Source organism: Cydia splendana, chromosome 14, assembly GCF_910591565.1.
Source record: "Cydia splendana chromosome 14, ilCydSple1.2, whole genome shotgun sequence".
NCBI lineage: Eukaryota > Metazoa > Arthropoda > Insecta > Lepidoptera > Tortricidae > Cydia > Cydia splendana.
Window position 1 is genome coordinate 2,072,317 of NC_085973.1, and position 135,935 is coordinate 2,208,251.

A 135,935-nucleotide genomic window follows, 5' to 3' on the forward strand; every position below is an offset into this window, starting at 1 on the left:
ATAACCCAAATTTTCTGTTCTCCGTGCGGAAACCGTAATTTTTCGGCCTGCAGCGCTAAACGAAGTTGCCTTTTTCCGGCTCCGTCGAACAGAAAAATAGTATACTTGGGTGAATCAACTTTTAGAACAATGATTTCGTGTCCCCTAGACTCCCTAGCAAATAAAAATCGATTTTTAAATAACCACGTTGATTTTTTTTTTACTTTTTAGGGTTCCGTACCCAAAAGGTAAAACGGGACCCTATTACTAAGACTTCGATGTCCGTCCGTCCGTCCGTCTGTCTGTCACCAGGCTGTATCTCACGAACCGTGATAGCAAGACAGTTGAAATTTTCACAGATGATGTATTTCTGTTGTCACTATAACAACAAATACTAAAAACAGAATAAAATAAAGATTTAAATGGGGCTCCAATACAACAAACGTGATTTTTGACCAAAGTTAAGCAACGTCGGGCGTGGTCAGTACTTGGATGGGTGACCGTTTTTTTTGCATTTTTTCCGTTTTTTTTTTCATTATGGTACGGAACCCTTCGTGCGCGAGTCCGACTCGCACTTGCCCGGTTTTTTATTTACAGGGGCATTATTAGATCCATAAGTATTGAATAAAGACATTAAAATTACTTGATCCGATAAAAAATAATTTGTGTACGGTAACGCAGGAGAAAAAAATTTGCGCCCATGTCTAATTTTTGTATGGGAGTAAACTTTTTTCTCCTACGTTACCTGTAATTTTTATCTGATCAAGTTGTTAATTTTAATGTGTGTTAATTCAATACTTATAGATCTAATAATGCCCCAGCAAAAAAAAAACGTTTTATTTTATAAAAGTCGAGTTTTCTTTGCTAGGTAGTCTAGGGACACGAAATCAGTGTTCTAAAAGTTGTTTCACCCACTTATTACTTACACATCGAGATGTGTAATACGATCGTCGAGATGTGTGGATCACATGTATTACTTGTTGTCTGGGACGTTTCTTATTTTACTGCCTGTATGTAATGGGGTCGATCAACTATGTCTTGTTGTTATTCTGTCCCATCAGCCAGGAGACAATAGTAACATAGTTTGTTTGCAAACATGCGTAGTAGATGTCCCATTATGGAAAGGCCTAATAACTACCAAAAGATTCAGTTTGGTTCATTTAAATACGAAATAACTAGTATTTTAAGAGTGACCCAGGAGACCGTAACCATGGCAAGGGGCTATTCATAAATTACGTCATTTCAAATTAGGGGGGGGGGGGGGGTCTGGACATCGGATGATGGTAGCATGACGTAGGAGGAAACGGGGTCATTCGAAGCTTGATTTTAGGAGGATAGGATTATTGATAGGATTTTATAGGGGGGGGGGGGGTAAAAATCGTCAAAAACGATCACGTAATTTATGGACAGCCCCCAACGAGTGACAAGAAATAGTTGATTTACCCAATAATTTCATTCTTTTCATCTGATTATTCTTTCTTTCCTACTCTAATCAGTCCTGACAGTAACTTGGACGGGAATTTCCGATCACAATCATTTTCTACAAGAAAGAATGAAATATTAGGGACCACTAGCCAATGTGACAAGAAGAGTGATAGAGACAGATAGTTTCGTTGTCGTAGCGCAAACGATTGTCACCTTGGCTAGACCCCCAGGCCGTAATACGTTTACACTCATATATTTTGAAAAGCATAGTATAAATTTAATACCTGATAGGTCATGTGAAATTAGGTTATAGTATGTTTTCTGTTTTCGATCATCATGGCAGATCGCTGTGTCAGTTTCTGAATTGCGTTATTTTTTGAACCCGACTAATTATATTGGGGACATAACCAGATGTTACCGCCAAGTAATAACCAAAGTTAACAACTGATAAAAAAAAACTTCGCCTTTTAACCCAGCGGTAACAATTGAGAAAGTGAATTTGTGGTAACTACTGGGATTTTTTATCAGTTTTGTGGTAACGCCTGGGGATAACCATAAGGTTATTTTCAAGGCATTTATATTACATTGTGACATTTGTTAAATCTCAGAATAAAGACAAGCGTAGGAAGGTAGGTAGCTTCAACAAATAACAATAAGAAAAAGAAAAAAAAGCACTTTATAAGCATTTTAAACATTACAACATGAAACTTACATACTCTTAATCTATTGATATTGGCATAAATTGACAACAATTTCTAACAAGAATATATGTACTGTACTTGTACAGACATATAATTTTACAAATATGAATTTCAATTTTATACCCTTATAGGGTTTACTGGTTTGGTTCAAAATACCAATGGTTCCATACACTTATCCTATAAGTTCCTTAGTACATAAATGCAATAAATGTAGCTTCTATTATTTATACAGGTTGGCTAAAAAATAACTGCATTCCCGTTGCCAGGGAGGTTTTGGGATTATATTGAGTAACTATTACTATGGGACCAACCCCGAAATCGCGAAGAATTTTTGAATGTTTCATACATTTTGGCTGGTCCATTTTCTATGGTAGGTACATTTTTTTCGCGATTTTGTGGTTGGTCCCATAGTAAAAGTTGCTTAGTATAATCCCAAAACTTCCCTGGCAACGGGAATGCAGTTATTTTTTAGCCACCGTGTATAAGTGAACATTTTTGTTGATAAAAGGCTTAACTATACTAACTATAGTTATTTGGTAATTTAATTCACGTCAAATTTAAATAAGAAGACAGGACAATACTCGTTGGTAGTACATTTTGTACTAAAGAAAGGATACGCAAGCACGAGGAATGAAGTACATTGACCCCACCGTCCGCGTCTCTATCTCCATCGCACGTGCTTAATTATACGTGTGTGTCTGACCATGGGGCTTTAAATCCAGGGCTCGATTCTACTCGCTAAACTGAGCTACTTTTACTATGGCATCAACCCCGAAATCCCGAATTTTTTTTTTACTTTTTCATACATTTTGGCTGATCAGATGTCGACGTTTTCTATGGAAAAGCCAAAAAATTTTCCCCGATTTTAGGGTTGGTCCCATAGTAAAATCAAGCCCTGTATTTAAAGCCCCATGGTCAGACACACCGTGTATTGGTGTCCCACTCGTGATGCCGGAGGTCAATGACACTGTGCGAGCGGGACATGGATATAATTATGCGCGTGCGATAGAGATAGGAACAGGCGGGTGAATGTATGGAATTCCTCGTGCTCCGCGTCCTTTCTTATAGAAAACCTAAATAATGTTTTTTTTTAAATACGTCCCATTTCCAAGACAATATTGATCCTTAACCTCCTAAGGCCTATCATACAAAAAATAGACAGTTTAATTTGAAATCAATAGTGTAGGAAATGAGATTGATTATTTTGTTTTGAAATCGAAATACACAAAATAATTGTTTTGTCCAATCGCATATGGCTCAAAGTACATTGAAGTAATTAATAATAGGTACCCATAATTACTACGGGCATTAGTCAAAAAAATCAAAATAACATAAACTCTGGGTCTTAAGGGAAATTTAATACACTTTGTCACTTATTCTATAACACCAAGAGATTCATTATAAGACATTTAAATTCTGACATGTTCTTAACCTACTGATAGTACTGATTATACCCTTCAAGTCCAAGTCTTTATACTATAGTTTGTATCATTCGGTATTTAAATAAAAGTAAACAAAATCTACCCTCAAATGGCTCCTAAGCCAGTTGTGGGTAGACGAAAACATTACACGATCAAATAATGTAGGTTAAAGTCAGGTCGTTCAGTGACAGATCCAGGTGGTTTTGTATTTGTTTGGTTAATCAATAAATGTTATAATTACCCGAAAATGTATAATTTATTTGTTTACTTTTATTTAAGTACCTAATAAAGATACAGAGTATAGACTGCGATAAAGTAATATAGATCGACGGACGTAATATTGTCACCTATCACGTGATAAAGACAAAACATAACATCCGTCTCGTTCTATTAACTTTGTAGTATAGTAATTTTAGTGAAATTACTTCTTGTTAGTAGGAAGACCACGGCCGCGTCCTGTAAAAAACATATTATTGTGACATCCGGGTATTTTAGATAAAAAAATATGCACTAAGAATATACTAAGATAAATGTGGCTAATTCCGTCCACTAGCGTTTGTCTCGCACAACGAACAAAATTGACAATTTCATAGACAAAGCTGCGATTGCTTTTAGTTTCAGCTATTGTCACGGTGAGTATTCCTTGCTCGGCTGGGGCTTTGCCCAGAGGAAACTCACGGACAATTAAGGTTACTAAATTAACCAATCTAAATCTTAACCAAAAACTCAAGCAGGTGCTTACACTTATTTCCATCAACTATTCAGGGTTTTCTAAAGGATGTCAAAATGAAATGTTAGTTTCGTGACACATAATTTATTTCTATTCTCACACTGAGGAAGTTGTTCTACAAGTAAATCATTTATTAAGCTAGCATTAAGCACCTTATTCTATAATGTCAGACGATAGAGCCGGGTCGTGCCAAAATATGGTTCTACAATGATTTACAAGCAGACCTATCTAAATTTGTTAGTACCTAATTTATCATTTGCCATCACATACGATTTAATAAATTCTCTAACTTTAAATTTGGAAAAAGCTTCTAGGATGGAGGGAAAGCGTACACCAACCTCATAACAATATTGCACCGCGGAGCACCACAGAAAGCCTAAGGCCTCGGCTTGAAGGTGTCGTCTCCTCCACCCAGCAGAAAAGCGAAATTCTTATGGCGAACTGCTCACCAGACACACTTGAAGTTTTAGGAATATGGACAGACTTCCATACTCTGATATGCGAACTGATTTCACATACGTAGTAACATAAAAACGAAAAACCCCAATCAGCAGCTGGAAATTCCTACAGTGGACTCATCTCACAGCTCTGATACCCATCCCACCACATTGTTTCGCCAGCAGATGTCTGTGGCAAAATAACTTCTGCATGAGCTTCCTAGCTCATGGATGCAGCGGCTGCTGCCTAATCAAGACTCGGATCGATGCTACCATAGCATGATGTATTTAGCTTCACTTTCTAAATTAAAAGATGCCCATCCAGGGCAAAAGCCAACCAGGAAAATCTCAACCTAACTGTCCCTGGGATAACACAATCAAAATAACAGTAACTAATGAAATTCATGGAATAATTTTTTATATGTAAGTCCAACATATAGAAATAAATCATATTTAATTATCTAAACATATTTCCACCTTTTTTGTATTTAAAAATTAAGTTTTGATTTAAATATTTAATTAATACTATTCCATCAATTTAGGATTTAATTTGAAGTAGCAACACCATCAGATTTAATTAGTTTCTAATTGGCCAAATGGTTGTCATTTGTTTTGTTGCTACATCAATGACTTCCTTGCCATAAAACAAAACTATACTATATTCGAGACAATCCTAAAAACGTTAAACTGAATTATACATGCAAAGTGCCGTGTCACAATACCCCTCTCCCCGCTGTTGCGTTTTACCAAGGGTAAAACGCTCGCTGTCCTCAGCGACTATCCTAAATCCAAAACATGTGTCACGAAGAAAAGTAAACAAAACAATACGAAACTACCTCGACCATACCTAGTATGGGAGCACCTAAAAAAAACACAACCAAAATGATTGCCGCAGGTTTCGAGATCCCTATCCAGAAAAGAAAAGCCAAGGATACAATTACTCATTCTCCATGCACAACAAAACCGCTAAACAATAAATTTTAGATTTCTAAATTCTCGAACCCACGTAACACTAAATAACTAAAAACCTAACGTGTGTGGTATCCGAGCCCATCAGAAAAATCCACCACATTATTCCTAACTAACCAGTAAACATTCCTTGGTTTTACCAGCACAACATTGCATCGTTGCGCTGGAAAAACCAAACCAACTGCCAGGACTGATGATCAGCATTCCTAAATTCGTCTCTGCTAGACCGGGCAAAATAAAAATCCGAATGATTCCCACTTCCAAGTTTACTTTCATAAACTTGAGAAGCTAAATAAAAATCCAAACCAAAATATAATTAGTAATTCCGAAATTTCAATTCTAATCCTAAAATTGTCGCCACCCTACGGGTTGAGGACACCAGTAATTGTCTCAACCCTTCAGGTTGACAACCACAGCAAACCCAAACAGACAAAATACCAATCCTAAAAAAAACCAACAACAAACGGTTGAATTGGACACATCTTAACTGTGCCAACTCTTCCATTAAACAAAACTAACCAAACCATACCAAAACATCTGGGCCCTTCGAGTTGGTGAGAGTAACCTATCCCCCAACTCTCCGGATCACAAAACAAACCGACCAAAACCTTACACAACTCTGAGGTTGCAACATGCCCAAAATCTCAACCATTGAGGTTGAGTACTGAAACAGTATCGCACGCCAGGCATGATTGGCGGCGATATCGCGTGTCGCATCTTCGCCTACAAAATATTTCTCGTTGTATCGGCAGCGCGAACACAAAAAATCGTGTGCCTCACCAACGCCTCTATGGCTTGGACTTATGGGCAACACGTACACAAAAGGTACCCACCAGCGAGTACCAAGTCGACGCCTGAAAAGAGCAAGAACCCATCGGAGTACACAAAAAGAACGCAAAACGTCCGTGGTATGCAGTGCGCGCCCCGCCATACCTCACAAAATCTCCTGGGTGTGGACCCCTGTCGACCTAAAACACAAAACGCACCAAACACGGCGCTCGGGTGTGGTAAGCACCCGATACTTCTCACAAAAAACCCCTGGCCGTATTAAGGATCGCTCCAAAACTTAAAAAAATGAGCTAGATTGTAACGCCCCTTTCATACTCCACGCATTTAGAGCACTGTTCCAAGAACCCTTTCATTCATCACACAAAACAAAAAAATAGTAGTGAAAACAGACATTGCTGCTCACCACGTTCCGCACATACAGTCGTGATTGAATATTTTTACCACAATATCCAACACTCCAAACGAAACAACCGTAGAACGAAACGTTATAGCGTACGCGAGGGCGTTTACTCTGGCGGCAAGGTGAAAGCTAAAAAACCGGGACCTTGCGTCCAGAGAAAACCTCCACCTCCAAAACCTACCAAAACCCTTGTGTCCGAATCCTTAATACGCCACGATCCAAACTCCATGTCCAAAATCCAAAACGACACTTCAAACTAGCACCATCCTGAAATGAACCTAAATTGTCCAAAAAACTTCAATTTAACTTAAACTTGGTGCTAAAAAACATCATCGTAACGTTACATCATTAAATGGAATGTTTTGAAACACCGTAATGATAAACCACAGACCAACCCCTATAGACCGAGCTTATAGGACGACTCGCGGCCACCGCCCGTATGGTGTATAGGTCAAATATAAGATTGTTCGCGCGCCGCTCCGATCAGTTGCGCCCAAGGTTACGACCTGTTAGCAGTGTGCACGAGTCTAAGAAAATAAATCGTAAACTATTGAATTCATTGGGAAATCATGGGATATTGCAGCGTAAAATGGTGTGGCAAGTCATCTAAGACATCTACTTACGAAACAGATGGAATAACATCCCACAGGAAAGTCAAATTCATTATTTCATTGAATAATGTTTCTTGTCCGCGGGGTTCATTTTATACTGGTCGTAAGCAGAGGCGAAGTATGTCCGTCCCTTTTCGTCAACTTGAAAATGCAATGCGCTATCCCTTTCCTCTTCGACTAGTGATGTGACGATGATGGTTTTTCAGTTACGGAAACTTCGTGCTTCGTCATACCGTATTGTACCATTTTAGACATAATATATAGGTAATATGTTGTGTAAATTTTTTAGAATCCTCTAGGCCAGCGGAGCAGTTAGGCCGCATGTCACGAGATGGACCTGATGATGAACTTCAAAGAAGTGCGAGGGAACTCGGTGTTGGTTTGTGATAGACATATGTTGTATGGGTTTTTTAGAATCCTCTAGGTGAGCAGTTAGGTCTCATGTCACGAGATGGACCTGATGATGAACTCCAAAGAAGTGCGAGGGATCTCGGTGTTGGTTTGTGATAGACATATGTTGTATGGGTTTTTTAGAATCCTCTAGGTGAGCAGTTAGGTCTCATGTCACGAGATGGACCTGATGATGAACTTCAAAGAAGTGCGAGGGAACTCGGTGTTGGTATGTCTTAGACATATGTTGTATGGGTTTTTTAGAATCATCTAAGTGAGCAGTTAGGTCTCATGTCACGAAATGGACCTGATGATGAACTTCAAAGAAGTGCGAGAGAACTCGGAGTTGATTTGTAATAGGCATATGTTATTGGTCCATTTGAATATGTTTTCAATACACAACCTTCTAATCCTTCTATGACCTTAATAAAACGGACAAAAGAAAATAATTGTATGAGATTTTGGCGACACTTTTTTCTCGTATCGAAAGAGATTGCGATTCTGAGTGGAAATAATATAAAAATTCTAAACTTTAAAATTCATGTTCTGGGTACTTTAAACAGAAATGCCCTAATATGTTAAGTAAACATTTCAGGTACATTGTTAAATTACTTAATGAAATATTAAATTAATCAATATAATTATTTATTAAGTAAGTTTACTCTAAGTATTCTAAATTGGTAACAATTTTACCACAATAAATTTCGGTATCACTGGTAGCAGTACCCACTACCTGTAATGAACATGTCCCATCCCTACGCTTACACGTGTCAGCGCGCCATGTTTGAAACGACCAATTGAAACGCCGTGAGCACCCCTCCCGCACCTCACAGTTTGGTGATTTGCGTCGGGAACAAAATGGCCAATATTAGGTTTCTAGAGGCGGTGTTCTGTGTGATAAACCAAGTTGCTCAATAACTTAAAAAAAAAACGAGCGTTTATTAAACGCTGACACGTTACGACTTAAGTTTGGACCCTAAAAATATCATGTTTCTGAACGCACCCTTTGTTGAACTTATTTATTTACTCTATGGTATAGCGTCTATGCTTTTAAAAAGTTAAATGTCACTGAGATATTTTGCGAATTATAACCTTACCTACAAAAAACTTTCGCCGCATTTATCATTTATTACTAGATTTATCTATATTTTAGCCACTTTAAAGTACAACAAATTGGAAAACCAAATACGAGGGTTATCAAACTTCGAACAATACTTAGAACTTCAATATTTAGTTTGTCAAAATGCGACTTGGAATGGAATTAAATCTACTAATAAACACAGGTAATCTACCAAATAATGAGAAAAGGAGTCAACTTTCGTTCTCATACTCTAAACTGAACGCAACACCTCTGTAAAGTTCCCTGTATTTTATAAAATAACCAACGTAGTATGTATAATCAACTCTAATTTTAATGAAATTGTTACAGATTACTATAAAACTGTGCTAAATTTGAACAACAGACCACCATAAAAGCAATAGATATCCAGCTATGCCTATAACTGGACACCGGACTACAGGAATTTGCAACTTTGAAAATCAAACAATGTTAAATCATGAGAACATAGGCACTGGCAGTGCGCTGAAGAAGTATATCTTCACAAATCAAAATCATTTCCTAATCAGGAACACAACAGAAGTCACTTGCCAGCGACTATCAACCTTGCTGCTGCCGGACACTCAAACATTTCCACTTCTCCGCCGTTCCTGCAAACTTCCAACTACTGCCAGCAGCGCCTCAGATTTGATCCTCCTTCATAAATAAGTTCAACGGGCATTAAACATTAAAAGTGTACTGAAATCGCCGTTGTATAATAAGTTTAACTCAAAATATTTAAATATGATGGCAAAAGACTTACAAATTGACGTGGCACTATTGTATCATTGCTATTTATAATAAACAATGCTAAATTTATTGTGTTATTTACTACAATGAACCCTTTTTAGCTCTGTGTAAGTATCTTACATATTTCATATAAACAAAATTTGTATCAAAGCTATTGATAACAGTGAAAGCAAGCCACTAACTAAAATAAATTACTACACAAAATTGTCCTAAAATTGCAAGCTTTCAAGTTGAAGTCTATCTAGAAAAAAACGTTCCAAAATCAAGTATGTACACACTGTATGTTCATACATTTTACCAAAAACAATTTCCTTTGTTCTTAAAGCCCAAAATATCCATCTGTGGCTAAATATCTAATATATTTTTAAACTAAAAGGTATTTTGAGTTAAAATTTTACACTTAAACAATACTTCTCAAATTTCTTAACAGTTTCTGCACGAGCTTAAAGCTTTCGAACTTGAACTAAAAGATCCTTGACTTGACCTTAACAAAATGACATACAACTCAATTGCAGTACTTATTAAGGCTCTGCCCAAGTATTTGTCTATAACTAACCAAGTTATACAACAAAATTAAAAAAATGCTTTTTAAATCCTCAAAAATGCAAAATATCTTAGGTCTCAATCTTTAGAGACAAGCTTACAAGCATAAAAAGTAGCAAAATGTACTAAAAGTTTGACACTTTCAACTTCCTGACAAAATGTCAGCACATATTTTACTAACTGAAAATCAAGGCATTTCATTTACGGATTTCACCAGAAATTCTGAATTTCGTGCAGCAAATTGGACAAACTAACTGTAAAACAGCTAAAGCTTAACCTGGATGGTATCACAGTGTGCAACGCCAAAGCACAAGCTCAAAATTAATACTTAACCGTAAGTATTACAAAACTTTTTTTTATCTATATGTGATGGCAGTGATACAAACTGATTTATGATGGAAATAGAGCTTTAAGACGGAATCTGTGGGCGCAAAATTGTCACGGTGAGTATTCCTTGCCCGGCTGGGGCTTTGCCCAGAGGAAACTCACGGACAATTAAGGTTACTAAATTAACCAATCTAAATCTTAACCAAAAACTCAAGCAGGTGCTTACACTTATTTCCATCAACTATTCAGGGTTTTCTAAAGGATGTCAAAATGAAATGTTAGTTTCGTGACACATAATTTATTTCTATTCTCACACTGAGGAAGTTGTTCTACAAGTAAATCATTTATTAAGCTAGCATTAAGCACCTTATTCTATAATGTCAGACGATAGAGCCGGGTCGTGCCAAAATATGGTTCTACAATGATTTACAAGCAGACCTATCTAAATTTGTTAGTACCTAATTTATCATTTGCCATCACATACGATTTAATAAATTCTCTAACTTTAAATTTGGAAAAAGCTTCTAGGATGGAGGGAAAGCGTACACCAACCTCATAACAATATTGCACCGCGGAGCACCACAGAAAGCCTAAGGCCTCGGCTTGAAGGTGTCGTCTCCTCCACCCAGCAGAAAAGCGAAATTCTTATGGCGAACTGCTCACCAGACACACTTGAAGTTTTAGGAATATGGACAGACTTCCATACTCTGATATGCGAACTGATTTCACATACGTAGTAACATAAAAACGAAAAACCCCAATCAGCAGCTGGAAATTCCTACAGTGGACTCATCTCACAGCTCTGATACCCATCCCACCACATTGTTTCGCCAGCAGATGTCTGTGGCAAAATAACTTCTGCATGAGCTTCCTAGCTCATGGATGCAGCGGCTGCTGCCTAATCAAGACTCGGATCGATGCTACCATAGCATGATGTATTTAGCTTCACTTTCTAAATTAAAAGATGCCCATCCAGGGCAAAAGCCAACCAGGAAAATCTCAACCTAACTGTCCCTGGGATAACACAATCAAAATAACAGTAACTAATGAAATTCATGGAATAATTTTTTATATGTAAGTCCAACATATAGAAATAAATCATATTTAATTATCTAAACATATTTCCACCTTTTTTGTATTTAAAAATTAAGTTTTGATTTAAATATTTAATTAATACTATTCCATCAATTTAGGATTTAATTTGAAGTAGCAACACCATCAGATTTAATTAGTTTCTAATTGGCCAAATGGTTGTCATTTGTTTTGTTGCTACATCAATGACTTCCTTGCCATAAAACAAAACTATACTATATTCGAGACAATCCTAAAAACGTTAAACTGAATTATACATGCAAAGTGCCGTGTCACACTATCAAAAGCAAATGGTTTTTTCCCTACGATTGAACATCAAAGAAATATACGCTCGTGGACGGAATATACGATACAAGTGCGAAAAGTAAGGAATCCCCTCCCTTCGATCGTGTTTTAATTTATCGCCACTCGTTGTGTTTGTAAAGCTATGGGAGAGCCTGGAACGCCTTTGATCAGACCAGGGGCCTATTGCATAACAAACTACAACTAATATTACAAGCGGAACTCCTTATTAAATAAGTGAAATTAGAAAAGGAGTTCCGCTTGTAATATTAGTTGTAGTTTGTTATGCAATAGGCCCCAGGCTGTATCATCTCGTTGTAAACTTCTACTCCCAATAGAATATCTATAGAACTTGGTTGGTGGTGAGTTGGATCAGCTAGTTGTAAAGTCTCTTAGGTGTACCCAGTTATGGATGATAAGTCTCTCTGAAGGCATGAAGTTTGTGACCCGCTTTACTATGTAGGTTGTTATACTCATTTTCTTTTCACATACCTCTGCCGGCGATGGTGGCCTGCGCGAAGCTGGCGGTGAGGAGGTCGCTCTCCGTCAGCTCGGGGGCAGGCCGGAGCGCCTGCGAGTCTAAAAACAGATTCCAAAGTAATAAATACATGAAACGGTGTAGTTGGACAGAAATCAGTGAGAAAACTCGCCAAAATCTGAAGCTTTTAGTTTTTCTTTTGCATTAGAAACAAGGTAAACAATCTTGACGTGTATTTTTATTGAAAAACACTTGAAAAATATGTAGTAATTATGAATCATATACGATTATTTACATTCTTTTGCTTTAATAAGTAATAGTTACTCATTTTTAAAAAGCGTTTTTCAATTAAATACACTTCAAGATGGCGTAGTATTTTTCTAATACTAAAAAACTATAGAACTAAGTGGAAAAATTCACTGTCTCGGGCGAGATTGGAACTCGCGATTGGATCACTAGCTCGTCTCTCTGCCAGAGCTACCGAGACTTACCCGATGACAGCCAATATTTTCACCATATACTTCATTTCATATACTTTTCCTTTATTTATAAGCATTGTGGTATAGTTCACAGACGTTTGTTTGATACAAAATTATTTTAAAATCAGATGCGTTAATAATTCATAGATTTTTATTTCCACCTGGTTGGATCAACTTTTTCGTGTTTATTATTCTGTCCCATTGTCCCAGGGACATAATTACAACTATAAACTATCAAAATGAAAGTTTCAAAAGTTGTCCAGGGGAACATAAACATGGCAACGAATGCCACCAAAAAATGATTCATCTATAGACGGCCAAACAAGTTTGTCAGTAGAAAAAGCGCGAAATTCAAATTTTCTATGGGGCGTTAACTCTTCGCGCCTATATTTTATAAATTTGCCGCTCTTTTCTACTGACGGAAATGGTCACAAAGTATAGTTAGAAATCGAAATAAATTAACCTTTAAAATCTGAGATCTGAGCTATAAATAATGCATAATTTTTTAAATATTTTAATAAATCAAATACTTACAATCAGTCTTGGGCATGCGCATTGGCGGCTGCGTCTTCGAGCGGATGCCTAGAAAATAATGTAATATTGTAAAAATGTTGAAGGGTCATTGATTGGATATTGAACTTAAAAAAGTCTGTTTCAACTGCAGTAGTAATACGCCATTTTTCATTGCAACTTGTTTTCATACATTATTACCACGGTTAATGGGCGAATCAACTTTTTGATCGGCAGTTTTGTATGTCTTTCGCGCTACTCAAAATTTCTCTGGAGTTACCAAGAAATTGGGTTTCTAATATACATAGTTTTTAGGGTTAGGGGTAAAAACGGGACCCTATTACGCCCTAGGACGCTGTCCGTCTGTCCGTCCGTCTGTCTGTCACCAGGCTGAATCACATGAACCGTGAAAGCTAGCAGTTGAAATTTTCATACATGATGTATTTCTGTTGCCGCTATAACAACAAGTAAAAACAGTATATAATAAATATTTAATACAACAAACGTGGTTTTTTTGGCGTTTTTTGCGTAATGGTACGGAACCCTTCGTGCGCGAGTCCGACTCGCACTTGGTCGGTTTCTGTTTATTAAGCTTAACAGTTGGGGTCTAGAATGTTTTAACACACGCCATAAACTGAAATGTAACAAAGCAATTATTTAAAGGTGAAATTATACAACGAAATATAAATAAATGCGGACAGATTTGTGTCGGTCAAAAAGGTAATTCGCCCTCAACAGTTTTCCGCTTAAGGGTGGTATTCCACCTGTGCAATTTCTTTGTCCAATGTCAGTGCGTCTCACTCTCTCATTAAAGCAAAATGTGAGACGCAAAACACATTGGACAAAGAAATTGGATAGGTGGAATACCACCTTAAGATGCATTTTCAGAATCTTCTTAAGCGAGTTGTAATGCTCTTCTATGCGAATTAGCAGGTGCAAACAAGCTTTTTATTATTTAAAACCTAATAAGTATCATGTAAACATGCTTCGCTCCAAAACCCGAGCCGTTGATGTTGGGGTGAAAACCGCCAGTCTAAAGTGGCACTGGGCTGGACATGTCTGCCGGATGCATGATGACAGATGGGCCAAAATAGCCACTAGCTGGCATCCAGGGTAGTCGTGGCAGAGGCAGACCGAGAAAGAGATGGCGGGACGACCTGGATGCATTCCAGCGGGATTGGCGGGATCTTGCTCAGCACAGGGAGGATTGGAAAGGGAGAGGAGGCCTTTGCCCAGCAGTGGGACACACGCATAGGCTGAAAAAAAAGTATCATGTATAGTTGAAACTTACTGCTATCAGATTTGTTGACTAGAGTGGCCTCGCCGAATGATTCGCTCAAGGAACTGTTGAATGATATCATCGCCTGAAATAATACATTTCATAAACAATAGGGTATTTTCCTATTAGTCAAATCAGTTACTTTTTTAGAACTGTCAAAACGATTTGCTAATATGGAATTTATATGAAACATTACATCGTGACGTCACGGTCAACTCACCTACTTTTTATGTTTCTATCCGATTTATTAAATAGAACTTGTGTTTAAAAATAACTCCTATCTGTGTTTTTCTAATAATTATTTGGTGTTTTATTTCAGGCATGTTGTAAAATAATTTATTTTAAATACAATATAATACCCTATTTAGTATTTTTTAGGGTTCCGTCCCCAAAGGGTAAAAACGGGACCCTATTACCACAGAATACTTTTACTTTTACAAAAGTACTTTTTTAAATCGCAGGAGTAAAATTACTAATAAATAAATTATTTTGGCGTGATTATTTATCAAAAGGAATTTACTATTTTACAAACAAATTATTGCAGTGGCAACGTTGTCTTACTTTTTTTGGTCTTGAATTATGATTTTCAGTTTAAGACTCCACTGTCCGTCTGTATGTCACCAGGCTGTACGACATGAACATGAACCGTGATAGCTAGACAGTTGAAATTTTGCACATATGATGTATTTGTTGCCGCTATAACAACAAATACTAAAAAGTACGGAACCCTCAGTGGGCGAGTCCGACTCGCACTTGTCCGGTTTTTTGTGCTTGCTATGCATAAGTATAACCTTCTATGGTTATAACCGCCTAAGGCCCAAAGTCCTACCTATAGAACCTCTTCAGTTCGATGAAATTTAAATCCTATTTAATTGGGACAGAGTCGCTTTTGCTTTGTTTCATTCATTTTTCCAACAACGCAAAATCAACTCTATTTCCTACAATTATAGGTTCAAATTTTAGTGGCAAATTTTGGATTTTTCATTTGTATGGCTGGGCCTTTAGGAGGATATAATATCATTGGTATATTTGTAAGTTTATTTGTTGACATTGCAGATTTATTAAATGTGTACTGTCCACTTACACAAAAAAAAAACAACAGGTTGCACTCCGGGAGTGCCGGCAGAAGTGAAAACTCAATGACATGCATTGTAAAGGTTCCGTCAGACAGGCGCGTTTTCCGGGCGGGGCGTGAGCATTTTATATGTAAAAGCGGCGCGCAAAACGCGCCTGTGTGACGGAGCCTTAAGAGTTTTTCGATCAGGTCACGTGTCCGTCTTACGTCTTACGCTGTCGCGAGTTTAACATTTTTTCCCCATCACGAAATCTTACTTCTTACGGAGACGTGACCTGTCGCGAGTTTAACATTTTTTCCCCATCACAAAAAGTGCACAGCGCCGCTAAAGAAGTTCTCACTTCAAAAAGTGGTTGACACTTACCGCGCTGCTTCCAGCTACTGACGGCCCAACGCGGTCCTTCCTCTGTTCCTTAAAGTTGAGGATGCTCTGAAAAAAAAAACGAACATTAAATCCAAAGGTAAAACTACTTTTCCAACAAGCAGTTAAATTATGTCCACAGGGGTGACATTTTATGAAATCTGTGTATGACCCATCAACGAGAAGAGACACAAACTCCATTCTTTATCTCAAACTTTTCCTTTAATTGCTCGGAGCAATGCTGAACCGAACGGAGCCGAGAATGCCCAAAAGGAGGAGTGTCTCCCCACTGACAATACTAAAAAGATTCTTTTGACGAGCTCCGTTCAAAAACTATACTCACATCGACGTGGAACTCTCGCGGCACGTGGCAGCCGGGCAGGGCTTCGATGCCGGCCACGGGGCAGATGCTGTCCAGGATGGTGTACGCCCAGCGCTGCGTGCGGGACAGCGTGCATTCCACGGACTTGTCCTTTTCCTCGTGAGACTGCGAACAATAAGTCAATCATGATAATTTGTTTCATCGATTTAAGAATACCTTTACCACACTATAATTTGATCATATGTAGATCATACCTCACACCCTAGCCCTGGATTCTACTTGAACTGATCTTTCTTCAGATGTGTGAGAGCAGAGACTCCTTGGGGAAGCCTTCGTCCTGATGGGACTTGAGGGCGTTGTGTGGTAGAACAGGACATCTAGCTTCATTGACTGTGTTGAACATACCTCACACCCAAGTCCAGGGTTGTACTTGAACTGGTCTTTCTTCAGCTGTGTGAGGGCCACATGGCTTGGGGAACCCTTCGTCCTGATGGGACTTAACCACTTTATCCTATGATTGAACAACATGCCTAGCTAGTTTGGACAATGTAGAACATACCTCGCACCCTAGTCCGGGGTTGTACTTGAACTGGTCTTTCTTCAGCTGCGTGAGGGCCAGAGACTGCTTGGGGAAGCCTTCGTCCTGATGGGACTTGAGAGCGTTTATCATGTGGAAGAAGAGGGTGTCGAGCTTGTACACGCGGAAGAGACGGTCGTCTTCGGCTGAAAAGTCATACAAATGAAAATAAAAATTGTTATGTGGTAATATACTAGTGGCTCTGTGAGCTGTAGACCTCGCGAGCAGAGCTTGAAATAACATGGTGCTAAGAGCTTTAAATACACCGTGTTTTTTTTGATTTCCGTTAATTTCAAGGGTGCATTCCTGAGCTTAAATCAAGTAACTTTCTCAAAGACACCGATGTTCTAATTAAGTCCATTTCGGAGATAATCCATAATTTATTTTTTTACTATAAGGCCTCTACAAGCGTGTACACTTGCCTTAGGGCCGGCTTACATATTGATTAGTGTTTAGAATGAGTTCATACATTTGCTACTAAACTTAAGTACAATCTCGGTCGATTTCAATTCAATTCAATTCAATTCTGTATTGATAAAAATATAATTTTACATGTCAGGTACATATATGCTTAATGCTAAGTCTTATAATTAATTAATTATTAGATTTATTTACATAGTTGGACAGGCAAGGCTGAGCCCGCGAAATGTACGAAATGTACGAAATGACATTGATATGTCACAGATTTCAATTGTTTAGTTGAGTTAAATGTAATGCCCGTGTTACAACAACGCTATATGCTACATTTAATTACTTTAAAAAAAAAAAAAAAAAAAAAGAAAACAAAAAAAAATTTTTTTTTTGAAAATTAACTATGCCATTTAGTTCTTATAAACGTACTTAACTATACCCCGAAGTTAACGGAATTCAATAAAAACACGGTGTATAGTAAATTAAAGAAAAACAATACGAAATATATGTGTAAAAAAATACAAAAAGTTATAATATCCCAGCATACAATTACTGGGGATCGAACCCAGACCCTCTGTGCAAACAGAAAAAGCGAACGTTTACAAACCGAGCCAAATAGTTCTTAAATGGGTTGACGAAATTTAGCTACTCCTTCTCAAATTAAAATTAGTTAAAATTAAATATCTAAATACCGCCTAAACCAGCGATAAATTTTTTCTGCATTTTTTGCTATTAACTCTGTAAACATGTTTCAAAAAGAAAAAAGTCTTATGATATCGATACGACTATTTGTTTAGGCGCCAGGTATCACGACTCCGCCATTTTTAAAAATTTCCAAAAACCGGATTGACAAAAAAATTTTATTTACTCATAAAATTCGGTCACAAAATTTCACGAGAATCGGTTAAGAATTGCGACCTGTAGAGGAGAACATCCGGACATACGAAAGCAAAATGCCCGAGTCAAAACGTAGACCTTCGCTTCGCTTCGGTCAACTATCAAATACTAGAAAACTAGTAATGTGCCGATGGAAAATTATATATTGCGAAAGATCTCTTTCAAAATTTTCTAGAAATGTAATACAACTTATCTAACTTTTTGAAAACTTTGAGGCTTGCCCAATACATGTCATTAAAAAACAGAATAATTGCTTGCACAACACAACAAATTCAAATCAAAGTAGCAGAACTAAACAACTGTGAGTAATAAAACTTCCGTGAGACACTGACATATTAACCATATTAAAGCAGGTCACTCACGTATATACTTAAAGTCGATGACCCGTACGATGATACGTGAGTGATCCGGTTTGATAAAATATATGTATAACCACCGAATTAAACAGCTCAAAACACAAAAAAGTAAGTAAAACACCGTAAATAATCACAAACAAAATTAAAACAACAATATTACACACAAAATTGAAATTAAAAATAAATTACACACTGTGAAAATTATAGTAGGTCATAGTCGTCTTAGATCAGTGGTGAGCAAAATTTTATATTTATTGGTGATCTGAAAATTTAAAAGATTTCAGAGGAAGGCCAGAATTGCAGATAAAATGCATTTTCATTATTTCGCGTGCCATATACTATTTCCAAGGACCAGCGGCGGGCCAGATAGTCCCTTTGCGGGCCGGAGCTGGCCCGCGGGCCGTACTTTGCCCACCACTCTCATAGATAATAGAGATGTAGGTGCTTCCAAATCTTCCAATACCTACTTAAAGCACAAGCAGCATTCATCTAGATCAGTCAAGCTGCATAAATGATTTACTTACAAGCCCTGATGCACATTGCTTTAATAAAGTCGGTCACAGGAATACCGTTATCTCGTTCTCGTAACTCAAGGGTTGGGTCCATCCCTGACGGTGTTTGAAAATGAGATGGGTTATGAAATGATGAAGTCGAATTACTGAAGCTGCGAATGATTGAATGATATGAGTGATAATGAACGAATGTGCTGCTACAGTATTTAGTTTTTATTTTGCCCCAGTCACTGTGTCCCCAGCATGTTTGACCCCACCCTCCCCCTTGGTTCCATTCGGTGATTTTTTAAGACAACCCCCCCCCCCCCTTACCACAAGATCACGTGACAATTATGATGTAATCAAGGCCATGGCCCCGATGCGAGCTTTTATTATGAATGATTTGAAGTTGGTGCGATGAATGTTTTTTATTGGGTAAATACGCATTTAAAATAGAGCGGATTATTTGATCTGATTAAATTTTCGAGTATGTAATTGTTTTTGGCATTCCCGCTTTGAAAAAAAATTACACGTGATATCATCTCTGACCCCCCCTCCCCCATCGTGATCATTCGTGATATTTTTGTTACCCTCCCTCTAAAGTTCTAAACGATCACATGATTTCTAAACGACCCCCAGGCCCCAAGCTCGGTTCTCCATATGTAGAAACGTAGTTATGCTTTCATATTAAAACGAGTGGCTAGATTGCTCTGAAACTTTGTACTTACAATAGGATAAGGTATATCCAGTTCTGTAGCTTATGTAGCTTTTAGTTTAATGAGGTGTCTGTTATGAAATTGGTCACTTACCTGATGTTTCTTTGGATTCGGTAGAGAAAATAGAACACAATACTTATTGACCTATACCTGTCGCGTCGAATGTTGGTCCCTATGTAACATTTAAGTAATAAATACGATTAGAGATTCTTTATATTCATAAGAATTACAAATTCACTTACATGAGAACGATAGTCTAATAAAACATGGTCTTCTCTTCCCAGAGTGACACAAGCCTACGTCACAATAACATTGCCACTTTATATAGCGCTGTCGCATGATGACGTCAGTCACGTGACCACGAAAAGACGGGAAGAGAGTACCAGGCCACACCCCGGACACTGGTGGTCAAATGTATGAAACAAACGCGTTCCTACGCACACAGTCTAAGCTCGTGTGGGTGAACGCGTGCCATGCTTGTGTGAGTGAGATAAGACGGGCTAGGGTTCCCGCCATTTTGTTATCAAGTTCGATGACCTCAATGACTCAAAACTCATTGCGCGAATTAGGAAGACATAAGAATCGTATTATATTGTAAGGTGGGTATCTAAGATCGATTTATACAATAGTTTCCTATTTTAAATCAGTATAAACGAAGTAACAAATTTTTTGTAAGGAAATTCAGGCCACCAAAATATTACGTAAGGGGTCATCCATTAATTACGTCACACGTTTAGGAGGAGGGAGGGGTCAAGAAAATGTGACATGTTGTGACATGGGGGAGGGGGGAGTCACAAACATTGTGACGTCACTTTAACTTCATCAGTAACCGAAAATTAATTTATATTTTTTTATTCGCTGTACAGTTAAATAATGAGTTTTTTGAAGTAATTTTCGTTCCTAATTGGTTTTGTGTTATAAAATTACTAATATTTCTTTTACCAAAAATATATTTTCATTAAAAAAATAATGCCGAGTTACTATTGCCGATTTCGTTGAAAACAAAATTGCCTAAAATGTGACGTCACACCAGGTGGGGAGGGATTTGCAAAATGTGACCAAGTGTGACAAGGAGGGGGGGAGGGGTCAAAAAACCTAGAAATTCGTGTGACGTAATTAATGGATGATCCCTAAGTTGAAAACATGATTTTTTGTTCATATAGATATTGTGATGATTTCAGTGTGATCTGATAGGTTTAGGTCTAAAACAGATAGGGTAAAAGAAATACTAAACATAAGTACCTATTGTAAATTAGTATTCTACTAAAACATAAAACACTTTAAAAATAACTAGGTATGTACTTGCCTTGATTCATCCAATGGGAATCTGTAGAACTTTCTTTTAGTTTTGTCGTTTATAGAGCTTAAACAACCGTACACAGCACAACACACGCCCATTGCAAAAAGATTTGTAAATTTGTTTAATATTTTACGTGGCCTCCGCTCTGCGCACCGCGTCGTCGCGTCCTTGCCAGCCGGTAACTGTGAGGTAACCGAGAGCGGGTGGGCGGCACTTTCAACGGGAGGCAGGGAGTGTCCATACTGTACATTAGTACTCTTTATTATACTGTGACCAGGCGGAGTATATTAATATACCATGCATGAGAACATTATAAGTTAAAGTACATTTTCACCTCAGCAGCTCGAACAAGGGTACTTTGCTTCTTAAAAACAGTGAGCAAAATGCGATTTTGCTCACTGAGTGAGACAAAATGACATTCAAGTGACCTTTATAGTCAAATGTCATTTCAACATGCGGGGTCTAATACAAGTTCGATATACTTGGGTTCTATTATCTCTGTCCCTCTAGGTATGTTCTCACTGCTTAGGGTGAAAAATTTTGTGTACTACACGAGATCAAAGTTATTTACATCTCGTGCGCTTTTGAATCCCTTACTACGCTCAAGATTCTAAATTAGAATCAGAAATTATTATAGAATCTTTCGCTTGCACGGGACTCAAAATAAGCACTCGAAGAAATATCAAACTTTGATCTCTTGTTGTACAAATAACTATTTCAAAACTAACAGTGCAGTTACTAGTAAAAACAAATGTAGGTAAGTTGACAATCGTTATGCAAACTAGTTCTGTTGCTGCGCGGCGGCGGCGGCGCATCGTCGAGTTCTCAGCGATAAGGAGCTAAAGTAAACATTAGCGTATTGGATGCGGCATCGGCATAGGCAGCGTTAAGCTGTGTAGTGTTAAGTAATATACACCGTATTTTTATTGAATTCCGTCAACTTCGGGGTATGGTTAAGTACGTTTAAGAGAACTAAATGGCATAGTTAATTAAAAAAAATTTTTTTTTTGCTTTAAACAAAAAAATTAAAGGTAATTAAATGTAGCATATAGCGTTGTTGTAACACGGGCATTACATTTAACTCAACCAAACAATTGAAATATGTGACATATCAATGGCATTTCGAACATCGATCGACCGAGATAGTACTTAAGTTTAGTAGCAAATGTATGAACTCATTCTTAACACTAATCAATATGTAAACCGGCCCGAAGGCAAGTGTACACGCTTGTAGAGGTCTTAAAGGAAAGAAATAAATTATAAAATTGATTATCTCCGTAATGGAGTTAATTAGAATATCGGTGTCTTTGGGAAAGTTACTTGATTTAAGCTCAGGAATGCACCCTTGAAATTAACGGAAATAAAAAAAAACCGGGCAAGTGCGAGTCGGATTCGCGCACGAAGGGTTCCGTACCACAATGAAAAAAAAACGGAAAAAAATGCAAAAAAAAACGGTCACCCATCCAAGTACTGACCACGCCCGACGTTGCTTAACTTTGGTCAAAAATCACGTTTGTTGTATGGGAGCCCCATTTAAATCTTTATTTTATTCTGTTTTTAGTATTTGTTGTTATAGCGGCAACAGAAATACATCATCTGTGAAAATTTCAACTGTCTAGCTATCACGGTTCGTGAGATACAGCCTGGTGACAGCCTGGTGACAGACAGACGGACGGACGGACGGACGGACGGACGAACAGCGAAGTTAGTAATAGGGTCCCGTTTTACCTTTTGGGTACGGAACCCTAAAAACACGGTGTATATGCTAAAAATATATTTCATATTTTTAAACTACACTTTGATGGGACTGTCATATAGGGACCATCATTCGACGCATTTGGGTTCCAAGATTACTTACTTTTGAAAAGATGTATCCCGCCGAATTTCTTCCCAGTCCCAATCTCACGTAAGAGGTGTAGGGTTAGAGCCGTAGCTTTATTTGACGTTCATAAGCGCATTGTCATATGTGTACTTGAAAAATAAACTATCTTATCTACTTACAAGCTCGGCTGCACATTTGCTGTATAAAATTGGTCACCGGCGCCACCTTATCCGGCATAGTGTACACAGGCGGTAAGGTATTCTTCCTCTGACTACCTCGATGCTGTTCTTTCAGGTAGTCTATAGTGTGCGCTAGGATTTGAAGGTAGTTTGAGGGCCGGACTGAACTGTCGGGCATATCTAGTCCATAGTCTTCACAGCCGATTTTGATGTCACTGATGTAGCCGGGAGGAATGCGATCTGTGAAGTATACAACTCATATTTAGCCACAGTATAAATAATAGTACTAGGTACAGAAGACTCACTCTCTAACAAAACGCGTCTGTTACGATTAGGACAGATATGACCGCTAGGTGGCGCAAGCGGCTATGGCTAGCCACCAAAATTGGTGTGGGACGGTTTTTTTTTTATGATATAGGAGGCAAACGAGCAGACGGATCACCTGATGGTAAGTGATTACCGCCGCCCACGGACACCCGCAACACCAGTAGGGTTGCAAGCGCGTTGCCGGCCTTTAAGGCGGGAGTACGCTCTTTTCTTGAAGGTTTGAAGGTCGTATCGGTCCGGAAATACCGCAGGCGGCAGTTCATTCCACAGTTTGGCTGTGCGAGGCAGGAAGTTTCTGGAGAAACGCACAGTTGAGGACTGCCGACCATCCAAGTGGTGAAGATGGTAATGTAGTCGCCGCGTACGTACTTGTAGCGACTTGTTGCGACGCGACGAAATCGCGGAGTAAGCCACGCCTGATTTAGCATTAAGACTAATTTTACGTACTTTTGGTCACTCGCGCGACATGCTTATGAGAGCTTTGATCACTATTTTATAACCCCCGACGCAAAAAAAGCCAATGTCTGTGTCTGTGGCATCGTAGCTCTCCAACAGATGGACCGATTTCGATGTGGTTTTTTTGCGTGAAAGCGAGTTTCCTTGCGGTGGTTCTTAGCTATGTTTGATTCAAATCGATCCAGCATTTTGAAGTGTATCAGCTCTTTTCCAAAATAATGTAAAGCATTTTTGGCATGTATGGACTTTTCAGGGGATTTTTTTTTTAATTTTATGATTCTATAGTTATGAAATACTAACAGTGATGATCAGCAGCGTTCGTGACTTAAATGTTTCATAAGGTATGTGGAGAAGATTGTTTACAAGCTCTTTTGATGTTTTTACTTTTTAATTCTTGCGTTTTGTACACATACTCCAATTAAGACAAAATCGGTAGAGCAGGGAGGGAAGCTCTTCCATTCTGACTGTATCTGAGCAATGTACAGTCAGCAAGACTACAAGCAACAAAAATGTATGCAGGGATGCTAAGCTAACAGGTTTGCTGTCAGTACCTACTTGTCAGTGTCAGTAAATATCATAGTTTTTTAGTTCCCTTTAATAAGTTTTATATGCCGATCTTCTCCACACTGATCTATAGTTCGTTTTTTTAGCATTAGAAAAAGACTACACGATTCTGAAAAAAGACGTCATCGATTAACTAACGCTGTTTAAAAATCAGTAACTATTACTTATGAAAGCAAAAGAATGTGAATAATCGTATAAATAAATAAAATAAAATAAAAAGCCTTTTATTTCCCGCTAAATTGTTACAGGTTTTTTTGCTGTTAAAGATTTCTTACATTATGGTTAGTAAATCATTTTTTGTTTCATGCTTAAATACTAGTTTAGAATTGTTAATTTTCTTATAAATATTTACTAAATAATGTGTACATAACAGGAACCCCTCTCAGGTGAAGGCCTCTTCCAAAGTTTGCCATTTTGTTCGGTCTAATGCTGTTTGGTGCCAGTTTGGTCCAGCTATTTTTATTATGTCCTCGTCCCAGCGTGAGTGTGGTCTTCCACTGCGTCGCTTGCCTGCAGGGCCTTTCCATAGAGTGACGATTTTCGTCCATCTGCGGTCTTTAAGTCGTGCCACATGTCCGGCCCATCGCCATTTCAACTTTTGAGCTTGGTTGAGCGCATCTATAGTTTTAAGCGCTGTTCTTATTTTCGTGTGTCGTACCTTTTGAATTTTTTTCAAGTTTAACAGGCTACGTTCCATACCTCTCTGACACGTTATTATTAAATTCTGGATTTTTTTGGTGAACTTCCAAGTTTGACTTGCGTATATTAAACATGGAATTATACATGTGTTCATAACTTTCTTTTTCAGCTTTATTGGCAATTTACTTTTAAACACTTCCTTTAGGCTCCAGTACTTATTCCAGGTAATTTTCACTCTCCGCTCTACTTCTAGTTCATTGCTATTTCTGTTGAATCCAATTTGTTTGCCTAAATATATATATTGTTCCACATATTGTAATAATTCATTGTCTAGTGTGATGTTTGATTTTTTATAATTTGTCATGATTTTTGTTTTAGAAATATTCATTTCAAGACCTATTTGCCAACTAGCTTTATGTAGAGTTTCGATCATGTATTGCAGATTTGGTGCTGATTCCGCCAGTAGTACTAAATCGTCTATGATTCATATAAATAATCGTATATGATTCATAATTGTTACATATTTGCCGTGACTTATTTTTCAAAAGTGTTTTTTAATAAAAAGACACATCAATTTTGTTTACCTTTTTTCTAATGCTCAAAAAACGAACTACATATACTTAACAAAAGTTTGAAATATCTCATTGGTTACCTGGATTAATGATTTCATGGTAATTGTCCTTAATGCCATCAAATAAGTTGAATCGGAGGATAGTGCACTCTCCGATGATAAATTCGGTCCCGGCCTGACAGTAGAAGTTGACATCCATCAGGTAAATGTCAGCATGGATCAGAGCTGAAAAAAATTACAACAACTTTCATAATATTTATTACCTCAGGAGCTACTAATACATACAGTTTGCTCCAAAGTAAAACAATCGTAATTTGTTAATTTCTTCGTAACCGCTACACCGATTGTTATGATACTTTTTATACTGGTTCTAAATACCCTAATGCATATGTACATTTCGGCTTTGTCCAATGGCTAGGGACACCCTGTATAGTGCATAATTATTTTCCATCGTATTTTCACGGAAACGTCTTGCTATTTCAGTCAGTCTCAGTAAAGTCACCAGCGATAATATGTTACACGGCGAAGGCCGCAAAAATATGTGACGCATTCTTATTGCACTACAAATAATAAGTTTTTGGCAAAAATTTCATTTTTGTTACAAGCTTTTATCGCTGACTGTACTTTTCTTACGACAGACAACTAATACTGAACGAGACAATTCTAAAAACCCCTAACACAATTAGGTTGCGTTGTTTCATCATAGAGTTCCTATGGCCACCTCCTGTCTCCATCATCAGATCAGCTCGATGGTCCCATAATATTGCATTGTCATCCGATTTATACATGCATGCAAAATTTCAACTCAATCGGAAGCCGGGAAGTGGTACAAATTTTACTTGCAAGATTTGATTACAGACCGACAAACAGACAGACAACGGTCAGGTGAAAGTAAATAAAAGCTTGTAATATATTTTTGCGACCTTTGTTTCCCACTTTCTCGGCGCAAGTTCTCCCGAATTCTCAGCTCGAAAATTGTACATAATTCGCACGCACTTCGTTTCTGGTTAGTGACAATCAATATGAGCCCTGCAACCTGCAAGGGTTCTCATACTATTGTCCCTGTGACAAAGTACGAAATGGCACAAAATACAAATCCCTTACTGTGAATCAAAGATATATGTAACTCCATATAAGATAAATAAAGTCTAAGAAAAAAACGTGCCTCGGAAATAAAAAAAAAGTCATTCTCGAATGGATGGCGCCATACCTTTGGCCTATTCTCGGCTAGATGGCGTTGAGGACACCGTCTGATATTTAACAATTTGAACACATATCAGTGAAAGAACATGGGTCAGTATGGAACAATAAAAATTATAAATCATTTATCCGTATTCATATTTTGATTATTTTATACATTTTCAATTTTATTTTAAGTTTTAATCGTATGTCGATAAATGTACCGTGACTACAAAATTTACTATGGCAATAGCCCTCTATACTATCTATTCTCTTTGCTGTGAATGTAAAAATAAATATAATACATACCATCATTAGAGCTGAAAGAGTTCAGCTTGACGAAACTCTTGATGTCACTAACTTCATCTTCTTCCGCCTTCTGCGCCTCCATCTGAATCTGGTCTATCTCAGCCAAGGAAATGCCGGTGGATGTGTACTTCTTCTCCGGAACGTTGTTCTTCTGTTTGGCCTGCTTCGCCATGGCTTCGAACTTGGCTCGGACGGGGGGAGGTGCTTCCTGATAAAGAATTAAAATTACTTACATTTTTGTAACTACTACCACAGAATAAATAATAGTACTAGGTACAGAAGACTCACTCTCACAAAACGCGTCTGTTACGATCAGGACAGATATGGCCGCTAGGTGGCGACAGCGCCACGCGCGGCATATGGCTAGCCACCAAAATTGGAGTGGAATGGATGTACTTTTAGCTATCTGTAGCAAAGCGACGAAATCGCGAAGTGAGCCACGCCTGCTACTACGCAGAGGCGTCGACAAATTACAATCTTTGAATTACCCGCCTTTTTAACCTCCTAAGGCCTCCTCATAGCCATACAAATGAAAATCAAAAATTTGCCACTGAAATTTGAACCTATCGTGCAGGGAATAGAGTTGATTTTGATTTGTATGAAAATTTAACGAAACAAAGTAAATGCTACTCTGTTCCAATTGAATATGAATATGAAAATGAAAAAGTACTATAGGTAGGACCTTGGGCCTTAGGAGGTAAGGCAGGGATCGGCAGACCGTGGCACGCGATCCGCATACGGCTCTTTAGGAGGTAGGTACAATCAGCATAAAATAGATACTGACAGCCAACTTTGTCCACATATCAATTGTCTTTTTAAATTAAGGTCTGATCTCAGAAATCATTAATTTTGAGATGTAGCCCTATAGCACCATACAACATTTTTGCCTTCACGTCAATCCTGTGACTCTACTACAGCATTGATAATGAACCGTATGCCTAAACATTTCCGTATTTCGGCCTTCTTAAAAATACAGAATACACCTTGGGTAATTCCAGGTTTTTTACACTACAAAAGTGGAGTATAATCCGAAAAGGGACTGTTATTACAATGGAATATAAGTGAATTTTAAATGATTTTCGGGATTATCCGATTCCGAATTTACCCGAATAAACCTTACCAAAAATACACTTTTAACTTTTTCTTGGTTCAATGTGCATTGCGTCTCACCCTCTCATCAAGCAAAATGTGAGACGCATACACACATTAGACCAAGAAATTGGACAGATGGAATACCACCCTAACTGCAGAGTTAATAATGTTCAATGCTTTTATCAAGGTGTAATGTAATCATTATCTATAAAAGCTTGTGGTGTTAGGTGTCCATGCTGAACACAAGTAACACAACACCAAACTATCCTCGTGCCGCCCACCATACAAAATTATAGCCAAGGAAGTTAGAATCTTGTTGTATTTTCTATTAGGTTCAATTTCATTTGTTCGAAAATTTTACAAGACAAATAAAATGCTACCTACTTTGTTTTTAATTAAGGTTGACATTCCATCGAATCCGAGTGTACATCCTAATGTACATGGGGCGGCAAGAGGCTATACAAAAACGAACCTTAGGACAATTGGCGCTTATAATATGAATCATTGCATTTGTATTGAGGTTTCTTTAATAACGACATAAGTACCAATCCTTCGAAGGTTCCATTTAAAATAAATGCATGCATAGATGAAACAAATTGGCTCTCAGTATTATTACTTGCTTATAGTTTCAGCAATCGCTGCTTTAATTTTTAACAAGCAGAAATGTCTGCGAACTATGCTATTAAGCTTAGAATAAATTAAATAGTAGAAAAATTAGGGTGAGACTTGAACTCACAGCCTCTGGATCAATACTCCAGCGCTCTGCCATCTGAGCCACCAAGACCTCATCCATATGATCCATAGCCATCAAATCTTTCCACCATATCCCAAGACAATAATTTTCCACTTTCAAATTTATTCTAAGCTTAATCGCTGCTTTGTCGAGGAACTTATCAATTGTGTACTGTTTTAGAAAAATTTACGAAACAAAATTTCCCATACAGGATTGGCCGCATTGAACTTATTAGTAATAGTACCACACAAATGTGTGTCAAGGTCTATGAACAGTGTTTTTGTAAATTGGCAGTGTTGAAACATGTACACTCCTTTTTGAAGATTCTCATACTGTAGCATCTTTAGAAAACCTTGGCAAAGCTCATTACAATATCATGGACTCACTTGGACGATCTTTTGCATAGTAACAGGTCACCCAACATCCAACAATAATATTTGCCTGTGATTGTAATTGAATATGTAACCTTTGACTTTCCCTGCACTTGCTTTAATCTCAAACATTAAGACAAAAATTTCCCGAATGGGTCAAAAAACTTCGTATAATTTTCCTTTTGAGTATATATAGAACTATTCAAAACAGTTTGTAATAGCCAACAAACCATATTTTAATGTAAATACAATGAAAACAGTAAACATACCCTCCAAAACGGGTCCGCAGCTTTTGCGACTTCTTGTAGGTTTCCATAGTTGACGCCTTTCTTCCTCTGCTCTTCTCTAAAATCTTGCATGAAAAAGTAGTATGCGTTTTGCGGTGGCTTTTTCGGCATTTTTACTACCAGAAAATAATCTTTTATCCAAGCTAAACAGTATTTTTTTCCGGAAATCGTCCGCGTCCGAGTCGGCACAGGAAGGAGAATGAATGAATTGAATGAATATTGAATGAAATACAACCATATTTCAGTGAATACAACACAAGAATTACATTCATTATATTATTTAGGCCCCGTTCGCACGGCAGCTTTTTCAACGCGCGTTAAAAAAGCGTTTGAATGACACAAATGGATAACCATGTATGTATTCACACGAAGGCGGTTTTTAAGCGCGGCGCTTTTTTATCGAGCACTGTTCGATTTTCGGCGTTGAGCGTTGGCGTCAAATTGAATAGACCATACGGAAATCCGTGTATCTGTTCTCACAAGCGTTGAAAAAGCGCCGGCGCTGCTGTCAGTTGGCTGTCAAGTGTCAATTTTTGGTGTCAATCGTCAAGATTATTATTAGTTTCACCTTAAAAATGTCAACTTATGCTTACAAATTCCTGAAATATTCAAGCTATATTCAAATAATACGTCGTAATAGCAAATAAAGTATGGCTTTGCTGAGATGCGTACGTGGCAGTACGACTCACAAGTGATTTTTAAGCGTTCATATGAACACAAATATTGGAAACGGTAAAAAAGCGCCAACGTCGGGTTTTAACGCAACGCTTTTTAAGCTGTCGTGCGAATGGGGCCTTGGTTACATTTATATTATACGCTGTAATGAATATTTCTTTGTAAAATATAAGTTACAAATATATTGTTCACACAAGAATTTGATCTGTCAATTTGTCAAAAAACCGTTTGTTTTATTAAAATAGAACGTAGGGATTATATGCTCTTTGTATTAAAATTATTATAAATTAGTGTAGAGTTGTATGGTTTTTCAAAATTTATGCATTGTGACTTGATTATTTATCTTTTATCTACAAAAGTAAATTTGTATTTTTAGCAACGATTTTCAATGTAGGTCGAACAGGCGAAATCAATCGTTCTTCACTTGTCTTGTTATTTCATTCATTGATATCATTCGTTCAGTCAGTCAGTCAGTGATGATATGACAGCGCGAGCTGTAGTGTTTGTGTTTCGCGACTTATAAATCTCTAAATTATTCTTTTTATCTTCTTTCTGAGTAACAGTCGGTAAACATAACTTAAATTAGTAGATTTATCAGTTCAAAATAGGCAAATAAGATAAACTCTCATGAGTAATAAGTGAACGAGTGTGTGAGACGAGGTATGTTTATAATTCCTGTAATTTAGTAATCGGGTTTTGGAGTTAACTGTTATTTGGAGATGCGATGAGTTCTGCTCGGATGACCGTGGATGAGCTAAATCTCTGTTAGAGCAAGGGTAAACACCTAGATATCACGGGAGTGTGTTGATTCGAGCTAAATTGTCAATATCCGCTCAGCAGGGAGTTGTCGTTAGCCCAGCTGCCTACTAGATTTATTCATTTTACACTCGCAACTCGATCACGGCGCAATTATATATAGGAACAAAACGAAGGTGACAAATGTTTTGCATGTCATAAAGCCAGCATTTTGCTGGTTTATGTCTATTTAGTAAGCAACTTAAGGTTAAGTAGATTAGAAGAAGTCTTAGGCCTACATTTTACGTTATTTTATACACGTAAATACAATTAAAATGGGTTACAAGAAGGAAAACAAACATTTTATACAATAAGGAATATAATCTGCTATTAATAAATGCATATAAAGTCAACATTAAAATTATACTTGACTTTGAAGCTGAGTTGACTGGTAGACAATGTCTAAAGGCATTAAGCCTAATTATTTTATGTTATTCAAAAGAATTCATAAACCAGTATATAGGTTTTGTTATGGTTAATAAATACATGATTACCATACTGGTTGTGTAGGGTCATTGTCAGTGTGCTAGTTTTCATCCACTTGACGATAGATAGAGACGATAAACCTTCATTGTTGCACAAAGTTGGACTTATTGCAATCCTTAATATCTAAACAATTTATCTATCTACATTAAAAATTATATTTCACAAGTATCAAATTAAATATGAAATGTATTATTTGTTAATCTGTCAAGTGGACGGAAACTGACACTGGACCATTAATTTCATCACACGAAATTGAAGATTTTTTGACCCCTTTCACACATTGTCACACCTGTACGGATATGATGTTTGTTCTTGTCTATGTGACAGCGTGATAAAATGGTATCAGTCACTTTTAATCGCGCTGTGTTAAAAAGTGACGTGGATAAAGCCATCCATAATAGGCCTGCTGGTCACACTTGGCTAACCCCTCCCCCCTGGTGTGATGTTGATGTCACATATTTGGTAATATTGTTTTCAACAAAATCAACAATTTAAATTAGTTTTTATTAGGGTTATTATAAGGACCTCAGGTATTAATATGATATGATATGATATTTATTTATTTCATAATATTACATTGCATTATAAATTATTATGTTAATATATAAGAATTAATATTATGATCGTCAAAAGTACATTATTAAATACGGGATATTCTAACAAACAATACATAGTTTAAGGTCTCATGAATTCGTCCATACAATATATTGTATTTCCTAGCAGTAATAGGAGAGTAATGTAACGCAACAGTAGATAAAGTAAGAATGATCATGAATGCATATAAACTGCTGAATTTTATTTGAACTCCATGTAATTTTTAGGGTTCCGTACCTCAAAAGGAAAAAAAACGGAACCCTTATAGGATCACTCGTGTGTCTGGCTGTCCGTCTGTCACAGCCTATTTTCTCTGAAACTACTGAATAAATTAAGTTGAAATTTGGTACATATATGTAAGTCTGTGACCCGAAGACGGACATGTAACGTAAATAAATGAATTATAAACATAGGCTGTTTTAGGGGGTAAATGAGACAGTCAAAAAACAAAGTTTTGCAAACTATCTTGTGTCATATATTAAATGAAAGAGCTCATTGTGAGAATATCAAATATATATTTTTTATAATTTTAAGATAAATAGTAGTAGTAGTAGTAAAACACTTTATTGTACAAAAATCAAAACAAAACAGGAAAAATAACATTCGTCATTAGTATCAAAGGCGAACTTATCCCTTCAAGGGAATAGTTTAGAAGTAATTTAAGAAAATAGGTAAAAAGTTACCGTCCCCCCCCCTTATCTCCGAAACTACTGGGTATACAATTTTGAAAAAAATACACAAAATAGGTCTTTATCTGTAGATCTCATGACATTTCACTCACAATCCACATCAAAAAATACATTTTTAAAAATTGTGTAATGTACGGAACCCTTGGAACGCGAGTCCGAATCGCACTTGGCCGGTTTTTGTACACAACTACAGTAAAATGTTATTCGTTAGATTTTTATCTACACCTACAACATAAATAACAATCCATGAATAAAAAAATAATTTTTAAGTGCAATAATTGCAGTTATTTATGTATGCTTGTAACTGTTAATGAAGCACTTAGTCATATTCTTATATCTATAAGTGCTTTACATTAAGTGGTCTAACTACATTGACATATTTAATGAGTTTCCAGTTAAATACATAACAAGGATTATTGATGGTTAGTTATCTCTTATCAGTATTGAATTGTTCAGAATATACAATGTTGCCAACATATACTCTGACAAATATGATTTAAGTCTCTTCAAAGTAATAGATGGAATAGATCAGACAAGATTAACACATTCACTGCCCCCTGCCCCCGACGCACATGTGCGTCCACCGTCATACAAGTTTGTTCCTAGGCCACGCCCCCTGGCAGTGAATGCGTTAATCAGTGGTCAGCTGTTATACAAAAAAATCATTACAGCTGGATAAAAACTATAATGAAAGTATTCTATCATTATTTAGAATAATATATGTAACCTTTATTCATGTTCTCTGAAGCGTGACCTGTCTCTAATAGATCAAATGCATCTCCATTTCAAAGTTAACTTTCATACTATGAAATTAAGTGCTATATTACAATGTGTTCCGACGGTTGGTGATAGTCCACCGTGATGATACATAATGACGATGTTTTCCATTGTTGATGACATTTGCATTTATTTTAAACAGCTCTAATGTGTGTTCGGTTGATGGGCAGTGAGTCGTATATTTTTTAGGTACCTAAGTATTGTTAGTAAAACTATTCATGAGTGGTTATGCGTTATGCACATACTACGTGTAAACTTTTCTTTCATACCTATCACATTGCATTCTATTTGCCAGAACATGCAACATTTGTTAGTTGCAGTATATATTCTTTATTTTTGTATATGTTAAAGTCATTGACATAGATATCTAGGGACTGGCTTTACGGGCAATAATAATGAGGCATGACAGGGGCCAGTACAGCGGTGTGACACCGCTACAACCCGATTGGTTGATGTGTTCGCATCACGCACGCGAGTGGTTGATGAGTTCGCATTACGCGCGATATTGCTCGCAACTAGTCGCGTTAGACTGCACGATTGGCTGGAATTCGTGAGTAACGCCGCTGAACTAGTACCATTTTTAGTGCCTGTAACGCCCGTCCTTAGATATTATGCGTCAATGGTTAAAGTATAAATTTTGTTCCAGAAATGCTGTAAACACGCTGCGCGGCGATGAAACACTACTCCAATGGCCACATGACATTGAACGACTATCTGATGATGTACCTGGCACGATGGAAGCGTGTGGCTGTGGTACTACTGGTCATATGGATCGTTGTCACATACCTATTTATAGCCCCTCTCAGGTACAGTATCTTTATTGTGAAACTTGTTATTATGATTATCAAAATCTGCAAAGAGTAATATTGAAACTTACTGTTTGTAAAATGACCAAACCCTTCAGTGGGCATCGGAGGGCCTACCGCGGACACCTAAGTTCGCAAATTTCAGGCATCTTTCTCTTATTACTCCAATTTAGGCGTAATTACAGTGACAGAGAAGGATGCCCGCAATTTGCGAACTTCGGTATTCGCGGTAGGCCTTTGGATTCTAAGAGGCGCCTTCGGCTACCTTCACTATACTTCGATAGCTACATACAGCAGTGGGCGCAGCACGGTTCCATTTTTATCGTCTATCACTATGCGCGTCCCTTACGTACTTGTTAGAACGTGACAGGCATGGTGACAAGGGATAAAAACGCGACCGTGCTAAGCCGCCTGGTTTAGGCAAATTTTTGAGAACCCAACCTGTAGTACAGTCAGCAGCAGAAGTAGCTAAGCGGGCGAGGTGTTCAAAATTACCTTGACACACTCTTGTTCTCTTAACATTAAAGTCGCGTCAAGATCATTGATCGTTCAAGATCACACCTGGCCCGCTAAGCAACTTCTGCTGCTGCCTTTACCTACATAATCATAATCATTTATTCGTCGCAATCCATGGTAACTACTTATTACAGATGTTTTAAGTTTAATTGAGTACAGGGCGTGCAACATATTATACGTACATAGCAGGGATGTAACGGATGTGGTTTTATCGGAACCGAAAACGGAAACAGATGTTTTCATTTTAGTTTAACGGAACCGAAAACGGAAACGGAACCGAAAACGGAAACGGAACCGGAAACGGAACCGAAAACGGAACCGGAACCAGAATCGGAGCCTGACTTTTTAACGATGTAGTCGTTTTCCCCTTTCTAGAATAAACCTTCAGACAAAGTTTACACTTAGCCGTGTGACGTGTGAGACGTGTCCCACTAACTTCATCAAAATAGTTCCAAATCGAACTTGATTCGGCTTCTTTGTGCGTTTTTTTACACACTAACATTCACCACACACACTACACACAGTCAGTAGTCAGTACACAACAGAACACATACGATTTTAATTTTAATAACACGAATAAAACAAAGTATACAAACAAACAACAAATTAGCGTAGCACGTGGCAAGCGGGGCGATGAGCGAATGACTGGTATGATACTTGTACATATTATTGATGTACGCCGCCGCCGCGCGAAGCATTGACATCCGTTATAACTTCCGTTTCAAACATAACGGAACCGGAACAGAAACGGATGTGTAATACCAAACGGAAGTTCCGCCTTAACGGAAACGGAACCGGAGCTCCGTAACATCCCTGGTACATAGGGTACACACTTTTCTATGGCACATAATAAATACGATATAATACAAACAAACAAAAAATTATACATTAAAAATAACTATGTATATAACTTTTCATTTTTTATATACTGGGGGATGTGGTTATATATTCGAATGGACATCTCAAACATCGACGAGATTTTGACTATTAAAAAAATATATTTAGAGTACTTTTTGTAAGCCTAAAATAATCGTGATTGGACATCTAAAGAGCCTTGGTTCACCGACCCTTGCATAAAGACTAATTTTACGAGCCATTGAAAAGTAAGTTAACCTCTCTTCTCTATTCTTTGCTTTTCTCTATTCCTTATCTCTGTAAATTTCCTTTCCCTTTCGTCCTTTTGGCCACGACACCAAACCCCTTCTCAAAAAAAGCCGTCGCTGGTCACTGCGTCGACCAAACTGCGTAGTTACTTAAAAAAAAACGAGCCATTGAACTATTATTACTAACGTATAGAACCGGCACAGAGAACCAGAGTATTTTGCGCCATGAGTTGATGTTGTTTTGACAACGAACCATAGAAGCGGAGCGTGAATCTCGCGACCTAAGGGGCTATTCATAAATTACGTCATTTCAAATTAAGGGGGGGCATCTGGACATCGGATGATGGTAGCATGACGTAGGAGGAAACGGAAGTTCGAAGCATGATTTTTGGATGATTTTTGGGGGGGGGGGGGGGCAAAAATCGTCAAAAATCGATGACGTAATTTATGGACAGCCCCTAAACGCGTAAGCGCTATGAATTTTACGGCGCTTACGACGTTTTGGTCGCGTGATACATGTTGTGATTGTGACAATTTCATTGTTTGGTATGGCTTCTCTATAGTAATAATAACCCAATTTTACGAGCAACAGAATTAAATAAGGCTGTTTTTCAGGTGCACAGGTAACACAGATGAAGTGTCGGAGTTCCAGGAGAGGCTGAAAAGGGTGTCCTCGCAGCTGGACGTGCTGAAACAGCAGCACAATAACCTTATAGCGCAGATCAAGAAGTCGCCAGGGTAAGCTATTTTATTCATTCACTGCTGAACTACGCTCGTAGCGCTACCACAGAATAACTATAGTACTACCGTACAGAAAGGACACTTCCTACGAAACCGAAGTTTGTCAGCGATTCAGGGTCGAATCATGATATCTCTTTCTAACTTATCTAGTTAGACTTTCGACTATTTAGGGTTGTCAAAATTCAAGTAATCATCTTATCTGTGGTCGTGCACGCAAAGGGACGTCAAGTTGTGTCAACCCTAGTAACTGCTCGGAGCAATGCTGAGCCGAACGGAGCCGAGTTTGCCCAAAGTCAGGAGTGTCTCCCCTCTGGCGCTACGATGGGATATATATAGGATAGTTTTCTCGATATAATACTTAGGCGCTATTTATTTCCATGTAGCTACAAAGAAATTAACCTTATCGACATCTAACAATGTGGTATTTTTTGGTTGAAAAGTCACAAATTATTCCTTTTCGCAGTAAGGGTTAATCGGCAATAAAGGTATTGAAAAACCGGGCAAGTGCGAGTCGGACTCGCGCACGAAGGGTTCCGTACCATAATGCAAAAAAAAACGAAAATAAAAGCACAAAAAAAACGGTCACCCATCCAAGTACTGACCACTCCCGACTTTGCTTAACTTTGGTCAAAAATCACGTTTGTTGTATGGGAGCCCCATTTAAATCTTTATTTTATTCTGTTTTTAGTATTTGTTGTTATAGCGGCAACAGAAATACATCATCTGTGAAAATTTCAACTGTCTAGCTATCACGGTTCGTGAGATACAGCCTGGTGACAGACGGACGGACGGACGGACGGACGGACGGACGGACGGACGGACGGACGGACGGACGGACGGACGGACGGACGGACAGCGAAGTCTTAGTAATAGGGTCCCGTTTTACCCTTTGGGTACGGAACCCTAAAAATAATATATTTATTGATAGAAACTTATAATGATAACCACTGTACTGCCCCACACAAGTGCTAGCCTGGCGGCAAGTTGTACGGCTTTCAAACCGGAGGTCGTGGGTTTGAACCCCCGGTTGTCACCAATATCCATACTTATGTATATATTAATATATTACTATTTTAAATGCGAAAGTGTGTGTGTCTGTCTGTCTGTCTGTCTGTCTGTTCACGCTTAAATCGCTGAACCGAATTAGTTGAAATATTTATATTATAGAGATATTTTGAGTCACGGGAAAGGACGTAGGATAGTTTTTATGTCGGGAATCATCCCTAAAGAGAGTGAAAAGGGGGGATGGAATTGAGAGAGTTAATGAATTGCCTGATCACTGATTGAAACTAATGCTCAAATTTAATTATTGCTATTACACTTTATTCAGGCGCTATGCTTACACTAGCTGCTGTTACTGATTCCACGCAGACGTAGTCGCGGGCAAAAGCTAGTATTATTATATCTGTCACCTATATCTTTCTCGAAACATAAAACACCCAAATATTTTGCAAGTCGCTTTTCGGTGACGAAATAACATTGTAACCAAACCTGTTACATTAGGTACCTTCTTCGTAAAATTGCATTTAAACATTGATACGAGTACATATAACTTTAGACGTCTGCATTTCATGAATAATTTGCATAATTACACAACATGGAAGCTAAAGACATTTAACAAATGACACTTAGGTGATAAATAATTGTCATTCGTCATGGCCAATACTAACAACAACACTTAGAATACCAAAGACATACATATGTAACTTCGTATAAGACGAATAAAGTCTAAGGAAAAAACGTGCCTCGGAATTCGAGTAAAAGTCATTCTCGGGTAGATGGCGCACACACCTTTAGCCTATCCTCGGCTAGATGGCGTGACGACACCGTTTCATATTTAACAATTTTAACACATAGATATCAGTGAATGAACATGGATCAAAATGATATAAAAATAATAAAATCATTTATCCATATATATATACATTTTTTGATAACTTTATACGTTTTCATTTTGAGTTTTAGTCGTGTGTCGATAGATGGCAGTAAATTTACAGTGACTACGAAATTTACAATGACAGGACCCCTCTATACTATCTATTCTTTTTGCCAATACTAACAACAACACTTAGAATAAATAGTCATTTGTCGATCTTATCACAAAGAAATAAGATGCAGAACTGACCAGTTAATTGTGTCAATGATATTATACAAGTGGGTACTCCACCATTACTGAGTACAACATATAAGTAACCACATATATGACTGTTTGTATATCCAAGACTAGTATTAGGCGAAGTGTTTTGCTGAATAACGTATTTGATGAAATTGCGGTGATGTCACTGATGGTAATCTATCAAATTTTCTGACTAAACAGAATAAGTAAGTACATATTAGGTATTATTATTTATTTATTTTAATTTTTATTGCACAATACATGAAGGTACAAATGGCGGACATAATGCTTAAGGCATTCTCTACCAGTCAACCAATGGGTTAAACCAGAAAGAATAAGTAGGTGCAGTGTCTTTAAAAGCAATGAATTTGTAAACAAGACTATACCTATGTGAATATAAACTATATTGATAAACTTACACATACATATTATACTTAATATAAATAAACCTACATAGATACTATACATATTTATATACCTAGTATGAATCATTAAGTTGACGAAGAAGAAAGTTTGTCAAGGAAATGCTTGCTTGGAAAGGGATTGTTTTATCTACTCTCCACGCCTCCCTGAAAGTGCATCAACACCGCAGTAAACTTTTGTTGAGCAACATTAGGTAACTTTCCTAGTTACTTACTGCACAGTGTTGGTCCATAGTTGTTCCACAGAAGTTAACTGATTTATATGTGGATGTATCTTGAATGGATGGTATTACCTCACACTCTCGCTGTGATAGATTGGCTGAAAACGGCCTGACTCTCAGTGCGATTGGCAATGTTGGCTTTTCAAGATGGTCGTATAATACTAAGGCCATATAGTTTTTGCTAGCACTTTTTTACTTTTTCTGATATAGAAAATACATTTTATGTATACAATGGAATGGAACTGTCCAGAAATGTACAAGGTCCATTTTTATTTAAGCATTTTTTTTTCAGATAAATAAGTAGCTTTAACTTCGCTAACGGGGCCCACTGATTAACAGTCCACCGGACGGTATCGGCCTGTCAGTTAGAACAAAATTTTGACAGTTCTGAACAACTGACAGGCCGATACCGTCCGGCGGACTGTTAATCAGTGGGCCCCTTAAAAGCTGAATGCAAATATTTACTGATATTTTAATTTTTAAGAATTTTACCTTCAAAGAAATTACCAGGCAACCTCGAGCAGCGGTATGAGCTGCATATAAATTTTTACATAAACCTTTACATAATTACTGCAATTAAAAAATACCCGTTACAATAGGTAACATAAAAGCCTCCGATATCGTTATCAAGCTCGGAATAATTGATGCTAACCTTGGAACATGGCGCTATCGACCTAGTTGTATCGTAAATATACATATAGGTAGGACAGGACAGGTGTTACTATTAGGGCGATTGTGCACTACAATGAATTTTACTGTCCGGCAGTCTGAGTTTTCATGGTCCGATATGGCATGAAAAAAACGGATGATTGGCTTGTGGACTTGTCCGTCTTTTTACTCGCAGGTGCGGCGTAGTAGCATGAAACACACCCCCCCCTAGCCCGCCCCCCCGCCCGGCCAAGTCATGAATAATACTAATTCCAGACGCAGTGCACAAGCATAAACACGTTTTTCATAGCTGTCATCTCGGACCGGAAAAAAACTGTCCGGAATGGCGAAAAGTAAAATGTCGGACGGTAAAATTACGTCTAGTGCACAAGCTACTATATACATTTAATGGCGTGCCATATCGGACCGTAAAAACTCGGACTGCCGGACAGTAAAATTCATTGTAGTGCACAATCGCCCTTAGGTGGCTGACATTAAACCGGACCTATACCATATGCTTGTACAGTCAGCAGCAGAAGTTGCTAAGCGGGCGAGGTGTTCAAAATTACCTTGTCACCCTCTTATTCTCTTAACAATAAAGTCGCGTCAAGCTCGTTTTGAACACCTGGCCCGCTTAGCGACTTCTGCTGCGGACTGTATGTTCAATAGGTAGGTAGTAAATTAAAGCCTGCCAGGGCCGATCAATTTATACATGATATAGGTAAACTGGATTTTATCCGCGTCTTTAACACATACTTACCCTGCATTTTAACTTTTTAAACCTTCAGAGCCCTCTCCAAACTTTTTAAACGAGGGTCACATTTGATTGCAAGGCTTTCGGATCTAATGCTACTTTTTGCTCGGCCCGGCACGGGGGGCTGGTGGGCCGTATTTCGGAAACTAAAATATCTTATGAACATTTGTGTGAAAATTCTATATTTTCTTTAAAAACGTGCCCAAGCCCGATTCGTACTTGGCTGGTTTTATTTTCATATTTACAAAAATGCCAGAACAAAACGTATTGTTGCCATTTGGGAACGTTTTATCAAATAAATAAAACATAACAAACGAATACCTAAAGACGTCTCATTTCATATTTCATTGAGTGCTGTTATAAGGCTGCTCTTTTGTGAGCTGTAAGCATTTGTAACTTTTGTAAGTGCTTTGTCAAACAACAGTAAATAAAAGCTCCTATTTGAATGTTTTCGCTAAATACAACTAAATTAATTGCCATTTTACTGACTTATGATTAGGGGACTTGACACACCTATCTATATATTTATTAACAACTGTTTAATATCGGATATTTCGTACATAAGTTGTCAGAAACTTATTGATTCCATCTTCAACACTGTTAACAACTATATTGCGAAGCCTTACCCCCTAATTCATAAACGCGCTACAAACCCCAATTAGCTAATAATCGTTTGTGTAAGAAAGGGATAAAACATAATTTAATTAAATCAGTCCTGTAAAGTTTTACAACCACGATCCTCAGCAGTGAGGGAACGACTTAAGGAGGAGGAGGAAAGTTTTACAAATACAAATAATTTATTGAGAAAAGTATAGTACAGTGGTTGTTCTTAAAGACTAAGAATTTATAATAGAGACAAGTGGTTTACAAATGCCTGAACTAGGATTCCCTGTGTTTCAGGCAGCGAAGGACAATATTAATTAATTTTTAATTATTCACTTAATTATAAACTATATGTATTACAAAATATAACTGTAATCACCTTAACAAAGAAGTAGGTTCTTAAGTATTAAATATCACAGAACAGTAGGTAATCATTTTACGACTATAAGTAGGTTCTCTGTATCATCGTACGTCATTTTTTGACGGGCGCGTCGTAGAGTGTTCTTACAACAGGCATAGCTAAGTGGGTATAAGTCTAGTATTGCATTTAACCTGTTGTACAAAAATGGGCCCAAAAAGACAAAAAATCTAGATTAAATAAAAATGTGTTTTCTTTGTACTGTTTGAATACATATAATATCTTTGCGCCTTTTATTTCTATATTCAGAGTTGAAAGTAGTTCTGGCGTGCTGCTTTAGTGTTGTGCTTAATATATATAATTGACGAACAGTCAGTACTTCACATGATTTATAAAGGAGGTCAGTAGGATATATAAGAAGGGCCGGGAGGTAGCTACCTTTAATAGGGCTCTCTGGGCTCTTTCTAGGGTTAGTAGTGTAGTTTTCGCTGTGCCACCCCAGGAAGAAATGCACTAAGTTAGGATCGATTGACATAGTGCAAAGTATACTTGCTTGATTAAATTTGGGTCAGCGATTGAACGAAGTTTTTTGAAAACAAACATTAACTTTCGAACTCTCGTGCACAATGCTTCAATGTGATTTTTGAAGGAGAGGGTTTCGTCTATCATGTTTCCCAAATACTTAATTTTGTCAGTATTAGCTAAAGATTGATATGAACAGAGATTATTCGATTTTTCCTTACAGTTATGTGCGTAAAGTTTGAGGTTATGTGCGTCCGGCTCTGTTTTCCGCATGGAAAATCTTATAAACTTCGTTTTTTCAGAATTCAGTGTTAGTAGGTGAAGTTTAAGCCAGTTAGTTTTATGAATAAGGGGGTTAAAGTAGGTATATCAAAGGTAAAGAGCCGGGGTTCGAACTGCCAGAACACTACACCAGTGTTTCTGCTCATGTAAAATACGTTTAAGAAGCTCAGAACTCATAATAGTCATAATACTCATAATCACTGGCCGCATGGTAAGGAAGCTTAGGGATGGACGTATGGCCACGCGTTGGGCGGACAGTATAACGTCGGAGACAAAAGCCACATTACAGGCTAGCATACACCGGGCCCAAGACAGACCGACCGACCGACTAGAGCACTGGTGCAGAGTGTTCACTGTTCACAGTCGTCACGTCCCTCAGGATACGTCAAAAAGAGAAGAAAATACGTAGCCCTTAGCTTAGGCCTCGTGTAATAATGTTTTTCTAGGGCTCCGTACCCAAAGGGTAAAAACTGGACCCTATTATTAAGACTCCACTGTCCGTCTGTCCGTCTGTCTATCACCAGGCTGTATCTCATGGACCGTGATAGACAGTTGAAAATTTCACAGATGATGTATTTCTGTTGGCTATAAAACAACATATACTAAAAAGTACGGAACCCTCGGTTTATTTTAATAGCCTGTTATAGTGTCCCACTGCTGGGCAAAGGCCTTGTTTTCCACGACTCCCGTTGTTGAGCTTTTTCCGGTCAGTTATAAATGAAGGTGTCTAAGTAGTTCCGCCATCTCCGTCTGGGCCTGCCTCGTCCGCGCTTATTTTGCGGCATCCACTTGGTGGCTATACTAGCCTATAATGTTAAAAATAAAAAATTATAATGAGGATAACCGCAAGTGTATATGCTTCGTTTCCTCGATATACAATTATTATCGAGACTTGGAATACTTAACAATTAAATTCGCTTTTAAGTGATAAGACTATTTAATGCATGTCTACCGTCCTTAACTACACGTATTTCATGTTGGCTTATTCGTTTTTTTAGGGTTCCGTACCCAAAGGGTAAAAACGGGACCCTATTACTAAGACCTCGCTGTCCGTCTGTCTGTCTGTCGGTCTGCCTGTCACCAGGCTGTATCTCATGAACCGTAATAGCTAGGCAGTTGAAATTTGATGAAATCACGGATGATGTATTTCTGTTGCCGCTATACAAATACTAAAAACAGAATAAAATAAATATTTAAATGGGGCTCCCATACAAAAAACGTGTTTTTTTGCCGTTTTTGCGTAATGGTACGGTACCCTTCGTGCGCGACTCCGACTTGCACTTGGCCTGTTTTTTATTTATTTAATTATTCTAAAATTGTAGTTAAAATTGAAGAGTTGAATCTGAAGTTGTTTTCTGTAATATACTTATTTAATGTAGGTACTTATTCAATACTCTTGGGTGTAAGGAAAAAACATCCTGTTTGTCCTAGATTATGTTTAGTCTACAAGAAACATTGTTTATCCTCCTGTCAATTACTAAACTTCACTAACTCTTAAGACAACGATTGAACCCAATTTATCGATTTGATCCCAATTATCAGCGTAAATTTATAGGCGTAGGTACAATAGCCATCAGATATATCGGAGCGGCCAAGATGCTCAAAAATATCTGAACACGCACTGTAACGCCTTGACGATAGAAGCTTGTTCAGATATTGTGAGCATCTTGGCCGCTCCGATATATCTGATGGCGACTGTACCTATTAGCATCATAAGACCCAAGCCATTTTAGCACTTTTGAATTCGGAACTTTCTTTTATGTCTATAAGAGTTCATAACTCGAATTTGTACTTGTACTTGTACAAGTACGCGGGGACTTACGAGGTTAAGCAGTAGATGTGCGAGCAGCTCCGCCTGTGTGTTGTCCGTTTTTGGTCATTTTCCTTCTGAAATATCGTATTTTAATGAAACATTTAGTTCCGCAAAGCAGCAGGGATATTACTAAATTTAAAAACGGAAACTTACTTGATTGGACGTCGGTTTAAAAATATTAAAATACCATCCCCGCTATTATAAAGATCGATCCTCATTTCATTCATCAAAATTGGCTCAGCAGTTGTGACGCTGCGGTACAAAGTCAAAGTCAAATGATTTATTTCTAAACATAGGTAACAGTGTTGGTACAAAAAGCACGTGAGAACGCTATGTTTCGCCGATAGGCATACAAATTTGAGATTAGGTATACACATACCAATTGAAATACCTTATTTCATGCAAATATACTTAATAATATTATAATAATCAATTATACTCACACTTATTAAGTGCACGAAAACAAAGTCCATGTTGCAGAGATGAAAATGTTGAGATGGGCAGCAGGCGTAACAAGACTCGATAAAATACGGAACGAGTATATCAGAGGGAGTTACAAAGTTGCGCCCATCACAGAAAAGATCACTGAAAGCCGACTCAGATGGTATGGCCACATAATGAGACGTCCCGAAGATCACGTGGTCAGGAAGGCGCTGGCAATGCCATGCACCAGAAAAAGCAAAGGAAGACCCAAAACCACGTGGCTGGCTACCATAACCCGCGACTTGGAGCGAGCCCAACTTACAGCTGCGACAACCCAGGACAGACCGTCCTGGCGCCTTAGAACGAGGAGAGCCGACCCCAAATGATGGGAAGTGGCAAGGAAGAAGAAGAAGAAGAATAATCAATTATACTTACAGTAAAATGAATTGTCAAATATTTCAGTTAAAATCATATTAAGTTCATAATTGCGCGTACACGGCACAAACTAAACTGTCCACCTTATGCGTTTTGTAATAAGGTCCACCGATGTACAGTTAAGAGTAATACATAGCTGTTTGTAGTTTTGTACATAACTGCTTAAACTGTAACCCTTCCCGTAGTCTCGTAAAAATCAGTTACAGTTTTTTTAATATCGTATAACACATGCCTCGAATAAAATGTAGTAATATTAGAAATAAGGACTTACCTTTTATTATCTCTCTCCTTTGTTCCAGGTTACGCAGCAATCTCAAAGATCTAGACCCTAGTCTGCTCCTAGACTCAGGTCAGGGCCCAACCGAAGAATACGAGAATCTCAGACGTCGAATACACTCCAACACTAAAGAGCTGGGGTACTATATCAGCCATGAGCTGAACAACGTTATGAAGAACAGTGAGAATAGAGAAGAGAAGTTAGTTGCTATTATGGAGCAGATAAATGAAAGACAGAGGTTAGTATTACTTTTTTTTTTACTCTCGAAGAATACGAAAATCTCAGACGTCGAATACACTCCAACACTAAAGAGCTGTGGTACTATAAGCCATGAGCTGAATAACTTTATGAAGAACTGTGAGAATAGAGAAGTTAGTTTCCAATATAAAGCAGATTAATGATAGATAGGGGTTAGTATTACCAAAGACATATGTAACTTCGTATAAGACGAATAAAGTCTAAGGAAAAAACGTGCCTCGGAATTCAAGTAAAAGTCATTCTCGAATAGATGCCGCACACACCTTTAGCCTATCCTCGGCTAGATGGCGTGACGACACCGTTTCATATTTAACAATTTTGATACATAGATATCAGTGAATGAACATGGATCAAAATGATATAAAAATAATAAAATCATTTTATCCATATATATACATTTTATGATAACTTTATACGTTTTCATTTTGAGTTTTTGTCGTGTGTCGATAGATGGCAGTAAATTTACAGTGACTACAAAATTTACAATGACAGGACCCCTCTATACTATCTATTCTTTTTGGTATTACCTATTTTTACTCTCGAAGAATACGAAAATCTCAGACGTCGAATACACTCCCAACTCTAAAGAGCTGTGGTACTATAAGCCATGAGCTGAATAACATTATGAAGAACTGTGAGAATAGAGAAGAGAAGTTAGTTTCCATTATGGACCAGATTAATAATAGACAGAGGTTTGTATTAATTTTTATCGATTTTTTAACCTTTGAAGATAAGAATATCAGCTGAATAGTTATATTCCAACACTAAAGAGCTGTGGTACTATATAAGTCATGAGCTAAAAAATGTTAGGAAGAGCAATCAGAATAGAGAAAAAAAGTTAGTTAAAACCAAAATATTACTTTGCTAATCTGCGAAAAGATAACGTGCTAGTCAATCAGTGCTAACCCGTTATACTTACTTGCGTATTTTTTACATGCAATTAATGTTCCCACCCTCCCACCGCAAAAATAAATATGCAAATAAATATAACAAACCACCACCAAAAGAAAAATACTCGAAAAAAGTTAGTTAAAGATGGAGCAGATTAATGATACACAAAGTTTGGTATTATGTACCTACTCGAATTTAATCGAATAACATTTTTTTTTAAATGTTAGTATTACTTGTTATTATTTAATCAAAATAATTTTAATAGGCGGTTTTTAGCTTAAGATTCTTTAGATGAAATATCTGTATGATCCCGCAATTCAGCTGAATCTCGGATAATACCGAGAATCGACTGAAGCAAAGCATCGCATACCATCAATCTTCCGTTAAGGATTCCTCGAAGGCCAGATGTGTTTACATTTCTGCAAATTCGTTGTTTATTTACGCTATTCCTTTTAGTTAATATCGTTATGACCTTTCAACTCGTGGCTATTCTAAGAAATAATAGACGTAAACAAGCCCTACTAATATTGTTAATGCGAAAGTAACCCTTTCTTTTTTAGGGTTCCGTACCCAAAGGGTAAAAACGGAACCCTATCACTAAGACTCCGCTGTCCGTCTGTCTGTCTTCTTCTTTCATAAGTAATTTAATGATTTTTAAAAAGCGTTTGTCAATTAAAATACGCGTCAATATCGCGTAGTCTTTTTCTAATGCTAAATAAACGAACTACAGTAGGTAATAATAATAAACAATAACTCTGTGCATGTATTTTGAATACTAGCTTATATTATGCAAATATTGTTGTAGCGAGCTGTTGTTTTCGTGTACACGTGTGTTTTACTTGTGACCTGAATTTACACACAATATACATATTATTGAGAAATCTAGCCGACTTGAATAGAACAAAGTGAAACAGTGTCATTATAATCGTCATATTTTCATAAAGAAACACATTAATGATGACTTTGTCGCACACTGTTATTGCAAATGCCACGCAGAGTTAGCCTGGTCCGAACCCTTATGGTCATCCTTTATTTACAACCTATCAAAAAAACATTCCTTTTCAGCTCCCTCATATCAGACCAGGACAAGCTTCCAGAGCTGGACGGCTACCACGAATGGCGGAAAACGGAGGCGGCCAACGTCAGTGACCTCATACAGAGGAGATTGTATCACCTCCAGAACCCGCCAGATTGCAAGGATGCGAGGAAAGTCATCTGTAATCTAAATAAGGTATGTTTAACCTAAGAAAACTCTTCAGCTCTCTCCTATCAGACCAGGAGAAGCTTCCAGAGCTGGACGGCTACCACGAATGGCAGAAAACGGAGGCGGCCAACGTCAGTGACCTAATACAGAGGAGATTGTATCACCTCCAGAATCCGCCAGATTGCAAGGATGCGAGGAAAGCCATCTGTAATTTGAATAAGGTATGTTTTAGGTTAAAAAGTCCTGTAAAACGCAGTCATTAAGCCCCATTTAGACGGATAGAAAACTTGAATGCAAAATTCGATACATTACAGAGTAGGCATAGTCGTTCGATTTGTAGCTGGCCCCAAACGGCCAATCCTTTGACTATTGTTAAGTAATGAATTCAGTCGATCAAATACCGCAATGTAACGAAAATCGCATACAACTCCTTGAACCGTCTACATGGGGTGAGATTCTGGACTAAATTATTATTTAAAATACACTTTAATTATTTTCAAATACGCATTCGTTGTAAGGCTGAGAAGTTCTGATATCAATCGCTTATGTAGTTGAGAAAATCGTAAAGACCGTTTTTATAGCTGGTCGGCAACGGCTATTTATTTACGGAATGTAAGTGCTCGTGAAAACGGCAATAAAATTGGCAAAACAATTAGTTTATCGATTAATTCAGAGCGTGACAAAGAGATATAAAAAAATTGACATACGAGGGGTGTTCAAAATATTCTCGGTATGAGAATGAAAACAAACAAGTACGAAAAGTTTGATATTTTTATTTTTCAATATACTCCCCCCCTATGTTCATACACTTAAGAGATCGATCAATTATTTTTTTTAATCCCTCATAAAAATATTTTTTATCTTTGGTGTAAAAATGCTCCTCCACTGCCGCCTTCAATGCTTCATCGTCAGAAAATTTATTTCCACGCAGATCCTTTTTAAGATTGGGGAACAAAAAGAAGTCGCTGGGGGCTAAGTCCGGGCTATACGGTGGGTGAGTAACAGTTTCAAACCCACATTCAACAATAGCTGCCTTGGCAATATGAGCAGTATGGACGGGGGCGTTATCATGCAGAAGCAGAACACCTTTGGTTAACTTTCCTCGCCTCTTTTCTTTGATTGCATCCTTTAACTGACGTAGAATATTAGCGTAGTACTGTCCTGTGATACTGACACCTTTTTCTTTATAGTCGATTAGTAATACTCCTTCACAATCCCAAAATATCGTGGCCATGACCTTGCCAGCTGAAGGCATGACCTTGAATTTCTTGGGATGAGCTGAACCCTTAATGTGCCACTGCATGGACTCTTGTTTACTCTCTGGGTCATAATGATGAACCCAGGTTTCATCTCCAGTAACTATTCTTTGCAGCACCTCATCAGGATTTTCACCGCACAGGTCAATAAAATCGGAACAACAAGCAACACGCATGTCTTTTTGAAGCCGAGTCAGCATTCGCGGAACCCATCTTGCACTTACTTTTGACATATTAAGATGGTCATGGATAATATCATGTACGGTACCAATAGAGAGATTGGTTACTTGAGCTATAGATTTTACTTTCACTCGACCATCTTCTAATATAAGTTTTTCCACTTTATCTATATTTTCTTGTGAAGTAGCTACTACAGGCCGGCCAGGTCTAGGGTCATCTTCAATACTCTCCCTTCCACGTTTAAACTCGCTTGACCACTTTTGAATGGTAGATAAAGAAGGAGCAGACTCGCGGTAAACACAATCCATTTCCTCTTTTATGGTTTTTTGATTTTTACCCTGTTTTGTCAAGAATTTTATGACGCATCGATGTTCTAATTTTGTTAACATTGTCAATTCGCACATGATGTCCGTGTTTGTTCAGCAATTGCAGAAAAACAAAAGAACATCTCGGTTCGAATTATACTTTTTTTTAATGTCAACGAATAAACCTTAGCGGCCAGTAACGAAAGAAATTTTAGAAGAGGTTGTAAGATATCAATACCGAGAATATTTTGAACGCCCCTCGTACATAAAACCAAACACATTGTGTACGTTCGTAGTGTCGTACATAATAAGAGTCTTAAGGAAATTATATCTGTCTAATAATAATCATGATGCATATGACACAGTTCTAGAGGTCCTGCGGGCGCAGCATGGTTCCATTTTTATCGCCTGTCGCCCGTCCCGTCACTTTCGCACTTAAATACTTGTTAGAACGTGACAGACATGGTGACAAGCGATAAAAATGCGACCGTGCTACCGCCGCTGGCCCCGTAGACAACATGCCAATCGCTAACGCTCCGTAGCGAACGAAACGCGAATGTCACTGTCACACTAATATGGAAGAGCGAGAGAGACACAAAGCGATTCGATAGCGAAGCGCAAGCGATAGTCACCTTGGCTAGGCCGCCTGGTCTATAATATATCACACTGTAGTACATTCATCTCCCTATCCCATTCACATAACTTCCATAATTATCTCGGCCGTCAAATTCACTTACAAATAAGTCTATTTTTGGTCCCAAAGCTATAATTACACTATCAATGCACCTGCTCGGGTCATTGCCCCCGCTGTGTCGACATGATTTGTCGGTTTCGACACATCACATGTCGGTATTGTCGGTGGGTAACCTTATTAACACAATAGTGTGAATCAGTTCTAGTGAACACATTATAGGGCTCATTTAGACGACGCGAGAACTCGCATGCGAGTTTCATTACACTGCGGGTTTTGATCGGTCGGTTGAATCGGACGTAACCAACAGTCCGCAATGTAACTAAAATCGCATGCGATTCGCGCGCCGTCTGAATCAGCCCTAAATAATTTTAAGAATAGAGTTTATGGATAACGTGGAAAAAACAAATATGTCAAAATCTCGTATTTTGCTTGTATAGTTTTTCACTACAACTGTGATCGGTACAATAGGAATAATTGATATAATTACACGAGTATCTGGATTTCAGCCCGCAACCTCGTCTGCGTAGAATGATGATGATGATTGATAAAGATTATCGGCCCAATTCGAACTTTAAGATACGTCAAATAATAGATATGGAAACCATATGGATCGGATATGTCTGTGTCAAACAAGTGTCAAAAGTGAGGTTTCTACAAACAAAAACTTCACTTTTGACACTTGTTTGACACTGACATATGCAATCTATATCGTTTCCATATCTATTATTTGACATATCTTAAAGTTCGAATATGGCTGTATGTCCTTTCCCGGGCCTCAATATATCTCCATACTCATTAAATCGGTGGAGCGGTTTAAGCGAGAAGAGGTAACAGACACACGGACAGGATAATAGCGTCTTTTGAGCGTCGGCGTGTAGTCAACTCTATGGCTGCTGCTCGACGCAACGTTGGCGCCACTGCGCAGCGACGCCATTTCCCATAGCGCTGACTAGAAGCCGACGCTCAAAACACGCTAGTGTGGGAGGCCCATAATTATCTGCTTCTTTAGTTTAGTCGGACGAAGTCGCCGGCGCAGGCTAGTGTCAATACACTTGTTATAAAATTAGTTTACATCATCACAATTTGAACTGCTGACCCCTGTTTAGAAATTCGTCTATTATCTATGACTTCTATGACTAATTTATCTTAAATACTATACTTTACTGGTATCAAACCGGATAATATTGACGCGGTTTACTACATTGTTACAATTTATAACGTTTAGTTTACACATTAACACGTTCACTGCGGCGATAAGCAGTGAGTGACTTTAAATTCCGGTTTATTTTCCTCGTATTTTGTAAACTACGTGGTTTACAATTACATCGCGTTATATGGCGATAATAATATGAAACAATGCCTCAGGCTACTAAATTCGACTTATGATGATAATTTAATAATATGTTTACAAGTTAGTTAATAAAATACTCTTAGAGTCTACCATAATAATATGAAATAATATAAATGGATAGATGTATGAAATTAGCGCGTCAGCATTATTCAAAATTTGGCCCGGAAGTATGCTAATTAGGCCCCCAAAAAGTGCCAAAGGTCCCTGAATTAGGGCAATTAACTTTAATTAATACAAACGTCACTTTTAGGTACTCCATCAGATTAAAAATACAACTTGTGTGCTATCTGACTTTATGACATTTGCTTGCCAATGACGTGTCTTACATATATAGTGTTTACAATCTAAACGGGGCAGTAAGGGGATTTCAGAAATTACCTATAGATATATGTATATCCCACCAAAAACATTTTCATGTAAATGTTGCTAAGACCTCAGTTATTTAAAAAAAAAACAACAAAGCGCTTTGACATGTATGGCCTTAATTGCCTTATCAAATTAACAGGAAAAACAGGCATTATATTAAGAACATCACAGTTTTGTTGTGTTATAATAACAATTAAAACTTTTAAAAACTATTCCGGTATTGTTTTTTATAACTAATAGAAAAAGGTATTCTCTTTTTTCTTTCCAGGGCTGCGGCTTCGGCTGTCAACTCCACCACATAGTGTACTGCCTGATATTCGCGTACGCCACGGAGCGGACGCTAATTCTCAACTCCAAGGGGTGGAGATACAACAATAGGGGCTGGGAGTCCGTGTTCCACCCCATATCTGATACGTGTACCAGCTCGTACGACGACCCCGTGGTGCAGTGGTCAGGTAAACACAGCTCCACCACATAGTGTACTGCCTGATATTCGCGTACGCCACGGAGCGGACGCTAATTCTCAACTCCAAGGGGTGGCGATACAACAATAGGGGCTGGGAGTCCGTGTTCCACCCCATATCTGACACGTGTACCAGCTCGTACGACGACCCCGTGGTGCAGTGGTCAGGTAAACACAGCTCCACCACATAGTGTACTGCCTGATATTCGCGTACGCCACGGAGCGGACGCTAATTCTCAACTCCAAGGGGTGGAGATACAACAATAGGGGCTGGGAGTCCGTGTTCCACCCCATATCTGATACGTGTACCAGCTCGTACGACGACCCCGTGGTGCAGTGGTCAGGTAAACACAGCTCCACCACATAGTGTACTGCCTGATATTCGCGTACGCCACGGAGCGGACGCGAATTCTCAACTCCAAGGGGTGGCGATACAACAATAGGGGCTGGGAGTCCGTGTTCCACCCCATATCTGACACGTGTACCAGCTCGTACGACGACCCCGTGGTGCAGTGGTCAGGTAAACACAGCTCCACCACATAGTGTACTGCCTGATATTCGCGTACGCCACGGAGCGGACGCTAATTCTCAACTCCAAGGGGTGGAGATACAACAATAGGGGCTGGGAGTCCGTGTTCCACCCCATATCTGACACGTGTACCAGCTCGTACGACGACCCCGTGGTGCAGTGGTCAGGTAAACACAGCTCCACCACATAGTGTACTGCCTGATATTCGCGTACGCCACGGAGCGGACGCGAATTCTCAACTCCAAGGGGTGGCGATACAACAATAGGGGCTGGGAGTCCGTGTTCCACCCCATATCTGACACGTGTACCAGCTCGTACGACGACCCCGTGGTGCAGTGGTCAGGTAAACACAGCTCCACCACATAGTGTACTGCCTGATATTCGCGTACGCCACGGAGCGGACGCTAATTCTCAACTCCAAGGGGTGGAGATACAACAATAGGGGCTGGGAGTCCGTGTTCCACCCCATATCTGATAGGTGTACCAGCTCGTACGACGACCCCGAGGTGCAGTGGTCAGGTAAACACAGCTCCACCACATAGTGCTGATATTCGCGTACGCCACGGAGCGGACGCTAATTCTCAACTCCAAGGGGTGGCGATACAATAAGGGCTGGGAGTCCGTGTTCCACCCCATCTGACACATGCCCCAGTTCATATGACGACCCCGTGGTGCAGTGGTCAGGTAAACACAGCTCCACCACATAGTGTACTGCCTGATATTCGCGTACGCCACGGAGCGGACGCTAATTCTCAACTCCAAGGGGTGGAGATACAACAATAGGGGCTGGGAGTCCGTGTTCCACCCCATATCTGATACGTGTACCAGCTCGTACGACGACCCCGTGGTGCAGTGGTCAGGTAAACACAGCTCCACCACATAGTGTACTGCCTGATATTCGCGTACGCCACGGAGCGGACGCGAATTCTCAACTCCAAGGGGTGGCGATACAACAATAGGGGCTGGGAGTCCGTGTTCCACCCCATATCTGACACGTGTACCAGCTCGTACGACGACCCCGTGGTGCAGTGGTCAGGTAAACACAGCTCCACCACATAGTGTACTGCCTGATATTCGCGTACGCCACGGAGCGGACGCTAATTCTCAACTCCAAGGGGTGGAGATACAACAATAGGGGCTGGGAGTCCGTGTTCCACCCCATATCTGATAGGTGTACCAGCTCGTACGACGACCCCGAGGTGCAGTGGTCAGGTAAACACAGCTCCACCACATAGTGCTGATATTCGCGTACGCCACGGAGCGGACGCTAATTCTCAACTCCAAGGGGTGGCGATACAATAAGGGCTGGGAGTCCGTGTTCCACCCCATCTGACACATGCCCCAGTTCATATGACGACCCCGTGGTGCAGTGGTCAGGTAAACACCTATTCATCATCATCATAAGCCCTTTTACATCCTGACAGATTGATTTAAACTTTCTGTATGCGAAGGAGCCAATACGAGAACGATATTTTCTTCCGAATTGGTGGGATCTAAGATGGGGTATCGTATACGCTTCTGATGATATTATTATTGTGTCTTTTGACGCGCTTTTGGTAGAACATTGCAGTAATACCCCCTATTAACTAGTATTAACCCATCATTCGTGTATTATGTGTCATTAGGTGATAAGAAACCTGGTAAAGAAAAATCTTTAACCATGCTATATTACGCGTATGAAATGAAAACATTGCTTAATGATTACGTCTATTCTTTACGGCAAGAGCCAGTCAATTAAAAACATACCTTATCTCGTTCGGTTTAAAGACCAATTTTTATCACAGTTCTTTTTTTAATCAGTGTTTCAACCGTATTATTCCAAAAGGGCGTATAATATCTGTATCTATACATATAATAAAGCTGAAGAGGGTCGAAAGTCTGTACATGGAAGATATTCGAAAAAAAGTTGGCTGGGGATACTTAGAATCGATAACAGAACACGTTCCAACAGTTTTTAGAATTTTTGTCTGTTTGTCTGTTTATCTGTTTATCTGTTTGTCTGTTTATTTGAACGCGCATCACGTGAAAACGGCTGAACGGATTTTGATCTATACATATAATAAAGCTGAAGAGGGTCGAAAGTCTGTACATGGAAGATATTCGAAAAAAAGTTGGCTGGGGATACTTAGAATCGATAACAGAACACGTTCCAACAGTTTTTAGAATTTTTGTCTGTTTGTCTGTTTATCTGTTTATCTGTTTGTCTGTTTATTTGAACGCGCATCACGTGAAAACGGCTGAACGGATTTTGATGCAAACTTTACTAATCTGTCGAGAACATCCCCGGCCAGGTTATAGGCTATAAAAATTCAACCCCCAAAAGGGCGGGTAGCCACAACACTCGATTGACTTAAGTTTGCCCCTGAATCTTATGGCGCTACTTAGGAAGGAGGGGCAAACTTTATTCAAATATGTGCTACCACTATAGAGTACCCTGGTAAACTAACAGATGGCGCTGAATTTAATACGTGTTGACATGAATAAGCCACCGAGGAAGGATTTTGCCAAATTAACTCTAACTTTAGAAGAGAGGGTACGGATATCAACAAATTTAATTGAATAATATGTTGATTTAATAATACAACAAAATTAAACGACAGTAAATTAATTGCCCCTCATTGCACAGTGCCATCTTTTGGGGAACAGAGTAAACATTAAGTAATCAAGAAAACTAAAAATGAGTTTACATAGTTGCGTAGTGGTAAAATAAACACACATATCAACACGCGTATAATTGCATAATTATTTAAAATTATTAATTTTCTCCGTACCTAATCGTAATTATATCGCATCCATATCAAATCCATATTCATACGTATACAGCACTTAATAATGGCCACGAAGGTGGGTACTTTGAAAAAAAAAACATTGACCTCTGTCATTTGCAGTGCCGGATTAACCCTTTTAAGCAAAATAAGCACTTGCTTAGGGCACCACGTCTAGGGGGCACCAAAACCGTAGGCAAAAAAACGCGCAGGCTGCATCAGCATTGCAGTCGTCGTGGAGTAGGTACCTACATGAAACTTTTATACGTGTACAAGTACCCATTTAATAACGAAGGGTCGTAGGGATCAAGTAAGAGAGTGAGGGTACGTAAGAACATCTCCAACGTGGGCTTTCGATTTGACCTTACGCGGAGGCCCTTAAAGTCATGGAAAAATATCTTGCTTTCGGGCTTGCTGCCAGCCGATTTTTTCGACATAGGTTACCGATTTTATAGCGAATTTTGCACTCTTGCACGCCAGATTTGTCGGCCAAGCCGAGTTGGTCCTTAGCCGCGATCCTGAGACCTAACTGTCAAAGTGTTATTAAGGGGCCCCGTGAAAGCCGAAAACTAAAAGCATTCTATCAAGTAGCGCTTTCGAGTGAAGCCAAAGAGCGAGCAGTAGAAGAGTCGTGATTACATGCATAGATTCGATTTCAAGCCACTCTTTTGCAGTTCGGCGTTAGGTCTTATGCGAGGCCTTCTGCCTTACGGCAAAGTTGATCTTCTGCCTTAATTACACTTGGGCGTGGATCCAAATCCAAGCTTTCCTCTTTCGCAGCTGGGCCTTCTGCCTTGCTTACACTTCGCCAATTCAATTCACTTGGTCAATTCCAAGCTCTGCTTTCTTGCATCTTTTCACCTCTCTTGCATCAAACAACCTCGCTGAGACCCTTAAATATCGAGCCCTATGCGAAGCTAGGCTGATAAAAAACTGTCCCATCCCTTCTCTGAATGATATCCTGGATTCGCGCCTGGTTGGGACTAAAAGTAAAAATGTACAACTGTCTATCAAATAGTGTTTTTTATATCGAAAAATTTTCGCGCTCGCTTCGCTCGCGTTTTCAATATCTTTCTAAGATGTGATAAAGGTGACATTCGGGTGGCGACTGCAGCAACATTACTCTGTTGCAACGTTACTGCTGCAGCAGTGTCAATTTTCGTGGATAAACTGATGTAACTGATTTCCGTACTAAAAGTAAAAATTTACAACTGTCTATCAAATTGCGTTTTTTATATCGAAAAAATTTTCGCGCTCGCTTCGCTCGCGTTTTCAATTACTTTCTAAGATATGACAAAAGGTGACATTTGGGTGGCGACTGCAGCAGCATTGCTCTGTTGCTACGTTACTGCTGCAGCACTGTAAATTTTCGTGATAAAATTATGTGACTGAATTTCCATACTAAAAGTAAAAATGTACAACTGTCTATCAAATTGCGTTTTTATATCGAAAAATTTTCTATTACTTTCTAACATATTATAAAGGTGACATTCGAGTGGCGACTGCAGCAGCATTACTCTGTTGCAACGTTACTGCTGCAGCACTGTCATATTTCATGCTAAAATGATGTGACCAGGATGTGACTGATTTCCATACTAAAAGTAAAAATGTACAACTGTCTATCAAATTGCGTTTTTTATATCGAAAAATTTTCGCGCTCGCTTCGCTCGCGAGAGAGGGAGGCGGGCCACCATGGTCTATAAATGCTTAGGGCATCAAAATATCTTAATTCGGCACTGGTCGTTTGCGGAGTCGAACGATTTGGGACTCGCATTTTATACGCATTTCCATGCCTTCCCGAAAAAAATCGAATCATTCGCGAAAGTCTCGCAACGCATTGAGGTTACAAGGGGCACGTGGTCTTCCTCAGGAGTCTGAAGAAGATCACGGTGAGTGGCGCTCTAGCCAGGCAGGGCGCTTCGCTTTCGCTCGCGCGCGTATACCTTACTGTATCGTCCGATATACACCTACTACTCTGTCGTTAAAATCACGTGTAAAATTTTAATAAGGGCGAAAAAAACGATTGATATTGGAGTGTACTTTTATTTAGTGGTACCTAACTGTAAAATATTTTATCTGGACTACAGTCCTCTAGCATATCATCTGTCAACTTTACTTCAAGTTCCGCCTCCAGGGGAGAGGGAGAGAAATTAGGATAAGAAATTAACCGCTTACTGACACAGACCGAATTCCACGCGGGCGGAGCCGCGGGCACAGCTAGTAGGTAATAAAGTATAAGCTATTTTTGTAATAAAGACTTAAAACACGGCCTAGTGAATAATTGATGCTGTAGAACTTGTTATACGAGTATACTGATAAAATCGTAATAGCGTGCTAGTGAGTGCTTGTAATAGTATGTAAACATATACTTGATGGCTAGACTTATATCGACCGGGATATGAACCGTGATTACCTTTTGTATTGTTTTCGAGCTCCCGATATCCCGGTATCCGGTTCCCGGTCATATCCCGGTCGATATAAGTCTAGTGAAACTAACCGTGAATCATTCAAAACTGTTACTTGATGGCTCTTAATAATAACAGGTAAAATAATAAACGATCTGCCACACCACAACGCGCGCTGCTCAAAATGCGATGCATGACAAAGCAATGCATATTCGACACTACCTCGTATACGCTGCGTCAATTTTCGATGTGGTTGAACCGTTATTATATCGATCGGCTGTCATATTTATTGTAAGAATCATAAGCATTTGTAATTTGGGTCTTGTTGCCTGATTTAAATTTCTAAATAAATAAAGCACTCGCAACACCAGAGGGTTTGTAAGTGCGTTGCCGGCTTTTAAGATAAGAGTACGCTCTTTCTTGAAACATCGCAGGCGATACTTCCTTCCAAAGTTTAGCTGTGTGAAGCAGAGGAAGGTTTTGGAGAAACGCACAGTTGAGTGAGGCACAGTGTAAAAAGTAACAATGGACCGACGCCTTTGATGTTTGCGTAAATGCCGACACCGCACAAGAACACAACATTCACACAGACAAGTCACAGACTTTTACACAACTTCCCAAATATTACAAACATATCAAATTAGACACGCTGGCCCTGTAAATAGTACTGAGCTACTAACAATGGCGATGTATGCAGCTCGGGTGCGCGCGACCCACCCCTCGCCCCGCGCACCCCGCACGATTGCCCTGTCTAGACGGCTTCGTCGAATGACTGTATTATTTTATAGACTGTGGTTGAGGACTGCCAACCATCTAGCTAGCTTCCAATATGTAGGCTAGCTCACAATAGAATTAACATTTGTGTTAAATCTAGGTTCCGGGTTTGGTTGGAGAGGTGTCTTAGAAGCGCTCCTGGGTGAGCTGCAAGTGAGACAAGAATGGTACTTTAATGAGCGAGACAGAGAGAAGAGGCGGGCTCTTGTGACTGAAGCTGAGATGAACGTTCGGCGGCATACTTGTTAGTTAGGCGTCTACACCAGCGGTCGGCAATGAGCGCATGCCGCCCGCGCACCTCTCACTTGCGGCCCGCGAGCCTCCCTGGCTATTTTGTATAAAATATTGACAAATGACAATGTCTGATAAAGTCATAAATATTAACAAAGTGCGGCCCGCGTCAACTTCGTTAACTACTATGTGGCCCTTGCCTGCTAAAACGTTGCCGACCGCTGGTCTAAACTATAGCCGGTAAAACAACTTTGTCAGTAGAAAAAGGCGCGAAATTCAAGTTTTATATGGGGATAACCCTACGCGCCTACATTTTTTAAATTTACCGATCTTTTCTACTGACGGAAACAGCTTCACAGACTTTCGTTATTTTGTTAGAAACACTCATTTCCAAAACTAGAGTGATATAAACATATCCACTTAAGTCCCGATGTCGAATTCTAATCGAATTTTGAACTGTAATGGAATGAAAGAAGGTTCCATATTCAAAACCGCAAAAATTACTGGGATTTATACCTCGTTTGTTAACATTAGAAAAAGGGTAAATAATCTTGACATGTATTCTTATTGAAAAACACTTAAACACTTTGTTTAAACTATTGTGAAATGAAACCAAAATAATGTATTTAAATATATGTCCTTGGTATATAATTGTTACATATTTGCTGTGCCTTATTTATCAAAAGTGTTTTTCAATAAACAGACAGTCAAGATTGTGTATCCTTTTTCTAATGCTAAATAACGAGGTATAGTAGATTGTTATTAAAAAAACCAGGCAGTTAATATAGACTGCTGTTGGCTCTAAAATTTGATCACAACACACGCGCATCTACTGCTAGCGATCGGAGCGAACGGCAACGGGACGTCAATGAAATCTAACTAGACTAATATTGCCAATGTGTCAATATCAGTTAATAAGATATTTTGAATTTGTATTATACTGATAAACAGAAGAATACCAAATTCACCCTAAGTTATTTTAATACGTGTCAGATTGGTAACTCCACGCTTATTTTAACATAATGTGTATTTTTCTGTTTCAGTGTCCCATGACTCCAAAGTGGTATCGCTGCCGTTCATAGATTCGATATCGCTGAAGCCTAAATTTCTACCCCTAGCCGTGCCTAAGGATCTCGCTCATAGGTGTGTTATTGACATTTCTTTAAAATATTTAGATCATAACGGTTATATTCACTTGTATTTTCAATCGCTATTGGCGACATGTTTCGGGCCCATCGAGGGTCCTTCAGGGAGTTCACATTTCAAAATAATAGGTAGGTACAATTTGTTTATTGTATTTAACCTTTAATTGTCATTGTGCACTGTCAATGACTAATTAATGTTAATTAATTGAGTCAACGTTAATTCCTGTTTCCAACACAATGTTTTTAATGTGTAAGGTTGATAACATCCCATTCATTGGAATTGTTTTTTTTTTAATTGAATTTAAATTTTAAAATTACAGTGTTTACATGTGTATGTTTTTACTGCTTCTAAATTCTAACAAATTCTGTCTATTTTCAGAATAATCCGTTTCAACGGCGACCCGTCATCATGGTGGATCGGCCAAATACTCAAATACATCTTAAAACCACGGCTCAGCATGCAGAAAGCCGTCAACGAGACCATAGCTAAGATGAACTTCAATACTCCCATAGTCGGGTAAGGCACAGGATACTAAATAATAACAATACTAGTGGCTCTGAGAGCTGTAGACCGCGCGGACCCCCATGGCTCCGCCAAACCAAACGTTAGTAAAACATTTGTTTTTTGTAAACAGATCCTGAAATACGCGTCGTGGCCATTTCTTGTGGAAACCTTAAATGGCGTATACTAAATTTCTATTGTTTTTAATTATATATCCTTTATTCCAGAGTGCACATAAGAAGAACAGATAAAGTCGGCACTGAAGCCGCCTTCCATCACATACACGAGTACATGTCGCACGTAATAAGTTACTACGACCGGCTGGAGCTGACGCGACATGTCGGCACCAGGCGGGTGTACCTCGCCACCGACGATGCCAACGTGAGTAATGTCAGCTGCCGCTCCGTTGGCGGGTTGAAAAACTTTGTCATATCGAAGGCTCGGAACCAGTTTTTTCTTCATACAATAAATACCGGTATTATTACGTTCTTTTTCGTTCTTTTGTTTATTATTTCATTTTTAATGGGACAATCTTGTCTGCTGTATATGTATATGTTGCACTATTACCTCGTGCTCTAGTCGCTATATTTACTATATAGTGACAGAGATGGCACTACTGCTCGCACTGTAATCGCTATATAGTTAGAATAGAATGGGGCAGACTTATTAACAATGCGTGAATGGCCAGTAGAAGTATCATTTTAGTACCTAGTATGTAAATGCATAGTTAAGAAATCTGTGTTTAACACATACACGAGTACATGTCGCACGTAATAAGTTACTACGACCGGCTGGAGCTGACGCGACATGTCGGCACCAGGAGGTACACCCGACCTCGCCACCGACGATGCCAACGTGAGTAATGTCAGCTGCCGCTCCGTTGGCTAAGGAACGGTAACCACCCACATATGGCAACTATCTTGCCACTGACAATACCTAAACAAATCATTTTTCATTCTCATTTCATTTTCAACGTGAATAATCTAGTATAATTTATGTCCAATATTTCAAAATGATATTTCAATTGCCCTGATTTGTCAGAAAACTGGTCTAAAAGCGGGATTCATTTTTATTTTATTTAATTTCAATATTCTTCAGTTTGTATAATGTAACTTTGTGTTGTGTCACAGAATAAATAATATTACTAGGTACAGAAGACTCACTCTCTAACAAAACGCGTCTGTTACGATCAGCACATATATGGCCGCTAGGTGGCGACAGCGCCACGCGCGGCTTATGGCAAACCTCAAAATTGGGGCCGATCGGATGAACTTTTAGCTACCTGTAGCAAAGCGACGAAATCGCGGAGTGAGCCACGCCTGGTTGTGTCGACCAGCATCGGCTGGTATGGTGTGTTTGTTCATTTCTTAATGCATACTTATTGTATTTTCAGCCGTATTTACATGTATTTTTATTTGAATGTGCCGAATAATTGTTTTTATTCTTATAATGTATATGTTGACACTTCAATTTTAAAACAATTTTTCTTTTACAGGTCCTAGAAGACGCCCGAAAAAAATACCCGTCATACGAGTTCCTCGGCGACCCGACCATCGCCAAAACTGCCGCCACACACCGCCGCTACACCCCCGTGTCGCTCACAGGGCTGCTGGTGGACCTGCACATGCTGGCCATGTGTGATTATCTCGTCTGCACCTTCAGTAGTCAGGTATAATATAATTACTACTAGCGACATCTAGACACAACAACATTACTGACTATTACTAATACTTATTAACTTACATTTATAGACGGGGTATATCGCGAATTTTTTTATTACCTTTATTTACCGACATTTCGACACAGGTTTCACTGATCGCGCTCGCGGCTAACTGATGTCCCGGCAACATGTCAAAACAGAGATAGTGCAACTACCCGACGAAAAGTGTATGAAAAAGTTTGGGGTTGACATCACATTCTCAAACCAGCCACTACATATAATGTTAATTATTGTCAATTAGGTTTATCTATTCGTTAAATATGGCGAAATAAAAATGTACTATCCGGGCTTATTACACTGTAGTATTTACCCTTTAAACTTTCTATCGGTCCTATAAATTTCGAAATTTGTTTTCCCAGGTTGGCCGCGTGGCGTACGAGATGATGCAGGCCAACCGAGTGGACGCGTCCAACAGTTTCTTCTCATTAGACGACATCTACTACTTCGGTGGCCAAAACGCGCACGATCGTGCCGCCATCATGCCGCATGCACCGAATAACAACCAGGAGATCGCTATAGAGGTACAGACTAACCATTTGATTAGTTTTTATTTTTACTTATTTTTGATTTTATTTGGTTATCATTTGCTGGTAGAGAATGCCTCATGGCATTAAGTTCGCCTTTTGTACACCAAGTTTTTTCTTTTGTGCAATAAAGTATAAATATCGGGTGGAACAGAACGAAGGACTTTTACGTAAACGGGGAATTGTCAGGCCTCCGTCACACGCTCAAGGCCACGCGCTATATGCCTACCGCTCGGCGTATCGTCGACGATACAAGCGACAGAGGGCCGCCGAACGCCCGCCTGAACGCTCGCACCGCACGTTTCCCGCGCTTACGCTTCGAAATGCCGAAACCACGTAATTATTGTGCAGTAAATGGGTGTAAAAGTCAAAAAACAAAGGAAAAAGCCTATAATAAAGATTCATCTTTTTATGGCGGGCTAAAGGTCCCACCTGAAACGTTTAAGAATTATATTGAAGGGTTAGAAAAAGTATTTTTAAATAATTTTGACGACGTAATAATTAATCGGCCTGGTAGCACCGTATTACAACTTTAAAAACCGTTGATTTTCCGTTGCTTTGCTCCTGAGTATTTATTAAAATTATTTACGCAATTTAGGATATTTACAACTATAAAATTTAATAACAGAGAATACCGAGAAGGAAAAAAAATATAAATCATTATATAAAACTAAAACATATTTGATTGACTAATAAAAAATATGGTTGATCCGCAACATTCGTTTTATTACAATAATCATCATAGGTAGATGCCTACAACCCTAGCGCATTCTTACGATGACGCGTTAGCACGTGACTCGCACGGCGGGCAACACAGTCTCGACTCTTTGTGCGCGTACTTATGGTACATTTCTTCTTGTCCTGAGCAGCAGGTATTATTATTAAGGTTTTGTAGGCTATTATAGAGTAGGTATTTTCGCTTTTGTTTGGGAATGAAGTATCTGTTACGTAGTAACTATTTATTAATCTGTGGAATTGTTTAGGCTACGTACTTTATTTTTCACTTATTAATCACGTTAATATTTCCAACCGTTTTAGAGATAGTTTGTTGAACATTAGTGCAAAAATCTGTATGTACCAACCCTAGCAAGTAGATCCTATTGTATGACATGACATGACATGTGTCAATTTAAAATGTAAATAACTTTGTAGGGTTGTCACTGATATAAAAATATTTTATTTTAGTGATTTTGTTCTACTTTTTACTTCAGCTTTACGATTATAATAACTCGATTGTAGATCACTTAGATAACACTATCCTTTCAGCTCAGTCTCTAGAAATGTTCCACCCTGTATATACTTATCATCTCTACTCATCTATGAATCTTTGAACATTTCTAACTGTACTGAAATATTCATTATATAACGATATAGACAGCTGTAATATTCATTACGCAACACTTACTTACTGTGTAGAACAAAATACATCAACGCGTCTATAAGACAAAGCTTGAACTTCAATTTCTTGGGAATTCGATTTTCAGTAACTATCTAGGGGAGGCCTTTGCCCAAAGTAGGCTAATAAAAATAAAACAAAAACCGGGCAAGTGCGAGTCGGACTCGCGCACGAAGGGTTCCGTACCATAATGCAAAAAAAAAAAAACAAAAAAAAGCAAAAAAAAAACGGTCACCCATCCAAATACTGACCACTCCCGACGTTGCTTAACTTTGGTCAAAAATCACGTTTGTTGTATGGGAGCCCCATTTAAATCTTTATTTTATTCTGTTTTTAGTATTTGTTGTTATAGCGGCAACAGAAATACATCATTTGTGAAAATTTCAACTGTCTAGCTATCACGGTTCGTGAGATACAGCCTGGTGACAGACGGACGGACGGACGGACGGACGGACGGACGGACGGACGGACGGACGGCCGGACGGACGGACAGCGAAGTCTTAGTAATAGGGTCCCGTTTTACCCTTTGGGTACGGAACCCTAAAAAAATCTAGTTTGTTTTATTTTGGTAAACTGCTGGATAAAGTACTCGTATATACAATAGTCGCCATCTATATTTTACTTAAATCAACTTCTATTACAGATGTAAAGTGTCATTCTATGGAACTTGCTTAACTACCTATGTAAACAAAAGTCACTCGTAAATTCATCATTCTTTGACAATTTCAATATGGCGGTTTGTTTACATAGTTAGCAAGTTCCATAGAATGACACTTTAGTGCATAGTTCTTTACCATCGTATTTTCACGGATACGCACGAACATGTTATGACGTTCCAGTTAGTCTCAGTCCAAAAAGGAATGAGTTAGCATGACAAATACGAACGTTTCCGAGACAATATGATGACAAAGGATTGTTCACTACATCTGTTCTGTACTCATTGTTTAATTAAATGTCGTTTCAGGTCGGCGATCTAATAGGCATCGCCGGCAACCATTGGAACGGTTTCGGCCGGGGGACGAATAAGAGAACAAATTTGGTAAGATACTCGTACACATTAATAAATAATAATAAATATTATAGGACAATTTTACACAGATCGACCTAGACCCACGGTAAGCTCAATAAGGCTTGTGTTGTGGGTACTAGATGACGATATAATATATATAAATACTTATATACATAGAAAACATCCATAACTTAACAAGAAATATTCGTGATAAACACACAAATAAATGCCCTTACCAGGATTCGAACCCGGGACCTCCTGCTTCGTAGGCAGGGTCACTACCGACTAGGCTAGGAGGCCGTCAGATACCTCTCATGCCTGATAGAATGCGTTATCCTCAACAAATTGTGTCAATATTTCATTTATATACAGGGTGGCTAAAAAAATAAAGACTTTCCCGTTGCCAGGGAGGTTCTGGGATTATACTGTGCAACTTTAACTATGGGACCAAACCCGAAATCGCGAAAATGTCAACCCTTCAACGCCCAGGGGTAGTTTGATTAAATTTCGCAAAAATGAGAGCGTATTTCGCCACAAATGTATGGCTTATTTTAAGGACCATAGGGATATTTTCTGTATTTAAAATCAATTATTTCACACCATGAACGAAATAAAGACGCAGAAAAATATTAGACAAACCTAGACCGCAGTTATTTTCAGACACAATTTATATTTAATAAATCCGAAAGAACCATTAAGATTAGGTAACTTGACCGTGACGTCATTGTTCTGTATTTCATAGAGATTCCATAGTGGTTAATCGTTTTGACAGTTCGAAAAAAGAAACTGATTTGACTAAACAGTCAACTAGCCTACTGTGGGGACTTATTTTAGTTTTAACCTCCTAAGACCCACCATATAAAGTTATTTTTTTTTAATTTGAACCTTATAAGTAAATTAGAACGAATTTCGTTTGTTTAAAAAAATAAATCCTACTTTATTTGGTTCATGAAAGGTTCAAATTAGGTTGCACGAATATAGTAGTAGTAGTAGTAGTAATCACTTTATTGTACACAACACAGGTTTACATAATATTTACAGAAATAAAGGTACAAAGGCGAACTTATCCCTGTAAGGGATCTCTTCCAGCTAACCTTCGAGTAGATGAGGGGAGAATTCAAATTAGATAGACAAACTTACGGAATGCACAGTAACATTTTAAAAGTAAACTAACCTAAACGTCCAAAAGTAAATAAAATACATAAATAATATTATAAAATAAAATACATGCTACATACATAAATACTAAACATATATTACATATAATATAATTATATATATTTATATATATATACAATGTATATTACATTACAATGTATATTATATATATACATTGTAATGTACATTTAGTCTCAGGAGGTTAACATATATGTTTAATCACAGAATAAATAATAGTACTAGGTACAGAAGACTCGCTCTCTAACAAAACGCGTCTGTTACGATCAGGACAGATATGGCCGCTAGGTGGCGACAGCGCCACGCGCGGCTTATGGCTAGCCACCAAAATTGGTGTGGAACGGATGTACTTGTAGCTACCTGTAGCAAAGCGTCGAAATCGCGGAGCGAGCCACGCCTGGTTTAGTTCAAAGAAGGCGCGTAATTCGTGAAAAATTAAATTAAATATTTTTTTTAATGTTTCAGAACGGACTAATCCCGTGGTACAAGACGGCGGAGCATCTCGTCCTGTATCCCTTCCCCGAGTACAAACACGTGCCGCTGTACGACACGAGGCAGGGGGACTTATAGGCTCCGCCATGTTTTAATAGCCCGGTAGCCCAAACGGTTTAAATGTCACCTTTTTTATGGATTTTATTTTGTTATAGGCCCCGTGCATGAACTATGCTAAGCATATGAGCTGTCAGATTTTTGGCGCGAGGCGCAAATGTGTTGTTTATGTTTTCGATGTAGCTCACAAGATGGCAGAACCTACTATGCACTAGGAAACGTACCGACGAGAACGGTAGATGGTAGCACTTGCTTTTGCAATGTACATGTGCACATATGTTTCCGATTCGGGCCACAAGATGGCAGACCCTCCAATGCGCACGGTCCCTATATCTACTTAGAAACACGGGCTCCTTCGATCCTTATGAGAGAAAAATGTATCTGAACTTTTTTTACATTATGTTACCATTTTTCATGGTTAGTAATTAAAGATGGTAGCGGAATGGACGATAGGGTTAATCCATTAATAACATCACACAAAATTTAGATATTTAGACCCCCTGTTGACAACCCCCTTTTTTAGAATATGTTTACTTTTTATACTTTTTTATATTTTTGATTTCTTCTGTTTTTTTTCGTAAATTTATGTTCTTTTTTATAACCTATTTTTGTTCATTCTTCTTTTACATTTCACCAAATAAACTGCTGTCATTGAACACCCCCGCCCTTCCCCCTTGTGACACTTTTTCATACGAAAGAGATAAATATTTAATAGGTACGTACTGTCACACTTGGCATGATCTCCCTCCCCCCTCCCCTGTTGCTGTGAAAAAAAGGTATGGATGACTTAGAACATTTTTTCTCCCATAAAAGTCAAAAGAGCTCGTAACTTTGAGTAGAAATTATAAAAAAGGTATTATTCTTGCGGATGGGATTTCAAAAAAATTTATACAATGCCATGTACTTTTTTTTAAATCCCATCCGCAAATAAATCACAAACGTTTCTCACAAAAAAGTACCCAAAGTAATTTCATTTGGGTGAAATGGTACATAGCGCTTTGCCTGAATCTTTCCCAAATAAAATTTTGCGAAATATGAATTTGAAGGACGTACTGCTATATAATTTTTGGGACACGAAATTAGGCGAAAGTAAGGCCTGTGCCCAGCAGTGGGACTAGGGAATGCAAATCGGTTATTTTCGGTTATTTTTTGTATGGAAATAATCGGTTATTAACCGAAACCGCGGTTATTTCCATACAAAAAATAACCGATTTGCATTCCCTAAGTGGGACGTATAGACCAGTGATAGTGAGTTAGAAGTTGAATTTAGGTTCACGAAGTTATACTCATACCAAACGCACTGGTTAACAAATATATGAACTTTCATGGGCTCAATTCTTTTAATAATTGACATGTGTCTATTGTCAAATAAACAATATGTAAAATACAGATGGGCCGAATAATCGGTAATTATTCGGTATTCGGCATATTCGGCATATTTTTCAATGTTCGTATTCGGCCGAATACTTCGGGTCAAACTACCGAATATTTACCGAATAAACAATTTTTTTTTATGTTCTGAATATTCGTATTCTGCAAATTCCATATTCGGCCCATCTCTAATGTAAAATATATATGCCGGCAGGACGACGCTACAGTCGCGCAAGTAGTCAATTTGCTACGTGGAAATGCTAGGTGTGGGAACAAAAAGCGATGATCACGCTCGGTGTGGCAAAAACGTTAACTTTCATGGGCTCAAATTAAATTTAATATTAAACAAGCGCTAGAAACAATATGCTATAACATTTAAAACGGGTCACTCACCTAATTTAGGTCGAATATTTACGAAATATTTGCGACCGTGGTACTTTAAATTTTATTTAATATTTTCGAGTCTCGACAATTGTATAGTTTAAATTCTTGGAACTTATTTTCTTACTAGCGACTCGCCCCGGCTTCGCACGGGTAAACTTTAACTAATTATACACCTAAACCTTCCTCAAGAATCACTGTATTAATAGGTGAAAACCGCATGTAAATCCGTTCAGGGGATTTTGAGTATATCGCGAACATAGATACATACAAACAGACAGACGCAGCGGGGAACTTTGTTTTATAAGGTGTAGTGATGTGGCTTGTTCCAATGTTACAGATATAGTACATAATTATTTTCCATCGTATTTTCACGGAAAGATACGAACGTGTTTTGCTATTTCAGTCAGTCTCGGTACAATAAGTACTGAGGTTGACTGAAGTAGCATGACAAATACGAACGTTTCCGAGAAAATACGATGGAAAACAATTATGTTACAACTGTACCCTTACTTACCCCAATAGATGATCTGGGGCCCGTTTCTCAAAAGCTTGTAACTTGTAATACAAGCGGATGTCACTTTTTGACAGCTTTTGTTAGAAAGGGACTTCCACTTGTATTACAAGTTACAAGCTTTTGAGAAACGGGCCCCTGCTCGTGCAATATTTACCGTAGGCCTAGAAAAGACCCCAAGTGATACAATAGCTTAATAGGAATTCCATAGATCTTATATGCTTACCATAGTTTCCCTTGTACATATTTTATGCATTTTTAGACTGGATAAGAATCAAATCAATACGTGACCAAAAATTATGAACGCGGATAATTTCTAACTTTGTCAACCTTAAAATGCTACTTTTTTAGCGTTACTTTGGTGATAAGTGTACAAAATGTAGAAATACGAATGAGATGTAGAAACAGTGTAGTACTCATTTTTACAGTACATATTGTGCTACTTTACTGCACTAGTGCGATAATTAGCACATTACGTAACTATCATATTTCGAAAATTTAAATTGCCATATGTACTGTAAAACGTTGTACGATACAGGTGCGAATATTTATCGTAATGTACTATAAACGCCATTTGGACGTAAAACTGTGTGGTAGCTAGCGCCATCTAGTTTTCATTATAAGAAATTTCCAAATTTCATATTTTTGGTCCAGTACTGGTAGTCATTCTTATTTGATTTGATTAAGACTGTAATGAAAAGAGAAATATGATTGTATTAAACTTTTCTCTATTTATTTCTAATAGGGAGTAATACGGAATTGTTTGGCCACCATGTGCAGCACTAGCACAAACCGCGAACCATAGAGTAACTTATATTATATATACTATGCCTTAAAACATTTTTTTTCACAGATTGTTTGTTACGAATAAATACATATATGACATTGAAGCATCAAGACGGTTTGTTTAGTATTTGTACTAGTGGCGCCCCCTACGCAGTTTTGCGTAATATTCCCTACTTACTATAATTAACTAAATGTGAGAAAACCCCAGATTGTATACATGTTCAAGGTTTTAGTATTTTTCACTAAATATAATGTTGGAAAAGTGAGAGCGAAATACTATGTATATGTTGCATATTGTACAATTGTATTGTATTAATTAATGAAGTAAGGTATTGTAAATCTTAGTTATGTCAAAGATTCATTGATTGAGTAATCTAAGACAATTTCGTGCTTCTAATTTGATAGTTACCTAAACGAGATGGCGCTGTACAGCTCCATACATTTTGCGGTAACTCTTTGTCAAAAGTTGACGTTTGACAATTCAGTGACCGCAAAACATATGGCGCAGTACAGCGCCATCTGTTTTGGATATCAAACTGAGGGACACGTTTGTTTCTTAGACTTTACCTCTCTCTCTCTATAACAATCAATTCTCTTTGTTTATATTCAGACTACTTGAATGTGGATTCGGCATCTGCAATGATAAAGTGGGATTCATGTAAGTACGAAAATGTGACGTTTGTGACACTGCCTCACTTTGTTCTATTCAGACGGCGCAAACTTAGCTTAGGGTGGTATTCCACGTTGACTGTCCTATTTCTTTGTCCAATGTCTATTTTGTCTCACATTTTGCATAATGAGAGAGTTAGACGCAATGACATTGGACCAAGATATTGGACAGGAATACCGACCTTACACGGACTCTCTGGCCGAGCTATACTTTATATTGTAGGAATGAAGGTAGAGAGAGGGCTAATAGAGCTATTTTTAGGGTGCGTAGACGAGATACCAATCGTTCACGGTCCGTAGCGTAGCGTAGTTATCTCTCTCTATTACTCTTCCATATTAGTGTGACAGAGACAGTTGCGTTTCGTTAGCTACGGAGCGTTAACGATTGGCATCTTCTACGCACCCAGGCGGATGTTGTCCCTGGGTAGAGAGTTCACCAGCAGTTGTATTTATAGTAACTGTCATTCGGAACTCCGTAAGCGCGATGTAGAACGCGCTAACGCCATCTGTTAGAATATTTTGGCAACACGTTGCCATTGACAGAGGAAACGCCACAGTGTAAAACTTGGCAACAAAGTGTGAATGGACTATTATGTTGGCCGAATGTTATTATATGAGATTATTCATCTATCGATCTGATATGATCTGAAAAAAGTGAAATTATGTATGAGCTCAAATTTATTTACAAATTTAGATAGGGGTAAATATAAGACACGGGTAAAAATATGACAAAAAATGTTTATCACTCTAAAACGAATTCTATTTCATTTATATTCCAATAAAAAACCGGCCAAGTGCGAGTCGGACTCGCGCACGAAGGGTTCCGTACCGTACCGCAAAAAACGGCAATAAAATCACGTTTGTTGTGTGGGAGCCCCACTCAAATATTTATTATATTCTGTTAGTATTTGATGTTATAGCGGCAACAGATATACATTCATCTGTAAAAATTTCAACTGCCTAGCTATTACGGTTGATGAGATACAGCTTGGTGACAGACAGACGGACAGCGGAGTCTTAGTAATAGGGTCTCGTTTTTATCCTTTGGGTACGGAACCCTAAAAAGAAGTCTACACACAAGGCTAAGTGTTAGTATTTTATCATAATTATGTATTATTATTTTATTATGTTTATATATAATATTTGACTTATTGGTTCAATTTCTCGTTATAATTTACGAATCTCTCCTGCACTAAAATTTATGTCCGTGTTTGACCCAATGGTTGACTGGTAGAGAACGCATTTTGGCATTAAGTCCGCCATTTGTTAATTTTTCTTTGTTTGTGCAATAAAGTTTAAATAAATAAATAGGACTTATTTTTAAATGGGATAGGAATGAAATAGAATAAGTTTTTGAATGTTAAAAACTGTCTTATTTTTATCCGTGTCTTATATTTAACCCACCTGACTGTTTTATTTCTCAAAACTTATTTTAAGTTATATGTTGATTTTTATCTTTAAGTATATATATTTCCTTCGTGTAAATTGGTGCTTTTCGGTGTAAAGTCTGTAAAACAATAATATTCTGTACACCGTATCTCAAATCCCAGCAATTTTTCAGAGTCCCAGGGGTTTTTGACTTTTCATACAAACATTTTGTATGAAACTTGTGACTGAGAGGTACTTTTTCGTATCTGGAATATAAAAATACTTTATAGTTCCACTACTTACATCAGATACCGATTAAATATTTGCAAATATCTTCAACTTATCAATTATCATTATCATGTGGATTTATTTTTTCTGTTCTCCGTGCGGAAAGCGTCAACTTTCGGCCCGCTGCGCTAAACGAAGTTGCCGCTTTCCGGCTTTGTCGAATAGAAAAATGGTATACACACCTCGATCAGTAAAACAAAAGCCTCAGATCGCATGTTTGTCGACCTCGGCTTCGTCTCGGCCGACAATTACATGACTGTGATCTGAGACATTTCTTAGTTTACTGCCCTAGGTGCGTAATATACTATATATGTAATATATAATATGTTAAACTGTACGTAAGTTATTTATCTATTAATACGTACAAGAATGTAAATTCCAATGCTCTTAATGTAAACGATTTTAATGAATTATATGTTCAGAGCTTGTAAAAGTTTTGAAGTGGTGTAACATGGACCTAAATTGTGTGTATATAGTTCTAGTGTACATAAGACAGAAAGAAAGTAATATAAATAAAAAAAATGATTTACTTGCCTAGTTTTTATTGATTAATAAGAACCATACAACTTTTCCTAATCCTTATACACGGTGACCAGTGAAAGAATACGGTGACCAAAAAATAAGTGTATTCCCATTGCCAGGGAGGTTTTGGGATTATACTGAGCAACTTTTACTATGTGACCAACCCCGAAATCGCGAAAAAAATATTTACCCTCCCATAGAAAATGGACCAGCCAAAATGTATGAAACAGCCAAATTTTCGGGGTTGGTCCCATAGTAAAAGTTGCTCAGTATAATCCCAAAACCGGGATGGCAACGGGAATGCACTTATTTTGGCCACCGTGTATAATGCTTTCATAAGTATCGTATTGTCTTCAGTACAAAAATTACTGTAGTTGAGTGAACTAGTAACAAATAGGTACAGCAGCATTCTCCTAACTGTACATTTGTGGACTTTATTACAAAACGCATAAGGTCCACCGATGTACAGTTAACAGTATGGGCGATGACACGAAAGTTTGTTAAAAATACGATGGCTACGGATTATTCACTACATTGTTTTTTTTTTTAATTCGGTTTTGGCCCCATAGTAATAGGTAGTTGCTCAGTATGCATACTCATTGAATTCAACTGGGTCAAAAACTTTTTACAAGCTTTTATTTAGTTTCACCTGACTGTTGTCTGTCTGTCTGTAATCAAATCTTGCAAGTTAAATTTGATCCACTTCCCGGTTTCTGATTAAGCTGAAATTTTGCATGCATGTATAAATCGGATGACAATGCAATATTATGGTACCATCGAGCTGATCTGATGATGGAGACAGGAGGTGGCCATAGGAACTCTGTGATGAAACGACATAACCTAATAGTGTTAGGGGTTTTTAGAATTGTCTCGATAAGTATTAGTTTTCTGTCGTAAGAAAAGTACAGTCAGCGATAAAAGATTGTACCAAAGATGCAATTTTTGCCAAAAACTTATTTATTTAGTATGAGTTAGGCTTATACGAGTTTCCTGTAGACATAATAGTACGTTATTATGCTTTATGGGTATATAAAAACCTACTTACCCATTTCCCATAATTTGTATGATAAATGTCTTAGAAAAATGTATGGGTACAAATCGTTAACTAATGTCCACAGGAAAGATGTTGGTTTTTTTGAACGGTTTAAACTCAAAAATATGACTGAGGGTAGAAGAAACATCCTGTATACGCGCATAGTGCTGTCACATTCACACACGGGCAGCGTGCGGACCACATCAGTGTGATAGATAACGGCGTTACGAACGGGCCTGCATTTGAAACGCAATATACGTACATAGCTCTGTCTTGTTCACACACACGCCGACGAGCGGTCCGCACCAGTGTCACAGAATAAATAATAGTACTACCGAACAGAAACGACACTTCCTACAAACCCGAAGTTTGACAGCGGTTCAGGGTCGAATCATGCTCTATCCCTTTCTAATATATGCCACTATCCCTTTCGGCTATTTAGGGTTGTCAAAATTCAAGTGATTATCTTATCTGTGGTCGTACACGCAAAAGAAAGTCAAGTGGTGCCAACCCTAATAATTGCTCGGAGCAATGCTGAGCCGAACGGAGCCGAATTCGACCGAAGTGAGGAGTGTCTCCCCACTTCCAGTGTGATAACCGCCTTACGAACGGGTTTGCACTTGAAACGCAGCGTGACTAGGATGAGTTCCGCCACACGATACCAGTTTCCAGCGGGGGCCACGAAAGTAGCGGATAATAATTTATATTAATTTTGCCAACTTTACAGCTTGGCAAAAAAGAGTAGAAATTAAAAAGTGGCAACACTGTAGTGTCGTCCCTTTCAAACCAATTTATGTAAGAAAACGGGACGACACTATTATAGTGTTGCCACTTTTTAATTTCAACTTTTTTTTGCCAAGCTGTACCTTCGATTATCTCTATTCCTCTCATGCAAACTCTACTCACACGTTAGAAGGATAAGCTGTGTGGTGTGCGTTTCAGGGCTTTAAGCCGCCCTCGTACAAAAAAGTCGGACAAAACTGACATACTAGGCGTGCGGCGCGCTCTTCACTGGCGGGCCCGGGCGCCATCAGCGCCCTCACACTAAACAGGAGGCCTAGTCAAGATGACAATCGTTCGCCATATTTTAAAATATTTAAATAACAACGGTTATACTCACGTGAATTACTTATTTGTCGCTATTGGCGACATGTTTCCGACCTACCGGGTGTCCTTCTTCAGGCTTTTAGGGCTCATTTAGACGATGCGAGAACTCGCATGCGAGTTTCATTACATTGCGGTTTTTGATCGGTCGGTTGAATTGGACGTGACCAACAGTCCGTAATGTATCTAAAATCGCATGCGAGTTCGCGCGCCGTCTAAATCAGCCCTAAGTGCTCGCGCCGACTGCACTGTGATACTTCCTCTACACTATCGGCGATGATCGTTGATAGTATCATCGGCAAGATCATCGTGCAAGCATCCACACTATCGCCTGTAGGTATAGCAACTTATTGATGTGTGCCCAAAAACCGACCAATTCACTGCATGGTCGCAGGCGATGATAGACGATGACTGGCGGGGACTGCCGAGTATGCCCTCTACACTATCGTCCACGCCCGTCATCGTTTATCATCGCCGATAGTGTAGAGGAGCCATGAATTCGTGCATGCGTATTATGCGTGTGATGGGTCCGAAAAATGTTGCCAAAGCGACAAATAATTCACGTGAGTGTAACTGTTGTTATTGAATTTCAAATAATATTATTGACATGTTGATTTCATATGAGAATATTTTTAAAATCAGGTACTATACCTATTATGATTCTTGATTCTTCTTGCCACTTATGTGGTATAGAAAATTGCCTCACACCAAAACGCCACCGCCAGTGTAGTGGCCCCAGAAGACAGTGCGCGGCGAAAGTCCAAGTTCAACAACACGCGGTACCGCAACGCGCGGGCAACAGTACCGATGAAGCTGTCACTGGTGCTGTGTGTGGTCGGGCTGGTCCCGGCCGTGATGCCGGCCAAGTATATGCCGAAATGGAAGAAACAGGTACGTGCTAAAGTTACTAAAGTTTTGTTATAGAAAGGAAAAATAATTGTTAATAAAAAATCAAAAAATTAAATATTTGCCGAAAAGTTAAGAAAAAGGTACGTGACCACATTTTTTTAAACAAAGGCGAAATAATAATTAAATCTACAAATAAAATAAATAAACACACCATAAAATAAATTTAAAACTAACAAGTAACAAAAGCGGAAGAAATAACAAGTCAGAAACGAAAAAAAATTATATAAATTATCTTATTGTATTAAGATCCTATTTTATTATTTTATGTATTTTTTATAAGATGTCAATAATCTACTTGCTTCCCGTGAAATAGAAATATTTCTAAACCTGCTAACTTGTAGGTACCACAGAAATTTCCAAAATGAAAAAATAAATATGGCGCGTCGCGGGTAAGCTTTTACGTTTTTGAACTCGAATATTATTTAGGTATAAAAATGTTACAAAAATATTCTGTATTCACGTACTATTTTGCATTAATCTAGTGTTCTGTATTTAACAAACATAGAAAAAATATTATTGAGATGTGTTTTGTTTATTGACATCGTCTTTAAATTAATGGCAATGGCATAATGCGATCACTTGTTTAGTTTGTCAAATGATGGCGCCATGTTGTAGAACGTCTTTCGGGTTGTAAACTAAGTTTAATTAATGTTAGAGTTACGGGTTTTCGGCTTTTGGTGTGTCTTGTGTTTGTACTTATAATGTGCCATGTAGCTTATGCAAAGTCGTATGCCAAAAAGAAATTAGAGAAAACTTACAGTACTTAGGTACCTAGTTTGAAATGAAGTACTTTCTGATTTTTGAGGCAATTTTTCTCTAAAAACCTATATGATGTAACTTTATTTCATCATACAATAAGAGTTTTTTACAGTATCATGAACCGTAAGATTAATTAAACGTTAGACAGTTAAACTTTTTCACATTGTATTTATTGTAAAAATAAAGTTCTTTAAATTATTCATAATTGTGTAAACTTATTAGTTTACAGAATTATGAATAATTTAAAGAACTTTATTTCTCTAATATAAATCATTTTAATAAAGTAGAATCAAACAGATACAGTTCCTAGACATATTAACGTGTGAAGTGTGAATGTATACAGCATGCCGTTCGTTTTAAACACATAGAAATGTACAGTCACCCGCAATACTATGTTAGGTAGGTACTCTTCGAAGGCCGGAAAAATAAGTTCGTGTCTCTATCTCGTGTATCTGTGATCTGCTGGAGGCCCCGGGGAGACCTTTTTTGGGGGCCAGTTGCACCATCCCACTAACCCGAGGTTACGCGGTTAAACCGTTAACCCGGTGTCAAATTGTACTGGTAACCATGGTAACTCCAGGTTTAACCGGTTAACCCCGGGTTAGTGGAATGGTGCAAGTAGCACTAAGTGAATTATTTCTCTGGAGATGGGTTTATGATTTCTATCTATGTATCTCTTACCGACAGTATATATAATGCCATTCGAATGCATAAAATATCCTGAACGACCTGAACTATTTCTATTTGTTTTTAGGGTTCCGTACCCAAAGGGTAAAACGGGACCCTATTACTAAGACTTCGCTGTCCGTCCGTCCGTCTGTCTGTCACCAGGCTGTATCTCACGAACCGTGATAGCTAGACAGTTGAAATCTTCACAGATGATGTATTTCTGTTGCCGCTATAACAACAAATACTAAAAACAGAATAAAATAAAGATTTAAATGGGGCTCCCATACAACAAACGTGATTTTTGACCAAAGTTAAGCAACGTCGGGAATGGTCAGTACTTGGATGGGTGACCGTTTTTTTTTTTGCTTTTTTTTTCGTTTTTTTTTGCATTATGGTACGGAACCCTTCGTGCGCGAGTCCGACTCGCACTTGCCCGGTTTTTGTAACATACACAATCAGTTCATCTTCATGTAAATTTGTTTCTCTCATCCGTTGTTCCATATTATAGCAGTCATTAATTTACTCCACATAATGTTCTCATTGACTTTGTAATAGATTTTTGCAAAAAAAATAATTATTAAATATCTGAGTGAACCAACTTTTTCTTGTCTTACTCGCTTACAGTGGGACTAGTCTAGGGTTGCCATAAGTGTGGGGACTCAGACCGGGACATTTAAAGAAAACCGGCCAAGTGCGAGTCGGACTCGCGTCGCGTTTCAAGGGTTCCGTACATTACACAATTTGTAACAATGTATTTTTTCATGTGAAACGTGAGTGAAATGTCTATAATTAAGTCCGACTCACGCTTGACTGCACATTTCTAATAGGTTTTCCTGTCATAGATAGGTAAAGAACTATATTTTGTTTTTTTTTTTTTTTCAAAATTTTAGCACAAGTTTCGCAGATAAATTTTCCATGTGTTTAAATGATTATTCATTGACCAGTCAAGCTACCATGTAGATTCAGGGGATTCAGGCTCAACCAGCAAAAAACGCGAGCGCAGCGAGCGCGAAATTTTTTGTGACAAAATTGTGAAAGCGTGTTAAAAAGGCCGGGCCGGGCCTAAAAATCCGAAGTTCTCCAGTGAGGCGAGCTTTCATGCGAGGTCGAAGCCGTGCTTCAGGATAAGCTCAGCTAGAGCATAGACGCCAACCAATGTCCATTGTATTAAAAAGCGAAACCGCAGGCCGAACTTGGCCCAGCGAGGTCAAAGGCTAAGCTGAAGAAGAGGAGATTTGGAAGACAAACCAAAAATTTAGATAAAAAGTGAGGCTGAAGGTCAGAAATCTCCACATTACTTAATAAGCCCGAAGCGTACTTATAACCAGCGCGGTGAGCTTTCATGCGAGGCAAAAGGCCAAGCTTCTGAAACAAATTTTTATATTTGTTAAAAATTAAGCGACGCCGAAAGTCGAGCTGTAAGAAAGCAGCGCTCAACAATAATATGTGTCATATGTACAAGAGTTACTTGGAGGGCCGAAGTTCCATTCATGAGGTTTTAGGCCCTCGGGAGCCTGAAATTCGAGCTCTACATTACAGACTTTAACATAATTTACATAATCATCTAATTATTGTGTGTCTGAGAAACTGATATTGGACATTAGGTAAAAGTAGGTACCATAAAACATTTTTTTTATTTGAATTGGGCCATATGAAACGTAGAAATGTAGGTATATTATTATTTACCAGCCCCCTACTTAATAACTATGATTTTTAAACCGGGACAATTTTCTTATCGGCCGGGACGCCGGGACACCGTGCTTCAAACCGGGACATGTTCCGGCGTACCGGGACGTATGGCAACCCTAGACTAGTCCCATCCCAACACTTAGGACATTTGATCATCTTTTAATAGGACTTTTAAACACCTATACAGGATGGCCAAAAAATAAGTGTAGTTGCCATAGGGAGGTTTTGGGATTTAACTGAGAACTTTTACTATAGGACAAACCCCAAAATCGCGAAAAGAAAAATTTGGCTGGTCATGGCCCATTTTCTATGGGAGGGTAAATTTTTTTTGCCATTTCGGGGTTGGTCCCATAGTAAAAGTTGCTCAGTATAATCCCAAAACCTCCCTGGCAACGGGAATGCACTTATTTTTTGGCCACCGCGTATATACAGCCTGTGGCCTGTAATACGAGCAATAAATTAAACTAGGCTGTACTCCTCATACTGACCAACATTTGTTCAGTAACTTTTAAAAATAACTTGTGGTTTGATTTTTAATACACTTTAAAGTTTATTCTAAGACGCAATGTATTGCGAATTTTGTTATATTTAAGGCGTGACAAGCAACGTCAATCACAATGATATGGCGTGGCGATGGTGTCCATTGAAGATAATATTTATTTTGTAACAAAAGTGTCACCGTTTGAGGAGTACAATCTATGTTTTAATTAAGTATTTGCTCGTGTTACAGGCCACACCCGGTATATAGCATCACTCCTCCATGTTAAATATCTCCTTAAATCCTCTGCAAAGGAGCGATGCATCTCGTGAGTCAGCGGCTTTCTAATAATGAACGCGAGAAAGCAGATGAAAGCGGGTCGCGAGGAAAACCCGAGTGAAAACACTACTCATTCAAAACACACGCTCCTTGTCTCGTGGTTTTTACTTAAAGTAAATATTTAAGTTGCCAAAACGGCAATTATATCTAAGCGCGCTTCCGAGTCCAGTTGATTTTGGGTATAAGTACATTTTATTAGATTAGCGCCAGGCGTTCGATGATATTTATTATAAAACTTCAAAATTGAAGCACTGTGTGTCTTGTGACGATTGTAGTACAGTTTGGTCTTAGTATTTGAACTTTAACTTTGACGCGCAAGTGACAAGTCGTCTCTTGTAGGTACTTAGATATTCTTTAAATTATGCCCTCTCTTTTGCGCCTTCTGCGTATGTACGTGACCCAGGAGAACGTTACCATGGCAACGAGCGACAGGAAAAAGTTGATTCACCCATATGTCAATTTAAAGGACTCCTGCCATCGCTAACACTGTTAACTGCCCATCGGTGGACCTTACACCTTTTGTAATAAGGCCCAACGATGGACAGTGTTATAAGTGTTGTTGTTTGTACCATTGGCGCTGCTGATTGTATTTTAACCAGTGTTATTTTTATTTGGCAGGCATGCGAGCTGCCGGCCGTGCAGAGCGAGCACAGTCATTACGTGTGCGACGAGAAGGGCGAGCCAAAATGTCTACCCGGTTGGCAGGGGGACCTGTGCGATGTGCCGATATGCAAGAAAGGATGTGATCCTTTGCAAGGTAACTAATTATGAATATAATGGCATTAGGATGGCTCAGGTTAGACCGGACCGGGACCGAGCCGGAGCTTCTGGCGCTTCGTTTTCTATGGAAAGCACCACGTGATCACCGATGAGCCCTCATAGAAAATGAGTCATCCTTTAGGGGTATAGGTAGTCACTATGTGTGAACTAGATCGAGCCCAAGTGACAATCGGGGGTGACAGACCGAGAGACTATAAGGATCAGATCTTGCCAGTCTGTTGAATGAAAAGCTCGAAATTAGTTATGAAGAATCCATTGCGAACATATAAATCTACATTAATGTTATAAATAGATGACAAATTAACGTAACATTTTATTTTTTATTAGGTTACTGCAAGCGGCCAGGCGAGTGCCGGTGCAAGCTCGGCTTCTACGGCGAGCGGTGCAACAAGTGCATCCCGCTACCAGGCTGCCAGCATGGCTCTTGCAACGTGTCCTTCGAGTGCGTGTGCAAGGACGGATGGGACGGACTCTTCTGCTCTGAACGTGAGTTTCTTCCTTTATCTATTGACTGGTTACCGCAAGCGGCCAGGCGAGTGCCGGTGCAAGCTCGGCGTCTACGGCGAGCGGTGCAACAAGTGCATCCCGCTACCAGGCTGCCAGCATGGCTCTTGCAACGTGTCCTTCGAGTGCGTGTGCAAGGACGGATGGGACGGACTCTTCTGCTCTGAACGTGAGTTTCTTCCTTTATCTATTGACTATGTACAGTCACCACACGGGAATGATACGCCATTTAGGGTTCTAGCAAAATTGGACATTCCATAGCGTATGGAACAATCAATTTAGCTAGGACCATAAATGGCGTAACAATGGCGGAGTGGTACGAAGTTGGTGGAGGGGAAATACAAGCGACATCAACGCACGATGTGGTGACAATATGAACTTTCATGGAACAACATCTTCATACTATTTAGCAGCAGCCAAGTGGCAATGAAGCAATATGTCCCACACTCATTGCACGGAAAACATGGGATTCTTCATGAAGCGGGTATTTAGGATTCTCAAGGGTCGGCAACGATTAAGTGGCTCCTGTGATATTGCTTAGGTTCATGGGCGACGATGACCGCTTCTCATCAGACGGCTCGTCTGTTCATTTGCTAACTATCACATAAAAAAAACCGGGCAAGTGCGAGTCGGACTCGCGCACGAAGGGTTCCGTACCTTAATGCAAAAAAAAAAAACGAAAAAAAAGCAAAAAAAAAACGGTCACCCATCCAAGTACTGACCACTCCCGACGTTGCTTAACTTTGGTCAAAAATCACGTTTGTTGTATGGGAGCCCCATTTAAATCTTTATTTTATTCTGTTTTTAGTATTTGTTGTTATAGCGGCAACAGAAATACATCATCTGTGAAGATTTCAACTGTCTAGCTATCACGGTTCGTGAGATACAGCCTGGTGACAGACAGACGGACGGACGGACAGCGAAGTCTTAGTAATAGGGTCCCGTTTTACCCTTTGGGTACGGAACCCTAAAAACTGGGTTTGTAAGGCCAGAGCTTATCTCTTGGAGGGTTCTTCTCTGAGCGTTAGTTTCATCTTTCTGTAGACAAACGGCAAGCTAGTTGAATAAGCTCGGCTTCTACTGTAAAAGCTGAAACAAGTCGTTTGAGTGCGTGTACAAGAAGATGGGACGGGCTCTTCGGTTCTGAACGTGAGTGTTCATTCTTTGGTCATAATTTAAGGTATGTATGCTACAGCGAACGGTGCAATAAGTATGTACAGGTACATGTCACGACCGAGGCGTCTGGCCTCTGCACGGCATTTGCGATGACAAAGTGTGGCAATGTCATCTCTTAGGGAGTCTTAGGTGACTACTGGGTACCGAGAGTTTATATCAGAATTGGTTTGTACCGAAAGGCTATTTGGCGCAGTAGCGCCACCAATGGATGTAAACATAATTGTTTGAAAAAGCATTAAAAGAAATAAAAGTCAAAATACAAATATCAATCATCAGAGCTGTCTCTCTAAGAATTAGAGGAACGAGAAGAAGGATAGAAATATTTTGATCTGAAGACGGCTGTGGAATACCCATCCTTGAAGATTAGATTTCTCTTCTTTCTACCACACAACTGTATTGAAATAAGCTTAAAATTGTATTATTTAACGTAATAAATGTTTTACCATTTAAAAGAAATAAAATCACATTGAAATCTCGTTGCATGTAAAGTGCACACAAATGAATGTTGATCTCGGAATAAAAAAGACAAACAAAGTTTCAAGCATCTGTTATCGGCCAAGCCACTATCACACATACTTCATTCAAATATCAATCTTACTACACCGAAATAAGGTCTACTTTAGCAACTTGGTCCTAGCGCATCGACCTACATACTAGCGGCCCGTTCTCGAGATCTCTAAACGGTTAAAACTGTTAAAAGTAATAAAAGGATGTTGATCGATGTCACCGTTATAAACTGTGTTAATGCGTGTCTTTTCTATTTAAACAGGTTTTACACTGTTTGCAAGCTAGCTTTTGTTAATATACTTTGTTGTAAGAAATGGTGAATAAATATTAGCTTTGTATTTTTGTTAAATAAAAAAAAATACCACCCGGATAGAAATTAAACCACTGTATGACTGTAACACAGAACTCTATGCTCTTCCCTAATTCTATTTAGTAGTTACAAAGTAGGTAATTATGATAAAATTATCATAACTTAACACACACTTGACATCCCTGTTAAAAAGGGTTCCAATAAATAAAAAGGCAAATTTCCTTATTATTACAAAAAAACACTTATTCATTAAATGCTCATTTCCTTAATTACTAGTTGGTATTATAAAAACTTATTAGAAATTGCGATCAAACCAATAAATAATATCATAATTATTTTCCGCATGGGCGAACGCTTGCGCGTTAAGCCCCCTCCAGACTATGTGCGTGAATCGCGGCGCGACGTCGCGAAGCGAACATATCGCGAAGTTGACGTATGACTCCACACTCGCACACTTCACGGCGATTTCGCAGTTTGGTTTGCGGCAAGATGGCGGAAAAGCATCAGCTGATCGAGTTTAACTGTTAGTTATCTATGGCATCATACGTGATTTCGCTGTTTTTCCATTTTGTTTTCTTGTGAAACCGTAAAATATAGCTGCTTAATATAATATAATCGTAATATAATTAATATTTATCTTGCCACAGAAGAGCCAAAATTGTGTGTAATGTGGAGTCTTGCAAGTTCGCGCTTCGCGTCTCCTTTGACGCGGGCCGAAATACCGACAAAAAAAGGAGAACAAGGCGCGAAGGCGTGAACAATCTGCGAAATCGACGCCACACTAGCGTTCGCGGCTTCGCCCGCGATTCTCGCGCATAGTCTGGAGGGGGCTTTACTAGTAAAATATAACATCCGCGTGACATGAGGCGTGATTAGAATAAAAACTGTGAAATAACCAATAGTGAAACGAAACTTATTCTAGAAAAAAATGAGGTCATTCCACTTGCTAGTAGGTATACAAAGACTTTCGTAGACACATTTCCATAAATAAATGAATAAACATCCAAAAACAACACTTAACCAAAAAAAGAAATATTTAGAAACTGTTACTGAGTGAACTACACGTACTTACTACGATTAGTTTTCATAATGAAATAGGTACCTAATTAAGTTAAAAAAATCCACTGAAGTGTATTAAATAACTCTGTTTCCCATTTCCAGCTAGCAATATAAGACCAATACACCAATAAACTAAGTATATCAATCCGACTCTGAGTATCTTCTGTCGGAAAATCGCTAAAATTATCTAGACTGAATCAACGGGTCCCCAAAATCGAAACTATAGACACGTCATAATATCGACTCAATACTTTCGACGCTAGGACTCAAATGGACTTACTCAGGAACGTGACTTAAAGAAGTAAAGAACGCGTAGTACGAAAGCGAAAGTCGTAACTGTACCCTCTTTGAATTAAACATACCTTACGGCGTATTTTCTACTGTCAATTTCTATGGCTCTACGTCTTGTAACGAATAAATATTTAAGTTACATTTTAAATAGGTATTTGACTGAGAAAAGTTACAAGACTTATTCGGTATGCACTTTAGTCCTCCAATTTCACTTAAGTTCTTCGAGAACAGGAAAGACAGACTAGCACCCAAACCATTTTTTAACTAAAGTGTCATTCTATGGAACTTGCTAAGTATGTAAGCAAACCGCCATATTGAAATTGTCTCTGAATGATGAATTTACTAGTGACTTTTGTTTACATAGTTAGCAAGTTCCATAGAAATATAGTGTAAACAACGTTATTTACGGTATTTGACGTCTGTCACTCACAACAGCAATACTACGTAAAATGTTTTGCACATCGAAATCACAAAGGAAAACAACTGCACTGCGAACGTTTACGTTCTACGTCTTTTTTTTTTTAATTTTAGGGTTGGCCGGACACCACCGTTATGAATCGGTAGTCGTCTAAGTAAATCGATATGAATTTTTCATTTTTCTTTTAATAAAAATAAGGAAAAGGTGGATAATTAACTGTACATATGGATATATTTATCGTCACTTAACAGACAACAAATTTGACACAGTAATAACATAAATAAACTTTAAAATAGATCCCCAGTTAGTTTCAATTTTGACAATGGGTGTGACCTACTCGGTCGGTGTATTAAATACACCGACCAACCGGTAGCTTGCGGGAAAACCATATAATTCTAGCTTTATTTAAATCTCAAATAAAAATTCATTATACGTCACAATTCGATACCTCAGTCTACGTGCCATCCAATCGTAATCGCTTGCTGTGACAATCGATTTGCGTTAGTTACATCTCTATATACGTCAGTCATAATGTGTCAAATACCGCAAATAACGTTGTTTACACTTATAATTATTTCCAACTTGTTTAATTGGAGATCAGAAAGTGTGCTATATTTTACGTATTGCCATGATATTTCTATAAAAATAACGCAGTTGTTGTAAAATTTGATGCTTATACTCGTATGTACCTATGATTTCTATTTACTTAATTTCAAAAAGATACAGTAATAAGTATTTGCCAATTAAAAAAAAATTAACGCCTTCAGACTCTGCTTATAAATTGCTAGAATCCACATGTCCCGCAAATTAATAAAAATACGCCAATTAAACCGTAAAATTAAATGAATCCATTCGTTATTTCAGCTATATGCCGCTCGGACTGCCACCAGACCCGCGGCTTCTGCGAGTCGCCGGGCGAGTGCCGCTGCCGTCTGGGCTGGTCCGGGCCCACCTGCCGCGCCTGCCAGCCGCTGCCCGGCTGCCAGCACGGTTACTGCGACAAGCCGCTGGAGTGCAAGTGCCTGCCTGGCTACACGGGACTCTTGTGTCAGACGCGTGAGTATCCCCACGAGGCGCCTGTCATTAAAGCGCACGCAGCGCGCCCGGATAGCCGGTATTCACCTGCCTTTTACTATAAGAGCCCGTCATTAAAAAAGCGCACCCCGAACTTCGGATTTTGCTTGACTTTTTAAGATCACCCCGAATGTGGGGCATTGCTCGATCTATGAGCATGAAGGCGCCGCAGGCGTCCGGTACGAGGGTGCGCATAGCTCGGCCTGAACGCCGGTCTTTTAATGCAAATTTAGACGGGCCTTGACCACCCACGATCCTTATTTTAAATCTTAGTTTTTTTAATAAATATTTTATTTTTGTTAACGAGTTGGTAGTAAGTACTTTATTTACTTTCTCTACCAACATAGATGTACCTAATTACTCTCCTCATAACGTTACAGCGTGAACGACCGATTAACTGCCGACGACGGCGGCAGCTTCTCTTGAGTAATAAACAAATTAAGACAAAACAATTGCCTAACCGTATTCCTTCTCTTCCGTCCAGCGATCTGCTCAGCGGGCTGCCACAGCGAGCGTGGCTACTGCCGCCGGCCCGGCGAGTGCCGCTGTAAAGTCGGCTGGACTGGATCCACATGCGCCCAATGCCACCCCTACCCTGGCTGCGTCCACGGCACTTGCAGCAGACCTTGGGAGTGCGCCTGCGAGCCTGGCTGGGGCGGCATGCTTTGCGATGAAGGTGGGTAATCTGTGTAACAAAATGTCACAGGTTGGGCAACCAGCCGGCGTATTATGGATGTCTTTATCCACGTGATAAAATAACGGCCACTTTTTAACACCGCGGGATAGAAAGTGAGACACCATCATATCCGTACTAGAAGTTTGAAGATCCAAAACCCGCTAATCCTTAAAGCCACTTAGGAAACCTTTGGCCGGCATTTTATTCCTATGCACTTTGCAGAGGACATTCTACTTATACATTACCGTAAAATGGGGTGAGTAGGTGCAAAACTGACATTCACACCTCGATAACATTTTATTTTTACATATGCAAACTGAATGGTGTATATAATAAAGTGTTCCGGACGTTTGTATTTTAGTTTTTATTTTATTTTGGGTAGTTCCATTTCATAACTTTGACGATAAACAGGAAATCCCACCTCACCCCGTAGTCCCTCGTATTTGGGGTGAGTTGGGTTTTCATACAAAGGTGATTTTGGAAGATTGTTGGATGGTTTTCTTATTATGAGTATTACTATAGCTCCATTTGAAATTGGAATATATTATTTTTGTAGCAGTAGCCTTAAAATCCCTTTTCACTCCCCTCTCAAACCTTCTCTCCCCATTCATAACCCAACTCTCCCCGCGAACCCTACTCACCCCATTTTACGGTATATTCATTTCTCCGATTTGAGTATAAAGTAAAGTTCCAAACGATGATAGGATTATAGAACTAGGTAGGACAAAACAGGATTAATTCGCCATAAGCCGGCTAGGCGTGTCCTTATCATCTCAGGCTCAGCTCTTAATTAAGTATTTACTGCAACAAGTCTTCCTCAAAATACTCTAAGCAATAAAATAAATAAATAAATTTAATTTTCAGAGCTAAACCACTGCGAGAAGAACCCAGACACCTGCAAGAACGGCGGCAAATGCCAATCTCTAGAATCCGGAGACGGTTACTTCCGCTGCTCCTGCCCCGCCGGCATCAGCGGCAGGAACTGCGAGAACCTGCCTGACAGCATGACCACGCCCATAGCCGAGTCTACAAACTCCACGGAGGTCCCGGAAACTTCCACGGAAACTACCACGGAGCTCACGAAGGAGCCTAGTGAGGAAAATGAGACTGAGTAATCATCATCATTAAAGAACGTAGATCATAAACTTCTCATCATCATATTCATCATCTTTGCAAACCTCTAGAATCGGACCAAGCTAACTGTAGAGTTAGACAAGTCTGCAACGATTTTGATAGCATACGCAGTGCAAGTGTTATTTATACGTCATAATTTCATTGAAGTTTGTTGTTTAAAATAACACTTGCACTGCGTGTGCTATCAAAATCGTTGTAGACTTTTCCTAATCTAACTCTAGGTACATGACATTTGTAATGACAAAGTGTCAACATAAATGTTTTTTTAGCGAATATGACTTTTATAACGACACTTTCACATTTTGTTCTGTAAAAATCGATGCAGAGTTAGCTTCGATAGACTTTAGCGGCCTTCTAATTATTTAAATTGTAAATCAAATTCCTGCATTTTAATTTCATAATAATTCATTAATTGAAAATCGAAAATGAGACATCATAAATTCGCGATATTGGGAGGCAGAAGTAACTTTCTGCCGACGCAATATTATAATATAATATTATTTTAGTTAGACAAAATACAATGGAAATCAAGTAGGTAAAGTATACCTACTTACCATACCTACATACTTGGATATTCTCAAAAGAACTGACGACTGAATTGCATATTTATTTACTTACCTTGAAACGTAGGTGAAATTATGAATAAAATCTTTGCTACACATATTTAATTACACAAACGGGTCTACCGCGATATAATTTAATTTAATTTCAGCTGGTGCAACTCAGCTGAAACGTCGGAATTAAAGGTAAAAACAATGAAATTATATCGCGGTAGACCCGTTTGTGTAATTAAATATGTGTACAAAACGCGAGAGTTTAAAGTGTTATAAAATCTTTGCTAGTATGATTTGTTATAGTTTACGAGTAGGTATATAAGTATTTATTTATTGTGAAAACATGACTGTGTGTTCGTTACATGTAAGAAATTAGTATTAAGTTATTTATTTCTAGGATTAAAGATAAATAATAAACAAGTGTGAAATGTTTTGAAACATTGTTTTTGTTATAAATATCCTCCTTTTTAGGGTTCCGAATCCGAAAACCAGAAAATTTAATAAACCGGATAAAACTGGGATAAAACTATATAGATTCTACTTGTTCTGTTTTTCATAAAAATTCAATAGTGACGATTCGTTTTGACAGTTCGAAAACAGAATCTGATTTGAATTATCAAATAGCTTGGGTACGGCGACATCCGTCATTTCAATACAAATGTGTTCGAGCCATACATTGTATGGAAATAACAGCTGTCACCATACCCGAGCTATGTGAAAAATACTTTAGTCTAATACCACTATAGTCTTTTGACATTTGGATAGCCCTTTCGAAAACGAATAGCAAATTCAGATGTAGTGCATAATTATTTTCCATCGTATTTTCTCGGAACTGTTCGTATTTGTCATGCCACTTCAGTCAAGCTCAGGAGTTTTTGTAACAAGACTGACTGAAATAGCAAGACACGTTCGTACGCTTCCGTGAAAATACGATGGAAAATAATTATGCACTACATCCGTAATACCTTAATAAACCTGAAAAAAATCGAAATGTGCCCTGTTTCGAATGAATCCAAATCTATCTATTCAGGTTCATGTATCTCCAGACTTAGCTGCTCTACATCTACATCCCTTCTCTATTAAATATTAATGAGCGAATAATAATTTTAATGAAGCTATGATCAAAATATTTGAAACTCCATCATTGCGTCAATGCAATTTGCACATTACGACGATTCCTGTGCCGTTCGGAACGTTTATAATTTTTCCTAATCTGTATTAGGCTTACACAGAAGGCAATAAAGCCCTTTTTAGGTCGTCGGCATTTTGCAATATTGAACGGTTTTTACGGGTTGGACAATGCGAGTGCTAAATGTTGGGCATTGCTCAAAGATCGCTGATAAAGTAGGGTGACAGCGCGTTGACAGTTTGAGCAGCACTAACAACATAGGGGACATAAAAACAAACAACCGGACAAGTGCGAGTCGGACTCGCCCACCGAGGGTTCCGTACTTTTTAATATTTGTTGTTATAGCGGCAACAGAAATACATCATCTGTGAAAATTTCAACTGTCTAGCTATCACGGTTCATGAGATACAGCCTGGTGACAGACAGACGGACAGTGGAGTCTTAGTAATAGGGTCCTGTTTTTACCCTTTGGGTACGGAGCCCTAAAAAATATCTCCTTTATTCTCGAAAATTAAGAATGAATTAATTTATTTTGTGCTTGTGAAACAGACCAGATAAATTAGAATCTAATATTATTATTCAAAATGGTAGGTATTTTAAGTATAAGTAAGTAGGTAGGGTAGCAGATACGTATGTACGTATCTATCCTACCCGAAATATCCCAGGGATCGGTAAAAGGGTTTTATTATACACAGATTCAGGGTTAATTGAAACCGTGCGCGTTTGTGCAAAAGGTTAACTTTTTGCACAAACGCGCACGGTTTGAATTTAACATTAACCTTCTTGCTTTATGATAAGATTCACGATGGCGCGATGTCCATATAATACGCGTGGCGTTCAAAGGATTAAATAATCTCTCGTTACCGCTCAAAGATGCAGAAGTATGCGCTGCAACATAGTTCCAACTTAGGTACTAACCTAAGTCCACGGTTTGATTAGGAAATGCAAAAGCAAGGCAGATATGCCATCTTTGCTATATTTATTAATAATTTAACATCACATCTCTGTCACCTTAACACTATATATCGAGCTATGATAGATACCTTAAATAGTAAACACACTAAGCGACTACTAGAATACTTAAATACTTGCTAATAAATTACCTACTAGTATATAGGTATATGTACTAACTATGCACTTACTAAAACTTACCGATTAGCTGTCGGCGGCTGCGCGATGGTGTAATTTCTATGAATTAAGCAAGCTAGTCAAATCAAGTTCCATAAACGGTATACCAACATTATTAACAATTTACAAACTAAGGTGTTAATCCACACATGATACCTACTCTTAAAGGGGTTTGTAGATAGCCCGTTTCTAGTTTTGTTCTATGAGATTTGACTTAAAGTAGCCTTTTAACCTGTCGTTTACCAAGCTGTCAAAAAAAGGCACCCCTCTATCCACCCCGGCCGGAGATCTCCGTCAGTTATTCTGTACCCCGTATTTGTTACTGACGGAGATCTCCGGCCAAAAAAAAGCGCTGGTGGCCTAGCGGTAAGAGCGTGCGACTTGCAATCTGGAGGTCGCGGGTTCAAACCCCGGCTCGTACCAATGAGTTTTTCGGAACTTATGTACGAAATGTCATTTGATATTTACCAGTCGCTTTTCGGTGAAGGAAAACATCGTGAGGAAACCGGACTAATCCCAATAAGGCCTAGTTTACCCTCTGGGTTGGAAGGTCAGATGGCAGTCGCTTTCGTAAAAACGAGTGCCTACGTCAAATCATGACATTAGTTATCAAGCGGACCCCAGGCTCCCATGAGCCGTGGCAAAATGCCGGGATAACGCGAGGAAGAAGGAGGGGGGGGGGGGGGGGGGGAGATCTCCGGCCATTTTAACCCCAGTCGAAAAGCAGTTTTCTTATAAATCAAATTAAAAACTCCTAATCTCGCAAAATTGTATTGACATGACAGGTGTCATCTTACCCTTCGAGTTTGAAAAACATATATCTGTAGGATTGACAGGTAGAACTAGAAACCTGTAAAATTTCGCCATTTGTAAAATACTTCGACGGGCGAAGCCCATTAGCATTGAAGAGTAAAAAGGACAGGTATAATTTTGGTAAAACTTCCTCAAATCATGGATGATTATGCAAAACGTCTTCACTAAAGGCACGTTACCCAACGAGACGGTCCAAGAAATCCCTGACATGCTGGTCACCGCGCCGGCAGAAATGCCGGCCGCTGGAATCCTGCGTGCATTATTGATTGGTTTGTCGCTAAATATGTTGCGCGGGCCATGATTGGGATACCTTCGTCTGGGGCGTGTGTCCACGGTGCCACGTTTATCGGTCAGTCAAATATAGCAATTGGTATTTTTGACTTCGAAAAAACGGGTCATATAAATCTAATGAGGAAAACCAGGCATCGTCGTGCTTGGATTGACCATCGTGAAAGCCTCCAACCCCCGCCCACCTGGGGGAGCATACACCTGCTGCGTGTGAGGCCGAGGGATTTTCTCATATCATTTATCATTTATCATTTATTCCATTGTAATCATGTTCATTTGTACATTTGGTCTTACATTTGGCAAGTAGGTACATGATACCCTGCTAGGGTGTACAATATAGGATTTTAACTTATACCTAATTTTAATTTCAAGAAATATTAAATGTCAAAGAAATAAATAATAATAAATTAAGACTAATTCATGCATAAAAGATATTCACATAATCATTAATAATCATAAATCATAGTCATTCTAAAGAATAAAATTTAACAATAAAATATAAAAATTAAAATAAAATTTATAAACTATCATTTTACATAATCAAATTTTCATCATTAAAAAAGTCTTCCAACGAATAATAACATTTTTCTAATAACATATCCTTTAACTGTTTCTTAAATAATTTATCGCTAATTTCTATATTCAGGAAACTAAGCACTTTATTCATTATACGCACACATCGACAGTAAGGGCCGTTTCTTACCATAGCTAATTTGGAGGGTGGCAATAATAATTGAGTACCGACTGGTTTGCGATTTGGTCTTGACAGTTTTTTTATCTCAAACAACTGAAGGTGACTTTTTACAAATAGTGCCGCCTCCATTATATATATGGAGGGTAGTGTTAGTATTTTCAGTTCTTTGAAATATGAGCGACAGCTGTTTGGTACGCGCGTGTTGGATAAGATACGAATGCATTTTTTCTGCATAACGAACAGTTGATGCACATCGGTGCTTTCTCCCCACAGGATAATACCATATCGTAGCCATGCGTACGCATATGCAAAATATGCGGTTTTAGCGGTTTCAATGTTCGTATTAATCTTTAAGATGCTTAATGCGTAGGTGAACCTAGCCAGTTTGGATTTTATATCCTGTATGTGCGATTTCCAATTAATACTCGAGTCTAGTGTTATGCCCAATAGTTTGCACTCGTCTACTTCTTCGATGGTTTTATTATTGTCAATTTGTAAACTTATATGCAACGGATTTTTTTGATTTGGTTTAAATTGTATTATTTTCGTTTTATTAAAGTTTATATCGAGGTTATGTTCGTGGAGCCAGTCAGTAACTGTGTTGAGAGTCTCCCGTATCTCTGTCTCTCGTATAGGGCTTTACAGTCACGAACGCAAGTAAACTAGTGCCTACGTCAAATCATGGGATTAGTTGTCAAGCGGACCCGGCTCCCATGAGCCGTGGCAAAATGCCGGGATAACGCGAGGAAGAAGAAGAACGCAAGTGTCGTAACTGGGATGCTGCTTAAAACATCCGACACAGATGATACATAAATCAAAACACACACACTAAAATTCCCTAACCTCTTAACCTCTTGCGCGGCATATAATATAAATTTGACGTTATCAACATGCGCGCAGTACAGTTGAGTCTCTCTTCGCGGCACAATTATTACCGTGGGGTAGTTTTTGAGCTCTAGTCAGATTTTAATAGCTATTTTAGTTCGATGATATCTACAAACACGATAGGTAGTCCCTTAATACCAATATATTATAATTGTCCTTCTCGAGTCGATAAAGTTACTAGAGAAAGGGCTCTAGATTTTTTTATTAGCCTACTCTAGTGTCCTACTACTCCTACTGCTGGGCAAAGGCCTGCCCTCGCTTCTTCCACTCGACCATGTCGTTGGTATGTTCCCACCATTCCGGGTAAGAATGCGTCCAAGTCGTCCCGCCATCTCCTTTCAAATTGTTATTCATATTTTTTGGCAGCCGATATGATCTAAAAAATCGCTACGATTTCACAAACTTTGCAGGCTGATCCACTGCACCTTAACTTTTACGTATTGCACGTGTCAGTGACGTGCTCTGTTCCGCGATTTGTGGGAACAGGATTCGCACTGGCTGCAACCACTCCAAAGGATGTTGATATTACTAGCCGTTTGCTTCAAGTTGGCCATTGCCTCCCTCCGCACCATGCCGTATCAACCCAGGCCCGCTTAATAGTATATAATAACAAAAACCTAAAACAATTACCGGCGAATGATATGAGGTCAGAAGGGGTAAGAGAAACATATTGTAGCGCAATAAAATACAGGGTGATTTCGGGGTCGTGGAGCAAACGAGCCAGACATCATACAGAATTCAAAGATGAGCCTAATGATGTTGTTAATTATTGTTTATCACCAATAATGATGATTATTTTCCAGATGACAAGTAGGAAAAACTTTTTTGCATACAATTTGGTCACCCTACTCAATGTGACGTCTTGTCGCTTTCCATACAGCGTATGTCAAAAGTCATAGGGTGACCATAATTACTTTCAATTCAATTCAATTCAATTCTTTATTGATAAATAATAATTTTACATGTCAGGTACATATATGCTTAATGCTAAGTCTTATAATTAATTAATTATTAGATTTATTTACATAGTTGGACAGGCAAGGCAGAGCCCGCGAACTAGTAGTTGTTTATTAGATAAAATGATGTGTAAGTACCTATATTATAGTATTATCTACTTGGTACAGTGTTAGGTCTCGAAAAAGGCATCGATTGAGTAGTATGCATCAGACGCCAGTTTAGATTTAAGTTTTTTATTGAAACATAGGTTGCTGGTGGTTTGTTTCAACTCCAGCTGGATTTTATTATATACTTTAGGTCCTACCGTATGTATACACTTTCTAGACTTGGCAAGTCGCGTCTTAGGTGGATTAAGTTCAATAGGCCTCCTGGAACTCGCACCTCGGGCGTTGCCACGAGTCGGAAACAGTGTTATGTTGCGTCTTACGTATTTTGCCACTTCGAAAATGTATAGACACGGCAGGGTAAGAATTCCTGTTTGTTTGAATAGTTCCTGGGCTGGGTGGTCCCATGGGACGCCAGATATGCACCGAATTGCTCGTTTTTGGAGTTTGAATGGCCTTAGTCGGTCTGCAGCATCGCCCCATAGGTCGACTCCGTATGCTAGTATTGAATGAAAGTAGCCGTAATAAGCTTTCTTAATATTATTAATGTTTAGACTGGGGCGGAGTCTGCCCAGGGCGAAGCAAGCGGATGACAGGCGGTCACATAGCTGATCAATATGCGGACTCCACGTTAGTCCGGAGTCGATTATCAGGCCTAGGTATCGCACTTGGTCAACCTGAGGGACGTATTGGCCGTTGCAACTTATATTTAAATCGTGCGCTCTGTTACCTCGCAAGCAGAAGCGGAGTATGTTAGTTTTTTCAACGTTTAATATCATTCCGTTGGCCGAGAACCACCTTGCTACTTCATCCATTACTTTGGCCAATTTAGTTTTGAGTAGAATTTGATTTTCAGCTGCTACGATTACACAACAGTCATCGGCGAACATCACAATTTCCGCATCGTCGGTGGCGGTTGTAAAATCGTTCATTAATTTTGAAAAAAGGTTATTACCGATCACAGATCCCTGCGGAACAGCAGCGTCCCCCAATTCCAGGAGACCAGATCGTACTCCGCGTACAGAAGTTAGTTGTTTCCGGCCCTTTAGGAAGGAGGCTATCGTTTTTAGGAAGCTGCCGGTGATTCCATAGTGATCTAGTTTGGATAAAATGAGAGGGTGACTAACCAGCTCAAAGGCGCGCGACAAGTCGCAGAATATGGCTGCCACCTGTAGCCCGGCATCGAGGTGGCCGGTCACCCTGGTCACTACGTCGCGTGCCGCGTCGATGGTTGATCTCCCGGGTTGGTAAGCATACTGCTGAGTGTTTAATAAATTATTAGAGTAAAAATGAGACATTAATTTTTCACTTAGTACTCGTTCGAAGACCTTCGAAAATAGTGGTATTAGCGAAATGGGTCGATAGTTCTTTAAACTGTTAAGGTCGCCCTTACCTTTATATATCGGTTGTACCTTGATATTTTTTAACGTGCTAGGATAGGTACCTGCATCTATACATCTATTTATTAGGTCACAAAATATATCAATAATAAACTTTGTAACTAAATAACTTTGTATAACATTAATTTTACTTGAAGAATAAGAAAAAATTAACTAATTCTATTTTAATCAAATACTACCATATGATAATGTGGATCATTAACAGAGTCAGAAAAAGTGGTTCTGGCTCACGACCCCGAAATCACCCTGTATATGAGTATGAGTACATTATTTTGCTCGGGGCAAGGGAAACCGTATGAGGAAAGTTCTTCTTAAGTGGGTTAGGTTATGAGAACTGTGTCCCCCACGAAACCGAACTGATGCCAGAAAATTAAACGATGTTAGGTCAGGGTAACACATGGATATTAGGACAAATTTGACTTTCCGTTAGAGAAGGGTCCTTAATATGCTTCATCTGCAATAATTAAGGACGTTTGTATCAGAATTTCTGCTGGGATTTCAGATGGAAACAACCTTATTGCACTTGAAGCATAAGGGCCCTTCTGGAAAGCCACAAATTATATTTATGACAAGTTACTGTTAGGGAGTACCTACCTACCATGTTAGGACATCTCTATCATAACTAGGGCATATGAGTGTTAGGACAAATGATCATTATATAGACGGCCAAAAAATATTAGGGAATGCTAAAATAGGAGAAATAAATTTAGGAATCCCGATATAGATCTCTACAAACCCATAGTTTTAAACAGTGAAATGTAACCATAGCAGCCAGTAACAACCAAAATTATTTGATCCACAGAGACCCTAAAAATTAACATTTTCATGTAACACACAGTAACACCTAAAAGTAAACGCAAGTATATAAATTATCGTTAAATTATTGATATATTCATGTTATTTAAGCTCAGACCTTACAGGGAAATGAATGGGCATCTCGCTCTAATTGACCAGAAAACCACCGAATCGAACTAAATATTTAAATCCCCAAAACGTCAAGCGGCCATGTTGCAATGAATCAAATCATATACTTAATTGCTAATTCGATGACCATATAGCGTGCTATGTGCCTGGGTATATAAGCGGGTCGGGTAAGGCGCCGCAACATTTTAATTCGTTACTAGATCGGGACGGTTGGTAACTCATGTGATTTGTGATCTCAAGATTAAAGATGGCGGCGGTTCCGGTTTTAATGGTGAGGAACTTTTTTTAATTAGGACTAAAGCTCAGTTTTCCTAGGATAGTGGTGCCGTCATATAGCGGCCGTCTCCATACAAAATAATACGGCCAAATATGGATGTCGTAGTATTTTGTATGGAGACGGCCGCTATATGACGGCACCGCTATCCTGGGAAACCAGAGCATAAGCTAGGATGGGAAAGGATATAACATGAATTGTTATTCCTGAAAACAAGTTGGAGTTTGAATTTTTTTTTTGGAATTAATTTAACTTTTCATGGCTCTCTTAATTGGCTCTTCTCTTTTTCTAATGAACTTATGGTCCAAGTTATCCAAGAGGCGTATCAAAGGTTGATTAAATCTCATATAAATCAGTTTTTGATATCTGTGCATCTTAAATAAGTGCGGACGGGATGAACAGATCATTTCATATAAATACCATAATTATCAATTACTGATAGAGTTAGACCAAGAAAAGTCTGCAGCGATTTTGATGGCCCACGCAGTGCAAGTGTTATTCATACGTCATAATTTCATAGAAGTTTGACGTTTAAAATGACGCTTGCGTGGGCTGTCAGAGTCGCTGTAGACTTTTCATGGTCTAACTCTAAAAATTCTATTTTTAAAGTTTTAGTTGGCCGCCACAATACTTGATTTATTTTAATGAGAAAGGTGGATAATTCTTCGTTTAGACTTAAAATTCAGAATTGTATAATTGTGTGATTGAATAACAGTGGCACTGCCAATTCAGATTTGACAACTTGATATGGCTTTAAACTGGTTTTGATGCGACCGTGACGATCATCTTGTCGCATAATTCACGCACGACTTTCACATCATGTCGCATATATGCACCAGTGCACCAATAAAGCGTGAGCGATCTTAAACTTATTTACTTACTGCTGTGGAGCAACGATCCGAAGTGGATCTTGGCCTCTGACACCAAAGACCACCTACTCTGTCCAAAGCCGTTTCTGTCCAGTCGACGGCGCCGAGTTCGCTAAGGGGTTGTGCACAAATCACGCGAGGTGTTTTCGGCTACTTTTTGACCCTCCCTCCCCCTTGGTGATATTTGGTGAGGTTTTTGGCTACCCCCCTCCCCCACATAACCTCACGTGTATTGTTTTGATTTTATTTCGCTCGACTAAATTTTAAGATAAATAGTAGTAGCGTGGTGCTTTCCATCGAAAACTAAGCTCCGGAAGCTCCGGCCCGGCCCCGGCCCGGTCTAGCGTGAGTCATCCTTAATCGTGCAGAAAAAAATACCGATAACTTTTCAGGGGATCTTTGCAATTTTTGAAAATTCTCTTTGGCAATAGCTCCTGCATGTGTTGGTGTTGTTGTTATTGTTAAAAAACGCCGGTTACACATAACGTTATAGCAGCGGTCGGCAACCTTTTAGCAGCCAAGGGCCACATAGTAGTTAACGAAGTTGACGCGGGCCGCAAGTTGATAATATTTGTGACTTTATCAGATATTGTCGTTTGTCAATATTATGTACAAAATAGCCAGGGGGGCTCGCGGGCCGCAAGTGAGAGGTTCGCGAGCCGCATGCGGCCCGCGGGCCGCTTGTTGCCTACCGCTGCGTTATAGGTAACGCATATCAAATCAGTACTCCATCATAATGTCTTCCGACACAGTAATGTAAGGATTACGTATAAGCATAGTGTTATCGCAGTATTAGGCAGTTATAGTTAGCTTCATGAAGCGTGACGGTGTGAATAACGCATTTAGTATTTAAAATTCATACTGTTACCACAGAGTATCAGAATCAGAATTTTTAGATGTCCGATTGTAGGGAAAGCTAGTAAGAAAGTACAGTCAAGGTTCAAAATATCGACACGGACAAAGTGCCAAAAATATGTACTCACAAATATGTAACCATATTTTTGGCAGTTTGTCCGTATCAATATTTACGAGTAAAACCTTCACTTAACATTAGGGCATCTTAGGATTTCAGTGAAATTACTATACTTAGATCAGTGGCGGATTTGCAGTCTTTGTCGCCCTAGGCCCCAGGCCCTGAAGCCGCCCCTTTCTCAGCACTCATCATAGCGACTACCTACATTTTGAGTTATTTCTTGTTATCTCTTCTTCCTCGCGTTATCCCGGCATTTTGCCACGGCTCATGGGAGCCTGGGGTCCGCTTGACAACTAATCCCAAGAGTTGACGTAGGCACTAGTTTTTACTACGAAAGCTACTGTCATCTGACCTTCCAACGCAGAGCGGAAATTAGGCCTTATTGGGATTAGTCCCGTTTCCCCACGATGTTTTCCTGCATCGAAAAGCGACTGGTAAATGTCAAATGATATTTCGTACATAAGTTCCGAAAAACTCATTGGTACGGGTTTGAACCCGCGACCTTCGGATTGCAGGTCGCACGCTCTTACCGCTAGGCCACCAGCGCTTGAGTTATTTCTTGTTATCATCAGCTAATTTTTAGTCACAATTTGCCGCCCCTAATATCTTCCCGCCCTACTTGGCATTAGGGCAAATCCGCCACTGACTTAGATACTATGATTCTCTTTGCAACGTCACGTATCATGTTAACCCTCCCTAACATTTTTTTTTGCTAGCCTATCAAGGTGTCCCACTGCTGGGCAAAGGCCTCTCCCCTTGTCTCCCACGACTCCCGACATAGCGCCTGCTCTGGCCAGTTACTGAGAAAGGTGTCTAGGTCGTCCCGCTATCTCCGTCTGGGCCTGCCGCGTCCGCGCTCTCCTTCTGGCATCCACTTGGTAGCTACACTAGCCCATCTGTCTGGATGCATGCGGCAGACGTGACATACGAGAATTTATATTTCTGACTTCCCTAACGAATGCCGTGTCCCCAGGTCTTACATATTTTTGACATCGGCCCGATTCGAACTTTAAGATACGTCAATTAATAGATCTAGAAACGATATGGATTAGATGTGTCAGTGTCAAATATGACATTTCTTCAAACAAAAACGTCACTTTTGACACTGACACATCTAATCCATATCGTTTCTAGATCTATTAATTGACGTATCTTAAAGTTCGAATCGGGCAGTTTGTCACTATCTATCTAGATATCTATTTGTATCCTTCGGTGTAATTGCAGATAAAATTAAATACATCAGTGTCCAAAGTATCGTGCGCAATCAAAATTGTACTAGTGTAATTAAGCGCGTATTATATTAAATCGGAAATTTAGTAAATTTGGTCGATATTGCCGCGATGGCATGTACCTACACATGGCAGTGTACTAGAATCTAGTTCCGTTTTACGAACATGGCGAAATATACGCGGTAGGTATGTGTCTTACATAGGTACCTACCTAAATTAGTATGTTAGTAAGGAATGCAGCGCTGTCCAGTTCATACAAAAATAGTGGTAAATGGGCATTGCTCAAGCTCATGAGAAATGCCTAAAAGAAATGTCTAAATAGAAGCAGTAGAAACTTTATGAAAAACTTTTTTAACTAAACTTAAGAAACATATGATACCTACTGGGTACAAATATTTTACCAATTTAAGACTTGTTACAACGCTGCCTCATACAAGATTCTTTCTAAATTACACATTAATTATATCCAGAAACATAATTAGCGACACACCTTATAATACGTCCATATCCACATATCCTATCGGATATAGCGCTGTGCAATCTAGAGTCTAGACTAGCCATGTGTAAGTTGTACAACATTATTAATATTTCCAAAATTTCTGGAAACTTTCATGAGAAAAAATTCTCGTGCAAGTTTCCACTTAGAAAATTCCCGTTCAGATGAGGGATTATTACCCGCACCTCGGAGTAATTAACAATGGAGCCGCCATTAACAGGCGTTCCCCTCTGTCGAAAAAAGGCGGCCAATGGTCAACGACATGTCAACCATATGTATGGACTGACGTTTATCTGACATGACGTACCTATACATTTGATGTGCCCCTCCCCCGCAAAAAACGGCAGACTATTTTGTACCGAAAATTTTAGACATGGCGGCTCCATTGTTAATTACTCCGAGACCCGCACCCATAGGGAGTATTACCGCTGCAATGTTCTGCCGCCAGAGTGCAGCACTAATTTGTTTAGTAAACCATAGAGTAACTTATACATACCACGCCTTAAACAGTTTTTTGACAAGTTTTTACTATGACATTGATACATCAAGGCGGTTTGTTTACAGGTGGTTCGAAATTTCGTTATCTGCCTCTCTATCGATCGAATAAGCAAGAGTGATAGAGAGGCAGAAACCGAACTTTCAACTGTCGTGTTTCACGGTAGGCCATGTGATTGAGTTAGTGACGCCCTCTACGTAGAGTTTTGCGTAATATTCCCTATTGGCGTCTATATCATGTGTCTCAGAAATCGAAACTAACTGTAAGAAGGTTTGGCAATAAACGTGGAGAAAATAATACCATCTGACATTATTTATTACTTGAAATTGAAAAGCCACCAGCGACCGCTGTTGCGACTGCACGCCGCAACAGCCGCAGTCGCCGCTGCAGCACGCTGCTGCAGTAGTGCTGCACCGATAATATCGCAACGGTAGTGCAACTGCAGGCCGAATTGCACTGTCACCTTTATCAACCTTTATGCAGCTGCGGTCGTAATCAGAACACCACCTTATCATAGGTACATATCATAGGTAGACATGGTGGGTAGGCCAGACGCATGAATTAAGGTTGAGTGCTCCAGTTAGCACGGATTAGGAAACTGGGATGTTTTATTTATTTGGCAATGTTTGCATAGGTAATGAGTTTAGGGGAATTTATTCAAGTCTGAGCTCTCGATAAGGCGAAAAACCTTTTTAATGATTATGGCTACCTTCATTACCGTCTAGTTTTAACAACTTATGTAGTTTCAATTCAGTATACTTAAATGCTTCAAATGCTTGTTTAATTACATCGGGTGAGCCTTTTCTAACTAATCCAACTTCTCAACATTTTTTTAGTTTTTGCACCTGACTGCGCGGCGTTTTGTTTGCCGACAAGACGGATTTTTATTATGTAGAAATAAAAACCTACGCAAGTTTTCTAAGTTTGTACCTACATTGCGTGTATCATCATCATCTCAGCCCTTTACTGCCCACCGCTGAGCATAGGCCTCTCTTCTAGTACGCCGCTTGTCCCGGTCCTGAGCAAATCTCATCCAGATGTGACCCGCAATCTTCCGGATGTCGCCCAGACGTCCACCGAACGAGCCAACGGACGCCAAGGGCTGCTTTCATTCGAAAGCGGCCACCATTCCGTTAACATTTTAGTCCACCTGCCATCAGAGGAGCTGGTTCAAATCCTGGCTCGTATATGTACGAAATATTATTCGATATTTACCACTAGCTTTTCGGTGAAGGAAAACATCGTGAGGAAACCTGCATACGTCTGCGAAGAAATTCAAAGGTGTATGAAGTCCCCAATCCGCATTGGGCTAGCGTTTTGGGACTATAGCCCAAGCCCTCTCGCGCATGAGAGGAGGCTTGTGCCCAGCAGTGGGACGTATATAGGCTGAATTATTATTATTTTTGTTTGTCCTTTCCACATCTCGAGACCATGAGGTCCCGGACTTTTGGGAGGCATACGTGGGGCCGAAGCCAACAGCGCAGGGGCCCTTTAAGACAGTTTAATTTAAAAGCAAGGGATACACGTGGCAGATAGCATTCCCGAAAGCACAATATTAGTACATTACTACAGAGGCCGGGACAAAAGGGGTTGCCGGCCGAAGACATATAGACGGCCGAGCGAAGCGAGGCCGGATAGGTCTGAGCGCGGGCAACCCCATTTCCCGCCGAGGTATGTATAGTGCTTTTCTCAAACATGCAATGAAATAAATAAAATAAAAAATCCACGAAACCCAAGTTTTATTTATAGAAAAAACTAAATGTAAAGTACACCCAAAATATAACCAACACGTACCTATATCATTATCACGCGTATGTTTTACACGAGTCGTGTATTTTTACTACCCGTATATTTTCATGTATCTTTGATTTTTTCGCCTTGTATCCGTCTGACTGTCGTTTTCGTCACATAAGTTTACATAGTCTTTCATGTTGATATCATGTTTCACATACATCGTTGCTTTATGCATGGAGTAAATAAGTATAATTTCCACAGTGTTGACGAATTTGTAGTTACATTCATTTAAAATATGCCACAAAACTGTTTCTAATAAACTGTAAGCCATTTTTCTTAGTTTCTCAAATAATAAAATTGCCATAAGCAACCATATACATACTACGTCTTTGACTTGGCGGCAGAGGCAGCAAGTTATTAAAATCAATTCTGCTTACGCTGCCAATTCCAAAACCTACGATTACAATTAATATTAATTTCATTATTTCGTCGGAACTCATATTAAAGTCAAAAAATCAACAACGCACCATAAATCCAATAAAACAGAATGAATATTTCGCCTATTCCACTTATCCCTACCGCGATATCCCCCCCAGTGGGGATACGTGGAATATTTTTCCATCTATTTCTACTAGTAGGGATACTTTTCCATCTATCCCTACTAATTGATGCCAAATGGATTTTTTTCCGCATATCCCTACCATTTTCCCCCTGGTAGGGATAAATGGATTTTTATCCACCCGTACCTACTGTTTTCCCCCCTGGGGGGGACAGGTGGAATTATTTCTATGTATACTCATAAGTTTCCCCCCCGGTGGGGATAGGTGGATTTTTTTTCACTTATCCCTACAACCTCGCTATTTGGTAGGGATCCATGGAAACTTTTCCAATCATCTTAACCCGATTGTATTTTGGTAGGGATACATGGAAACTTTTCCAATCATCTTAACCTGATTGTATTTTGGTAGGGATACATGGAAACTTTTCCTATTATCTTTACCTGATTCTTATTTTGGTTGAAATACATGGAAACTTTCCAATCATCTTTACCTGATTCTTATTTTGGTTGAAATACATGGAAACTTTTCCAATCATCTTTACCTGATTTTATTTACACTAAACAGCTACGTAGCAGGGACGAGTGGAAGAAATTCCATATATCCCTACCAAACGACAAGGTAGCAGGGACGAGTGGAAGAAATTCCATATATCCCTACCAAACAACAAGGCAGTAGGGATAGGTAACAAAAAATCCACCTGTCCCCACCTGGGGAGGAAAAAAGAGATTAATATGGAAAAAAAGTTATCTATCCCCACCAGGGGGGAAATCAATAGGTACACGTGGAAAAAAATCCACCGATTTCTACCAGGGGGGAAAGTAGTTGGGAAAAGCGGAATAAATTCCATCTGGCCCTACCATTCAAAAATAGGGGGGATAGATGGACGACTTGATTCCATGTATCCCTACCAGTGGAAATAGATGGAAAAATATTTTACATATCCCCACTGGGGGGGATATCGCGGTAGGGATAGGTGGAATAGGTCGAATATTTTTCAACTTTACCTCCATAACAATTTAAAAAATATAACTACGCGTGTTTGAGTAGACCTTTTTACCGCTAACGTTTAGATGAAATATTTTAAATGTTTTTATTTGTGTAGTTAAATTTATAATTTAAAATTATAAAATTATAGAATGTATTATTTATTAAGTTCATGTTGATTTTATACAAATAAAACTGCAAATTATAGCAAACATTGTTTTTTGTTTTTTTTTTATAGGCGTAGTGGCAGAGTGTCATTACGAACCATAAAGCAAATACTGCCTCTAGTTTTTTTTAATGGATGAATGCCACGATGCTGTCTCACAAATATCTGTGAAATGAAAATTAAAAAAGAGGACTTTGCCGGCCTAGGCCTGCAAGATGTGTATGAAATTCCATTAACGACCTTTTGTCCTAGCCGCACCTGAAACGTCATACTTCGCAGCCTATTATAAGGAACATAACATCAATATTTCATTGCATGTTTGAGAAAATTATTATTTTTCTCTGTTTATTTTTCTTCATACGTTATTACATACATACATACGATTATTAATTTAATAGTTATTTCACATTTTAATAGCATCCCGCCCGAAACAGCCGGCAATGTTCTCTCGTACATAATATACTCATTTCCGCGACCCCGCTACAGTTTCATAGCTTATCCTTATCCGACAGTCCGGTGGCTCGCCTTGACCTTCCGTGTGGGTCACTGCATGACATTGCGCGCTGTCTGTGCACCTGTCGGGCATACGGCGTACAAGACGGTTCTTTTCTTGGATAATAGAACTTGGATGATAAGTGGCGAGTTCGCCTGCAAATCGCTTGTGTGATAAGGCTCTTAGACTAATTTGTTGCGTACTTGAGACACTGGGAATTTAGAAAAATAAAACATATTTGTTGCGCGCTCGCCTCGCTTTCAACTCTTCCGCAAATCACTAGTGTGATACAGACTGATAAGACTCTAAACAAGAAATATAATAATTCCTTGGTAAATCTGTACTTTGCATTATTTGTAGTGCACTTTCTATATAAAGTTACTTACTTCTAAATGAATCAGGTCAGTTTTAGACAACTAAAGTTGTCTAAAACTGACCTGATTCTGTGATTCATCACCCTCGGAGTTGCTTAATGATTTATTTCATGAATTCGCAATGCTTATTAGTCTTATGTATGTGACTAGGAGATAATATTTGATAGATAGGTAGATTTGAGATAATAAAATCAAATCCTTTATTAGTAAAAAATATAGGGGACTATCAGTAAACAGTGATTAGCTTGTATACATTTTTACCAGAGATATATATAACTCCGTATAAGATAAATAAAGTCTAAGAAAAAAACGTGCCTCGGACGGCCAAGGAAAAGTCATTCTCGAATAGATGGCGCCATTACCTTTGGCCTATTCTCGGCTAGATGGCGTTAGCGACACCGTTTGGTATTTAACGATTTTAACACATATCAGTGAAAGAACATGGGTCAGTATGGAACAATAAAAATTAAGAATCATTTATCCGTAAACATATTTTGATTATTTTATACATTTTCAATTTTATTTTAAGTTTTAATCGTGTGTCGATAGATGGCAGTAAATGTACCGTGACTACAAAATTGACAATGACAGGACCCCTCTATACTATCTATTCTTTTTGATTTTTACTGTCTTAATTCATGATAATAACCGCAAATTATTTCTTCTATTCCAGATACTTCTGATAGGCTGCTGCCTATCCAAGGAGCTAGAAGATAAGCCGAAACTCTCAAAACTTCTCGAAGACAACGGCATTCAGGACACGCCTTCAGGAAAGGGGGTGAAGCGACAGGTCTTCTCAACCGGTTTTGGATCGCTCAGCACGGGCCTAGGGACATCTATAGGGTCCCTGGGGACACCTATAGGGTCTCTGGGCACACCTATAGGGTCTCTGGGCTCACCTATAGGCGCACCATTAACTGCACCAATAAGTCTTGGCGCTCCGGTGGGGATCCCAGCAGCCCCTCTCTCACCAGTCGCTATAGCCCCCGCGGCCCCAGTCGTACCAGTTGCTCCCGTACAAACATCCGTCGACATCGCGCCCAACCCAGTCGTCCTACGACAAGAAGTACCCAGATTCATCACTAGGACGATCACCAGAAACGTCCAAGTACCAGTTCAAGTACCCGTACCTTATCCTGTTGAACGCCAAGTACCAGTCCCGTACAATGTTCCCGTACCCGTACCGGTCGACAGACCGGTACCGGTGGTGCATAAAGTCCCAGTCGAAGTGACAAGGCATGTGCCTGTGTATTATGAAAGGAAAGTGCCGTATCCTGTAAGAGTTCCGGTACATGTTCCACAGCCGTACCCGGTACAAGTTGATCGTCCCGTGCCGGTTGACAGACCGGTTTATGTTGACCGTCCGGTACCGGTGCCGCAGCCAGTGTATATAGATAGGCCGGTGAACGTCCCCGTGCCCGTACAGGTCGATAGACCGGTACCGGTGCCCCAGCCGGTGGTGGTGGATAGACCGGTGGCCGTGCCGCAGCCTCTGGTAGTTAACAGACCTGTACCGGTCGCGCCTGCTATACAAACTGTGCCAGCTGTATCTACAATACCTATCTCGAGCGGTATCCCTCTTGGAGGGCTCCCCACCGGCCTAGGGGGAGGTTTCCCCACTGGTTTGGGTAGCTCTTTAGACCTCTCCAACTCTATTTCGAGTTCGATTCTCACTGGACGCTAATTTATTGTACTTTTGAAATATATTGTATTTATTAAGGAATATTCGAATAAAACATCGTTATGGGTGTAACGTTTTATTTATTTGACTCATCCCAAAAATATGAAAACCTAATTTTTACATAGGCACGGTCAGCCAAGAAAGTGGTCTACCACTTTTCGACTCTATCAATCAGATGATAGAGTCGAAAAGTGGTAGACCACTTTCTTGGCTGACTATACCTGCTACCTACATTCGAGTTCATAAATGGATGCTGATACGCAATAATGTGTCAACCCACATTAATTTTTCAATAAGATGTCAACTCAAAATATTGACGCTTAAAGTTGACATTTTATTGCAAAATGGATGTGGGATGACTCATTTTTGCTAAACACCATCCAAATATGTATAGGTAATTTTTTTCTACTTGCAATTGCAGTGTATTTAAGGTGAAGAAATTTATACTTATTTACATAGGCACCTAGTAAGTAAGCTTAGAGTAGGTAGGTACTCACTCCATCATATTTTGAAACATAATAATTGGTGGATGTCTAGGGATGGGATGCCGATTATCAGCCAAAAGATGGCGTCAGTGTGCACGAATTGTGGATTTTCACCATTTCTCCCAAAATACAAAGTTTCAAAAGATGTGTTGATATGGGCGAAAACTATAAAAAATACTACATCCAAATCGAAACATGTTTAACTCAACAGTGTCTCATTTCGTTATTATCGGAATCCAACTGCAAAATATTGCAATTTCTTGCATTCACGCACACTTACATACCTAAAGTCAGTGTCAAATGTCAGTAGATTTGGAATGTTACAATAAAGTATCCTAGAGGGCGCAGTGCAGCGCATGTAATTTTATTTTTTACACGACTGCCCAAACAAAAAGAGTGTATTGTTTTCAGCGTTCATGTTTGTATGTATGTGAGTTTCTTTATTCCACCTTAACTTCTGAATGCCTTATCCGATTTAGACGTATGATACATCATTAGAATCCTTACGTCATCCCGGGTAACATAGGCTATGTGACGTCATTATAAAAACAATATGGCGGACTTAACACGCCATATTACGCAACCTTTAGAAAAAAATATCGTGCAAACCTATCGAGTAGGGTATCAAAATGAAGGGCTGAAAGCCGATTGATACTATATATGCAACATGTGGGTTTAAGTTTCATTTTGAGAAAGTAAGAATTGACAAAATATGTTAAGAGAAGCTAATCTCATAAAACCAAATATTATTATTGAATGGGATACTTATTAAAATAAAAGGAAAGGGTTTGACCGCTGATCAAAAAAATATATAATTAAGTATATTATATTAGGTAGGTACATACTACTCATAGTTTTTAAAACATGTTCGTAATTGCGCTTATGGAATCGAAAAGTTTAAAATATAACTTCTATTTATTAATCGATACGATACAGAGTCCGTCTAAGCTAACTCTGCACCGACTTTGGCAGAACAAATCGTGAAAGTATCATTATAACCGTATGGTTTGATTTAATTTTAACATTTATGATGATGATGACATTTTTTTTAAGGCCGAAGGGTGAGCTCCACGTAGGGCCTACGGCTCAGAGCGTAAGAAAGATGTGCGCTTCCTGCAACTTGTCCAAGTATATGCACTCGGTCCAAAGCCAGGCACCAAAGACGCCCCCACACTAAAAGGGTCAGGCGTAGCCCGACGTACGTGACACGCTATACGCTTACCAAAGCCGGGCGCCTTCGGCGCCCTCATACTCATAGCATCGGCCGTAGCCCGACATACGTGGCGCGTTGTACGCGTTCCAAATACGCGTTCGCGTTCGGCGCCCTCATACTAAAAGAGTCGGGCGTAGCCCGACGTACATACGTGGCGCACTGCGCGCGGTCTAAGGCCAGGCGACTTTCTCATACTAAAAGTGTCGGGCGTAGTCCGACGTACGTGACACGCTGTACGCTTACCAAAGCCGGGCGCCTTCGGCGCCCTCATACTCAAAGCATCGGCCGTAGCCCGACATAAGTGGCGCGTTGTACGCGTTCCAAATACGCGTTCGCGTTCGGCGCCCTCATACTAAAAGTGTCGGGCGTAGCCCGACGTACATACGTGGCGCACTGCGCGCGGTCTAAGGCCAGGCGACTTTCTCATACTAAAAGTGTCGGGCGTAGTCCGACGTACGTGACACGCTGTACGCATACCAAAGCCGGGCACATTCGGCGCCCTCACACTTAAAGGTTTTGGCGTAGCCCGATGTACGTGGCGCGCTGCACGCAGTCCAAAGCCAGGCACCTTAAAATCTCTCATATTAAAAGTATTGGGTGTAGCGTGACACGCTGTATGATTACCAAAGCCGGCCTCATACTCAAAGCGTCGGGCGTAGCCCGACGTACGTGGCGCGCTGTACGCGTTCCAAAGCCGGGCGCCTTCGGCGCCCTCATACTAAAAGAGTCGGGCGTAGCCCGACGTACGTGGCGCGCTGCGCGCGGTCCAAAGCCAGGCGACTTCTACTTTCTCATACTAAAAGTGTCGGGCGCCGAAGGCGCCCTCTTACTCAAAGCGTCGGGCGTGTACGAGGCGCGTTGTACGCGTTCTAAAGCCGGGCGCCTTCGGCGCCCTAATGGTAAAAGAGTCGTGAGAGTCAGGATGGCGGGTGTACCTAGATAAAAATAAACGAAAAGCATACCATATTTTAGTACCTAATTTGTACTATTTGGTACCTCCTTTAAAAAAATTAGTACCTCACGGTATTAAAAGTTATCACCAAAAAACATTACACCCGCCATTGTGACAGTCAGAATGGCGGGTGTATTTTATTACGCAATGATCCCGCGATTATTGATAAATTCTATAAAAGACAAATTTTAGTACCTTTTTAATACTTTCATATTCATTTATAAATTGAGCCACATTATTTGTGGTTTCCGAGTTTTACTCATTTTACACTTTACATTGCTATTACAATTTTGCAGGCGCTGTAATTTTCCACCGTATCGATTTCGTTTTTAAGAAAAAACGCTACGCTACAACTATTGTTATTACGCCAGGATTTAGTACCTTTTACGTTTAATTTGTTACCTTTTCACGTTTAATCTGTTAAGTTCAATTAACTATGAAAATTACCTCTTACAAATGGCCAGGCGCGATGTCAAAGAATTCTTCCTATGAAAAAATTCCGCGTACCGTGTACCTATACCTACTCTTAAGTATATCGTGATTACTGATTAATCAAATAAAACCCGCAAATTATGTCTGTTTGTCGGTATATTAGTGTGATGAATATACTTCTTTGTGGACTCCCGTTGATTTTGCTAAGAAGACATACGATTGAAATACATACCTTTTAGAAATACAAGCAATTATTTCATTTAACTATTACATGATGTTTTTCTATCGTCTTGGTACAGTTTTTCTTCTGACAAGGTCGCTGTGTCTGAGTATGAATATGGCACGGAAAGCGACCCCACAGGGAATATTACGCAAAACTCTGCGTAGAGGGCGTCACTAGCACCAACACAGGGCCTACCGCGAAACACGAAAATCAAAAGTTCGGTTTCTGCCTCTCTATCACTCTTGCATATTCGATCGATAGAGAGGCAGATAACGAAGTTTCGATTTTTGCGTTTCGCGGTTAAGCCACTTGTACACAAACCGCCTTGAGTATCAATGTCTAGCCTAGTTCGGACTACATAGTCGAGTGGCGAGTTGCGAGTATTACGTGTCTGAACACCAACAATTTAGTCGAGTAGATTAGTCAGTAAATTAGTCGAATGGATCCATTTTGTTCTATTTTTTCTGGCGAGTGAGCCTCCCCGTGGCCTCACTCCACCACTCTTACTAGTCTTCTCGACTAAATTTTTGGTGTTCAGACACGTTTAGTAACTAAAATACTCACTGTATGTATGTTGGTTTTTCGGGGATACTTAGGGGGGGGGGGGGATTTAAGGTCAATGAGGGCATTTCCGTCATAGTTTAAGTTCACTTTGGCCGGTCATAACTATGATGATATTAACTTTTTAATAAACCTTATCACTGTAATAGATTAAGCATTTATTTAACCTATGAGATATAGACGACCAGTCTGGCCTAGTGGGTAGTGACCCTGCCTGCGAAGCCGATGGTCCTGGGTTCGAATCCCAGTAAGGGCATTTATTTGTGTGATGAACACTAATATTTGTTCCTGAGTCATGGGTGTTTTCTATGTATATAAGTATGTATTTATCTATATAAGTATGTATATCGTCACCTAGCACCCATAGTACAAGCTTTGCTTAGTTTGGGGCTAGGTTGATCTGTGTAAGATGTCCCCAATATTAATTATTTATATAATTTATTTATTTATATAAAGGTACTCATATTAAACCACTGGCCATTTGTAAGACGTAATTTTCATAGTTAATTGAACTTAACAGATTAATCGTGAAAATGTAACAAATTAAACGTAAAAGGTACTAAATCCTGGCGTAATAACAATAGTTGTAGCGTAGCGTTTTTTCTTAAAAACGAAATCGATACGGTGGAAAATTACAGCGCCTGCAAAATTGTAATAGCAATGTAAAGTGTAAAATGAGTAAAACTCGGAAACCACAAATAAAATGGCTCAATTTATAATTGAATATGAAAGTACTAAAAAGGTACTAAAATTTGGCTTTTATAGAATTTATCAATAATCGCGGGATCATTGCGTAATAAAATACACCCGCCATTCTGACTGTCAGAATGGCGGGTGTAATGTTTTTTGGTAATAACTTTTAATACCGTGAGGTACTAATTTTTTTAAAGGAGGTACCAAATAGTACAAATTAGGTACTAAAATATGGTATGCTTTTTGTTTATTTTTATTTAGGTACACCCGCGATCCTGACTCTCACAAAGAGTCGGATTTAGCCCGACGTACGTGGCGCGCTGCACTCGGTCCAAAGCCAGGCGCCTTCGACTCTCTCATACTAAGTGTCGGGCGTAGGCCCACATACGTGACACGCTGTACCCTTACCAAGACGCCTTCAGTGCCCTCTTGCTCAAAGCGTCGGGCGTAGCCCGACGTTCGTGGCGCACTGTACGCGTTCCAAAGTAGTCGGGCGTAGCCCGATATATGCGGCGCTCTGCGTGCCTTTCTGTACTGAGGACGCCCTCGCAAAAGTAACATAAAGTGACTTCAAATGGTTATTAACGAAATCATGACCCCAAAATTAATTAAATAAATAAAAAATTAAAAAACACGAAAAAGCGAACTGAAAAGATAAAAATATTTTTTAGTTGTGTTAGTTACTCAACTTAATGAATGTAAAAAATCTAAAAAGTATAAAATAAAATTTATTAATTAAAAATTAAAAAACACGACTGCGAAAAAGCGAACTGAAAAGACAAAAATAATTTTTAGTTGTGTTAGTTACTCAACTTAATGAATGTAAAAAAATATTAGAATATGAGTGTTTAGTGAAGGTTATAAACAACAAACGCAAAAGTTTTATGCTCATTTAGGATCGTGACTGTACCTGTGTATTTTATTTCAATTGCAGTCGGGGACCTTTTAAATGGGAAAATGTCAATACATCAAGGTTTTACATTCATTAAGTTGAGTAACTAACACAACTAAAAATTATTTTTGTCTTTTCAGTTCGCTTTTTCGCAGTCGTGTTTTTTAATTTTTAATTAATTTATTTATTGTAAAAACAATTTAGAATTTAAATTCTTATTTGTGACATTGACAAGTAACTTGGAACCAACTGAAATTTTCAGACGTTAATTGCCATGTGCTCATGGCACCCACAACATCTGTTTTGAATAAATTTAAGCTAGTGACAATGATTCTGGGTTCAAATCACGACGGTGCTTAATTTTTTTGTTTTTAATTTTATTTTATGAAAAGTTTTATAATTTATATATTGTTATTCTTATTATCAATTGAAAATGACGCAAATTATTTTACCTAACATTTCAAAAACGCTTTTAATGTTAGCTTAGTACTAACGTAACACTACTAAGCTGGCGTGTGAGTCACAGTTTTGGGGAAGTAATGAGAAACAGAAAAAATCAAAATATATTATTCTTTAAACACAATAAAATATTGTGATTATGATGGGATGCGAACTCGTTTATTTAGGTACCTTATATATTGTTGTACATAATTATAATGATGTTTCCTTACGTTTATACAGCAGTCAGCGGCTTACTTTCTGTACCTATCGTAAATATCGTAGTCATTGTTGGTCAGTCCTAAAAACTATACCTAACTAAAGTAAGTAAGTATACCTTAACTTAAGTATACCTTTACCTACATTTTATTGAAATTATACATAGTTACCATTTTAGATAATCTCCTAATGTTGTTCCATCTAGATAGGATTTTAGAAAATGCAATGCTAAAGGATATTGAGAGCATTTCCACGCTGGATGACTATATGGTCAGCCTTTCCATCTTTTCTAATATATATATATTAAAACTAATTTAGAGTTAAAATAAATACTATCTATTATATTATTATTATTATTTTTTGAAGTGAAAACTCATTTATTGTAAAATAAGTGTTATAAAATGAATACAAAACTAAAATTAACTACAACTAAAAACTAAAGCTAAAAATTAAAAATATTTATCAAAACTTTGCGCCCTTGGTAAGGTGCCCATCACGCAGGCAGCCTTCCCGCGCTGGATTGCTATGGCCAATCTTTGCGCGAGAAAGCTGCCCGCGCGATGGTCACCTGTGGCCTGCCTTAGGCGTTTGCTGAGCTCCTTGTGGAGCCCCCGAGCCCCCCTACCCCACGGGCCTAGTGTCTCGACGCCGAAGGCTACAAATTCGTAGTGTGCGCCGAGACAACTATATTTATTAACCTTGGAACGTTCTCGGACGTCAGCCGCCGCCCCGGCCTGTTTACTGGTGGCTAAAATGTAGGACGCCGCCAGCGTATCTGCGCAGGTGGCGTCCCACACCAGCGCGCGGCCTAACCGCCAGGGGATCAACGACATCCCGTCGGGGCGCTTGCCGTCATCCCTTGCGATCTGGGGCTCAAGAGCCGCAGGGACGTCGGCGCTGACGAGCGCTCTCCTCAGGATGTCGTTGAGCGCGGCATGACGGGATAGGCGGCCAGCGCCCGAGGAGCAGGCGAGTCCGTGGTGGCCAAGGCGATTAACAGGGGCCCCACAAGAGGCGCAGCTATGGTCCACACATACATCGGCCCCGACCCGGAGTCCGATGGCAATTCTTAGTGTGTTTGGCTCGATGAATGTGCCAGTGTGAGGTGATGGGTAGGCGTGTAGCCATTGTCTAGACTCTGGTCTGGACACAGCTAAGAGCCTTGCGCGGTCCCTTCCCGACGAACTATCAACTAGGGATTTCATGACGGCGGTGCAGGCCAAGTTGTCCCAGGCCCTTTGCCTCTCGGGTCTAGGTGGCACATCTCGCAGTTTGGCTAGCCAGGCATTCCTGGCCTCATCCAAGCACGCGATCTCGCAGTTTGTTGTTTTAAGGATTTTACCTGCGAGATCAGACGTGCTATGGATTGAGGACAAGAATGCCGGCAGAGCAACACTCGATATTTTGCGTGTTCCTAAACCGCCAAACCTAATGGGCAAAGAAGCCTGGGTCCAAGCTGGTTCGTTAAAACGGACATTCAAAATCGATTCCAGTTGTGACTTTAGGAGACTATCGATAGGTTGGACTAAATTAGCGACTTTCCAGATAGGGCAGCAACGGAGCAAGTACGTAAATTTGGGAACCAACAAACAAAACTTTAAAATAAATAAGGCTGAATGGCTTAACACGAAATTTAGAAATAGATTTGGCCAAAACAGACGGAATAGCTTCATCGAAAATGGGGGAACCGAGAAGGTGGAGATTATCTTTTGATAAGATTTTAATGTTTGGGGCTAAACTTGAAAAACTTTGAAGTACCTGGGGTGCTAAAGAAGGTCCTAAGTTTTCGGGAATGTACAATTCACATTTGTCGAAGTTAAGTTTCAGGCCGATCTCGCTAAATTTCTGTATAACTAGGGATAAGTCTGCCAGGACCGATTGTGAGTCTCCGCCGATGGTGCCGTCGTCCAGGTACCAAACATTCAGTTTGGACGTGAGACTATGGATAGCTGAATTGATGGCCAGACTGAATATGGCGGGGCCCAGAGGATCGCCGTGCTGGCAACCCACGGCAGAGAGAATTTCGTTACCCTTGTGAACTAATTTGGATGGACTATGATAACATATTGGAGTAAAAAGTTATAAATTTCAGGTACATGAATTTTGATTGCACTAAGTAGGGTATCTCTGTTGACAGAGTTGAAGGTGTTTTTGACATCTATTTTTAAGAGAACCTCACATGAGTCTGTTTGGACAAATGTGCGTACGGCATGGACTGCGGCCTCACAGCCCCCGCGAGTGCCGAAACCAACCTGCACAGGGTCGAAGAGTTTTTGTAGTTTAGCTCGAGTATGTCGCACGCACACTTTGGCTGCTAACCGCCGGAATGTGGAACCAACAGCAATTGGGCGCACGCCACCGTCCTTCTTTGAAAGGGCTATGAGGTTGGCTCCATAAATAACGGCAGTCACGTCTTGGCAGACATCCCCTAGAAGCATAAGATTTATCAGTCTGGTAATACTATCAGTTAGCAACTCGCCAGCTATTCCAGTGCAGTGACTAGTGAGGTCTAGTAGATGTTGGGCGGATATACCATCTAAGCCTGAAGCCGACCCTTTTGTGAAGGATGCAAGAGCCGACATTACATCTTCCGGTGAGACGTGCAGACAAGCTGAAGGATCTGAGGGAGTGTCGGCAAAGATAGGGGTGGAACTACAGGGTGCTTAGCCTGCAATGCAGCCAATGATTCTGGGGTGTCTGGTGCGAGTGTGTCATTTGAGAAAAGGAGCCGCGCCGCTCCTTTTAGGTCGCCGTCATGAACTTTGTCTTCCACTTTTTTGCATAAATCATAATTATTGTTACTTCGATCCCGGGGTGACCGAGTGGTTGGAGGCAGGTTAGGCGCAAGAATATTATTTTCAATTTTCTGAGTGAGGCTAATTTTGTCGTTATTGTCAGAAACATAAAATTTTAAACGAAAAGGTTAAAAGGTCACGCCAGGAATCTAAGTTATTGTCTTTCAAACAGTTGTTTATTGTGGCGGTTAGTGCTTCAGCCACTGCGGGCCTAGCACCACGCGGTACGCGCTTTATTAAGGGCGTTGATAGTTTAAGTTTGCCGAGAAGAGTTTGGAGTGGGATTTCTGGCTGAGGTGGCGATGTAGATGAGCAGTGGGTGTTTCGGGGACTCAGAGCGGGTGGGGCGGGGTACACGCGAACATGGTGAATGCGAGACTGATGTATGTGTAGGCCTTTTGTTGTTGAGAAAGTCTTTTTACATACGCAGCATTCCATTGGTTGGGCTGCTGTTAGTTCACAGATGATTAAAAGCTAAATAAAAATACTTAAAATACTTACTCTAAAAACAATAACTAACGTTAACTTTAGATCACTTCTTCAATATAAAATAATAATAAATTAGTAATAGAAATCACTTCAAAAGTCAAAACATGACACAATAGTAGACGTTGTCAGGGGGGCGCAGCCCCGGTGCGCGTTTCAACCTTCTTTCTTGAGATTTCAGCACGGCGGACGCTGCGTTGTTTGCACATTCAACGAAGGTACAATTTAGTAGGTGGAAGGTAGATACCTAAAGTATCTTCTTAGGTATCTATAATGCGTTGCCATGGATTCGTTTGGATTTTATTCCGATTGCGAAGAAAATATTTATAACTTCAGAGGCTCGAATAGAGGAGCTTTCTTTATATTATATCGAAGTAGATATGGGGGCTTCAGCACAAATCGTCGCAAAACTGGTGATATTTCCCATGATTTAAATAATAAAATAAAATTTTCCTAAAAAATTGCGACTTGACAGTGCATGCCAGTTTTTCTTTTTTTTCAATAGTTTTTAGTTGTAGTTAATTTTAGTTTTAATATTATATTGTTATTTAGAAAAACAGTACTTAACCGTTTTAGTCAAGTTTTTAAAATTTACCTCCAACTTTTCGAGGACGGCGTTGTCCCCGTTGTCTGAGAACTAAGAGCCCGACCCGACAACCACGGGGACTACGCCGTCGGAACGTTGGTACTCGGAGGTAAATTTTAAAACCATAATTATACGCGATTAGGTGAGTCCCGTTTGATAATGATTAAAAATCGTAAAATAATCGTGTGATAAAAAAATAAGGTCTTAAAAAGCAAAAAAATGAAATAAAATAAATAAATAAATACAAAAAGAAATGAGTCTTTGTTCGTGTTTTGAACTCAGTCATGCTGTTCAACTTATTAGACTTATACTCAATAGCTAAAAGCCACTAGACCATTTGACCATAGTAGACCCGGGCGAAAAATGCCTTCTTATTTATGTAAGTAACCCATTACTGTCAAAAATATCAAGTTTGAATTGATATGAAATATAATTTTTCATTGTCGACTTATTGACATCCAAACGTTGCGAGCATGTTGCCCTTTAAACATTTGGCAACGTCGCGCGGGGAAATCTTCTAAAAATGTATGTCCTTTTATATTTTGATATTTATGAATTTTCTGATTATGAATTTATGACGATTCTTCTACTAATGTTGCAAATTGATTAAATTATCGAGAGAAAAATGCTAATGCAAAGAAAACAAGAAATATCCGTTTCATTTCTCATGCTATGAAAGAGGGTCATTGTTGTTGTAAAAGGTGTGCAGGAAATGATACGTTTCTACACTAGAGCAGTTTAGGTTCCAATTCCAAGTACGATTTTATTATTCTTTTTACAATAAGCAATTGAAATTTGGGTATAAATAGATTTGTTATACAATTTCCATTCTGATATTTGACTCCCCATTCCATAAATAACGATACTTTTGGCCAAATTGTTAATTGAAAGTAAAAATTTATTAAAAAAAACACATGCATTTTACTTTCCTCGTATGCGAAATGAAAAGTAGAGTGTTTTAACTCGGGTGAAAGGCAACATTTTTGAAAAAGAATATCAAGAAATGATCCCTTGGTTAACAATCTATATACTAATGTTATTGTTATGCACAAGCAGAACATATAGAATCTTGTTTATTTACAAGAGGACATTTTTCTTCACATACCTGTATATTTTTGAGAATTTCTTTTATTTATTTTTTTATTTTATTTAAAAATAATAGCTAGGTACTTTAGTTTAAAAATAATTGTTACAATAAATATAGGCTTTTCCAGAGAACATTTATATTTCTGCCGAAACGAAAGCAGAATTCACAAGGCTTTTCGGTGGACGACCGTTACGCGAATGATTGATTGGACTGACCTTTCTATTAAATGTATAGTTATATAAATGTATTTTATTGTATAATATAATAAGTTATATTAAATCTGGGAATGAAATTATATCAGAAAGGAGACTCTTAAATGAGTATACTCGTAACGTCATGCTTTGTGCATTAAATATATCTCCCTCTATTGAGTGAAAATAAAACAAAATACACAGGTAATCTGTGTTGCGGTTTTAAAGTGCCATCTGTTACACCTTTGATAAATTAAAAATGATTGCTTGTCAAATGAAGTCGCCATGTTAGAATTACACCTATACTATAAGCATCACTCACACAAACAAGCAATGGGGCAAAATTTTACCAATATTCAAAGGCTTTTTTCTTAATAATATTAATCAAAATCTAGTATTTTTTTACGTTACGCGAAGACAGAAATATATATACTACCCAAACATTACATATACAAGTGAAGAAACCCTATATAATAGGAGCTATGGTGCCAAGAAAGTTTGTATGAAATTCGAGCAAGCAGAACCACCTTGAGGTGATGTGTAAATCAGTGTAACATGGAAACAAAATATTTCCACCTTGGGCGGTAACACCTCACAACGCTCAGAATTCTATTTTAGAATCCTTCGCTTCGTTCAGGATTCAATGTAGGGTAAACCCCACTTCATCATACAATTTTGGTTTTCCCATGGAAGCTGCAGCTGTCTTTGTCACACTAGCACGCCATTCCGTTTACACCGGCGACAGATATGTCAGATATAATTATTTAATATAGGTACCTAAAAATGGGCTAAGGATTTTCCTCTTAACACACGGAAAAAAATAAGCTCTATAGCAAAGTACCAATTTGCCATTGCATTTTCTCAGTGCATCATTACCGTCCCGCATATTTCAGTTCAGACTGTTTCAGAGCTAGCCGGTTCCCGGTTCGTTCCTAGCTTGCGTGCTGTGTGCTGTTATAACAAAATCAACAAAACGTAAGTTTTATTATATTTAATTCTGTATCTTACATTTATTGTAATATTTGTAATCAATAATTTATTTACTGACAGTATTTAAACAATATTTTTTTCATTTCTCATTCTCTGAAAGTGTCAAGTCGGGAAAGTAATTATTTATATAAAAAGCGGGCTGAAAGTGATACGTTTCCGTTTCGTAGCCAAAATGGCAAAAGCGAACCCTTATAGTTTCGCCATGTCCGTCTGTTTGCCTGTATGTCACAACCATTTTACTCGGAAACTATAAGATATAATATTTCAATGAAATTTGGAACATTGGTGTATTTTGTGAGCAGCTTCTCAGTTTAGAAGTTGAAATTTATAAAAATATGTATATTTTGAGGGCGGGCTCTCCATAATTAACTATGTACCGTAAAATGGGGTGTGTTGGAACAAATCCGAAGTTCAAACCTCAAGTTTATTTTTATATGTGGCACGTTGAAGCGTTCCGGAACTTTAGTTTTTCGATGATAATCTGTCATTTCATTTCATAGATTCAACGATAAACACAAAATAGTAGGAAATCCCAGCTTACCCCGTAGTCGGGGTTAGGGGGGGATAGGAATTGAGTGAGATGGGACAATTGCTAGAATTGACACAATATTACAATAGATTGACTTCTCAAGAGAATAAAGTATTTATGTAACAATGTGATAACTCTGGTCTAAAAATACCATCTCACCCCCCTACCATCCCTCCTCACCCCATTCATAACCCAACTGCCCTCGTAATCCCTATTCATCCCATTTTACGGTAGCTTAAAGTTAAAAAAAAATGTTTCAAGTAAAATCAAAAGTTGTTCGAGAAACTGATAACGGTGAAAAATGGAGATAATACTCCTAAAAATACGTGTGATACCTCATTAGATTCGTCATGATACCTAGAAAAATGTATTCGAAGCGTGTATTAGCACACAAAAAATATAAAAAATTATACTTAAACAAAAAAAGGGGAAAAAAGTAGAAATTTTTTATTTCCCCAATATCTCAAAAAGTATTAATATTTAAGAAACCAAAATTAATATTATAACAGAGGAGGATATTTCCAGTCAAACATTCCATACTTGCAGAACTGTATCTCCATTATTTTTACTCTTTTTATTCAACGCTGAACACAAGCCCTCCGCGCCTCATTTTTGGGAAACGCGCGCGGCGTGAAAAAGCGATTACGTAACATTAAATATAATTTTAAAGGTCGAACAGACTAACTGATAGCGGCACTGACATTGATAGGTGTTAAGGATAACACACGTTAGACCGGGTCGTGTCCGGGCCGGAGCTTCCGGCGCTTACTTTTCTATGACAAGCGATAACGTGATGCTTTCCATAGAACACGATGCGCCGGAAGCTCCGGCCCGAACACGGCCCGGTCTAACGTGAGTCATCCTTTATAAAATAACATTAAAGTTGCTAAAAACATTTTTAAATTAAGTGAATACTTTTGGAAATTATCGCTCCGAAAGTAAAACATATTGTGCCCCCGCCCCTCTAACTTTTGAACTAGGCGAGCAATTTAAAAATTTCTAGATAATAAAACGTAGTAAATTCTGTCCAAGAAAATTACCTATTTTTAATATGATCGATTAAGCCATTAAAGACTGTTCAAATTTCTAGATAATAAAACGTAATAATTACATTCCACGAAAATTATTTTTAATAAGCCTGTTTTTTAAAGACTGTTTTCAGAAAAACTGATCTTCTTATTAAAACGACTAAGTGCCGGGAAAATAGTTACGCTCTTTTGCTTGTCCAGCCGTTTTTGAGTTATTGCAAAAAGTCTTCTCTTCTTAGTAAAAAGCCGTATAAAGCGCTGCGAAAATATACTTCCTTTTTCTTGTAATGTAATAAAATGTACATGATAGGTACATACTAATAAAATAATCCCCGTTTAGCCTATTCTGACACAATAGTAACTACGGAACGCTACACTGGGCATGACCCGATATGCTCTTGGCCTATTTTTTTTAGATAAAAACTAAAAAAATACCTGTAAGTATTCTTAATAAGAGTTCAAGAGTTCCTTCAATTCCTCATAACATCCATCATCAGTACTCGAGCTAGACATAAAAGTGGCTTGAAAACCTACCTTTCTTAACAAACAAACGAAGAGGACAAATCGAATAAAGTGAACTATGCATCCTTGAAGAGTTCCGTTCGATCATCATTAAATATATATTTTAGGTAAAAACCTAGTGGTTTGTGATACAAGTGTGGTTTTAATTAACTACATTTACAAAATACATAGAGATATTTGCACACATATTTTATCAGTATCCTCAAGAATAAGCGCAACAGGAAAAATACCATAAAGCAGGATACCTAATATAATTATAGGTTATGAGTCATAACCTATACTATATTAAGATAAAGATACATTTTATTTATGGGTTTGATAGTAGTCATAACTTATGACTACCGTAAAATGGGAATGGGGTGAGTAGGTGCAAAATGACATTCAAACCTCGATAACACTTTATTTTTACAACTCTTTATTTTAACATTTTATTTTTACATATGCAAACTGAATGGTGTATATAATAAGTGTTCCGGACGTTTGTATTTTAGTTTTTATTTTATTTTGGGTAGTTCCATTTCATAACTTTGACGATAAACAGGAAATCCCACCTCACCCCGTAGTCCCTCGTATTTAGGGTGAGTTGGGTTTTCATACAAAGGTGATTTTGGAAGATTGTTGGATCGATTTTATTTTATTATGAGTATTACTATAGCTCCATTTTAAATCGGAATACATTATTTTTGTAGCAGTAGCCTGAAAATCCCATCTCACCCCCCTTTCATCCCTTCTCTTCCCATTCATTACCCAACTCACCCCATTTTACGGTACTATCAAACCCATAAATAAAATGTATCTTTATCACAAATTATTCCTTTTTACACGACTGCCCAAACAAAAAGAGTGTATTGTTTTCAGCGTTCATGTTTGTATGTATGTGAGTTTCTTTATTCCACCTTAACTTCTGAATGCCTTATCCGATTTAGACGTATGATACATCATTAGAATCCTTACGTCATCCCGGGTAACATAGGCTATGTGACGTCATTATAAAAACAATATGGCGGACTTAACACGCCATATTACGCAACCTTTAGAAAAAAATATCGTGCAAACCTATCGAGTAGGGTATCAAAATGAAGGGCTGAAAGCCGATTGATACTATATATGCAACATGTGGGTTTAAGTTTCATTTTGAGAAAGTAAGAATTGACAAAATATGTTAAGAGAAGCTAATCTCATAAAACCAAATATTATTATTGAATGGGATACTTATTAAAATAAAAGGAAAGGGTTTGACCGCTGATCAAAAAAATATATAATTAAGTATATTATATTAGGTAGGTACATACTACTCATAGTTTTTAAAACATGTTCGTAATTGCGCTTATGGAATCGAAAAGTTTAAAATATAACTTCTATTTATTAATCGATACGATACAGAGTCCGTCTAAGCTAACTCTGCACCGACTTTGGCAGAACAAATCGTGAAAGTATCATTATAACCGTATGGTTTGATTTAATTTTATAACATTTATGATGATGATGACATTTTTTTTAAGGCCGAAGGGTGAGCTCCACGTAGGGCCTACGGCTCAGAGCGTAAGAAAGATGTGCGCTTCCTGCAACTTGTCCAAGTATATGCACTCGGTCCAAAGCCAGGCACCAAAGACGCCCCCACACTAAAAGGGTCAGGCGTAGCCCGACGTACGTGACACGCTATACGCTTACCAAAGCCGGGCGCCTTCGGCGCCCTCATACTCAAAGCATCGGCCGTAGCCCGACATACGTGGCGCGTTGTACGCGTTCCAAATACGCGTTCGCGTTCGGCGCCCTCATACTAAAAGAGTCGGGCGTAGCCCGACGTACATACGTGGCGCACTGCGCGCGGTCTAAGGCCAGGCGACTTTCTCATACTAAAAGTGTCGGGCGTAGTCCGACGTACGTGACACGCTGTACGCTTACCAAAGCCGGGCGCCTTCGGCGCCCTCATACTCAAAGCATCGGCCGTAGCCCGACATAAGTGGCGCGTTGTACGCGTTCCAAATACGCGTTCGCGTTCGGCGCCCTCATACTAAAAGTGTCGGGCGTAGCCCGACGTACATACGTGGCGCACTGCGCGCGGTCTAAGGCCAGGCGACTTTCTCATACTAAAAGTGTCGGGCGTAGTCCGACGTACGTGACACGCTGTACGCATACCAAAGCCGGGCACATTCGGCGCCCTCACACTTAAAGGTTTTGGCGTAGCCCGATGTACGTGGCGCGCTGCACGCAGTCCAAAGCCAGGCACCTTAAAATCTCTCATATTAAAAGTATTGGGTGTAGCGTGACACGCTGTATGATTACCAAAGCCGGCCTCATACTCAAAGCGTCGGGCGTAGCCCGACGTACGTGGCGCGCTGTACGCGTTCCAAAGCCGGGCGCCTTCGGCGCCCTCATACTAAAAGAGTCGGGCGTAGCCCGACGTACGTGGCGCGCTGCGCGCGGTCCAAAGCCAGGCGACTTCTACTTTCTCATACTAAAAGTGTCGGGCGCCGAAGGCGCCCTCTTACTCAAAGCGTCGGGCGTGTACGAGGCGCGTTGTACGCGTTCTAAAGCCGGGCGCCTTCGGCGCCCTAATGGTAAAAAGAGTCGGATTTAGCCCGACGTACGTGGCGCGCTGCACTCGGTCCAAAGCCAGGCGCCTTCGACTCTCTCATACTAAGTGTCGGGCGTAGGCCCACATACGTGACACGCTGTACCCTTACCAAGACGCCTTCAGTGCCCTCTTGCTCAAAGCGTCGGGCGTAGCCCGACGTTCGTGGCGCACTGTACGCGTTCCAAAGTAGTCGGGCGTAGCCCGATATATGCGGCGCTCTGCGTGCCTTTCTGTACTGAGGACGCCCTCGCAAAAGTAACATAAAGTGACTTCAAATGGTTATTAACGAAATCATGACCCCAAAATTAATTAAATAAATAAAAAATTAAAAAACACGAAAAAGCGAACTGAAAAGATAAAAATATTTTTTAGTTGTGTTAGTTACTCAACTTAATGAATGTAAAAAATCTAAAAAGTATAAAATAAAATTTATTAATTAAAAATTAAAAAACACGACTGCGAAAAAGCGAACTGAAAAGACAAAAATAATTTTTAGTTGTGTTAGTTACTCAACTTAATGAATGTAAAAAAATATTAGAATATGAGTGTTTAGTGAAGGTTATAAACAACAAACGCAAAAGTTTTATGCTCATTTAGGATCGTGACTGTACCTGTGTATTTTATTTCAATTGCAGTCGGGGACCTTTTAAATGGGAAAATGTCAATACATCAAGGTTTTACATTCATTAAGTTGAGTAACTAACACAACTAAAAATTATTGAAATATCCATTTCATTTCCATTTTCGTGTTTCAAAAACGAGCAACGTACCTAGGCAATTTTGCAACCTCGCTGAAAGATTTTATCGGGAAACTAAACATTTCATCGATAAAATATCATAAAATAAGTATAAAGGTCTCAAGGTGACCACCATTTGGGTTTTGCAAGCTTTGACTTTCATTTTCGTGTAGATTGTAAACAACCACATTATTAGGTATTTTAAATAATTCACAGAGAAGGAATTAAAAGCGACGTAGATTACTGAAATATTTTACAATTTCATATAAAGTTCGTTGTATCGACGACTTTTCTGTTGCAGAATAATGCCTTCAATGATCTTTGATTCTTGCTGCGGCTGCATTGGTCTACGTTCAGGATGCTTAATCCTCGGATACCTTCAACTGGTGAGTTATTTCTTGCACTAGACTAGAATCCCGAGGCTCTACGGCAAAACTTGAAAACCGAAATTTCATTATAAACTAATCTTTGTCTATGTTTATGTTTTTCTTATTTTTTTGTTTGTTTTCTTAATTATTTTTCTTGTATATATTGTTCTTTTTTTGTATTCTCTGTTGTTATCTTAATTATTCCTTTTGTGTATCTTTGCAATGTTTTAATATGTATCTTTATGTGTTATCTGTCGTGGCATCACCGAATGGGCTCTACGGAAGACCAGCGCTGGCTTTATAGCTAGCATCATGCTGAGTTGGGTCCATTTCGTGATGCACACTTATTGATGTCTTATTTCCTTGCTGTTGTTGTCTGTACATGTTCGTACATGTTTTGTGAACGTCACGAATAAATATCTTTTATCTTTTATCTTTATCATTACTGGCCTTTTTATCGCCGTATAAGTTCAAGGTGCACTAGCCAATGTTTTAAGTTGGGTCACCAATATGGCGATGTTTATCTGGTGGTGAAGCAAGAAATCAAAGGTAGGTACTTAAATTAAGAACGTGTATTATTGACTGTAAGATAATTAAGAGCGGACTAAGCGTTGGCCTTCCTACGGCCTGGCTACGACATTGCGCGACTGGCTTCGGCTAAGGCGACAACCATAAGTGGGAACGAAAGGTCTCGCTGTGTCTCGCTCTAACCTGGTTGTCGCCTTAGCCGCGAGTCGAGCAATGTCGTGGCCAGCGCGGTAGGTGCGCGGCATAAGCTGTCCCTATATCGCTCGCATATTATGCAGAACGATAAAAAAGCCAGATAACGATATTTCGTTGAATCCCAATATTTGCAGTGCCTTGATCCTCAGTACCAATATATGATGGTCGTACTCCTCTACGTGTGTTATATTGACTTTCAAAGTTAATTTCTTTCAATTGAGTGGGTTTAAAAACCGGTCGAGTGCGAGTCGGACTCGCGCACGAAGGGTTCCGTACCATTACGCAAAAACCGGCAAAATATCACGTTTGTTGTATGGAAGCCCCACTAATATATTTATTTTATTTTGTTTTTAGTACTTTGTACTTATCTACCCAGGAGTTGACAGGAAATTATCGGTTCAGGCGGAGTATGTCACTTTCTTAGGACGTCACATTCTGAGGACGTCACATTCTGAGTTCGTCACTTTCTGAGTACGTCACTTTCTGAGAACGCCACTTTCTGAGGACGTCACTTTCTGAGTACGTCACTTTCTGAGGACGTCACTTTTAGAGAACGCCACTTTCTGAGGACGTCACTTTCTGAGTACGTCGCGTTTTTTAGCATAGGTACGATTTAACAGTATAATATACCTGCACGAAAAATGTATACTGCCAGCAACCAGATTAGCTGTTCGACATACGGTCGCTTTTATATCCTACATACCAATACCAATCTCTGTTTGCCTTACGCCTTACTGGTAGAGAATTCCATTTGGCCAAACGTCCTATGTTTCGTGCAATAAAGTGAAAATAGAGAAATAAATAATAAAAAAACAATCTAATTATGTTTAAATCATTATTTAATTCAGAATACTTAGAAACTACAAGCACCAAAACATTTAGCCACAGATTGGAGTTAGGCCGGTAACAGCTTCGATTCAATACACATAAATGTTTCGCACAGTAGGAACCATGATTTTATCATTCGCCGCTGTGATTAGCTGGTGAAGGTATCACGGCAAGCTCGCTGACACCAGTAGAAGGTCATTCCCAAATATTTACATTTAAACGGACTGCCGCTCCTTTCGTGACAACATATTCTTCAGCATACCGCGTCTTCTGTCATGTCTCCATAAACTCAAACGTCTTTTTTTCTGATGGTAGTGTAAATTTTGGATATCTGCGTATAAAAATCATCTCTTGCAGTTTTGTTTCAGACAATATTTCTTCTCGTGTTACCTGTGGAGAATAGGCGTCAAAGGATTTTTTCTTCATATCGTTGTCGAATTTCAGAATATATGTTCAGCCATCAATCACTTCTGCGTATGGAGTGATCCATACTCTCATAGTTCTCATGTTTTGCATATATTTGATGTAATTTATTTGTTTGTTTTCTTCCTATATAGGTTACACGATGATGATTTTTAAATTAATATTACATTGTACTTTTAGCCTGACAATAAAAATCTACCATGTCGCCGATTTGACATCGCTGATTTTTTTTCCATTTAAAATGCGAAACTACAAAAAGGTTATAGACGTAAGACGGACACGTGACCTGATCGAAAAACTGTTAAAATGTCATTGAGTTTTCACTTCTGTCGGCACTCCCGGAGTGCAACCCGTTGTTTTTTTTAGATTCTTCACTACGTGGGCTATCAGATTACTAATTTGGGAACTTTCCACCTCGATTCCTTTGACCGTTGATTCTGTCAAATTATGACTATTGTCACTTTTTTTTACCTTTAAAAAAACTTAGGGACTAGCAGTTTCTAAAATAACCAAAAGTCGTTGAACTCGCTTGTTTTTTTTTATTAGGTAAAATCTAAACTTGACCTGCTTGAACGTAAAACTTTGACTTTTGTCTTTTTTTTTCCAACTCGCAGCCAAGTGAGGATGCTGATTTTTTTTAGCAACTGCGTCGTTTGTAAAGGATTATGTTACAAAAAGAAACATTCAAAAAAGTTAAATAGTTTTTTTAAATAAATTAATTGGTTCACCCCGGGGTTCATTGGTTCTTAACAAAAGCGAATCTTACGGTCACGTGACCTGTCGCGAGTTTAACATTTTTTCCCCATTACAAAAAGTGCACAGCGCCGCTAAAGAAGTTTTAACTTCAAAATTTTGGACATCGAGGTTTGTACCACCCTGTATAGAGTAGTTAATACCACCATAACTAGTAGGTAAATATTCATATTAAAATATGTGACTTTTAAGTACTGTATAATTATTTACAAATTAAATTTAAAATTATTGTTTTAATTTATTTTTTTATATTAAAGTAAATTTTAATTAAAACAAGAGATATAATAAAAAAACACAAACTATAAAAAATATACTTACCTACAAAAAATATGTGACTGTTGAATAATTTTACGGTTTAGACTCACTTGTTTCTAGACACTCGCGCGACATGTTTCGGAGAGCCTAGGTCTCCTTTCTCAAGCACTACACAACAACGCGTTCCGGGTATTGATGGGGCTGCCTCGTTTCTGCAGCGCATCAGGGATGTTCGCAGAAGCACGCGTGGACTGCTTTTATGCGACTATGCGCAAACGATGCACATCCCTGGTGCGCCGGGTGCGGGCCAGCCCCAACCCTATTCTGTGTGTGATAGCGGACAGACTTGACTGCCCGTATATGAGACACTGCTGCGAAATGCATGTTTCCAGCAGTGTATATATATTGTAATAGTTAATTAGGTACTAACATTAGGAACGTAAGTCTACTAACAAATCTGTATGAGTCCATAGTTGCTCGAAATAAATATTTTTCATTTCTTTCATTTCATTCACTAACAGTGCAGTTCAATGTTTAGTATGTCTCACAACAGTTTAAATTCGATTATGTGACTGTTATTATTACCACTCTGTATAATTTCAGCCTTATGGCCTTATGGCTGAAATTATACACTACTTATGTAGTAAATGACGGTGTGACGTTCTGCTTTCAAATTCTGATTCTATTTTATTTAGATTATGACAAAAAGTCAAATCGCAATATAGTCATCAACCAAATATTAAGCATAACGTCATTAAATTAGGGCTTGTTTTACATTGACACAATAGGTATACCTAACTTTTTGGGGTAAGTTTAAAACTTTTTGTGAGTGAGTAAGAAAGCAGAACAGCAGTATCACCTTCGCGTGTTACCGCCGATACCCGATGTAAGTATCTTTCTAAAATCCGAAGGTCATTCTGAGAGTTAACGGACTGTAGATAATGTAAATCGTTACAGGAGGTCTTTGGAGGTTTATGATAAATACGGGAAGGCACTTTTATTTTGTTAACACATATTTATTATACAACATTGGATAGGTACACGTCTTGTTTTGACGGCTGGTGGAAGTAGAGTAATTGACATTCTCAAGTTTGACTTTTTACATCATTCAAACTTGAGTTTCTATATCCAAATTAAATGTGTCAAGCCAGTGTCGATTGTATATATACATACTCTTTATACCAACAGATAATATGAGGCGCCTAGCTTCGACCCGCGACTTCATCTACTTGGAAATATGATGATGATGATGATATCGTACTTACCTATGCTAAAAAACGTGACGTACTCAGAAAGTGACGTCCTTAGAAAGTGGCGTTCTCAAAGTGACATCCTCAGAAAGTGGCGTTCTCAGAAAGTGACGTACTCAGAAAGTGGCGTTCTCAGAAAGTGACGTACTCAGAAAGTGACGTCCTCAGAAAGTGGCGTTCTCATAAAGTGACGTACTCAGAAAGTGACGAACTCAGAATGTGACGTCCTCAGAATGTGACGTCCTAAGAAAGTGACATACTCCGCCTGAACCGTCCACTTGGCGTAGTTGCGGTTATAACGACGCTCAAGGGCCCGCTGCTTCGAGCACAGAGTTGGGCAAAAATTAACTTGAATAAGAATAAGAATAAAAACAGAAATTTTATTCTTATTCAAATCAATTTGAATTAGAATAATTCTTGCACTAGTTATTTTAGAATAAAATTAAGGTGAATAAATCATGTGACTTTTATTTTAAATGCGGAATAAAAAACAGAATAATTATTCTAGAATTGAGGCTATTCTAACTAAGGTTTTATTCAATTAAAATGTTATTTAAAATTAAGTTAATTTTTGTAGTACAATTGGTTAAATTTTGTAAGTTGATTTTCACCCTTCTATTTAAAAGTCGGATTGATTTGATATTTGTTACTTTAGTTTAGGTATAGGTACACATTGAAGAGTTCCGCTATACGCTATCTAGTTCTATCATCCGATCAGGGTGCTTAGCCAACATGCCAAACGTTGACGCTCCGTAGAGTTGCGCATGGTCTCTCTCTATCACTCTTACATATTAGTGCGATACAGAGACAGATAGCGTTTCGTTGTCGTAGCACTCGTAGCGCAAACGATTGGGTGCCTAGCTAAGATGCCAATTTTTGTTTTTAATTTAATAACCAAATCATAAGGTACAATTTAGCTGTTTTTAGCGCTTTCTGTCTCTATCACTCTTACATATTAGTGCAATAGAGAGACAGAGATAGCGTTTTGTTGTCGTAGCGCAAACGATTGTCATGTTGGCTACGCACCCAAGGTGCTAAGCAAAGATGACAATTTTTGTTTTTAATTTCATAACCAAATCATTAAGTAAATTTAGCTTTTCTGGGGGCCTAGCCAAGATGCCAATCGCTTGTGCTCCGATAACGAAGCACTTTCTGTCTCTATCACTCTTACATATTAGTGCGATAGAGGGACAGAGATACCGTTTCGTTCTCGTAGCGCAAACGATTGGCATATTGGCTACGCACCCAAGGTGCCTAGCCAAGATGTCAATTTTTGTTTTTAATTTAATAACCAAATCTTTGGGTACAATTTAGCTGTTCAGGGGGCCTAGCCAATATGCTAATCGCTTGCGCTCCGCCAACGCAGCGCTTTCTGTCTCTATCACTCTTACATATTAGTGCGATAGAGAGACATATAGCGTTTTGTTGTCGTGCCGCAAACGTTTGGCATGTTGGCTACGCTTCCATGTGCCTTGCCAAGATGCCAATTTTAGTTTTTGATTTAATAACCAAATTAGGTAAATTTAGCTGTTCTGGGGGCCTAGCCAACATGCCAATCGCTTGCGCTCCATCCTCCGTAATGATTTGGTTATTAAATTAAAAAAAAAAATTGTCATCTTGGCTAGGTTCCTTGGGTTCGTAGCCAATATGCCAATCGTTTGCGCTACGACAACAAAACTCTATCTCTGTCTCTCTATCGCACTAATATGTAAGAGTGATAGAAACAGAAAGCGCTTTGTTGTTGGAGCGCAAGCGATTGGCATGTTGACTAGGCCCCCAGAACGGTTAAATTTACCTGATGATGTGATTATTAAATTAAAAACAAAAATTGGCATCTTGGCTAGGCACCTTCAAAATCGAATCGAATCGAAGGCACCTTGAGTGCGTAGCCAACATGCCAATGGGTTGCGCTACTTCAACGAAACGCTACCTCCGTCTCTCTATCGCACTAATATGTAAGAGTGATAGAGACAAAGCGCTTCGTTGTCGGAGCGCAAACGATTGGCATCTTGGCTAGGCCCCTAGACCAGTTAAATTGAACCTAATGATTTGATTAGTAAATTAAAAATAATACGGTTACTGAAACTATGCGTTATGCGACAGTCAATTTGTAAGATTTTATTCCATAAAATAGGTATAAATTAGACAAGAGACTAACTACTATTACATCTACCTAACTATACGTAATTAGTACCTATACGGTACCCGAACTACATTTTTATTCGTGGAATATTATTTCAATTAAAAATCATGATTATATTTATTTGATTAAGAATAAGTTATTCTCATTCAATTTTTTCTCATACGAATTATTCCCGACCAAAATTATTTGAATATTTTTGACGGGAATAAAATCGAGATGATTTTATTCCTACGAATTCTTATTCAAATAATGATTTTATTCTTGAATGCCCAACACTGTTCGAGCAACACGGAAGGGAGGCGGCATTCGCACTATTTTCCCTCTGCAGAGGTACAAGATTAGCGCGTCAATCTAATCTAGCGCGGGTAATAAAACTAGTTGCACTTGGATTTTTCACTAGACCGAGTCCAGACGCGCGCGTGAACACTGCTGCACAAAAATGCCTGTTTGCTCGGTTTATTGTTATAAAAAGAGGTCGGGGACATGAAATTTACAAAAAGAAAGTGTTACATTTCACATGTAATATTTTTTTTACATATCATACGTTTAATTACATTCAAACGCAATTATTATATTTTAGTCTCATGTAATTGTTGGATTTATCGATTTTGCTCGCTCAGTACAAATTGCGGATCGGTCGAGCGACAAATCCGACTTCTCGTCTCTCAGAATACAATAACATACTTCAACGAAAATGTGTTAGTGTGCGTGTTGTGACACTTGTCACTCGTCCGTACACAAAAAAAGATCGAGGTTTGCAAGATTTGTCACACAAACGCTGTTATGGTCATCTCTCGTCGCGTCAAACTGCTGTCAAGAAAATTTCATATCTTGCAGCAAATGGGCCGCTGCCGATCAAGACTCGAGTGACGATAACGCCGATGTGGCTACCACTTCTCGAGTTGACTACGGATTTGCCGTGTAATAATTTTCTTGTACTTTGAACATTAATATATTCTGCTTATTAATCGAAAAATGAAATATGTACCTATACTTATGCGCCACGGTGACAATTATTCAAACTTCGATACGCGTGTGGAAATTTTGCAATTTGTTTGTTCACATGCGTTATGTCCAGGATACTTGTGTTAATCTAAGAATAAAATAATTATCATTCAACGTTGTAGTTTTATTTTGTAACTTTTTCCTGATCCAGACTTTCTCGTCGCTCAGCGACAATATGTTTTCGAATTCCGTAGATTCATTTGGGTTATTCTCGCATTTCGTGCAAATCGGTATTATTTGCAATTTACCAAAAATGTGATGGTGTTTTCGAATATCTGTTAATGCAAGGTTGTAACATAGGACCTAAAGTATATTGGCCCGCCATGAACAATTCTAAAAAGGTGGTTATTTTCTTTATATTTACAATTAACCCCCACTATTTTCATTCCTCTCTGCATGTAACGCGTGAAGTTAAACTTTGACCTCCATTTGAACCTTAAGATACTAAAAATAGAGCAGACTTGTTGTTGGTTCAGTAAACAAGTAATTTAGTTATGTTTTATATCCTATAATATTATACGCTAAGAAATTAACAATAAAACTATACAGCCTTATAAGTGATGGTCCAAGCAATTTCTTCATTACCGACGCGAGAAATGGATTAGCTATTTTTTGCTATATAGCAAGGGTATATAGCACTTCCCGCGGATACAACACATTGTTCGTCAGTCAGTTGGCCGCGTGCTACCACAGCGGTCGTCCGTATGTTGCTTTTGACGAAAATACCTACGTTCTCTCGTGTCGGGAAGGAGTGTGGTTCAGATAAATCTTCATCGCCATCTAGTGATTTATACAGTAAGTACCAATTGTACATTATTAAAATTATACCTAATTGATATGTTTTAGGGTTGCCTTTCGTGTGGCTTATTCTGCGAAATCAAGGTCTGATATCAACCGACCTAGGCGACGAAAACTTCCAAAACTTCATTCATATCTGTTTCATTCATTTCTTTTCCTTCCAATTTTGCCAGGGAAGGTAATGAACGAATTTAGAAGGTAATGATAATGTATATCAGGCAGTGCATTTAATGGAAAGAGGGTTAAGTTATTATAAATAGAATGTTGGTATAAGCATTTAAAACTATGTAATAATATATAGGGGAGCCCATCTGGTGATTTTTTGGATTTAACTAGAGCGCAGTAGATTAACATAATCTGCCGCTCTATATATAATACCAGACCGCACTCAAGGACTGTGCTGATAAATTTGACACGTTACTAAGAGACTAAGTGAGTTGGAATCATCTGATACCTGTCGACGATAAGGTAGAGAACGGGGCAAATGTTTGGAATAAAGGGCAGAAACTACAGAAACATAAACACAGGCCGATAAGCAATAATAGTGCCTCCGCCGTCAAAAGCGACAATTCCCAATCCGTGCGTGATAAATCTCAGAAAACTGATACCAGCAGTAAAAAGCGGTGTAAAATCCCTCTCAGGGCGGTGGACCATCGCAAGTTCATCCATCTGTGGAATATAGCTTGAGGATCGGAGGACATACGGGCATATCTGCTGTTATTCATGGTGCACTGTCGATGAACTTAAGCTCAAAGGGGACTCCAAGACTTTCAAAATAGGAGTACCCTCGACAATGTATGAATCCTGTTTATTTCCAACTATGTAGCCCGATAATCGTGGTCATTTCGTAAATCCAACGTCAACGGGAGTCAGACAAAAACCAACCAGTAATACTTAGTTCGGAATCCTGATTTGAAACCTTCACTGGATCTAATTTACCAAAATGTAAGGGGACTTAACACCAAAGTAAGTTTTTCGGGCTTCTATGCTGTTGGTCTAGACTACTTAGGTACCTGCATATATCTTAAAGGGGTGTTTAGAGCATTTGAATGGTCCAATACACTCCATGCTTAATCTGGTACCTACTCTCCACAAGTACATATCATCACCATTGGAAGATTTCACGGGTAAGACCGACCCAAAGTCAAGGTATTCTTTTCTTTCAGCTTTAGCAAAGCTGTTTGAGTCCATACTCCATGGCACGTTGTCGAAACAAGTGAAACCATTATTCCTGTGCAACACTCAGCATGGTTTCAGAGTAAAACGGTCTGTGAAAACTAACCTGACCTTGGTTGACAGTGACACCATCTCAGAGCATCTGGATATGGGTATCCTGATAGACGTCCTGTATTATGATTTCCGAAAAGCCTTCAATCGTGTGGGTAACGGATGTATTCCTACACAAACTAGACGCTATTGGGTTCAATCCACATTTGCTTAACATTTTTGCCAGTTATCTGCGTGATAAACCGCAGCACGCAACGACCAGCATGGCCACTTCGTACCAGATCCGTACCATACTCGTTCTGGTGACAGCCAAGATTCAATCTTGGGGCCTTTCCTATTTGGAATAATGGTCAATGACCTGCCCTCGGTTATCCATAAAGCTCGTTGTCTACTCTACGCCGACGATCTTAAATTGGTATATTGAGTTGAGAAGGAGGAGGATTGTAAGTTGCTGCAGGAGGATGTTTCATCATCTCTGTTCCAATGGAGTCGGGGTAACAAACTGACTTTCAATGCGGCTAAGTGTCAAGTGTGTAGTTTTAATCAAGCCCTATTTCATACACATGCTCAAGAGTCGTCTCAGTAAAGGATCTTGCGGTCATATTCGATACGCGGCTAAAATTTCACGACCATATCAAAGCACTTGGTACTGTAGCTTCAGTAGATTAGGCTTTGTCACTCGCATTGTAAGAGAATTCCATGACCCTTGCCCCATAAAAGTTTTTTACAATGTTCTGGTCAGAAGCAAGTTGGAGGCGTCAGCATTAGCCTGGATCCCTTACGAGTCAACGTACATTCTACTATTGGAAAAGGTCCCAAAGAATTTCCTTAGGATGTATTACCTAAGAATATTTATTTTAGGAACCCTGGGCTTCATTTCTTTGGAGGTGACGCACAACTTAAGCCTACTACTTTTAGCTTGTTGGGCTTTTCGTGGAGACTCTGGCTGCCTTGAACTAGTAGAGAGGCTTGTAAGACTTTTTGTACCGGACATTAGAATTATAACCCTTAGGCTTCTCCTGGTGCATCTCCTGTTAACT

The 135,935-nt window shown here is 39.0% G+C and overlaps 4 protein-coding genes across 5 annotated transcripts; 3 read left to right on the forward strand and 1 right to left on the reverse strand.

Annotated features, from left to right (window-relative positions):
* Nucleotides 1–2,476: 2,476 nt before the first annotated feature.
* LOC134797050 (protein maelstrom homolog) lies at nucleotides 2,477–119,803 on the reverse strand. Of its 2 annotated transcripts, XM_063769270.1 has the most exons (13): nucleotides 119,798–119,803; nucleotides 29,706–29,866; nucleotides 27,241–27,448; nucleotides 25,834–25,977; nucleotides 23,196–23,435; nucleotides 17,006–17,169; nucleotides 16,468–16,611; nucleotides 16,128–16,193; nucleotides 14,701–14,773; nucleotides 13,434–13,481; nucleotides 12,435–12,521; nucleotides 3,031–3,982; nucleotides 2,477–2,784 (listed from the first exon to the last, which is right to left on the reverse strand). In XM_063769270.1, exons 2-12 carry the CDS (start codon nucleotides 29,832–29,834, stop codon nucleotides 3,948–3,950), a joined length of 1,338 nt encoding a protein of 445 aa, XP_063625340.1. In that variant the 5' UTR covers nucleotides 29,835–29,866; nucleotides 119,798–119,803; the 3' UTR covers nucleotides 2,477–2,784; nucleotides 3,031–3,947. The 2 variants fall into 2 exon arrangements, with proteins under 2 accessions (XP_063625340.1, XP_063625339.1); XM_063769269.1 differs by lacking the exon at nucleotides 119,798–119,803 and having other exon boundaries at nucleotides 29,706–29,906.
* Nucleotides 30,874–73,378, forward strand: LOC134797029 (alpha-(1,6)-fucosyltransferase). Its single transcript, XM_063769232.1, has 13 exons — nucleotides 30,874–31,058; nucleotides 34,386–34,545; nucleotides 36,780–36,902; nucleotides 45,802–46,017; nucleotides 47,994–48,159; nucleotides 52,553–52,739; nucleotides 60,495–60,594; nucleotides 60,976–61,113; nucleotides 61,326–61,479; nucleotides 62,594–62,767; nucleotides 63,178–63,339; nucleotides 65,703–65,777; nucleotides 67,389–73,378. Exons 2-13 carry the CDS (start codon nucleotides 34,412–34,414, stop codon nucleotides 67,491–67,493), a joined length of 1,734 nt encoding a protein of 577 aa, XP_063625302.1. The 5' UTR covers nucleotides 30,874–31,058; nucleotides 34,386–34,411; the 3' UTR covers nucleotides 67,494–73,378.
* Nucleotides 76,234–88,332, forward strand: LOC134797087 (delta-like protein C). Its single transcript, XM_063769310.1, has 6 exons — nucleotides 76,234–76,399; nucleotides 80,970–81,108; nucleotides 81,459–81,617; nucleotides 86,261–86,452; nucleotides 86,955–87,146; nucleotides 88,011–88,332. Exons 1-6 carry the CDS (start codon nucleotides 76,316–76,318, stop codon nucleotides 88,259–88,261), a joined length of 1,017 nt encoding a protein of 338 aa, XP_063625380.1. The 5' UTR covers nucleotides 76,234–76,315; the 3' UTR covers nucleotides 88,262–88,332.
* LOC134797030 (tetra-peptide repeat homeobox protein 1-like) lies at nucleotides 97,314–107,557 on the forward strand. The gene is made up of 2 exons (XM_063769233.1): nucleotides 97,314–97,427; nucleotides 106,478–107,557. The coding sequence occupies exons 1-2, from the start codon at nucleotides 97,404–97,406 to the stop codon at nucleotides 107,486–107,488; spliced, it is 1,035 nt and encodes a 344-aa protein (XP_063625303.1). The 5' UTR covers nucleotides 97,314–97,403; the 3' UTR covers nucleotides 107,489–107,557.
* Nucleotides 119,804–135,935: the final 16,132 nt, after the last annotated feature.

Bases quoted from the DNA above. Each gene is read 5' to 3' on its own strand.
- LOC134797050 (XM_063769270.1), bottom strand. From the start codon at position 29,834: ATGCCGAAAAAGCCACCGCAAAACGCATACTACTTTTTCATGCAAGAT. The intron at 16,612-17,005 runs GTATGTTCTACA...TATTGTTCGCAG, and splicing joins ACCCCGGACTAGGGTGCGAG to TCTCACGAGGAAAAGGACAA. The intron at 14,774-16,127 runs GTAAGTGTCAAC...GTATTATTTCAG, and splicing joins CAGTAGCTGGAAGCAGCGCG to GCGATGATATCATTCAACAG.
- LOC134797029 (XM_063769232.1), top strand. From the start codon at position 34,412: ATGAAACACTACTCCAATGGCCACATGACATTGAACGACTATCTGATG. The intron at 48,160-52,552 runs GTATGTTTAACC...TTTTCTTTCCAG, and splicing joins TCATCTGTAATCTAAATAAG to GGCTGCGGCTTCGGCTGTCA. The intron at 62,768-63,177 runs GTATAATATAAT...TTGTTTTCCCAG, and splicing joins TCTGCACCTTCAGTAGTCAG to GTTGGCCGCGTGGCGTACGA.
- LOC134797087 (XM_063769310.1), top strand. From the start codon at position 76,316: ATGAAGCTGTCACTGGTGCTGTGTGTGGTCGGGCTGGTCCCGGCCGTG. The intron at 76,400-80,969 runs GTACGTGCTAAA...TTTATTTGGCAG, and splicing joins TGCCGAAATGGAAGAAACAG to GCATGCGAGCTGCCGGCCGT. The intron at 81,618-86,260 runs GTGAGTTTCTTC...TCGTTATTTCAG, and splicing joins CGGACTCTTCTGCTCTGAAC to CTATATGCCGCTCGGACTGC.
- LOC134797030 (XM_063769233.1), top strand. From the start codon at position 97,404: ATGGCGGCGGTTCCGGTTTTAATG. The intron at 97,428-106,477 runs GTGAGGAACTTT...CTTCTATTCCAG, and splicing joins CGGCGGTTCCGGTTTTAATG to ATACTTCTGATAGGCTGCTG.